Source organism: Haliotis rufescens, unplaced genomic scaffold (genome assembly GCF_023055435.1).
Source record: "Haliotis rufescens isolate VD_foot unplaced genomic scaffold, xgHalRufe1.0.p SCAF_1, whole genome shotgun sequence".
NCBI lineage: Eukaryota > Metazoa > Mollusca > Gastropoda > Lepetellida > Haliotidae > Haliotis > Haliotis rufescens.
The window spans coordinates 19,362,563-19,506,741 of NW_025963779.1; the positions used below are offsets into that span (position 1 = coordinate 19,362,563).

The 144,179-nt window shown below is 42.9% G+C and overlaps 4 protein-coding genes across 5 annotated transcripts; 1 reads left to right on the plus strand and 3 right to left on the minus strand.

Annotated features, from left to right (window-relative positions):
- Positions 1–9,688: 9,688 nt before the first annotated feature.
- On the minus strand, positions 9,689–71,068 carry LOC124113385 (5-hydroxytryptamine receptor 1B-like). 2 transcript variants are annotated; one of them, XM_048392587.1, is made up of 2 exons: positions 70,846–71,068; positions 9,689–13,245 (listed from the first exon to the last, which is right to left on the minus strand). In XM_048392587.1, exon 2 carries the CDS (start codon positions 13,243–13,245, stop codon positions 12,154–12,156), a length of 1,092 nt encoding a protein of 363 aa, XP_048248544.1. In that variant the 5' UTR covers positions 70,846–71,068; the 3' UTR covers positions 9,689–12,153. The 2 variants fall into 2 exon arrangements, with proteins under 2 accessions (XP_048248544.1, XP_046329645.2); XM_046473689.2 differs by lacking the exon at positions 70,846–71,068 and adding an exon at positions 43,523–44,098.
- Positions 13,271–13,714, minus strand: LOC125384465 (clumping factor A-like). The gene has a single exon (XM_048403822.1). The coding sequence runs from the start codon at positions 13,712–13,714 to the stop codon at positions 13,271–13,273; it is 444 nt and encodes a 147-aa protein (XP_048259779.1).
- Positions 24,169–25,671, plus strand: LOC125384467 (nipped-B-like protein B). Its single transcript, XM_048403829.1, has 3 exons — positions 24,169–24,199; positions 24,616–25,314; positions 25,403–25,671. The coding sequence occupies exons 1-3, from the start codon at positions 24,169–24,171 to the stop codon at positions 25,669–25,671; spliced, it is 999 nt and encodes a 332-aa protein (XP_048259786.1).
- A 26,468-nt stretch (positions 71,069–97,536) lies between the features above and the next one.
- On the minus strand, positions 97,537–133,217 carry LOC124113386 (RNA polymerase II elongation factor ELL-like). Its single transcript, XM_046473691.2, has 12 exons — positions 133,083–133,217; positions 119,407–119,454; positions 113,966–114,093; positions 112,434–112,559; positions 108,360–108,776; positions 106,637–106,707; positions 104,608–104,767; positions 104,041–104,137; positions 103,280–103,481; positions 102,115–102,166; positions 101,186–101,357; positions 97,537–100,259 (listed from the first exon to the last, which is right to left on the minus strand). The coding sequence occupies exons 1-12, from the start codon at positions 133,212–133,214 to the stop codon at positions 100,101–100,103; spliced, it is 1,764 nt and encodes a 587-aa protein (XP_046329647.1). The 5' UTR covers positions 133,215–133,217; the 3' UTR covers positions 97,537–100,100.
- Positions 133,218–144,179: the final 10,962 nt, after the last annotated feature.

Consider the following 144,179-nt stretch of genomic DNA (forward strand, 5'->3'; position numbering starts at 1 on the left):
ATCTCATCTCACGCTGGCTACTTTTCAGTTTAAATGGGTTTGTTTGTTTCTAACGAAATTACATATTTTCAGAGACTAAGCCTTAGCCTACATTACTTACTGCCTCTAGCGAAGCCATGCATTGCAGAGTCCCGAGTGGTTGTTGCGGAAACTGTCTGTAGAGGTGCCATGGGAACAGTTGAGTGAGTAAGCTGAGTTGAACACCTCTCAGAGATATATTTCAATTATATCACGGCCCGTCAAGCCATTGTTGAAGGAAAACCCCAAAGTCGCGAAAATAGTGTCAACCTGTCTACCTTGCTGAAATCTATGAACACAAGTATGTGTCGACATACTTAGGGCCAAATTCCGAGATTCGAACCTACGATTAGTGATTCTGACACGGTACAAATCTTCCGTACCACCTAAAGCTAAATATCCTACATTGAAGAACCTAGTACAATCCATTTCCTTAGATAACGTTCTGAAATCATGGGGGCGGTCGGGTAGCCTAGTGGTTAAAGCGTTCGCTCATCACGCCGAAGACCCGGGTTCGAAGCCTATTTCTGGTGTCCCCCGTCGTGATATTGCTGGAATATTGCTAAAAGCAGCATAAAACCATACTCACTCACTCACTCACTGAAATCATGAACTGCTCATTTAAATTGCGTAACTTATAAGGGTGGCAACGCTGACAGTAAGTGTTTATGTATATGTGTGTACCTCTATGTGCCTGTGTACATATATGAAAGGCCCCGTGAAGATCCGGGGTAGAAGAGGTCTTCAGCAACCCATGCTTGCCGTAAAAGTCGACTATGCTTGTCGAAAGAGGCGACTAACGGGATCGGATAGTCAGGCTCGCTGACTTGGTTGATGCATGTCATCGTATCCCAATTGCGTCGATCGATGTTCATGATTTCAATAATTGGATTGTCAGGTCCAGACTCGATTATTTTCAGACCGCCTTCATATAGCTGTCGGCTGAGTGCGGCTTTAACCAACCAACAAACAAACGAATATGAATGTGCATATGTTTATGTTCATATAACTTATGATATTAGGGGCACGGGTGGCCCAGTCGTCTAAGGCGCCGCGATTCGCTGTGCAGAGTTGCGTCCCTTGGGCATGCCAGAAACCTATGATTGTGGGTTCGAATCCCGGTTCGCCCCGATTATGTTTCTAGGTTTGTCAGCACCATACCCGTGCTCGTGGGTTTCACCAAAGCGGTAAACGTCTGAGACCTGCACCCCTTCGGGCTTTCCTCCCACATTAAGTTGCACGCCGTGATATAACTGGAATATTGTTAAAAGCCGTGTTAAACCCAACTCACTCACTCACTCACTTATGATACTGTTCTGGTACTGCTCATAATGATCTGATATCTGTTATTGTCTCTTATTATGTAATGTTTTGTACCACCGGAGGTGGTTGTCTGAGTTGAACTGAGCACTGTCGACAAGCTGTACCCGACAAGGGTTTATCGTCAATCTTTGACAGGCATATGTCACATGTGCTTCTAGTGACGATTCAACAGGTGTAGGTTGTGTTGTGCGGGGATCAGTGAGTGGACGGCAGGCAGTCTATTATTTCCCTTTGAACCTACCAGTCAAGTGCAGTCACACTTTCCTTCCAAGTGCAAGCAGACTTTTGCGATAAAGAAGGTCGGAAATGAGTTTGTCGAGCGCCATCTTGTCTACTTCAACAGCATCACGTCAATAGGAACATTAACAAGCTTGAACGTCATTCGCTTTGCATACGCCATGAACATTGGTAATATCAATGATCAGACTGTTCTCCTGTGATCTGCTTGTGTGGTAGTGCGTGTTTACAAGACGGACAGAGATGGTACGACACATGTGATTGACGGTAATGAGTGAGTGAGTTGGGTTTAACGCCTCTTTGAACACTTTTCCAGGTATATCACGGCGTGTCAGCTTAACGTGGGAGAAAAGCCCGAAGTGATGCAGGTCTCGCCTTGCACTTTCGTGAAACCGACGAGCACGGGTGCTGACAAACCTTGTATACTCCCCAGGAAGCTGAGAATGAAAATCGAGTGCTCACTGATCCATTGGCTGGGGTAATAATGTAAGCGCCATGAGCACATGAGCTGGTATGGAGTTTGGCGCCACACAAATGGACTCATTATTATTGATGCAACTTTGCGGCGCCTTTGACGACAGGGCCGCCCCAACAACAGAATCGAGAGCGACTACAACCCGATAGCATGGACGACCGCCACTTCACCCCAACGACAGGGACGACAGCGACTACCGCCAGACAACGACTACACCAAAACAGCAGAGATGACAGTGACTTCAATCTGACGGTAGCGGCGACAGCGACTACATCCAAACATTTACCACACCCCAACAACAGGGACGACGGTGACTACATTCCAACAGCGGGGTCGACAGCGACTACACCCCAACAACATGGACGTCAGCAACTTCACCACAACAGTAGGGGAGACAGATACAACACCCTACAGCATGGACATCAGTGACCATACCCTACAGCATGGATGGCAGTGACTACATCCTACAGCATGGATGACAGTGACAACACCCTACAGCATGGATGTCAGTGACAACACCCTACAGCATGGATGACAGTGAAAACACGCTACAGCATGGATGTCAGTGACAACACCCTACAGCATGGATGACAGTGACAACACCCTACAGCATGGATGACAGTGACAACACCCTACAGCATGGATGACAGTGACTACACTCCCTACAGCATTGATTACAGTGACAACACCCTACAGCATGGTCCTAAGTGACTACACCCTGATAGCATGGATGACAGTGACAACACCCTACAGCATGGACGTCAGTGACAACACCCTACAGCATGGACGTCAGTGACAACACGCTACAGCATGGATGACAGTGACAACACCCTACAGCATGGATGACAGTGACAACACCCTACAGCATGGATGACAGTGACAACACCCTACAGCATGGATGACAGTGAAAACACCCTACAGCATGGATGACAGTGACTACACCCTACAGCATGGATGACAGTGGCTACACCCTACAGCATGGACGTCAGTGACTACACCCTACAGCATGGACGTCAGTGACTACATCCTACAGCATGGATGACAGTGACAACATCCTACAGCATGGATGACAGTGACTACACCCTACAGCATGGATGACAGTGGCTACACCCTACAGCATGGACGTCAGTGACTACACCCTACAGCATGGATGACAGTGACAACACGCTACAGCATGGATGACAGTGGCTACATCCTACAGCATGGACGTCAGTGACTACACCTTACAGCATGGATGACAGTGGCTACACCCCGCAGCATGGACGTCAGTGACTACACCCTACAACATGGACGTCAGTGACTACACCCTACAACATGGACGTCAGTGACTACACCCTACAACATGGACGTCAGTGACTACACCCTACAGCATGGACGTCAGTGACTACATCCTACAGCATGGACGTCAGTGACTACACCCTACAGCATGGACGTCAGTGACTACACTCTACATCATGGATGACAGTGAAAACACGCTACAGCATGGATGACAGTGACTACACCCTACAGCATGGATGACAGTGAAAACACGCTACAGCATGGATGACAGTGACAACACCCTACAGCATGGATGACAGTGACAACACGCTACAGCATGGACGTCAGTGACTACACCCTACAGCATGGATGACAGTGACAACACCCTACAGCATGGACGTCAGTGACTACACCCTACAGCATGGACGTCAGTGACTACACTCTACAGCATGGATGACAGTGAAAACACGCTACAGCATGGATGTCAGTGACAACACCCTTCAGCATGGATGACAGTGAAAACACCCTACAGCATGGATGACAGTGACTACACTCTACAGCATGGATGACAGTGACAACACCCTACAGCATGGATGACAGTGAAAACACGCTACAGCATGGATGTCAGTGACAACACCCTACAGCATGGATGACAGTGACTACACTCTACAGCATGGATGTCAGTGACAACACCCTACAGCATGGATGTCAGTGACAACACCCTACAGCATGGATGACAGTGAAAACACGCTACAGCATGGATGACAGTGACTACATCCTACAGCATGGATGTCAGTGACAACACCCTACAGCATGGATGACAGTGAAAACACGCTACAGCATGGATGACAGTGACAACACCCTACAGCATGGATGACAGTGACTACACTCTACAGCATGGATGACAGTGACAACACCCTACAGCATGGATGACAGTGAAAACACGCTACAGCATGGATGTCAGTGACAACACCCTACAGCATGGATGACAGTGACTACACTCTACAGCATGGATGTCAGTGACAACACCCTACAGCATGGATGTCAGTGACAACACCCTACAGCATGGATGACAGTGAAAACACGCTACAGCATGGATGACAGTGACTACATCCTACAGCATGGATGTCAGTGACAACACCCTACAGCATGGATGACAGTGAAAACACGCTACAGCATGGATGACAGTGACAACACCCTACAGCATGGATGACAGTGACTACACTCTACAGCATGGATGACAGTGACAACACCCTACAGCATGGATGACAGTGACAACACCCTACAGCATGGATGTCAGTGACAACACCCTACAGCATGGATGACAGTGAAAACACGCTACAGCATGGATGTCAGTGACAACACCCTACAGCATGGATGACAGTGACTACACTCTACAGCATGGATGACAGTGACAACACCCTACAGCATGGATGACAGTGACAACACCCTACAGCATGGATGACAGTGACAACACCCCGCAGCATGGACGTCAGTGACAACACGCTACAGCATGGATGACAGTGGCTACATCCTACAGCATGGACGTCAGTGACTACACCCTACAGCATGGATGACAGTGGCTACACCCCGCAGCATGGACGTCAGTGACTACACCCTACAACATGGACGTCAGTGACTACACCCTACAACATGGACGTCAGTACTACACCCTACAGCATGGACGTCAGTGACTACACCCTACAGCATGGACGTCAGTGACTACATCCTACAGCATGGACGTCAGTGACTACACCCTACAGCATGGACGTCAGTGACTACACCCTACAGCATGGACGTCAGTGACTACACTCTACAGCATGGACGTCAGTGACTACACCCTACAGCATGGGACCCGTGAAGATTCCGGGGTAGAATAGGTCTTCAGCAACCCATGCTTGCCGAAAGAGGCGACTAACGGGATCGGGTGGTCAGGCTCGCTGACTTGGTTGATGCATGTCATCGATCCCAACTGCGTGGATCGATGCTCATGATATCAATCACTGGATTGTCTGGTCCAGACTCGATTATTTACGGACCGCCGTCATATACTACACCCCAACAGCAGGGATTCTAATTCCGAGTAAATATTTGCAACTTGCGTAATATTCCATATTCATCCAGCCAGCCATCATCTATTGGAGGTATGCATGTCAACTTGTTTATGAACGAACATTTTTAACTGACTTACAGAGCCGCTGTAACGTTACGTCCACGCGTGTGACCCACTTCAACTGACATTCTCGCAGTCGCCCATGTTGACTTATACAATTGTTAACTTCTCATTAGTTAAAGTTCATGAATTAATGCAAGAGAACGTGTTTTTTCGTTTTGCATGTTTTTGTTGAATAAATGTAAGTGATACTAATATACTGAACTTGAATGGTACCAGCGAGCTATTTTACACAATCCGATGTATCTTGAAAAGTAGTTTGTTTACTGTTGCGGAGGGATACAATTGTTCTGGGTACAGCCGCTAGAAGATTCAAAGGTGGTCAGTGATAGTGTTTATTAAGACTGAGTGTCAGCGAGCTCCAATGCTGTAGATTGGCCACCGATCTACTGCATTAGAGCTCGCTGACACTCTGACCACCGATCAACTGCATTAGAGCTCGCTGACGCTCAGTCTGGCCACCGATCTACCTATTAGAGCTCGCTGACGCTCTGGCCACCGATCAACTGCATTAGAGCCCGCTGACACTCAGTCTTGCCACCGATCTACTGCACAAGAGCTCGCTGACACTCAGTCTGGCCACCGATCTACTGCATTAGAGCTCGCTGACGCTCAGTCTGGCAACTGATCTGCTGCATAAGAGCTCGCTGACACTCAGTCTGGCCACCGTTCTACTGCATAAGAGCTCGCTGACACTCAGTCTGGCCACCGTTCTACCTATTAGAGCTCGCTGACGCTCAGTCTGGCCACCGATCTACTGCATTAGAGCCCGCTGACACTCAGTCTGGCAACCGATCTACTACATTAGAGCCCGCTGACGCTCAGTCTGGCCACCGTTCTACCTATTAGAGCTCGCTGACGCTCAGTTTTGCCACCGATCTACTGCATAAGAGCTCGCTGACACTCAGTCTGGCCACCGATCTACTGCATAAGAGCCCGCTGACACTCAGTCTGGCCACCGATCTACCTATTAGAGCTCGCTGACGCTCAGTCTGGCCACCGATCTACCTATTAGAGCCCGCTGACGCTCAGTCTGGCCACCGATCTACCTATTAGAGCTCGCTGACGCTCAGTCTGGCCACCGATCTACCTATAAGAGCCCGCTGACACCCAGTTTGGCCACCGATCTACCTATAAGAGCCCGCTGACACTCAGTCTGGCCACCGTTCTACCTATTAGAGCTCGCTGACACTCAGTCTGGCCACCGATCTACTGCATTAGAGCCCGCTGACACTCAGTCTGGCCACCGATCTACTACATTAGAGCCCGCTGACGCTCAGTCTGGCCACCGTTCTACCTATTAGAGCCCGCTGACGCTCAGTCTGGCCACCGATCTACCTATTAGAACTCGCTGACGCTCAGTCAGACTCGATTATTTACGGACCGCCGTCATATACTACACCCCAACAGCAGGGATTCTAATTCCGAGTAAATATTTGCAACTTGCGTAATATTCCATATTCATCCAGCCAGCCATCATCTATTGGAGGTATGCATGTCAACTTGTTTATGAACGAACATTTTTAACTGACTTACAGAGCCGCTGTAACGTTACGTCCACGCGTGTGACCCACTTCAACTGACATTCTCGCAGTCGCCCATGTTGACTTATACAATTGTTAACTTCTCATTAGTTAAAGTTCATGAATTAATGCAAGAGAACGTGTTTTTTCGTTTTGCATGTTTTTGTTGAATAAATGTAAGTGATACTAATATACTGAACTTGAATGGTACCAGCGAGCTATTTTACACAATCCGATGTATCTTGAAAAGTAGTTTGTTTACTGTTGCGGAGGGATACAATTGTTCTGGGTACAGCCGCTAGAAGATTCAAAGGTGGTCAGTGATAGTGTTTATTAAGACTGAGTGTCAGCGAGCTCCAATGCTGTAGATTGGCCACCGATCTACTGCATTAGAGCTCGCTGACACTCTGACCACCGATCAACTGCATTAGAGCTCGCTGACGCTCAGTCTGGCCACCGATCTACCTATTAGAGCTCGCTGACGCTCTGGCCACCGATCAACTGCATTAGAGCCCGCTGACACTCAGTCTTGCCACCGATCTACTGCACAAGAGCTCGCTGACACTCAGTCTGGCCACCGATCTACTGCATTAGAGCTCGCTGACGCTCAGTCTGGCAACTGATCTGCTGCATAAGAGCTCGCTGACACTCAGTCTGGCCACCGTTCTACTGCATAAGAGCTCGCTGACACTCAGTCTGGCCACCGTTCTACCTATTAGAGCTCGCTGACGCTCAGTCTGGCCACCGATCTACTGCATTAGAGCCCGCTGACACTCAGTCTGGCAACCGATCTACTACATTAGAGCCCGCTGACGCTCAGTCTGGCCACCGTTCTACCTATTAGAGCTCGCTGACGCTCAGTTTTGCCACCGATCTACTGCATAAGAGCTCGCTGACACTCAGTCTGGCCACCGATCTACTGCATAAGAGCCCGCTGACACTCAGTCTGGCCACCGATCTACCTATTAGAGCTCGCTGACGCTCAGTCTGGCCACCGATCTACCTATTAGAGCCCGCTGACGCTCAGTCTGGCCACCGATCTACCTATTAGAGCTCGCTGACGCTCAGTCTGGCCACCGATCTACCTATAAGAGCCCGCTGACACCCAGTTTGGCCACCGATCTACCTATAAGAGCCCGCTGACACTCAGTCTGGCCACCGTTCTACCTATTAGAGCTCGCTGACACTCAGTCTGGCCACCGATCTACTGCATTAGAGCCCGCTGACACTCAGTCTGGCCACCGATCTACTACATTAGAGCCCGCTGACGCTCAGTCTGGCCACCGTTCTACCTATTAGAGCTCGCTGACGCTCAGTCTGGCCACCGATCTACCTATTAGAGCCCGCTGACGCTCAGTCTGGCAACCGATCTACCTATTAGAACTCGCTGACGCTCAGTCTGGCCACCGATCTACCTATAAGAGCCCGCTGACACCCAGTTTGGCCACCGATCTACTGATTGGAGCCCGCTGACAATCAGTCTGGCCACCGATCTACTGCATTAGAGCTCGCTGACACTCAGTCTGGCCACCGATCTACTGCATTAGAGCCCGCTGACACTCAGTTTGGCCACCGATCTACCTCAATGGAGGTCGCTGGCAGTCAGTCTTGCCACCGATCTACCTCATTGGAGGTCGCTGACACTCAGTCTGGCCACCGATCTACTGCATTAGAGCTCGCTGACAGTCATTCTGGCTACCGATCTACCTCATTGGTGATCGCTGACACTCAGTCTGGCCACCGATCTACTGCATAAGAGCTCGCTGACGCTCAGACTGGCCACCGATCTACCGCAACCATCACAGTGGAACTGTCAGTATGATCACAGATTATTATCACCCGATCTTCACCCATGTGAGACTGTTTTACTACAGCATATGGGACTGGACACCTAACATAATCCGACATCAGCACTGGACAATGCGGGAAACATCATACGTTCCTGGTGCAATGCTGTGACGACATTCGACTAATAAAGTCCGGAAAGGGCATTTTATCATCGAATCGAGACATTTTATATGTATTTTTTCGGCGGAATGCTAATGGAGGAAGCCCCAATACGCCCCAACATTTTCTGTTTCTGTAAGCACGTTCTGTGGTACTAAAAAGGTTATTTTCGTTAACTGTTGAAGATAAGATGCCAGCAGTAGAAGTTTTAATTACAAAGAAAAATGGTTTGGCAGTTGTAATTGGCTTGTTTGATTCATCGTTAATCTTCACACCGTGTAGGGAATTAGCCTAATTTGCTAGTTTCCTTCACAGAGTAGAGGTAACAACACTGAGATTGTCAGACTCATAACATCGCCATGGAGTCACTCTGGGAATAGAACAAGCCCGTCAGGAATTGTGCGTGAAGAAATGAGGCAAGTGGACGATTTTGACAGCGGACTTTGCGCTTTCTTTTATTCATCACTGAATTCACAGACGTAACATCACCATTTCACAGATATGAAACATAATTAAACTCCTCCAAGTACGAACATTGAATTATAATACGACATCCCACCACGGTGTTGGGTTCTTCAGAAGCGGCAGCACCTGCCCAGGTCCTGTTTCACAAAGCGATCTTAGAAACCCCTCTGTCCTAAGTCTGTTGTTTGTTTGTTTGTTTGTTTGTTGTTTAATGCCGCAACACTCCACCAATATGACCGCGGTCTGTACTTAATGAAATCTGGACCAGACAATCCAGTGATTGACATCATGAGCCTCGATCCACGCAATTGGGATACGATGACATGCATCAACCAAGTCAGCGAGCCTGACCACCCAAACCCGTAAGTCGCCTCTTACGACAAGCTAGGCTAAAGTGTGGGTGTTACGACAGTGTCGTAGTGTTATGGTCGGTTTGTTAAGAGGGGTTTGTTTTCAGAATTGACATGGAAATCGGTTGTTAGTGCTTGTGACACAGTTACCATCACAAGAACTAAAGAGTGTTTACCTCAACAGTGGGAACATCGTATACTATGAATTCGACACCAATCAATTATATTTTCGAAATTAAATAATTACAGATTGTATCCTATTGTACGAATACCTAGGTTTACAGTACCACAATGAAAGCTGTAATGACTGCATCCTGCTAATCGCTTTGTTCGAAGTACTCCTTCAAGCACACAGTCCCCTAATCAGGATCTGGGAAGGACGTTACAGGGATGTGTAGGATGTTACCGACCACAGACACGCTCATATAATGGGGCTTAAGAAGTATGTCGGCAATAGGTTTGTTGATTGTACATTTTGTTGCCTAGGTGCTTTATCATCCTGAACTAGCTTCCACATGCGATGTGGCTTGGGTAAGATATCTCCTTAGCGATATCACTACAATGATGCTGCATCACAATGCTTTGTAGAACATTGTGACGTCATCGTTTACCATGACATCACCATCAAATTACATATTAATATCTGTCACTGAAACTGTACTCTTTCCACTCGAGACATTGGTTATTACTGTATTTAAATCGCAAAGAACAATGAAGAACAAAGCGTGGTTTATTTTACGATAAAACACTGTTGTATCACTACGTCATTTCTGGACATGCGAACATGCGCTCGCAACTTGATGACGTCGCAAATTAGACGACGCTATTTTTGAGAGTTAAGTGTCTCGTGTGTTGTTCCCCATAGATGTGGCTGGGCAGCGCAGTGGCCGAACGATCGCACCCAAAAGTGGGAAAGATATGACAATCGGTAGTGGGAGAAAGGGTACAGATACTCGACGTGACACTTGTGAGAATTTGCGGGAGAGACCAAATGTATCCCCCCTGTTCATAAATGGACTTGTCCGACGTTACCGCAGTCGGATTCTATTCAGGGAGTCATCATTTTTTAAATGCGGGTAAATAAGTTTAAAGCGTGTACTTTTTACAAACATCCTTAAGGAGGTGGTACGTAATGACAATCGCTCATATAAGAAATAAACGACCCGCGGTCGTTGTTTATCGTACAATAAAACCCTGCATTGAGAATAAACTCGGGGGGTTATCCCCCCTGCAGCGTTTTATAGTACAATAAACAACTGCACTCGTCGTTTGTTTCTTAATTACAAACAGAAACAAACTGAAAAATGATAAACAGAACCTCACTCTTGTGTCTTCGAATATCAAATGTACCAACACTCGCCAATAACAGATAAAAACAACACCTCAGCAAGCCTTTCATACATTTGATAACAAAAGACACTCGGGTGAGATTCTCCATTGGCCACTATACATTCCTTGGAGTATCAAATACTAGCGTGTGTGACTCGTTCACTAACTGACGACATGGGGAGATACGGACTGTTGTCCCTAAAGCGTACCAGGATCCGCTGATATATGGGTTCGAACCCAAGACCTGAATGTGGTCCATAACCTCCAAGAAGAGTCCTCTTATCTGTCACTAAGTAGTTTTTAATGGTAGCCGTGTTATATCAAGCAAACATCCATGTTAACGTACAAAGCACGGACGTGGTATGGAAACTTGACTTTGTTTTTTTTGCCAGGACGGAAAAGAGATAATCATATGGCCACGAGTGGGGCATGAGTCAACTTTCGGCTATTTCCGGAAGGACACGAGTGGCCACGAATGCACCATGCCCTTGCTCTTGGATTTCGACTTCCAGCGTCATCTTGGATTTTTTCACCCGAAGCTGACATGACTTGACAATCATAAAACTATCCACAGTGGCGTACCATCCAATCTCACTCATCCCCCAGTCGATGGTTAAGATGAAAGAAAACGTTGTTTTTTTATTTTCATGTGTTAGTCTTTTATTTGTTGTGACGTCTGATGCAGGTAGACCCCCACTCTCACTATTCAGGTCTTTCCTTGATGTTGGATACACTAGCTGTGTCAAGGTCTCTTTGTGGTCACTGCTGAAACATGAGTTCGTCTTGGTGATTGGATTAAGACGCCGTTTCTGCTGCAGATGTTTCGTGTTTCCCGTTATCTTTTCTTCGACTACACAGGTGTTTCGTCAAACACAGCACGAAGGAAAAACCTGCTCCACGGCTCCCGAGATCCTACACGCATCACTGAATAACATCCGTGTCTGATGTTGGTTTAGATTTCTGGGAGAATTCAGTTGTGTGACAACGGGGACTTCCGTCACAGAACACCGACCCTCACAGCGTCGCACCTTGAAGCTGAATCGCAACAAATCCTAGTCATCCCTTTTCATGGACGCCATTCTCATTCCTGCATTGGGAGCTATTAAGGAGCTGTTCTTGGCCAGTGTTCGCCGACGCCATTTCTATATGGTCAGTCTGCTCGGTCACAACGTCGAGGTCATCTTCACTGCGGTTGCAGCACCCACAGCAGGCCTGTCTGATCTCAGGAACAAGGATCCAGAATAGAGGTCGGATACCCGGGCATGCTGACCGAAGCCAACTAAGCGCCTGCATCATCTTGACCGTTGATTCACACGTCGCGTCCACGCAATTGGGCTGTAACATCGATATGGCGCCAAATGGGAGCTGCATTGCCAAGGTGCAGAAGTTGACCAGGCACAATGACGTCACAATAGATCTATGACCTCGTTTGATGGTCTTCTTGTCCAATCGCTGTCCGTTAAATATTACGCTGGTTAGCTCTCCGAGTTCGTCTGGAAACCCTCCAATGACTGTGACCAACACAAGGACTGTCAGCACCATGATGTTAATAGCTGGAATGTACAGAGATATCAATGATGACGCCAACATCGCCTCACCTGTTATACCATAGATGCAAAACTCGGGATGGGGCTCCTGAACAGACGACAGCAGCCACATGGGCGACAAGATGCCGCTGCTTACTACCCACGGCACCAAGATGACCAGACTTCGTGAGAGCCATTTACAGAATAGCTTGTAGTACAACGGTGGTCGGAGAGCAAATATAAGCCGGTCCAGGTTTAGTGTTATAATGATTATCAGGGACACAAAAGGTAAAATGGCATCCAGGATCATCCACGCTTTACACACGTGTTGACCAAGTTTCCACGGCTCCAGATCATAGTATACTGTCACTGTATCCACTAGCATGCTGTAGGCGAGGTCGGATGCCGCCAGGTTAATTACTTGGGCATAGATGTACCGGTTGTGGGCCTGACGTCGACAGATGAGCAGGATAATGAGAAAGGAGTTCACAAGAAAGTTCCACAAGCAGATGAAGATTCCGAAGCCTGCACTGTGAACAAAGCCGCGCTCGTACGAGCTGTTGTGATAGTCAGCCCACACATCGTCTGTGACGGCGAAGGGTGGCGTGCTGTTGGACGTCATCTGCAACAAACAAAGCAAGACACTGCTAGTATGGAGGCAGAGTGGTCATTTGACTACCACTGTCATATTCGCCAGTCTTGTTACTACCACTGTCATATACATCAGTCATGTCACTACCACTGTCATATTCGCCAGGCTTGTCACTACCACTGTCATATTCGCCAGGCTTGTCACTACCACTGTCATATACACCAGTCATGTCACTACCACTGTCATATTCGCCAGGCTTGTCACTACCACTGTCATATACACCAGTCATGTCACTACCACTGTCATATACACTAGTCATGTCACTACCACTGTCATATACACCAGTCTTGTTACTACCACTGTCATGCACACCAGTCTTGTCACTACCATCGTCATACACACCAGTCTTGTCACTACCACTGTCATATACACCAGTCTTGTCACTACCACTGTCATATACACCAGTCATGTCACTACCACTGTCATATACACCAGTCATGTCACTACCACTATCATATACACCAGTCTTGTTACTACCACTGTCATATACATAAGTCATGTCACTACCACTGTCATACACACCAGTCAGTCATGTCACTACCACTGTCATATACACCAGTCAGTCATGTCACTACCACTGTCATATACACCAGTCAGTCATGTCACTACCACTGTCATTTCAGTCACATGGCAACATACTATTTGCCTCTGTATTTGAACTGTATACGTTCTATATCGGCACATAATCAGATAGTTTTTTCACTCACTGGTACACAACACAAGCTTAGCAAACATGATGAAATCGGTTTCAGACACAGTACGGTTAAACGTACACCAACCACCGTGTCACAGCAGTTTCTCATGCCGTACAATGCCCACAATGCGGTATTCAGCCATGCTTGAGTCTGGTTCAGATGGCAATGAGGTGATACGTGCCAGCAGAATGACTACCTCACATTTCAAAACTTAGATTTATCAACTGGGGGCCGAACTTTTTTTGCCACAATATGACATTGCTGCAAGGTGATTTTCTTAAGAAACCTATTCAGGCTCAACAGTTTTAACTTTTTTTTAAATCTGGATTTGCAGCGCTGATCATATCTCCAGACAAACCTACCACATGAGGACCCAGGTTGTAATTGTTAGTCGTGAGAAGACCCCATGGGGACCCAGGGTGCAATATGTCACGGCACTCTTTTGTCTGCCGTGAGAAGACCCCGTGGGAACCCAGGTTGTAATAGGTCTCCAACGCTCTATTGTTTGTTGTGAGAAGACCCCGTGGGGACCCAGGTTGTAATAGGTCTCCAGCACTCTATTGTTTGTTGTGAGAAGACCCCTCGGGGACCCAGGTTGTAGTAGGTCTCCAGCACTCTATTGTTTGTTGTGAGAAGACCCCGTGGGGACCCAGATTGTAATTTGTCCCCGGCACTCTATTGTCTATCGTTAGAAGACCCCGTGGGGACCTAGGGTGCACTTTATTGTTAGTCGTGAGAAGACCCCGTGGGGACCAAGGGTGCAATATGTCCCCGGCACTCTATTGTTTGTCGTGAGAAGACCCCGTAGGGACCCAGGTTGCAATATGTCCCTGGCACTCTATTGTTTGTCGTGAGAAGACCCCGTGGGGACCAAAGTTGCAATATGTCCCTGGCACTCTATTGTCTGTCGTGAGAAGACCCCGTGGGGACCCAGGGTGCAATATGTCCCCGGCACTCTATTGTTTGTCGCGAGAAGACCCCATGGGGACCCAGAATGCAATATGTCCCCGGCACTCTATTGTTTGTCGTGAGAAGACCCCGTGGGAACCGAGGGTGCAATATGTCCCCGGCACTCTATTGTTTGTCGTGAGAAGACCCCGTAGGAACCCAGGGTGCAATATGTCCCTGGCACTCTATTGTCTGTCGTGAGAAGACCCCGTGGGGACCCAGGGTGCAATATGTCCCCGGCACTCTATTGTTTGTCGCGAGAAGACCCCATGGGGACCCAGAATGCAATATGTCCCCGGCACTCTATTGTTTGTCGTGAGAAGACCCCGTGGGAACCGAGGGTGCAATATGTCCCTGGCACTCCATTGTTTGTCGTGAGAAGACCCCGTGGGGACCCAGGATGCAATATGTCCCCGGCACTCTATTGTTTGTCGTGAGAAGACCCCGTGGGGACCAAGGGTGCAATATGTCCCCGGCACTCTATTGTTTGTCGTGAGAAGACCCCGTGGGGACCCAGTGTGCAATATGTCCCCGGCACTCTATTGTTTGTCGTGAGAAGACCCCGTGGGGACCCAGGGTGCAATATGTCCCCGACACTCTATTGTTTGTCGTGAGAAGACCCCGTGGGGACCAAGGGTGCAATATGTCCCCGGCACTCTATTGTTTGTCGTGAGAAGACCCCGTGGGGACCAAGGGTGCAATATGTCCGCGGCACCATATTGTCTGTCGTGAGAAGACCCCGTGGGAACCAAGGGTGCAATAGGACCACGCCCGGTTTGTCGTGAGAGGAGACTATACCGGATCCAATGATTAGACCTGACGTGCCACGACGGTGTTGATCGTTGTTCATGTTGTCAGTCACTGATATGCCTGGTCCAGTTTCTAGGCAACCGTGACGTAGCAAAATATTGCTGCCTGCGACGTTATACAACACTTACTCATGTAGTCGAACTCAATAGCAACTAGACCCGTGAAGATCCAGGGTAGAATAGGTCTTCAGCAACCCATGCTTGCCGTAAAGGAGACTATGCTTGTCGTGAGAGGCGACTAACGGAATCGGATGGTCAAGCTTGCTGACTTGATTGATGCATGTCATCGTATCCCAATAACGTGAAGCGATGCTCATGATGTAAATCACAGGATTGTCTGGTCCAGACTCGCATATTTACAGACCGTCGTCATATAGGTGGAATATTGCTGAGTCGGCGTTAAACACCAAACAAACAATAGCAACTAAGGCCGTGATCCTGCTTCCATAATCATCACCGTTGTTGTGATGGAAACATGAGGAAGATCGATCACCTACGGACATAAGTCCGAGCACATTTCCTGCATCTTCTGCATGATGCCATATCAGGATAGCGTTGACGTACTAACCTATCCGTGTACATCAACTCAAACACATTACCTGTGATTGAAACAGGCGTGATTGAGGCCATTAATGTGTGCCATGCGCGCAGTTGCTGATGGTGTACCTTGCCAGGCGAAGATAGAACTGATACAAGACTTGATTAGGAAGTGAAAAAGTTTCGTTACGGAAACACCTGCTCTTGACAAATATGTTCTGTACAGATAGTAACAGGTAAGATAGTTTCGTGTGAAATGGTATTTACATGAGACTATACAAAGAGTTCGGTGATCAATTATAACAGGTGTTTTCTTTGGTGATCAGTGCGATGGGAAGCAAATCTATTTTACCAACATTTGGAATACAGTTTTCACGGAAGCTGTATAAGATACGCAAATACGACCTATAAAGAGTTTGTTTGGTGAAAGACTAGAGGATTTAAGTAGAAAAACGCGAATGTGTCGATGCAAAAACAAGTTGGGCCTCGTGAAAAAAGCTCGTTCTGTTATTTATGAGTGTGCACGTGCAGTGTATAACGAACGTTACACGTGGAAATTACATGGTAGATAACATTATGAACTTTGCAGTTCTGCTTGTTTGAGCTTCTTGGAAAGATTTATGAAATTGATTTTTTCTATTTTGTTGTTTTTATTCATGTTTGTTTGGTTCGTTGTCTTTGTTCGGTTTTTAACGCCCTACTCAGCAATATCCCAGCTATATGACAGCGGTTTGAAAATAATCGAGTCTGGACCAGATAATCCAGTGATTGACATCATGTGCATCGATCTACGCAATTGTGATACGATGACATGCATCAACAAAGTCAGCGAGTCTGACCACCCGATCCAGTTAGTCGCATCTAACGACAAGCATGGGTTGCTGATGACCAATTCTAACCCGGAATCTTATCCGGACTGTTTGTTTGATGAGAGGGTTGATTTGTGTTGTTGTTATTTGATGTTGGCTTGTTATTGTTGTACTGTGAATGTGTTTTATATATTTATTTATTTGTTTGTGTGTTTGTTTTTGTCTCTCTTTTATTACTTTTTTCATCTTGCACCTTGCACCTGGCATATCAATTAACAAGGTATAGATGAAACAGTAAAGATTATGGTCAGGAGTTTTTAATGAATATAAGATAAAAAAAAATATGTTTGAACAAAGGATGAATATATCACAGTGAGTGAGTGAGGTTTTACGCCGCTTTTAGCTATATACCAGCAATATCACGGCGGGGGACACCAGAAATGGGCTTCACACATTGTAACCATGTCGGGAATCGAACCCGGGTCTTCGGCGTGACGAGCAAACGCTTTCACCACTAGGCTACCCGACCGCCCGAATATATAAGAGGTCATATTAAAGACAACTACGGAAACTATGACAATCTGGAATCATCAAACACCATACAAGCACAAGTCAAGTCGCCCTGCCAAATATAATCTATAAAGTCTCAGTATGAGGTGTGAGTGCGCGGGAGGTTGACGGCATAGTTCCGGCATCAGTAGGTGACTTTGTTGAAATGGAGGTCTTTCATGAGCCCGTATAGTCCGTTGCGATTTGTCCCAACAGTCAGTCAAGGAATGAATGGTGCCAATTAGGATCCAAGGATCAATGAACCCCTTCAACACGGTTGTTGGTTGTTGGCAGTGACCTATTTCATTCCAAAGTGTACGGTATTGGGTTCTTTTCGTGAACCCAATTACACACACGGGTTCTTTTTGCCAACTCTCGGGTGACATTACTGAGAAGCACAGGCAATATCTTTAGACACATTCGTTCACCAACGAACTCCAAGAGTCACGTTTTGTATGGCCGACGGGGGATATCTTAGATATTCATGATCGCGAAAGTAAAACAAGATTCACGCCACTATCAATAAAAGGCAATACAAAACAATAAAACGATTCGATTTACTGTAACATATCACAGCAGACGATTGAATGACTCTTGTTTTACCCCGCAGCCAGCGTTGTTACAACTGTTTATTATGTTGTTTAACGCTGCACTCACCAACACTGAGGCTGTTTTATGGAGGTCTGTAAATAATCGAGTTCTGGACCAGACAATCCAGCGATTGACATCATGAGCATCGATCCACGCAATTTGGATACGATGACGTGGATCAACCAAGTCAGCGAGCCTGACCACCCGATCCCGTTAGTCGCCTCTTACGACAAGTATTGGTTGTTGATGAGTAATTCTAACCCGGATCTTCACGGTTGTATTCGAACTGCCACCGGGTATATTCCAACTGTAACACGAGTGTTTGTAAAAACTCGTTGCACGACAAGCAACGAAACAAGCTACTGGGGCCTGATGACACCAACAGCCAGGTGACCCATTGTATCAACGTCATCCTCAGTCTGTTTGCGGATTACAGGGCGCTATAGTTCAGATCAAAATACGTCAATGTATTCCATTATAGATATTACATGTATTTTTAATGAGCTGTTTCACCAGCACGTGATCAAACTGAACATTGATGAATAGAAAAAGTGACAACATTCAACAGTATGTGAAGCATCTGATAATAAAGTCGTGTATCATACCAGTAAATAGTGAGTGAGTGAGAGAGTTGGGTTTAATGCCGCATTGAACAGTTTTCCAGTTATATTACGGCGTGTCAGCTTAATGAGGACGGAAAGCTCTAAGAGATGCAGGTCTCAGTCGTTTACAATTTTGGGTGAAACACACAAGCAGGGAATGGTGCTGACATACCTAATCGGGGCGATCCGGAATTTGAACCCACAACCATAGGTTTCTGGCGTGCCCAAGAGACGCAAATCTGCAGAGCGAATTGCGGCGCTTTAGACGACTGGGCCACCCGTTCCCCCAACAGTAAGTACAATACACCAATTCTCAACAATATCCACTGGAACGGAATATATTATTCAAAGCAAAATATTATTGTACTTCACTGGAATTTGTGATTGTCAATGAATGGTGTCCAGGTGTCTATATCTGAACCTTCAATTTTTTTCACTCCAATGGTGTCAAACTTATGTGTACTTAACCTTAACGTCAAATAACACCAGTACTCTACCTCACACACAACGTTAAGGTTATAGGGGGTATAGGGACACGTAAAGGGTAGAGGGACACGTTAAGGGTATAGGGACACGTTAAGGGTATAGGGACACGTAAAGGGTATAGGGACACGTTAAGGGTATAGGGACACGTTAAGGGTATAGGGACACGTTAAGGGTATAGGGACACGTTAAGGGTAAAGGGACACGTAAAGTGTATAGGGACACGTTAAGGGTATAGGGACACGTAAAGGGTATAGGGACACGTAAAGGGTATAGGGACACGTTGAGGGTATAGGGACACGAAAGGGTATAGGGACACGTAAAGAGTATAGCGACACGTTAAGGGTATAGGGACACCTTAAGGGTATAGGGACACGTAAAGGGTATAGGGACACGTAAAGGGTATAGGGACACGTTAAGGGTATAGGGACACGTTAAGAGTAAAGGGACACGTAAAGTGTATAGGGACACGTTAAGGGTATAGGGACACGTAAAGGGTATAGGGACACGTTAAGAGTATAGGGACACGTTAAGGGTATAGGGACACGTTAAGGGTATAGGGACACGTTAAGGGTACAGGAACACGTTAAGCGTATAGGGACACCTTAAGGGTATAGGGACACGTAAAGGGTATAGGGACACGTAAAGGGTATAGGGACACGTTAAGGGTATAGGGACACGTAAAGGGTATAGGGACACGTTAAGGGTTTAGGGACACGTTAAGGGTAAAGGGACACGTTAAGGGTATAGGGACACGTTAAGGGTATAGGGACACGTAAAGGGTATAGGGACACGTAAAGGGTTTAGGGACACGTTGAGGGCATAGGGACACGTTAAGGGCATAGGGACACATTAAGGGTATAGGAAGGGTATAGGGACACGTTAAGGGTATAGGGACACGTTAAGGGTATAGGGACACGTTAAGAGTATAGGGACACGTAAAGGGTATAGGGACACGTTAAGGGTATAGGGACACGTTAAGGGTATTTGGACACGTAAAGGGTATAGGGACACGTTAAGGGTATAGGGACACGTTAAGGGTATGGGGACACGTAAAGGGTATAGGGACACGTAAAGGGTATAGGGACACGTAAAGGGTATAGGGACACGTTAAGAGTATAGGGATACGTAAAGGGTATAGGGACACGTTAAGGGTATAGGGACACGTTAAGGGTATAGGAAGGGTATAGGGACACGTTAAGGGTATAGGGACACGTTAAGGGTATAGGGACACCTTAAGGGTATAGGGACATGTTGAGGGTATAGGGACACGTTAAGGGTATAGGGACACGTTAAGGGTATAGGGACACGTTAAGAGTATAGGGACACGTAAAGGGTATAGGGACACGTTAAGGGTATAGGGACACGTTAAGGGTATATGGACACGTAAAGGGTATAGGGACACGTTAAGGGTATAGGGACACGTTGAGGGTATAGGGACATGTTGAGGGTAAAGGGACACGTTAAGGGTATAGGGACACGTTGAGGGTATAGGGACACGTTAAGGGACACGTTAAGGGTATATGGACACGTTGAGGGTATAGGGACATGTTGAGGGTATAGGGGCACGTTAAGGGTATAGGGACACGTTAAGGATATTGGGACACGTTAAGGGTATAGGGACACGTTAAGGATATTGGGACACGTTAAGGGTATAGGGACACGTTAAGGGTATAGGGACACGTTAAGGGTATAGGGACACGTTAAGGGACACGTTAAGGGTATAGGGACACGTTAAGGGTATAGGGACACGTTAAGAGTATAGGGACACGTTAAGGGTATAGGGACACGTTAAGGGTATAGGGACACGTTAAGGGTATAGGGACACGTTAAGGGTATGGGGACACGTTCAGCAAGATGTAAACTTCCGAGGAAAAGAAACTATACACTTGAAAATTGGATTTGACTAAACAAATTACAAACGTTATCGTAACATTACTAGGTTACAAAACTTGTATACCTGTATCAAATACATCAGCATCGAATTACCATTTCTTGTCTGTTTTATTATTAGCCGTCATCAAACATGGGTGTACACTAGGGCTGAAACGAGTCCAAATTTAAAACCCGGGTATCCGACCCCTTATTACCCGACCCAACCCTAGTATCTGCTGTAGGTCTCAAGAGTTGGGTACAAAATGTCCGACTGAGAATAGTTTCACAGTAGCGCTGGCAAAAAGTATTTAGATTCACAATTTAAACGATCTGGTCATGCATACACGGAAGTTGACAGAAGTTTTATCTTTATTCAAACCTATAAAGGTCAGTAGGAATGGGTGCATAGTCAGAAAGAAATGTGAACGTTAGTGACTTGTACTGTAAGCATGTTTATTTATTTTATTTTTTATTTATTTTAGGGGCAGTCGGGTAGCCTAGTGGTTAAAGCGTTCGCTCGTCACGCCGAAGACCCGGGTTCGATTCCCAACATGGGTACAATGTGTGAAGCCCATTTCTGGTGTTCCCCGCCGTGTTATTGCTAGAATATTGCTAACGGCGGCGTAAAACCATACACACTCACCAGATATTTTTTGTCATTAAACAATATATAATGTGACTATCCACGGGTCCGGATAGTCCTGTGGGTACCCGAGTCCTACTCAGTACCCCCCGACCAAGGTACCCAAGTTACCCGTCCCAGCCCTGGTGTATACTTTCTTTTCTTTTTTTGAGGCAGTTTATAACACAAACTTACCACATGGCGTCACAAAGTTTCAGGTTCATTAAATACACCAGAAGTCCTTGGAACAACACTGCAAATCTTTCAAGAAAACGCGTTTTTCAGGTTGCCTGACGTTCTAATGTTTGTCGACACTCGCGTCTGTCTGTAACACAAGTAGTGACGAATGGCTCCATGCTAGTTATCCAGACAAGGCGTCTATGTTTAAGAACAGGCTCGCTAGACAGGTTGTGACTTCCCACGAAGGCGCAACCCCTAAGCTCTTTGTTATTCATGTTGTTGTCTATTTGTCTCAATTAAATGTTCCAGCAGCCTATTACAGTGCACTGCAAAGATATCTCCGTATCAACATGGGAAGAGGGATGGAGTGAGTGAGTTACAACTTAAAGTCACATCGGCAGTATTTCAGCCATATCGTGACTTTCAAAGGTCGTACATAATAAATACAGGTAAATTATAAAAGCCTGTCAACAACGGAGAGTAAAATGACTAGACTTATCACAGATTGATATTTATAACTGGCCGGGAAACTGAAGTTAGTGACCGCGGTAGTACCAAAAGCCTGGACTAAGTGTACGCGGTAGGACCCAAAGCCTGGACTAAGTGTACGTGGTAGTACCCAAAGCCTGGACTAAGTGAACGCGATAGGACCCAAAGCCTGGACTAAGTGAACGCGATAGGACCCAAAGCCTGGACTAAGTGAACGCGATAGGACCTAAAGCCTGGACTAAGTGTACGCGGTAGGACCCAAAGCCTGGACTAAGTGTACGCGGTAGTACCCAAAGCCTGGACTAAGTGAACGCGGTAGGACCCAAAGCCTGGACTAAGTGAACGCGGTAGGACCTAAAGCCTGGACTAAGTGTACGCGGTAGGACCCAAAGCCTGGACTAAGTGTACGCGGTAGTACCCAAAGCCTGGACTAAGTGAACGCGGTAGGACCCAAAGCCTGGACTAAGTGAACGCGGTAGGACCCAAAGCCTGGACTAAGTGTACGCGGTAGGACCCAAAGCCTGGACTAAGTGTACGCGGCAGGACCTAAAGCCTGGACTAAGTGTACGCGGTAGGACCCAAAGCCTGGACTAAGTGTACGCGGTAGGACCCAAAGCCTGGACTAAGTGTACGCGGTAGTACCAAAATCCTGGACTAAGTGTACGCGGTAGTACCAAAATCCAGGACTAAGTGTACGCGGTAGTACCAAAATCCAGGACTAAGTGTACGCGGTAGGACCTAAAGCCTAGATTAAGTGTACGCGGTAGGACCTAAGTTATGGACTAAGTGTACGCGATAGGACCTAAAGCCTGGACTAAGTGTACGCGGTAGGACCTAAAGCCTAGATTAAGTGTACGCGGTAGGACCTAAAGCCTGGACAAGTGTACGTGGTTGTACCCAAAGCCTGGACAAGTGTACGCGGTAGTACCCAAAGCCTGGACTCAGTGTACGTGATATACCCTACGCTTCGGCTAAATATACGTTGATTAAACTTGGCAAGTCTATAAAGATTGAACAGGATAAAGGTTATGCCTCCATTGCTAATATTCCAAGGAGTTGGAAAACATATGTCATAACTTTTGGAAACACTACACCCCTGAAGTAGATTGGCTAGATTGTTGCTACCAGAAATAATAACTTTCATACGTGCATACAGCACCTTGGGATCAATGGATACGGCGCTTCCTAGCGAGGATAGTCTTGAATTACGTGTATTACAGACCTCTGTCGCGGAATCCAACTCTTGCAGTTTACATAAGTTTCAATAAACCCGGGATTTGCGACAGCTGAAGACCCTCAGGTCGAGACGTTCATGAGGACCAAGATATCAGCGAGAGAGCTCCGTCCTTCACTAAATCTTCCAATGTCTTAACCACAGACACCATCAGAGGATATCCGAATACGCAGCATTATTAAGAAGCTGTTCGGGATGCTGTTTGTGGGGCTCGTGCACTGACAGATGTGTTACGTGGGCTTCAACAGACTGTTTGACTGAAGGCTTGGACAAGGATGGAAGTACTTAATGCAAGCCTCTATATAGTTGGAGCAGTAAAAGATCATTCTACGGACACAACTAATTCAGATATAACAATATTAATAAGTTTGTTCTTGTCTAAGTGCTATACGACACATATATTAGAAAGAATATGGGGTCTCAAAATCAGGAATATCTAGCATCAATCAGGACAAAGTTTGGGTTCGACCATGGAGCAAGACATCTCCAGGCGAAGACAAAGTTCGCAGAACATCTCCAGACAAAGACAAAGATCGCAAAACATATCTAGACAAAGACAAAAATCGCAAAACTTCTCCAGACAAAGGCAAAGTTCGCAAAACATCTCCAGACAAAGACAAAGTTCGCAACACATCTCCAGACAAAGGCAAAGTTCGCAAAACATCTCCAAACAAAGACAAAGTTCGCAAATCATATCTAGAGACAAAGACAAAAATCGCAAAACATCTCCAGACAAAGACAAAGTTCGCAAAACATATCTGGACAAAGACAAAGCTCGCAACACATATTTCAGACAAAGATAAAGTTCGCAACACATCTCCAGACAAAGGCAAAGTTCGCAAAACATCTCCAAACAAAGACAAAGTTCGCAAAACATATCTAGAGAAAAAAAGACAAAAATCGCAAAACGTCTCCAGACAAAGACAAAGCTCGCAACATATCTCCAGACGAAGACAAAGTTCGCAAAACATATCTAGACAAAGACAAAAATCGCAACACATCTCCAGACAAAGGCAAAGTTCGCAAAACATATCTAGACAAAGACAAAAATCGCAAAACATCTCCAGACAAAGACAAAGCTCGCAACACATCTCCAGACAAAGACAAAGCTCGCAACACATCTCCAGACAAAGGCAAAGTTCGCAAAACATCTCTAGACAAAGACAAAAATCGCAAAACATCTCCAGACAAAGACAACGCTCGCAACACATCTCCAGACAAAGACAAAGTTCGCAAAACATCTCTAGACAAAGACAAAAATCGCAAAACATCTCCAGACAAAGACAAAGCTCGCAACACATCTCCAGGCAAAGGCAAAGTTCGCAAAACATATCTAGACAAAGACAAAATTCGCAAAACATCTCCAGACAAAGACAATGTTCGCAACACATCTCTAGACAAAGACAAAGTTCGAAAAACATCTCCAGACAAAGGCAAAGTTCGCAAAACATCTCCAAACAAAGACAAAGTTCGCAAATCATATCTAGAGACAAAGACAAAAATCGCAAAACATCTCCAGACAAAGACAAAGTTCGCAAAACATATCTGGACAAAGACAAAGCTCGCAACACATATTTCAGACAAAGATAAAGTTCGCAACACATCTCCAGACAAAGGCAAAGTTCGCAAAACATCTCCAAACAAAGACAAAGTTCGCAAAACATATCTAGAGAAAAAAAGACAAAAATCGCAAAACGTCTCCAGACAAAGACAAAGCTCGCAACATATCTCCAGACGAAGACAAAGTTCGCAAAACATATCTAGACAAAGACAAAAATCGCAAAACATCTCCAGACAAAGACAAAGCTCGCAACACATCTCCAGACAAAGGCAAAGTTCGCAAAACATATCTAGACAAAGACAAAAATCGCAAAACATCTCCAGACAAAGACAAAAATCGCAAAACATCTACAGACAAAGACAAGCTCGCAACACATCTCCAGACAAAGGCAAAGTTCGCAAAACATCTCTAGACAAAGACAAAAATCGCAAAACATCTCCAGACAAAGACAACGCTCGCAACACATCTCCAGACTAAGGCAAAGTTCGCAAAACATATCTAGACAAAGACAAAAATCGCAAAACATCTCCAGACAAAGACAAAGCTCGCAACACATCTCCAGACAAAGACAAAGCTCGCAACACATCTCCAGACAAAGGCAAAGTTCGCAAAACATCTCTAGACAAAGACAAAAATCGCAAAACATATCCAGACAAAGACAAAGTTAGCAACACATCTCCACACAAAAACAAAGTTTGTAATAAATCTTATAAATAAGACAAAGAACTTAAGATGTCTGCTATACGCACGACCTTCGTAGGACACTTAATGTACCCCGAGATCACTCACCTTAGTTCGAGACTGTCATTATACCTACAGTAGATTGTATATGCTTCTAAATCGGAATATGTTAGGGACACTGAGCCTGCTAAACATTTACCAAAGGACTATAATGACGATATGCTACATAAGATATCCATCAAATACATCGAGGCTTTCAAACCAAACGTTCCTCGTCGACTTGAACATTCCAACAACACCTTGAAATAGCCTCACGTCCAAGGGTTCCTTATGAACTGGCCCCACAGCTGGAATGTTACGAAACTGTGCCTGAAAGTACCCGATACAGTTTCTTGGCGACATGTTCGATGATGATAAGCTTCCATAACAAGGAACTCCCATAGAGTTTATCCTCTTTCGAACTATTTTAATAAGATCCGTTATCAAAGTACACTTTATAAATGGCTGCAGACTTCGCGGGAGACGTTGGTGGGCGTGAATACAGAGATGGAAGAAATATCACAAGTAAAATGCAAGGTATAAGTAGAGCGACTTGGTCATACAGTGATAACAGGCTTCCCCCCCTACCCCCGCCACTGTCGCTATCTTCGTCCTATCATTCAGTTGCACGTTCGCTGGGAAAATTGAAGCATTTCTGTATGATTCCGTCTGAAAGAATCCCTACAAATCACAAAGTGTACGAGTTTATCCAGTCGGGTAAATACGAATCTATCATTTAGTAAATTAGGCGGTACGCATTGGTCCTTTGCCATTCCACTACGATTGAAGGCAATATTAATCATACACAATACCGCCGGAGTATGACGTCACACAATACGCCAGTCCGCACACTGCGACCAGCCTGTCCTTATTACTGTCACAGAGTGACTTAATAGAACTCTGGACAAACGTATTATCTTTTAAGAATGATAGCTTCTGAACTACTTCCCTTTAATTTCCCTTGTACATACGCGTTGACATTTTCATGCGGCTCTTCGGACTACTGAGACCTATTCTCACCGGAAATGTCCTTACGATTATTGGTGAATAAAGATCGTAATTTCTATCTTTTGCGCGTCATACGACGAGAATTCTGATTATTTTTTAAGATCTGATTGATAAGAACAAACAATCTATTTGTGTTAATCGTTCGTCTCCCGTCGGGGATCAGCATGTTAGTTAGTCGTGAAGATCCGGGGTAGAATAGGTCTTCAGCAACCCATGCTTGCCGTAAGAGGCGACTATGCTTGTCGTAAGAGGCGCTTATTTAATGGGATCGGGTGGTCAGGTTCGCTGGCTTCATTGATGCATGTCATCGTATCCTAATTGGACCCGTGAAGATCCGGGGTAGAATAGGTCTTCAGCAACCCATGCTTGCCCTAAAAGGCGACAATGCTTGTCGTAAGATGCGACTAACTGGATCGGGTGGTCAGGCTCGCTGACTTGGTTGATGCATGTCATCGTATCCCAATTGCGTGGATCGATGTTCATGATTTCGATCACTGGACTGTCTGGTCCAGACTCGATTATGAACAGACCGCCGCCATATAGCTGGAATATTGCCGAGTATGGCGTTAAACAAACACACAAACAAAACGATGTTGCTAGCGAAACATCGGCTTGAAAGAAGACATCACATATCCTGGAGTTCATCTGAGCAACGTATGAGAGCGTAAATCTCTAGCTATCTTAATAACTATTGATTTTACTCACACAAGAAGGACTTGAATATAATAAACACCGTCTCTAAAAATCAATATATGTCTTATGAAGGCTGATAAAGTATGTGTTCTCCCCACATAACTGACACCTAGTGGTTATAACATGAACCATACATTTGTTGAAATAAAAAACCCACAAACTTTCACATATGTTTTCCATCACATCACGTCTATTTCTGACACATGTTCTGTCATTTTCTGACATTTCCTTGAAAACTAACAAGTTTGCTTGCTAAGGACAAAATATAAAACAAATTAAGGAAGGGTGTGAACGACGTGAGTTACACGTACTAACGTTTCTGTGTCTAACCAACAGTAACGAGGCCATTAATAGTATCTGCCTCGCGTCACCCCTGGGAGGGTAACGGCTGCATCAAACCCCCTGCCAGTTGTGTCATGCTAACAAGCCGGAACTAGAACCACATAAATCCATTTTGTATTGATACGTTTTTTGACAAGACACACGGTGCGTGAATAATGAACTTCGGTTAAAATGTACACTTCCGGTCAGACAACGTGATATCTGGTTATATTTATACTGCAATTATTATCAATCAACTTACAAGGCGACGTCATGTAATTGCACACCCCACTGTTTACTCCTCGTAATGATGACGATTCATTAGCGGCTCACCGCTGAATATTCCATATAACGCAGTTTCTTGATTTGTGACTAAAATGTTTCATTGTGATAATTATGATTAATGGGGTCTCCTTTGGGAGGCCAGGGAGCATTGGGAATCACATATGGATGCTGCAAAACAATTACACTCTCCCTTGTGAACAATCCTGAGTCCATCGCAGCCTTCGTTTAGAACGTATGTAGTCAACATGCCTACCCAAACAGGCTAAAACAACGATCTATACTACTAAAAAAAGTCAAAGAACATCCGATTATTTTCATATGACTATAGCAAATCTGTCATGGCATGACAGATTATCTCTGGTCATTTGAAAAATCGTATGTTCTTTAAAATGATAGATTCATAAATCTCAAGAAGGACCACACAGGGATTTAAAACAATGTGCCATGAAGGACTATGATTACCCCCAATACGTGACAGATATCCTTCTTCTATACATCTTCTCATATCATATTTCGGATACGCACCGAGGTTTTCAGAATAAGAATACACCTCTCACCGGAAATACACCTCGGAGTTAATTATTTGGCAGCCATTTCGATCGTCAGATTTCCTTCCGCCAGATCGGAATTATTTTTCGACTTTAAGACTAGTCCATGTCTTGAGTGGCCTTACCGATATGAGATTAAAAAGAAATGTTTTAATCCACTTTCAAACAATAATGAGCTGTTAAAAAATGTCATACATTAGAGAACGGATGCTGAAATATTCTTGGTCGATCTCACAGAAGGAGTTCAAGAAGGCGTACACAGGAATCCTGACGCTAATGCACAGTTTGTGTTGTTCAATTATGCAGGATAGTTCACGAAACTGTCACCCTGGTACTTCTCGACCCATAAAGTTGTTAATTACCCCGACCGAGGAAATGAGGTGCTGAAAACGACGTAATACATCATGTTCAAGGTCAGTAATGGGCCGCCTTCGCTCTGAGAAAATGGTTTCAGAAATTTGAACTGATAACTGAAAACATTTAAGCTCATTTCCACTTATAGCCCCGTGATCGCTAATGTTTAGTCTGGAGTGGTCGGGTAGCCTAGCTGTTAAAGCGTTCAGTCATTACGCCGAAGACCCTACAATGTGTGAAGCCCATTTCTGGTGTCCCCCGCCGTGATATTGCAGGCATATTGCTAAAAGCAGCGTAAACCTATACTCACTCACTCACTGATGTTAAGTCTATTGAATAAAAGCGACAAAAACCTTTTTTAAATGTTTTTCTTTTTCAAGTACGCACACACATTAAAGAACAGCCACATCATATATAAACATTCAGATATGAAGAGATATAACGTATATTAATAACAACATTGTAACATAGTTAGACAACTGATGGTAATACAAAGGAATAAACATCCACTACATTCTATGTATATCAATATATACTTTATACATATACATAGTGTTACGCTAACTTATTGTAATAGCATTCATTATTAAGCTTTTGTCTGTACTGTGTATTCATAGCTTTCGGGCATGGGGGCCTCACTCTGGCAAGTGTGGGTTCGAATCCCGGACGGGACTCAACCCTCCAAAAGTACTTGAATCTGTACTTTACTAAGAAAGGGTTATCCCAAACATAACATTTGTTACTTTTGTCTGTACCATATATACTCTTTAAAAAAAGAAACTTGACACAGATGTAAAACCACTTTTTGCCAAATATCTAAAATAATTACATTAAATGAGAACCAAATAAGTCAAACCGAAAGATGATGTTTGTATAGTTCGCGAAAACATGCAAAGCACATAAACTTAGCGTTTGGGGATCAATTTTACAGCTTCATCCAAACGCAACCGCCTGTAAAAAACGTGCAGCACAGGATCCTGCATTTAGGCATGCAGGCCCCCTGCTGAATGGGTATAAAAATCCACATCAACGGCTGTTCATACAGTCCTTATCACTGCAGTAGAGGCGGTGACAGAATGCCAAGACTGAATGCAGCTCAACGGAACAACGCCATTGGGAGATTACAAGCTGGAGCAACTCAGCAAGAAGTGGCCAGGCACTTTGGCGTATCAAGACAGACAATCTCCGCACTGTGAACCCGATACAACAACACCAAAAGAGTTGACGACAGACCAAGGTCAGGAAGACCAAGGGTGACAACCCAAGCACAAGATCGATACATCCGGCTGCGACACCTCCGAGACCGCACTACCACAGCCACGTCTACAACCACACAGATCCCTGGGGTACGCAGAATATCAGATCAAACGGTACGCAACAGACTGGAGAGGCTGGACTTTTTGCACGGAGACCTGTTCGACGTCATGTATTGACCCCACGTCATCTGGCGGACCGTCTGCTTTGGTTCCAAAAGAGGTAAGATGGGCACGTGCAAGGTGGAGAAATGTACTGTTTACTGACGAGTCCCGTTTCCTACTCACACGTGCTGATAGGCGCGCACATGTCTACAGACGTCGGGGTGAACGTTACGCCCCAACTATGTGCAGCAGGTTGTCCCATTTGGCGGCGGGAGTGTCATGGTATGGGCCGGAATTCATCACGGTGGAAGGACGCCTCTCGTGCATGTGGCAGGTGCATTGACAGGTGTGCGTTACAGAGACTTGATCCTGCAGCCTTACGTTCTTCCTCACGTCAACGTTCATGGCGGAAAATTCCAGCAGGACAACGCTCGACCGCATATTGCACGTGTTTGTCAGGACTTCTTACAGCACAACAACATCCAGACATTACCTTGGCCAGCCCGGTCACCAGATTTGTCCCCGATTGAGCATCTGTGGGACGAGTTGGATCGACGCGTTCGCAGAAGGAATCCACCGCCCCAAACACTTCCGGCGCTTCTTGATGCACTTCAGCATGAATGGCAGCACATCCAACAGCGTGTTATTGACAACTTGATTGCATCTATGGGTCGTCGGTGTCAAGCGGTGATTGATGCACGTGGTGGGCACAACCGATACTGACATTTTCTGTACCCCTGTGACATTAACTGTATCGTGTACGTGTGTCTGTCTAGGTGACACGATTAATGTTTTGAACATTGTGTACATTGATCTTCAAACAGTGTTACAATTATGGTTTCTGTGTCCTATTTTGAAACAATCGCAATATATTACATTTTGAAAGTCAGTGTCAAGTTTCTTTTTTTGAAGAGTATAAAAACAATTATGTTTGTAGGAAATATTGCACCAATAGAAATACCTTTGTGTCTATATTCCCCCGAACTATAATCGCTAAGATTTCGGCACATATAATAAACAAATAGGCATGCTGGGAACCCTGCGTGGTGCACGTGTAATATGTTCCCTGTGCCTTTGGCACGTGCATCTCGCTTTTGGTGACTCGAATAATGGAATGCACGTCCCGGGGAAAATATAGAATTAATATTTGACCAACTTGAGCATTTCTATCATTCACATAAATATTTTTTTACTATGTTGATAGGCCTATTAAGAGCAAGCAGAATCCTGATCAAGAAAAAAGTAACATCTGAATATATCACACATATGCACTTTCACGGAAAAGAGTAACTGTTAGTTTTGACGTTAGATCCGGGTAAGAATAGGTCTTCAGCAAACCATGCTTGTCGAAAGAGGCGACAATGCTTGCCGTAAGAGGCGACGAACGGGATCGGGTGGTCAGACTTGCTAAATTGGTTGATGGTTGTCATCTTATCCCAATGCCGTGGATCGATGCTCATGATATCTGTTAACTTACCATGTTTATATCTAAAAATATGGCTCCTTTGTCTTTGATCGTGCATTAACTAACTAACCACTAGGCTACCCCTTACGACAAGCATGGGTTGGTGACGACCAGTTCTAACCAGAAAGCTTTTCAGATTCTTTGTCCCGAACTTCAAGATCCGTGGCAGAGTAGCCCCCAGTGTGCGGTTGTCGCACGATACAACTGCTTACGGTCGGTGGTCACAATGTGTCACTTGCTTCAGTTTCTGTCATTGATACCCGACGGTGTTTCTTATGCAAACAAACACTTGGTTGCCTGGCCCTAGAAACATAATTGAGGCCAACCGGGAGTCGAACCCTTGATCATAGGTTTGTGGCGTGACCAAGGGACGCAACTCTGCACAGCGAAATGCCGCGCGTTAGACGACTGAGCCCCCGAAATGACACAGACAGATGCCTTTCGATTCAAAGAGCATCTTACATTAATATATTCGTCCACTGTACGATATTATCTCTTTTCTAAAAAACCTGTATATAATATTTAATAGGCAGACAATGCATATGTCTTTTAACAGTTTTATTTGCCCAACTCCAAATACATTTCTGAAACCGTCCATTTATACGAATGTCATACCTGTGAATATCCCTTCTATTGTCTAGGACTACGAAGCTACGGGTTCTTTTAGATGCAGCAAACGAAATAGAGGTAGGCGGCTATATTCGTACAGCTTCCGATTACTTCCGAGCGAGCGCGACCGTTATCAGCCGAGAGTTATCCGTCTAATCACCGCTCGGCACCATGTTGATCCCGACACATCTGGACATGAGACGATCAGAGGACATTGACGTCCTAACAACCACATCGGCAGCGACCACTCAATCTTTGACTACTTCAACTGATTCATGTTTGTCGTATGAGCATTCCCTGGACACATCGGTTTTAACAAGTCTTTGGGATGCCGAGACAACCTGAAAACCAGCTATCAGTTGTCGCCTGGTTTAGTAAATTACCGGATTTCGACAGGACGGAGCCATATTTGCTTTCTCTGATCAAGGTGGGGCGCCGCTTTAAACTTTCTATCTCCGGTGTAACATCAACTACTAGTTGTTCTGAGTAAGATGGGTTTTGCCGCTTTGAACAGTGTTTCAGTTATATCAAGGCGTGTTAGCTTTACAGGGGACGGAATCCCGTATCGTCATGGCACGAGGATCAACAAACAGCGAGTAAATTTACATCTTACAACGCTATTATAGAATATTTTTATGTGTATTATTCTATTAGCGTTGTAAGATGTAAACTTACTCGCTACTTGTTGATCTTCGTGACATGACGGTGAACTTCCGGTCAACTTCCTTCTTCTTCTGCGCATGCTCAGTGTGAGAGGTTCCGGTCTGTTTCTACGTTTTCGGCAGCGTGCTCTCAGTTATTTGATGCTGTTTCTTAGTTTTTGGTTACATTCTCAGTGTTTTCTTTGGCCGATCCTTGTGTATTTTAAACACATGACAGTTTTCTGTTGCAGCCTGTCAAATGTCATCGATAGGCCTGTACTTTCTCAAACTCAATTTTCATCCCTTCTTTTTGACAATGACAAAGAATATTTTTTGGTCGAAAACGTTTGAAAATTATACCAGAATATTCCAGCGGCCTTTATAATCGAATCTGGGCCAGGCAATCCAGTGATTGATATTGTGAGCAACGGTTACGCCGTCTGGTTACGATAACACGCAATCAGCCATGTCAGCGAGTCTGACAACCCGATCCATGTGGCCTCCCCTTGCGACCAGCATAGGTTGCCTATAGGACCTATTCCTAACTCGGAATCCTAACGCTATATATTTTCTAATATGATACATGAAGTTACACCGTGTTGCGAACTAAGGGTTAATAATTCACATAAAAAACAACTACGAAGTAATTGGGTGTTTTTTCTGCTTTACAAATCCCCCGACCTAATATTTCACACATTTTGGCTGAAAAAATATTTGTAAAAAGTATATTTTGTCTTGTTGCCGGACGCGTTGCCAAATTTTAATCAAAAGATATCCCCGCTGTAGATCAAAACTTATTCTGACTTGACATTTCATTAACTCCAAGCACATTTATTTCAGCACAGCAGCGTGTCCTCTCCGACGTACGCGCCTCAACAACCAATCGACTCACTCTCTGAATTAAAAATAGTTCCGTTCCCATCCCTCTCATGTTCAGCTTTTGACCAGTGTAGGTCAATTATGGATGTTACTTTTCGAAAGTATTAACATCCATATAGGGTCGCTATTTAGTGCAATAATCTTGGACGCGACGTTAAACCCAATTTCACCTCACCATATAGGGTGTTTTACTGGCAAAAATACAAGAAATCTTCCCGAAAGTTTCTACACTGACAGCGAGGATTTTAGTTGTATAGCTGTATCTACAGATTGTTTTGTTACCGTATCATAGTGCCACCGGATCGTAGCCAGGGGACTATTGGCGTGAAAGGTTATTTGAGGAGCCTAGGAAAATAACACTTACCTTAATGTAGAATACCTGTTTCGGGGAGAAAGCACCGGAAACATAGCATCATGACTGTGTACATTAACAGTTCCCGAAACTTTTAGTGAGATGTGGGTCACCTAAGTGAACAGTCGTGATGTTAATGTGATAATAAAGTTCGGATAAATTTACAAACAGGATGGTGTTAGTCCTGCAGTCTCAACTATTGGCGCTAGTCCTGCAGTCACACCTATTGGCGCCAGTATGTTTCGGTATTGCGGTTCAACCCGATTATGTTTCTAGGTTTGTCAGAACCATACCCGTTCTCGTTGATTTCACCGAAGTTGTAAACGTCTGTGACCTGCATCGCTTCGGGCTTTCCTCCAACATTAAGCTGACACGCCGTGATATAACTGGAATACTGTTCAAAGCCGTGTTAAAACCAGTTCACTTACTCACTCCATGGACAATATGTTGTGGCGTTCTGGCAGTCATAGTGACCCCGCTTCATATTATAACAGACCATAGCCACAAATTTGTCATGTTGCCTCACGTTGACGTTTCCATGACATTCGTCAGGACGCCCCCAACACGTTCCTACCTGGGCAGAAAGTCCTGAGTGAATTTGGACACATCTGAAATCATCACACGAGCCAGCGGCGACTCCCCAAGTTTCTACCATCTAAATTCCATTGGCGTCTGGCCAGAATGTGTCGATTTCTTTACCGGTATATACATAACACTTATCTTCATGTAGAATTCTCATTTCGTGGAGAAAGCACCGGAATAATTGCATCATAACTGTGTACCATAACAGTTCCCGAAACGTTTATTGATAGCTTGATCATCATAACTCAACGGTTGTGATTTATGAGTGAGTGAGTTAATCTCTTGGTATTAACGCTGCTTTTGAATAGTATTCCAGTTATATCACTGCATGTCAATGTAATGTGAATCGGGATTCAAACCCACAACCATAGGCGTGCCAGGGGACGAACCTTTACACAGTGAAATGCGGCACCTTAGACGACAGGGTCTCCCGAATCCCCCTGATGTCCCTATGGGCATCTTAGAAACCTATGTTTGTTTGAGCCCAAATTATGTTTCTGGTGTTTTCAGCACCGTGCTCGTGGGTTTCACCGAAGTGGTAAAAGTCTGAGACCTGCATCACTTCGGACGTTCCTCCCACATTAAGCTGACACGCCGTGATATAACCGAAACAATGGGGCGTTAAACCTAACTCACTCACTCACTCAGAACTATCTGTTAGTTCTCTTTTAATGATCATTCTGTCTGACGGAGATGTATATTACCATATCCGAGAGATGGTGCCAATGGTTTTTGTTTTGCTCGGTAAGGTTCGGCCTCAAATGTGCACCCGGATTGAAGAAGACGGTGATGTAGACGGTGGTGTAGATGGGTCACTGTAGGATCAACTCATTCACAGAGACATCATGTCTGGGAGATAAGTTAGTGAGTGAGTGAGTTTGGTTTTACGCCGCTTTTAGCAATATTCCAGCAATATCACGGCGGGGGACACCAGAAATGGGCTTCACACATTGTACCCATGTCGGGATTCGAACCCGGGTCTTCGGCGTGACGAGCGAACCCTTTAACCACTAGGCTACCCGACCGCCCCCCTGGCAGATAAGCAGGAGTCCGGACTGAATGAGTGATTGGATATAATTCTAACTCTCCTTTAGTTCTCTAACACCAAGAATGTGTTCCACATATGTTGGCAATACTACACAGATATTCAGCGTGATGTGCGAACGCTTGACCAAATGGCTACCTCATCACTACGTTAACACTGAACTAATGAATCAGATACAGCAACAAAAAACACTCTCCACTAGACTGTATGACAAGAGGGATGACTTTATGTGGAGCAATATTCCAGCAGTTCTAGCCTTTTGTGTCTTCATTTCACAACTTTTGAGGTACACTCGAGCATGCTTTTACCACGACGATTTCAAAGAGCGTCATACAACTCTTGCTCAAAAGTTGTTTGATCAAGGTTACAACATCCACGGCCTCCGTAGAGCTTTCAAAAAGGTTTATGGTAGACATGTGGAGGACATTTCCATATTTGACGCATCAGTGGCCACAATGATGTCCGATACAATTCTCTATTATTTTGACTTGTGCCATATGCTCAGGTGAACAATTGACATGCGTTGTGTGTGTGTGACGGGTGCAACCGGTGGGGCAGGATACACTTACCTTTTTGCGATCATATGTTATCTTCACTATTTGCTTTTAGCAGAGATTTCTTGTGGCCATGGAAAGGGTTTTGTCGCTTTTATTTATGAATTATTCTTATATAGGAAATATAGATTTTGCCTTGTTAAGTAGAGTCATGATACAAACTGCTGGACAAGAAGAAATTATACACCCATGTCTGGTGGTGGCTGAAAATGGTACAAAAAAGAAATGCCTATTCGATGGTGATGTATTTCATGAAGGGTATATAACAGTTGTGTTTTTGACTTTTAAAGTGTTTTGGCAACTGGTTTCAGGCTAGTAACGTTCTTTGGTGAAATGGACTTTTAAAGTGTGTCGGCAACTGTTTTCAGGCTAGAAGCGTTCTCTGGTGAAATCCAAGTTTCAAGAGTGTACTATCTTTTGGAATTTATATATTTCTACACATCTTCAAAAACAATTTCAATAGTGGAAACTAACAATTTAGACCCTCCATTTCGAAAATTGCGTATTTACTAATAATGTACAAGCATAGCCTAGAATATACGTACATATTTCTTATGATCATGAACTGTGCTTCATGAGTAATGGAGCTTCCTTGCAAATGTATCGTCCTTATAACCCAGATTATTCAATAATGAACGGGCTTATTAAAGTCGCTCCAGACAGAACCAGCACCAGCACTGGGTGTGGTGTAGACGTTTTGTACATCGGAATGAGTCCAAATCAGATGTTCCGTTAACAGTAGTGCCATTACCTAATACACAGTTGCTATTTTGGTCAAGGTCACGTCTCTACTTTCAATACATGTTACAGGTGGTTTCCATAAATCTCCTAGCATTATTGATGCCCCCTTCTGATGCTTTTAATTTCAACTTCGCTGATATACTGAAACCCGAAAACATCGGAATTTAGCAAGTTTGCTTGTGATGTTCCGAAGGATTTGTATGATTCTGTTGAATGAAATCAAGTAAAATGTTTTTTCCTTAACCTTAGGCCACAATATACTCTGCTAAAACAGAAACGCAAAAATGTTTGTATATGTATATTTTATATATCATATAAATAATCAACATATGGCAATCGATTGTTCACAATTGGCATACATCATTGTCGTTGACCAAGGTTCCATATGGCACACGTCGAACAGTAGACTTTCAAGGTGAAGGTCATCTGTTCTCAATATCTTGAATGGCCACCATTTAATCCCAAAACTGACTGGCGTCGTCGTCCTATGGAAGCAATCAGATCCCGAATAGTGGCCTGGGGAATGTTCACCCACTCTGCCTGCAGTGCTTGTGCCAATTGTCGGAGGTTCTGTGGTTGCTGCTGACGTGGCCTAGGGAATGTTCACCCACTCTGCCTGCAGTGTTTGTGCCAACTGTCGGAGGTTCTGTGGTTGTTGCTGACGTGGCCTGGGGAATGTTCACCCACTCTGCCTGCAGTGCTTGAGCCAACTGTCGGAGGTTCTGTGGTTGTTGCTGACGTGGCCTGGGGAATGTTCACCCACTCTGCCTGCAGTGTTTGTGCCAACTGTCGGAGGTTCTGTGGTTGCTGCTGACGTGGCCTGTGGAATGTTCACCCACTCTGCCTGCAGTGTTTGTGCCAACTGTCGGAGGTTCTGTGGTTGTTGCTGACGTGGCCTGGGGAATGTTCACCCACTCTGCCTGCAGTGCTTGTGCCAACTATCGGAGGTTCTGTGGTTGCTGCTGACGTGGCCTGTGGAATGTTCACCCACTCTGCCTGCAGTGCTTGTGCCAACTGTCGGAGGTTCTGTGGTTGTTGCTGACGTGGCCTGGGGAATGTTCACCCACTCTGCCTGCAGTGCTTGTGCCAACTGTCGGAGGTTCTGTGGTTGTTGCTGAAGTGCTCGCAACACACACATAATTCAGTAAAACCTGCACACAACATTTTGTCAAGCCCACATGATCATCGGTCACAAAAATGAGCAGGCACCCAGATTATCTCGTTTCGTACAATGCCGACTCGTCTTCAGCTAAAAACGGCGGTATTCAGAAATACTCCAGGATGATTCCGTTGGCAATGAGGTTGTGCCAGCAGTCTCATTTCAAATAATACTTCATAACGTTTATGGTGCACTTATTTAGTGAAGAGGAACGGTTCGGGGTGGAGATATAGTCACACTGACTATGAATCACTGTTAATGAGATTCTGAGTTATTTCAAACCAACTGGGTTGAGTCCAGTGTTTTGAGTGGGTTGTCGATGTGAATTACGGATTCCCCGACAACAGTCTTTAAACAGTTTGGCAGTTTCTTTACTCAGTAACAGTCTACTCGAACATATGACAGGCATTTAAAGCATATAAGCACGGCATCTTGGAAAGCTAACATTAGGTCATCATCCCGAGGCAAGTGAGTTAACTGACTTTAAAAGTCCAATTTCCACCCTTGCCGAACTAGGCTGGAATTACTGAACTCGATCGTAGCGCCACCAGTGGCTATTACGAGTTATGTCCTTTCTATGCCTCTCCTATTGACCAATCAGATTCAACCTCTCGTATCACTTGCATTTGCTTCAAACAAAACGGTGGCGCCCAGTCAAGGCGGTCTGATCGATAATGAAGATCTATATTGTGATAAAACGAGTCTTACAGCGCGAAGTGCATCAAATCACGTGAGCACCTTGATTAAAAACATGAAAAGATTTAGAAAATATCTGTTGACAACGAGTTAGCGGTGCACATGCTTTGCAAATCCTGCAGTCGACCGAAATCTGCATGACACTTTACGAACCGGATTTCGATTTCGGTGCGCGATTTTGATTGGACTACGCATAGAGTCGTTAGTCCAGCCAATATGTAACTCCATAATACCAGCCAAGTTCGGCAAGGGTGGAAACTGGACTTTTATAGTCAGTTAACTCACTTGCCTCGGGAAGATGACATTAGGTGGGCACCCCTAAAGAAAACTAAGCAAGCTTTACAAAGCTTTCGTTCTACACCGAACGTCACCATTATGACATCATATCGCTCATTGTGACGCAAAAGATATGATGTCACAGTCGTATACAGAAAAGCGCCAAATTCCAAGCTCTCTGTTGTCCCCAAAACTTCAATTACACTCTCTTTGTTGATTTTATCATGTTTTCTGCATGAAATGTATTGCCACGCATCCTTTGAATTTTGAAGTGACCGTAACTTTGCATTTTGTAATCGATAATTGTTGGTATAATTGCTCAAATACGCCCACCGACAATGACTGAAAAAAAGTCCTATTCTATGAATATTAGCTTCCGCGGTGATGCGGTCGTAAAACCAGCTGTGATTATTGTTACCAATCAGAATCGAGTAATTTCCAAATTCATGGTAGAATGTCAGTTACCCATTTCCTGTCATGACAAAGTATGATTGATTAATTATTCGCCTCTGCTACTCTAAAAGTAAAATGGGGTAACAAGTATGCATACCTCCCATTCACGACTTATTAAGGAATTTTTAATTTGAGGTATCCTAAAATTTGCGCAGTTCAACCTAATTCTACGCCAAAGCCACTATTATCTTTTTTCCGTGTATAGTTTCTGCATCCTCCCGAGGATCCCCACCACCATCACAACTGGGATAAACCTAGATGCGTCCTGATCCAGCTTAAAACAGATTAAAACGCCTTAAAACCGTATCAGCCAGTTACATTGTTTTCAACAAGCAACGAAACTAACAAAAAAAATTAAATAACTTCCCGCTCAACGACAGTCCATCTCCACAACAACGAAATACGCCAACAAGGTTGTACATACTAATGTCAAACCCTTGCTACATACAACTGAAAGTCATTATTAAGTCTCCCTTTTGTGCCAGAGTTTGTAAGATTAGACAGTAAGTATACAGTGTATGGGATAGTGTCTGTGGGTGAGCGGTGCCTGTAGACAGCTGTACTGACGTCCTGACGGTGGTCTTCAGGAGCCCCATAGACGTCCGGAACCCGGAGCCCAGTGGCCCAGTTGCGTTTCTTAGCGGGTTCAAATCCAAGATTCCACCTGATTATGAAGCTTGATGTGACACACCATGCTGTCACACCATACTGTCACACCATACTGTCACATCATACTGACACGCCATACTGTCACACCATACTGTCACATCATACTGACACGCCATACTGACACGCCATACTGACACGCCATACTGTCACATTATACTGACACCCCATACTGTCACATCATACTGTCACATCATACTGTCACACCATACTGTCACATTATACTGACACGCCATACTGTCACACCATGCTGACACGCCATACTGTCACACCATACTGTCACACCATACTGTCACACCATACTGACACGCCATACTGACACGCCATACTGTCACACCACACTGACACACCATACTGTCACATTATACTGACACCCCATACTGTCACACCATACTGACACCCCATACTGTCACACCATACTGACACGCCATACTGTCACACCATACTGACACGCCATACTGTCACACCTCACTGTCACACCATACTGTCACACCATACTGTCACACCATACTGACACGCCATACTGTCACACAATACTGACACCCCATACTGTCACACAATACTGACACGCCATACTGTCACATCATACTGACACACCACACTGTCACAACATACTGTCACACCATGCTGTCACATTATACTGTCACACCATACTGTCACACCATGCTGACACGCCATACTGTCACACCATACTGACACGCCATACTGTCACACCACACTGACACACCACACTGTCACACCATACTGTCACACCATACTGACACGCCATACTGTCACATCATACTGACACACCAAACTGTCACAACATACTGTCACACCATGCTGTCACACCATACTGTCACACCATACTGTCACATTATACTGTCACACCATACTGTCACACCATACTGAGACGCCATACTGTCACACCATACTGTCACACCATATTGACACACCATACTGACACGCCATACTGTCACGCCACACTGACACACCATACTGTCACACCATACTGACACGGCATACTGTCACACCACACTGTCAGAACATACTGTCACATTATACTGACACCCCATACTGTCACACCATACTGACACCCCATACTGTCACACCATACTGACACGCCATACTGTCACACAATACTGACACCCCATACTGTCACACAATACTGACACGCCATACTGTCACATCATACTGACACACCACACTGTCACAACATACTGTCACACCATGCTGTCACATTATACTGTCACACCATACTGTCACACCATGCTGACACGCCATACTGTCACACCATACTGACACGCCATACTGTCACACCACACTGACACACCACACTGTCACACCATACTGTCACACCATACTGTCACACCATGCTGACACGCCATACTGTCACACCATACTGTCACACCATACTGTCACACCATACTGAGACGCCATACTGTCACACCATACTGTCACACCATATTGACACACCATACTGAAACGCCATACTGTCACACCACACTGACACACCATACTGTCACACCATACTGACACGGCATACTGTCACACCACACTGTCAGAACATACTGTCACACCATACTGACACGCCATACTGTCACACCACACTGACACACCATACTGTCACATTATACTGACACCCCATACTGTCACACCATACTGACACCCCATACTGTCACACCATACTGAGACGCCATACTGTCACACCATACTGACACGCCATACTGTCACACCTCACTGTCACACCATACTGACACACAATACTGACACCCCATACTGTTACACAATACTGACACGCCATACTGTCACATCATACTGACACACCACACTGTCACAACATACTGTCACACCATGCTGTCACACCATACTGTCACACCACACTGACACACCATGCTGTCACACCATACTCTCACACCATGCTGTCACACCATACTGACACGCCATACTGTCACACCATACTGACACGCCATACTGTCACACCATACTGACACGCCATACTGTCACACCATACTGACACGCCATACTGTCACACCACTGTCACACCATACTGTCACACCATGCTGTCACACCATACTGACACGCCATACTGTCACACCACACTGACACACCACACTGTCACATGAAAACCCATGCATTTTGGTTTCTCCGTGAGCCCTCTCCTGCCATTGACATGCCGAGGTATAATTAAAATACTGCTACTGTCATCAGACCCTCTCCCCAAATCAGGAACTAATGCGTGTATTATCGGTCACGCCCAGGTGACTTCACACAGAAGGCGTTCATGACCAAGAAGCCAATGAGCAACTACACTGAAACGAGCATGACATATCATAGCAGTCTTCACGGCCCACAATTAAATATGTGCAACAGCACCCAACCTCCACCCCACCCCACCCCACCCACAACGTATTCCATACCATCTAATATCCAGTCCTCTCACCTTTCCATATACAACCAACACGCTATAACGAACTACTGTTATAACGAACTAAAATTAGTGGTCCCTTTGAGTTTGTAATAACCGTAGTTTGATGAACATTCTATTATCATTCTGCTGCTGTCACATTCAAAGTCTTAACGCTGGTTTTCGAGAAGATCGACCAGACACTGTCAGAATATGGTATAAAAATGAACACGTAAAAGAAATACAAATATGTATACACACAGACAATGCATATTTGATTCCGTTCATTTTACAGTATATGTAATATACATTTTTACATATAAATGTATTTGTGCATATTTAAATAATAAGAGACACCACCCAAATGAATTTAGATACATTTAAATACCCAAACTTCAAAAAAGAATCCAACGTACCACCAGAGAACATATTATATGGTTTCTGCTACCCCCAACGCCCATTGGGAACTCACCTGTCCGTGTGCCACTCTCAAGCAGCTCCACCTCCGTTCTAATCAACGCGGTCTTTGAGCGGAAGTTTATGATGTTCGCCCCTACCCTGGGTCACGTGGGCCGCTCAGCCTGCGTCTGGTGCTGTATCGATTTGACTTTATGCAGTAATTACCTCCGCGCCAACCAGGCTGGAGTCCATGGTATACGCAGCCTGCTTAATTAACTGAATCTTCATTTTGCCGTAACGAGGGTCTTTGTTATTTAACAAATGTATATCACGATTTATTGACATATGTTGCGATAATTTGACACTGGACGGAAATGGAAATCCGTGTTAATAGACGTGGTATTGATTATTGATTTAATTATGTATTAATTAACACACAGTGGTACTCACCTGTAGCAAGCTATACATATTATTACGAAAGTAACAGTTTTGAGGAAATGAATGAAATATTGTTTGTATACTCAAAGTCAAAAGTTTCTGTGACGTTGGTGGTTTCCACTTACAAATCATTTTTTGACATTTGGATTTGAATCATGGAAACCTTTTATGAAAAAAGCTCTAAGAAACGCAACCAACCAAATTGCATGCGTGGTTTTGGTTTGGTTTGGTTTGTTGTTTAACGCCGCACTCAGCAATATTCCAGCTATACGGCGGCGGTCTGTAAATAATCGAGTCTGGACCAGACAATCCAGTGATTGATATCATGAGCATCGATCCGCGCAATTGGGATCGATGACATGCATCGACCGAGTCAGCGAGTCAGACCACCCGATCCCGTTAGTCGCCTTTTACGACAAGCATAGTCACCTTTTACGGCAAGCATGGGTTGCTGAAGACCTATTCTACCCCGGAATCTTCACGGGTCTTTTTTTAGGATAGAATCTGCCCAGAAAGCGGGAGGTCAGTGGTTCGATCCCCGGCGCGTCAAAGACGTTAAAGCTAGTTTACCAGCCTGGCGTTTGGCATAAAGGGGATGACATATGGGGAGTCATAGGAATGCTTGAATTCAACGTCCACAGGAACACCAGATAACGTCCCCGTAGCGGCCGCCAACACATGACAACCCCTCGTCATATGGTGGTAGATGGTGGATTCGAACCACGCATCCATGACACATGTTCCAGACAGCACTTCTCACAGCCAGTACCATCCCTGGCAACTGAGGCGTTTATGTGAGGAGAGTCCCCCAAGATCTCTTGATCTGCTACCAATCGAACATGACTTGATGAAATACAACAATGTGTGCGACGTCTTCCAAATCTCCCCGGGGCGGTCGGGTAGCCTAGTGGTTAAAGCGTTAGCTCGTCACGCCGAAGACCCGGGTTCGATTCCCGACATGGGTACAATGTGTGAAGCCCATTTCTGGTGTCCCCCGCCGTGATATTGCTGGAATATTGCTAAAAGCGGCGTAAAACCATACTCACTCACTCACTCACTCCAAATCTCCCAACAACGTTGCAGGAGCTCCGGCGTAGCCTTCCTCGGCTATAGAATGTCATCCCCCGGGCCTTTCTTCAACGTATAGTGGTCTCGATAGAGCGAGGGTGTCAGGCCAGCATCGATGTACAATGTGGACACACTCACTGACAGTGTATTTGCCTCTGAACCCTCTCCTGTGACAGGACTCATTTACATATGGGATGAACAGTTTTCAGTACGCGGGCATGGATGGCCCAGTCGTCAAAGGCGCCGCAATTGACTGTGCAGAGTTGCGTCCCTTGGGCACGCCAGAAACCTATCGTTGTGGGTTCGAATCCCAGTTCGTCCCAATTATGTTTCTAGGTTTGTCAGCACCATGCCCGTGCTCGGGTTAACATATTAGACCTGCATCACTTCGGGCTTTCCTCCTACATTAAGCTGACACGTCGTGATATGACTGGAATACTGTTAGAAGCGGCGTCAAACCTTACTCACTCACTCACTCTTTTCAATTCCTTCAGACATTGTTCTTTCCATGGGATAGAATTGGTTTTGACCGATTCTCTTTGCGTTTTTTGTACGTCACAATAACTTTTATCTTTGAGTATACTTTGGAAACCTTCGCACAATGCAAAATAGCAATGCCTTGTATTCAATGGAAGCAATTTTGGGAAAACATATAAAAAAATTGCAGCATAATTAATATTTAAAAACATTAGGGCTCTTTGTATATGAGGAATAAATTTAATGACTCTGCAAATCAGTGTTGTAGTCAGTCAAAACCTGCACAAGCACTCCTCGTCACAAGGCATCCAGATATACATAGCAGGGAACGTAACTGTTTCAACGAACAAGTTCAAACCATCAACGTCATATACATGTCCCAGATGACGTCGAAAGTTTGATATTAAATGAGAAAACACCCGATAACTTTCCAACAAAGAACAAAATACATTAGTAACACGTACACAGAGACCAGCTCAACTGTGTTTGGCGTGGCTATCGGGTTTCTATCGATCTCATACTGACTGTGCCGTTTCCATTGCGTCATTCTCCCCTCCACCTTTCTCGCATTGATCAACATAATGACTGCATGATCACAACTACCTCTCACTGGGCCTGGTGCAATCACCGCTACCTCTCATCCTTCCTGGGCGTGGTGCAATCAGCGCTACTTCTCATCCTCACTGGGCGTGGTGCAATCACAGCTACCTCTCATCCTTACTGGGCGTGGTGCAAATCAGCCCTACCTCTCATCCTTACTGGGCGTGGTGCAATCACAGCTACCTCTCATCCTTACTGGGCGTGGTGCAAATCAGCCCTACCTCTTATCCTTACTGAGCGTGGTGCAATCCCCGCTACCTCTCATCCTTACTGGGCATGGTGCAATCAGGACTACCTCTTATCCTCACTGGGCGTAGTGCCATCACAGCTACCTCTCATCCTTACTGGGCGTGGTGCAATCACAGCTACCTCTCATCCTCACTGGACCTGGTGCAATCACAGCTACATCTCATCCTTACTGGGCGTGGTGCAATCACTGCTACCTATCATCCTCACTGGGCGTGGTGCAATCACAGCTTCCTCTCATCCTCACTGGGCGTGGTGCAATCACAGCTTCCTCTCACCCTTACTGGGCGTGGTGCAAATCAGCCCTACCTCTCATCCTTACTGGGCGTGGTGCAATCACAGCTACCTCTCATCCTTACTGGGCGTGGTGCAAATCAGCCCTACCTCTCATCCTTACTGAGCGTGGTGCAATCCCCGCTACCTCTCATCCTTACTGGGCATGGTGCAATCAGGACTACCTCTTATCCTCACTCGGCGTAGTGCCATCACAGCTACCTCTCATCCTTACTGGGCGTGGTGCAATCACAGCTACCTCTCATCCTCACTGGACCTGGTGCAATCACAGCTACCTCTCATCCTTACTGGGCGTGGTGCAATCACTGCTACCTATCATCCTCCCTGGGCGTAGTGCAATCACAGCTACCTCTCATCCCTACTGAACGTGGTGCAATCACCGCTACCTCTCATCCCTACTGAACGTGGTGCAATCACCGCTACCTCTCATCCTTACTGGGCGTGGTGCATTCACAGCTACCTCTCATCCTTACTGGGCGTGGTGCAATCACCGCTACCTCTCATCCTTACTGGGCGTGGTGCAATCACAGCTACCTCTCATCCTTACTGGGCGTGGTGCAATCACAGCTTCCTCTCATCCTTAATGGGCGTGGTGCAATCACCGCTACCTCTCATCCTTACTGGGCGTGGTGCAAATCAGCCCTACCTCTCATCCTTACTGGGCGTGGTGCAAATTAGCCCTACCTCTCATCCTTACTGGGCGTAGTGCAATCAGCGCTACCTCTCATCCTTACTGTGCGTAGTGCAAATCAGCCCTACCTCTCATCCCTACTGGGCGAGGTGCAAATCAGCGCTACCTCTCATCCCAACTGAACGTGGTGCAATCAGCGCTACCTCTCTTCCTTACTCGGCGTGGTGCAATCATCGCTACCTCTCATCCTCACTGTGCGTAGTGCAATCACTGCTACCTCTCATCCTCACTGTGCGTAGTGCAAATCACCCCTACCTCTCATCCTTACTGGGCGAGGTGCAAATCAGCGCTGCCTCTCATCCCTACTGAACGTGGTGCAAATCAGCGCTACCTCTCATCCTTACTGGGCGTGGTGCAATCATCGCTACCTCACATCCTAACTGAGCGTGGTTCAATCACCGCTACCTCTCATCCCCACTGAACGTGGTGCAATCACCGCTACCTCTCATTCTTACTGGGCGTGGTGCAATCATCGCTACCTCTCATCCCTACTGAACGTGGTGCAATCATAGCTACCTCTCATCCCTACTGGGCGTGGTGCAATCATCACTACCTCACATCCTAACTGAGCGTGGTGCAATCACCGCAACCTCTCATCCCTACTGAGCGTGGTGCAATCAGCGCTACCTCTCATCCCTACTGAGCGTGGTGCAAATAGCGTTACGTCTCATCCTTACTAAGCGTGGTGCAATCATCGCTACCTCTCATCCCTACTGAACGTGGTGCAATCATAGGTACCTCTCATCCCTACTGAACGTGGTGCAATCATAGCTACCTCTCATCCTAACTGAGCGTGGTGCAATCATCGCTACCTCACATCCCTACTGAGCGTGGTGCAATCAGCGCTACCGCTCATCCCTACCGGGCGTTGTGCAATCAGCGTTACCTCTCATCCTTACTAAGCGTGGTGCAATCATCGCTACCTCTCATCCTTACCGGGCGTGGTGCAATCAGCGCTACCTCTCATCCCTACCGGGCCTGGTGCAATCAGCGCTACCTCTCATCCCTACCGGGCCTGGTGCAATCAGCCCCACCTCTCATCCTTACTGGGCGTGGTGCAAATCAGCGCTACCTCTCATCCTTACTGAACGTGGTGCAATCAGCGCTACCTCTCTTCCTTACTCGGCGTGGTGCAATCACAGCTACTTCTCATCCCTACTGGGCGTGGTGCAATCAGCGCTACCTCTCATCCCTACCGGGCGTGGTGCAATCAGCGCTACCTCTCATCCTTACTGGGCGTGGTGCAATCAACGCTACCTCTCATCCCTACCGGGCGTGGTGCAATCAGCGCTACCTCTCATCTTTACCGGGCGTGATGCAATCAGCGCTACCTTTCATCCTTACCGGCCGTGGTGCAATCAGCCCTACCTCTCATCCTTACTGGGCGTGGTGCAAATCAGCGCTACCTCTCATCCTTACTGAACGTGGTGCAATCAGCGCTACCTCTCTTCCTTACTCGGCGTGGTGCAATCATCGCTACCTCTCATCCTTACTGAACGTGGTGCAATCAGCGCTACCTCTCTTCCTTACTCGGCGTGGTGCAATCATCGCTACCTCTCATCCTCACTGTGCGTAGTGCAATCACTGCTACCTCTCATCCTTACTGTGCGTGGTGCAATCAGCGCTACCTCTCATCCTTACTGTGCGTAGTGCAAATCAGCCCTACCTCTCATCCCTACTGGGCGAGGTGCAATCAGCGCTACCTCTCATCCTTACCGGGCGTGGTGCAAGCACAGCTACTTCTCATCCCTACTGGGCGTGATGCAATCAGCGCTACCTCTCATCCTTACTGGGCGTGGTGCAATCAACGCTACCTCTCATCCCTACCGGGCGTGGTGCAATCAGCGCTACCTCTCATCTTTACCGGGCGTGATGCAATCAGCGCTACCTCTCATCCTTACCGGCCGTGGTGCAATCAGCACTACCTCTCATCCTTACCGGCCGTGGTGCAATCAGCGCTACCTCTCATCCTTACCGGCCGTGGTGCAATCAGCGCTACCTCTCATCCCTACCGGGCCTGGTGTAATCAGCGCTACCTCTCACCCTTACCGGCCGTGGTGCAATCAGCCCTACCTCTCATCCTTACTGGGCGTGGTGCAAATCAGCGCTACCTCTCATCCTTACTGAACGTGGTGCAATCACCGCCTCCTCTCATCCTTACTGGGCATGGTGCAAATCAGCCCTACCTCTTATCCTTACTGGGCGTGGTGCAATCACCGCTGCCTCTCATCCTTTCTGAGCGTGGTGCAAGCACAGCTACCTCTCATCCCTACTGAACGTGGTGCAAGCACAGCTACCTCTCATCCTTACTGAGCGTGGTGCAATCATCGCTGGCTCTCATCCTTTCTGAGCGTGGTGCAATCACCGCTGCCTCTCATCCTCACTAAGCGTGGTGCAATCAGGGCTACCTCTCATCCTTTCTGAGCGTGGTGCAATCACAGCTACCTCTCATCCTTTCTGAGCGTGGTGCAATCACAGCTACCTCTCAACCTTTCTGAGCGTGGTGCAATCACCGCTGCCTCTCATCCTCACTGACCCTGGTGCAATCAGGGCTACCTCTCATCCTTTCTGAGCGTGGTGCAATCACAGCTACCTCTCATCCTCACTGAGCGTGGTGCAATCACCGCCACCTCTCATGCTTACTGGGCGTGGTGCAATCAACGCTACCTCTCATCCCTACCGGGCGTGGTGCAATCAGCGCTACCTCTCATCTTTACCGGGCGTGATGAAATCAGCGCTACCTCTCATCCTTACCGGCCGTGGTGCAATCAGCGCTACCTCTCATCCTTACCGGCCGTGGTGCAATCAGCGCTACCTCTCATCCTTACCGGCCGTGGTGCAATCAGCGCTACCTCTCATCCCTACCGGGCCTGGTGTAATCAGCGCTACCTCTCACCCTTACCGGCCGTGGTGCAATCAGCCCTACCTCTCATCCTTACTGGGCGTGGTGCAAATCAGCGCTACCTCTCATCCTTACTGAACGTGGTGCAATCACCGCCTCCTCTCATCCTTACTGGGCATGGTGCAAATCAGCCCTACCTCTTATCCTTACTGGGCGTGGTGCAATCACCGCTGCCTCTCATCCTTTCTGAGCGTGGTGCAAGCACAGCTACCTCTCATCCCTACTGAACTTGGTGCAAGCACAGCTACCTCTCATCCTTACTGAGCGTGGTGCAATCATCGCTGGCTCTCATCCTTTCTGAGCGTGGTGCAATCACCGCTGCCTCTCATCCTCACTAAGCGTGGTGCAATCAGGGCTACCTCTCATCCTTTCTGAGCGTGGTGCAATCACAGCTACCTCTCATCCTTTCTGAGCGTGGTGCAATCACAGCTACCTCTCAACCTTTCTGAGCGTGGTGCAATCACCGCTGCCTCTCATCCTCACTGAGCGTGGTGCAATCAGGGCTACCTCTCATCCTTTCTGAGCGTGGTGCAATCACAGCTACCTCTCATCCTCACTGAGCGTGGTGCAATCAGCCCTACCTCTCATCCTCACTGAGCGTGGTGCAATCACAGCTACCTCTCATCCTCACTGAGCGTGGTGCAATCAGCCCTACCTCTCATCCTCACTGAGCGTGGTGCAATCACCGCCACCTCTCATCCTTACTGAGCGTGGTGCAATCAGGGCTACCTCTCATCCTCACTGGGCGTGGTGCAATCACCGCCACCTCTCATCCTTACTGAGCGTGGTGCAATCACCGCTGCCTCTCATCCTCACTGAGCGTGGTGAAATCACAGCTACCTCTCATCCCTACTGAGCGTGGTGCAATCAGGGCTACCTCTCATCCCTACTGGGCGAGGTGCAAATCAGCGCTACCTCTCATCCCTACTGAACGTGGTGCAATCAGCGCTACCTCTCATCCTCACTGAGCGTGGTGCAATCACCGCCACCTCTCATCCTTTCTGAGCGTGGTGCAATCAGGGCTACCTCTCATCCTCACTGAGCGTGGTGCAATCACAGCTACCTCTCATCCTCACTGAGCGTGGTGCAATCAGCGCTACCTCTCATCCTCACTGAGCGTGGTGCAATCACCGCCACCTCTCATCCTTACTGAGCGTGGTGCAATCAGGGCTACCTCTCATCCTCACTGAGCGTGGTGCAATCACAGCTACCTCTCATCCTCACTGGGCGTGGTGCAATCAGGGCTACCTCTCATCCTCACTGGGCGTGGTGCAATCACCGCCACCTCTCATCCTTACTGAGCGTGGTGCAATCACCGCTGCCTCTCATCCTCACTGAGCGTGGTGCAATCACAGCTACCTCTCATCCTCACTGAGCGTGGTGCAATCAGCGCTACCTCTCATCCTCACTGAGCGTGGTGCAATCACCGCCACCTCTCATCCTTACTGAGCGTGGTGCAATCAGGGCTACCTCTCATCCTCACTGAGCGTGGTGCAATCACAGCTACCTCTCATCCTCACTGGGCGTGGTGCAATCACCGCCACCTCTCATCCTTACTGAGCGTGGTGCAATCACCGCTGCCTCTCATCCTCACTGGGCGTGGTGCAATCACCGCCACCTCTCATCCTTACTGAGCGTGGTGCAATCACCGCTGCCTCTCATCCTCACTGAGCGTGGTGCAATCAGGGCTACCTCTCATCCCTACTGAGCATGGTGCAATCACAGCTACCTCTCATCCTTTCTGAGCGTGGTGCAATCACAGCTACCTCTCATCCTTTCTGAGCGTGGTGCAATCACAGCTACCTCTCAACCTTTCTGAGCGTGGTGCAATCACCGCTGCCTCTCATCCTCACTGAGCGTGGTGCAATCAGGGCTACCTCTCATCCTTTCTGAGCGTGGTGCAATCACAGCTACCTCTCATCCTCACTGAGCGTGGTGCAATCAGCCCTACCTCTCATCCTCACTGAGCGTGGTGCAATCACCGCCACCTCTCATCCTTACTGAGCGTGGTGCAATCAGGGCTACCTCTCATCCTCACTGGGCGTGGTGCAATCACCGCCACCTCTCATCCTTACTGAGCGTGGTGCAATCACCGCTGCCTCTCATCCTCAATGAGCGTGGTGAAATCACAGCTACCTCTCATCCCTACTGAGCGTGGTGCAATCAGGGCTACCTCTCATCCCTACTGGGCGAGGTGCAAATCAGCGCTACCTCTCATCCCTACTGAACGTGGTGCAATCAGCGCTACCTCTCATCCTCACTGAGCGTGGTGCAATCAGGGCTACCTCTCATCCCTACTGAGCATGGTGCAATCACAGCTACCTCTCATCCTTTCTGAGCGTGGTGCAATCAGCGCTACCTCTCATCCTTTCTGAGCGTGGTGCAATCACAGCTACCCCTCATCCTTTCTGAGCGTGGTGCAATCACAGCTACCTCTCATCCCCACTGAGCGTGGTTCAATCACAGCTACCTCTCATCCTCACTGAGCGTGGTGCAATCACAGCTACCTCTCATCCCCACTGAGCGTGGTGCAATCAGGGCTACCTCTCATCCTTTCTGAGCGTGGTGCAATCAGCGCTACCTCTCATCCTTTCTGAGCGTGGTGCAATCACAGCTACCCCTCATCCTTTCTGAGCGTGGTGCAATCACAGCTACCTCTCATCCCCACTGAGCGTGGTTCAATCACAGCTACCTCTCATCCTCACTGAGCGTGGTGCAATCACAGCTACCTCTCATCCCCACTGAGCGTGGTGCAATCAGGGCTACCTCTCATCCTCACAGCGTGGCTCTGTTCCCACTGTCTCTCATCCTAAAGGAATGTGGCTCGTCAAAGAATCCTCTAATCCTTACTGCATGTGGCTCGGTCAACGCTGCCTCTCATCTTTACTGAAGACGGCTTCATCTAAACTGGTCTGCCCAGCCAAAGACGACACATCGCCTTTTGACAACCTCTCAACGCTCCTGCTGTGACCATATCAGCACACTTTACAAATAACTGGTGAGTTGCAGCGATCTGGCCTCGTAAATCTTTATAGCCAACGAATCCAAACCGAATGTTGTGTCTGTATCGGGCACAGTGATAACGTCCGCGATGTCGTAACCTTCGAAACAACATGGCGTCGTCTTACACACAACACTAGTGCGTGCAGCGAGGAAAAGGACATTTGATCGGTACTTGGCGATCACAGGTCTCAACATAGGTTCGGATAAATCGTCAAACGAGGTGGCTCGGCTTTTCATTTACTCCGCTACAGGGGCGATCGGGTAGCCTAGTGGTTAAAGCATTCGCTCGTCACGCCGAAGACCCGGGCTCGATTCCCGACATGGGTACATTGTGTGAAGCCCATTTCTGGTGTCCCCCGCCGTGATATTGCTGGAATATTGCGTAAAACCATACTCACTCACTCACTCACTCACTCACTCACTACTCCGCTACAGTACTATTTCTATCTGTGACGTATAATTGCCGACTGCAACGTTATATTGTTGACTGTGACGTATTCTTTCCAATTGTGACGTATTATTGCCGACTGGCGAACTAATGCCGACGATAATGTGGTATAGCCGTTTGTGGCGTATCTTTGGAGTGCTATTTCCAACTGTGGGGTATCATTCTCTGCTGTGACGTAAACATCGCCGAAAGTGATGTTTTCGCCGAATAACATATTATTGTCGGCTGTGACGATGTTATTTTGCTGAATATGACCTAGTATGACAACTGTAACGTAGCGTTGCCGACTGTGACGAATATGACGTAGTATCAAAACTATGACGTAGCGTTGCCGACTGTGAAGAATATGACGTAGTATCAAAACTATGACGTAGCGTTGCCGACTGTGACGAATATGACGTAGTATCAAAACTATGACGTAGCGTTGCCGACTGTGAAGAATATGACGTAGTATCAAAACTATGACGTAGCGTTGCCGACTGTGACGAATATGACGTAGTATCAAAACTATGACGTAGCGTTGCCGACTGCGACGAATATGACGTAGTATCAAAACTATGACGTAGCGTTGCCGACTGTGACGAATATGACGTAGTATCACGACTAAGACGTAGCGTTGCCGACTGTGACGAATATGACATAGTATCAAAACTATGACGTAGCGTTGTCGACTGTTCCGAATATGACGTAGTATCAAAACTATGACGTAGCGTTGCCGACTGTGACGAATATGACGTAGTATCAAAACTATGACGTAGCGTTGCCGACTGTGACGAATATGACGTAGTATCAAAACTATGACGTAGCGTTGCCGACTGTGACGAATATGACGTAGTATCACGACTAAGACGTAGCGTTGCCAACTGTGACGAATATGACATAGTATCAAAACTATGACGTAGCGTTGTCGACTGTTCCGAATATGACGTAGTATCAAAACTATGACGTAGCGTTGCCGACTGTGACGAATATGACGTAGTATCAAAACTATGACGTAGCGTTGCCGACTGTGACGAATATGACGTAGTATCAAAACTATGACGTAGCGTTGCCGACTGTGACGAATATGACGTAGTATCAAAACTATGACGTAGCGTTGCCGACTGTGAGGAATATGACGTAGTATCAAAACTATGACGTAGCGTTGCCGACTGTGACGAATATGACGTAGTATCAAAACTATGACGTAGCGTTGCCGACTGTGACGAATATGACTTAGTATTACGACTGTGACGAATATGACGTAGCCTCACAACTGCGACGTTGCGTTGCCGACTGTTCCGAATATGACGTAGTATCAAAACTATGACGTTGCGTTGCCGACTGTGACGAATATGACGTAGTATCAAAACTATGACGTAGCGTTGCCGACTGTGACGAATATGACGTAGTATCAAAACTATGACGTAGCGTTGCCGACTGTGACGAATATGACGTAGTATCAAAACTATGACGTAGCGTTGCCGACTGTGACGAATATGACGTAGCCTCACAACTGTGATGTTGGTTTGCCAACCGGTTTTGGCTCCCTTCGCCAACTCAGAAAGACTTGGGTTTTTTTCAATACACTTCAATCATCCAGAATAAGGATACTTCAACATGTTCTATGGAATGAAGGGGCAACCGACACAAACCATCAGGTGTAATTACATAACATCTGAATATAACACAACGATAAACATATTAGTATCATAATTGCCGACTCAAAATAAAATGTGCCCAAGGCGATGTCAGGCGATAAAGGAACATAATCCTGATCTGTTTCTCTGTCGTATGAATAGAAACCCACAACGTCAATGACCTGAGGTAACCCGAGAAGTATATCTGTGTCTGGCTATCTGACTAAGCACGGGGCTTAGTTCACGTCAGGAATCAGAGATGCTATTGAAACCAGACTAAAGTTATCATATCAATAAATGCAATCCTTTGACGTGATCTGTGTTAAGAACGGCAACTGTTTCCCCGGGGGGGGGGGGGGGGGGGGGGGGGGTTGTTGTTCACTTTACAACGCACACTATCGCTTCAAATCACGACAGCCGAATTGGCTCATTTGCTGGTTGGTCCATATTCATTACTCGACAGTTCAAATGCAATTTATGTCAAACTGAAGGCTGAAGGTCTCATGGAGTATACAGTAAGAAGTGTAGGCGTGTTCTTCTCGTTTTTATATCAAGGTCATCCCTTTAATTGCGATGTCTTTTTGTGTGTATTTGATAAGGATATTTTCATATACAATACAAAAAGATAACTGTTGCTTGAATAGCATTGTTACACAAGTAAACTGTCTTTTTGGATAAAGAAACATACAGTTAGTGAATAGGGTTTTACGGCCATTTTAGCAAAGTTCCAGCCACGGTGTGGCTGTGCACACAGAATATGCTTCAGATATTGTGCCCACCCGGGCTATACCACCCGGCGTGACGATTGAACACTTGTTTTTCTTGGCTTCGCAAACACTCCCCATGCACGTGCGAATGAGAAATGCTCTCATACGAGAGAACACTGTCTAACAAATTCGTCTCCAACAGCTCTAATCAACATTTTTGATGTTGTATGTGGTATTACGGCCTCACAACACTCGTGGTAGTCTGCAGATGAGCGCTTAAGTCATGTCAATCTGGAAGGATACATGACTATATCATTTGTAATAACTCATGCGGAATAATACTGACTGGCATTCATTGGAACTAACAACGTTTTCGGGTGATAAACAGTACAGGTATTGAAATACCAGGACTAAGACAGCTGGTTACCTACTAATTACCACAGAATTACCTCACAGCGCATATCTTAAACTGAAATAAATTTCAGTCTATGTCTACATATCCTACTCGCACACAAAAACCCAATACTTTGAATACCGTTTGCAATTAAACACTTGATTGAGAATGTTTCTGAAGCGCACCAAGTCGACGAGACTTGTCTTTGAATATTCCCGTAAAACATAAACGAAAGCGGACGTGACTGTTTGCCATCAATTTAACTAACACAACAAATTATCATCATCGAGCAAAAAGGTTTCCCGAAAACATGAAAGGGTTTTCTTGTAGTGGGATGTTTATTTGCATCAGTGATTTGAACAGTGCTATCCACTGTGGGAGCTGGAATTGCCCACCCACCCCACCCCCCATTACACAGCACTAAAACACACCGTGTCATCAGGTCCAGCAGCTGGGGAGGGAGGATGAACTGTCATAAATCTGTCGTTAAACCTTACTCTAGCCTCAAGCCTATCAGCAAACTGGATTATTTGCACTGCCACGCTAATGACGACTCGATGAGTATTGCCGTCCGAATAACATCAGGCGTCAACTTTGACTGACTCCAAGTTTGGAATATGTATTCTCACTTGCGGATGAATGTATTTAGGATATTAATTATGTATATATGATGGAGTGATGACGAATAAGTGAAATATCACATCGACTGTCTACTCCCGTCGAAAGAAAAAGAATAAACCTACAAGAAATCCATTATTCCACGGACAGTAACAGGCGGTCTGTCTCTCTGTCCATTATTCCATTGACAGTTACAGTCGGTCTAGCTCTCTGTCCAATATTCCATGGATAGTAACAGTCGGCCTAGCTCTGTCCAATATTCCATGGACAGTAACACTCGGTCTAGCTTTCGGTCCAATATTCCATGAACAGTAACAGTTGGTCTAGCTCTCTGTCTATTATTCCATGGACAGCAACAGTCGGTCTAGCTCTCTCTGCAATATTCCATTGATAGAAACAGTCGGCCTAGCTCCCTGTCCATTATTCCATGGACAGTAACAGTCGGTCTAGCTTTCGGTCCAATATTCCATGAACAGTAACAGTTGGTCTAGCTCTCTGTCTATTATTCCATGGACAGCAACAGTCGGTCTAGCTCTCGGTCCATTATTCCACGGACAGTGACTGTCGGTCTAGCTCTGGGTCCATTATTCCACGGACAGTAACAGTCGATCTAGCTCTCTGTCCATTATTCCATGGATAGTAACAGTCGGTCGATTTCCCAAATGATGCAGTGTGTTAATCCATTCTTGGTCTGCGCCAAGCTGATATAGCTGGAACTCTGCTAAAAGCCGGTTAAATCCCGACTCATTCACTCACTCACTCACGAACCATTGAAGATCTACTGGTCTATTGTGACGTCACACATTAGATATTTTTCATACTCTAATATGAAGTTTAATTAACTCACTACCGTGTTTTCTGCTATCTTTAGTATCCCTGCTTTAAACTGACCTTTCTCGTATACCAATTTCCTTTTCAGAGCGACAGAAGAACTATAATTTTAGCTTTAAGGAAATGCATTTATTGTATTAATCTACAGATCCATTTCCATATTCCCTTCACATATCCACTCATTCACGTCTGCTTTTTACGATTACCCCCGGGGGTCCTTACAGAACTCGGCGCATTGATATCTCGACCTCAGCACTCAGTGTCCTTCTGTCTCAGTCCGCATGTCCGAGAATGAAACCGCCATTAACCCAACATCGTCGTGTAAGATATATGATAAACTAAGATTACATCGTACAATCCTATAATCATGGCGGTAATGCACGGGATAACCACAACATTTCCACGCGATGAGACACAGATTTCCACTGACACGTCGTTAATAAACTGCAGTTTGTCCCTCGTGATTCATGAACGGCTCTTGATGTAATAAGCGAGAAACAACATCGGGTTAAATGTAGGTTATTAAGTGATAACTTAAGACAATCAGGTTAAGTCAGTTAGGTACGATTATCAAAGTTACACTCAAAGTCTATATTAAATATGTTAAGAAGATGAAACATCTAAACTGGTATTGAAGCATTAAACTGCACTTTATTAAATCTGTGTTATACTTCCAGTGCGTGTTTTTTTCATATTGATGTTGATTGACAGAAATAATATATTTCAGAGATACATATCAACCGACCTGTGGTATCAACGCAATCGCAGAATTATGGAAAAGGCCCATTTAAACAGTACAATGTCACATGTACCCCATTAATAATAAGAGCGGAAAGAACTGATGCATATTTATTCTCATTTGTATTATATCAAAATGTTTGTTTAGATTTGTGTCGTCAGTTAATAGTCTCTAGGCGGACGTTTCCATGCATCACTGGTGTCGTTTTTAATCTATTGATACAAACTTGATTTTTGGTCATGAAACTTATTATTCTTTCATAAACTGTTTCGTGGTGTGTTGTTTTAAACTGATAACCTAGATATAATGAACCTGACGTAATAAGCCTTATTATCAAATGTTTTTAAAGTTGCATATGGACTTCAGGTTCTTACTCGGTACTATTGGAAATGAATCCTATTTGTAGCCTATGGCAACATTATAATGGCTCCTGTCGATAATTAGTATCGTGCACATTTCGTCTTCAAAGCCGCGCTAACGCCAAGGCCGATCTTAGTTTGGCTTGTTTTTTTCTGTTATATAAATAAACCTCTTTGTACTTTACAAAAAGCTCCTTGGACCGTTGTGTTTGCAAGAGAACATCCATATTTCGATTTTCTCAAATCAGAAATTGAACTTTCTCTACCAGACACCTCGTAATAAAAGTCGGAGATGAACCAGCATCAAAGGTCGCACATCACAAGTAATTTTCACAAAGACCACAGTTTTGACTGATGACAAAGCTAACCAGGATTTGCCAACGTTGTAGGAAGGAGACTCGGAGGTCGGAAGCAACCAAATGTGTCCCCGCCTCGTTGCCCTTGAAGACTCCGTCACGGAGATAAACTACTGCGGACAGGATTCAACGACAAGGTTTTTGTTGTGAGGTGATCTCAATACATAGACAGATAACGAATACGTACAGACCATGGCCAATTTGGTCTACTTTCAGACAGGTGATGAACACGTTCAGACCATGGCCAGATTGGTCTACTCTCAGACAGGTGATGAACACGTACAGGCCATGCCCAGGTGTGTCTACTCTCAGACAGGTGATGCACACGTTCAGGCCATGCCCAGGTGTGTCTACTTTCAGACAGGTCATGAACAGGTACAGACCATGGCAAGATGTGTCTACTCTCAGACAGGTGATGAACACGTTCAGACCATGCCAAGATGTGTCTACTCTCAGACAGGTGATAAACACGTTCAGGCCATGCCCAGGTGTGTCTACTTTCAGACATGTGATGAACACGTTCAGACCATGGCAAGATTGGTCTACTCTCAGACAGGTCATGAACAGGTACTGACCATGCCAAGGTGTGTCTACTCTCAGACATGTGATGCACACGTACAGACCATGGCCAGATGGGCCAACACTCAGACAGGTGATAAACACGTTCAGGCCATGCCCAGGTGTGTCTACTTTCAGACATGTGATGAACACGTTCAGACCATGGCAAGATTGGTCTACTCTCAGACAGGTCATGAACAGGTACAGACCATGCCAAGGTGAGTCTACTTTCAGACAGGTGATGAACACGTTCAGACCATGCCAAGATGTGCCAAGACTCAAACAGGTCATGAACACGTTCAGACCATGCCCAGGTGTGTCTACTTTCAGACAAGTGATGAACACGTATAGGCCATGCCCAGGTGTGTTAACTTTCAGACAGGTGATGAACACGTTCAGACCATGCCAAGATGTGCCAAGACTCAGACAGGTGATGGACACGTTCAGGCCATGCCCAGGTGTGTCTACTTTCAGACAGGTGATGAACACGTTCAGACCATGCCCAGGTGTGTCTACTTTCAGACAGGTGATGAACACGTACAGGCCATGCCCAGCTGGGTCTACTGTCAGACAGGTGATGAACACGTTCAGACCATGCCATGATGTGCCAAGACTCAGACAGGTGATGAACACGTTCAGACCATGCTATGATGTGCCAAGACTCAGACAGGTGATGAACACGTTCAGACCATGCCCAGGTGTGTCTACTCTCAGACAGGTGATGAACACGTACAGGCCATGCCCAGGTGTGTCTACTTTCAGACAGGTGATGAACACGTACAGGCCATGCCCAGGTGTGTCTACTTTCAGACAGGTGATGCACACATATGGTCCATGTTCATGTGTAAGCCTGTGCTCTTAGATACACGATTAGCTAACACAGTAATTGATTTGATGTAGACAGCGAGCCTGGGCCGATGACATGGAACATCCTTGTGTTACCTGCAACCTTCATCCATGTGATGACGTCACAGACACTAAAGACGAAGGCTGAACCGGCTAGTAAGAACTACAGACCGCCAGGCGAATAAACCAATACAACTATCGAGGTTCGAGTGATAGTGGATATAGTTAAGTGCTTCGCACTCCTTTGGGGAAACAGTCGCGCTTCATAACGCCGACCTCGTCTCATGATAAATGTCTTCCTTGATATAACAACCAGTCTGGTTTCCATAACAATTTTGATTCCTGACATTTACTGAGCTCGTAAAAGACAGACGGAGATACAAATCTCATTATGCTTGAATAATACATTCTGAATGAGTGATAAACATGTCCCGTCTATTGACATACGGACAATTTTCGTTTGGTTTGCATTAGGTATTACCTCCAATTATTGTTGCATTGATGTTTTATTTGAGAGAAGCGTTTACACACGTGATGGTTTTCTTCTTGTTAAGGTTTTAACTTTTTAATGTGCTTTTTGAATGAGGGCGAACGTTAGCTCACCTTACTCAGACTGTGGCTGTGTATTGAGAATGAATGGTGCATTTTGTGTAAACACTATATGTACATAGTAGTCTTGTTGCAATTCTAGCCACAGGCCATAATTAAGCAGAAAGTGCCATTTTGGATACCTAACATAATGCTCCCTGGCAGCGTTATCTTCTATGTTACAGAGGCATGTTACATCAGCGTCGTGAGCTCTACGACAACCGTAGACCTGTGTGTGTGAGCTACACTAGTCCTGTTAGTCCCAGCTCACAATTACGGTGAGTCATTGTACCAAATACACAATTACGGTGAGTCATTGTACCGAATACGAAATTACGGTGAGTCATTGTACCAAATACACAATTACGGTGAGTCATTGTACCAAATACACAATTACAGTGAGAGTCGTTAACGTCTATTTCAGCTGGGTGCCAACAAAACTGACCAACATGAGCTGAATGTCATGTTGTCACTTGACACAAGGTGGACCTGAATGCCATGTTGTCACTTGACGCAAAGTAGACCTGAATGCCATGTTGTCACTTGACGCAAGGTGGACCTGAATGTCATGTTGTCACTTGAAGAAAGGTGGACCTGAATGCCATGTTGTCACTTGACGCAAGGTGGACCTGAATGTCATGTTGCCACTTGAAGCAAGGTGGACCTGAATATCATGTTGTCACTTGACGCAAGGTGGACCTGAATGCCATGTTGTCACTTGACGCAAGGTGGACCTGAATATCATGTTGTCACTTGACGCAAGGTGGACCTGAATGTCATGTTGTCACTTGAAGCAAGGTGGACCTGAATGCCCTGTTGCCACTTGAAGCAAGGTGGACCTGAATGTCATGTTGTCACTTGAAGCAAGGTGGACCTGAATGCCATGTTGTCACTTGACGCAAGGTGGACCTGAATATCATGTTGTCACTTGACGCAAGGTGGACCTGAATGTCATGTTGCCACTTGAAGCAAGGTGGACCTGAATGCCCTGTTGCCACTTGAAGCAGGGTGGACCTGAATGCCATGTTGCCACTTGAAGCAAGGTGGACCTGAATGCCATGTTGCCACTTGAAGCAAGTTGGACCTGAATGCCATGTTGTCACTTGACGCAAGGTGGACCTGAACGTCATGTTGTCACTTGAAGCAAGGTAGACCTGAATGTCATGTTGTCACTTGAAGCAAGGTGGTCCTGAATGCCATGTTGCCACTTGACGCAAAGTAGACTTGAATGTCATGTTGTCACTTGACGCAAGTTGGACCTGAATATCATGTTGCCACTTGACGCAAGGTGGACCTGAATGCCATGTTGCCACTTGACTCAAGGTGGATCTGAATGCCCTGTTGCCACTTGAAGCAAGGTGGACCTGAATATCATGTTGCCACTCGAAGCAAGGTGGACCTGAATGCCATGTTGCCACTTGACTCAAGGTGGATCTGAATGCCATGTTGCCACTTGAAGCAAGGTGGACCTGAAAGCCCTGTTGCCACTTGAAGCAAGGTGGACCTGAATGTCATGTTGCCACTTGAAGCAAGGTGGACCTGAATATCATGTTGCCACTTGAAGCAAGGTGGACCTGAATGCCATGTTGCCACTTGACTCAAGGTGGATCTGAATGCCATGTTGCCACTTGAAGCAAGGTGGACCTGAATGCCCTGTTGCCACTTGAAGCAAGGTGGACCTAAATATCATGTTGCCACTTGAAGCAAGGTGGACCTGAATGCCCTGTTGCCACTTGAAGCAAGGTGGACCTGAATGCCCTGTTGCCACTTGAAGCAAGGTGGACCTGAATGCCATCTTGCCACTTGAAGCAAGGTGGACCTGAATATCATGTTGCCACTTGAAGCAAGGTGGACCTGAATGCCATGTTGCCACTTGAAGCAAGGTGGACCTGAATGCCATGTTGCCACTTGAAGCAAGGTGGACCTGAATGCCCTGTTGCCCCTCAAAGCAAGGTATAGGATGAGGACTGAGATGGGTGCATCACGCTGCTGGGCACTCTACAGAGAAAGTTCGCGTTCGTCTACGGCAGCTGTCATATTCCATTTGTAACGAAAGGTTTTTATTCTCCTATCTACCTGTTGTTCGTTTAGAGATGACACAAACACCTTTTTTGGCACTGATTAAATGGCCATGCCGCATGAAATCTTACTCCCATTACTGAAATTGTCCTGTCTTTCTTCCTTCAGAACACCGTCGAAGCAGGAAGTAGTTCTGAGGCCTCGGGAATTTCTTTTTGCCAATAAAAATATATATAGAATTCCAGCGTCAAAGGAAGCAGACTCTGCTATCTGTTGACGACGTACATGGCAACTGACGTTGTATTGAAGAGCCGAGTTATATATGTGCCCAGTTTTGTTTGTTGGTATTATTGGTAGGAAACAATTGTATTCCTCACTTTTATTTTCAACAATTAATTTATTAAAAAGTCAAACTTACCTGTAAGAGCAAATGTGCCCGAAAACGTTGTTTCGTAATGCAGCCTAAACAACTACTGAGCGGCATTACGCCCGGAACGAGACTGAACGACTGCAAGAAGTCATCAATTAGGCCTTTTATAGAGATATAGAAACAATAACCATTTCCAGTCCTCACAACACAAACACGGACGTTCTTCCCAAATTGGAATACCATTCAATACTGGTTGTGTAAACGTAGAGGTACACAGTGTGCATGACAGACAGACAGACAGTTTATTCAGTAATTTAGGCATCAAGGCCCATAGTACAATGCAGATTGATATTAACATTTGTCACGTGATGTACATGATTAGATTTTGAACGAAGTTACACATTCCTCATTATAAAGACATGTTTTAAGAATACAGAAAGAGCATGGATCATAATCAGGATTTTCAGAGTTTAGCAGATTTATGATTAACTGAGGGTCTTTAAAAATACCTTGCAACTTGGGTAGAAATTTATACCTTAGATGGGAATACGTTTCACATATAAGTAAGACATGGTAGTCATCCTCTACTTCTCCAGATGAACAGTTTGTACAAATGGAGTTCACAATATCACCGTCTTTGGACCTGCGACATACATTTTCATTAGAATTGTACAGTGAAATTCTAAGTTTACAATAAGCTCTGATTACACTTTTGTCATTTAAACACGTTAAATATCTTTCATTTTGTAACAATGATTTTACTTTGCTGTAATTGCTAAGATAAAGTGATTCAGAAATACTTTGGTGCTTCTGTTGACAAAATATATCCTTTAGTCTTTGCTTAAATGAACATAAAATTGACTGTGGATCTCCCACATCTTAGGAAATCCATACATATGAAAAGCCACTAACAAATAATAGATTTCTCATATCTGAAATCCAATTATTTTTACCATTATCATCAATTGCCTTTAACATTTAGAAAAACTGCAGGCATCATTCTAAGTAATGTAATCCAATACTTAATTACCCTTAATTGGCTGGCTACAAAAATGTTACCACGGTCTTTTCACCAAGGATTGCCTTGTTTGAAGAAGTCTTACCAACACCTAGAAAACATTTGAAATATGAAGTGTGAACTTTTTCAATTGCAGCGTAATACTTAGCACCCCATATTTCAGAACCATATAAAAGTATAGGCATAATTTTGCCTTCACAAATGGTACATGCTGTGAAAAACGACCCACAGCTATTTTTCCTGAATAAATTATGTAGATGCATAATGGCTTTCGGCGCCTGAATAGCTAATTGCTTACATGCCATAGACCATGACAATCTAGAGGTGAACATAAGACCTAAATATTTATAGTAAATGACTACACTCAAGGCAGGCGAACCAAGAAACCACTTTTCATGTTTTGCAACAATACCATCTTTTCTAAAAACTACAGCATTGGCTTTATTCAGATTTACTTCAAGCCTCCATTTTGAACAGTAGCTCTTTAACACATTTAACTGTTTTGGCAAGCCATTTACAGAATAGGAAAAAATGACAACATCATCAACAATGAGAAGGAGCATAATATCCGTTATTTCTTGTGTTACAAATATCCCTTGTTGGCAACAATTTTGCAGCTCTGTGGCGAGTTCATTTATGAAAAATATAAACAACAGTGTGTATGGCAAGCTAGGGTTGTGCTCACTTCCGATAGGGTTATACAGTAGAACGTCAACATCATAGCTTGTTACAGACAAATTGTCCCAAGGCTATCACCGGCGTTGATGTGGTTGTCAAATGACTTCAACTGTTCTGTAAATCAGTTCACCTGTCACTGCTGGACACAGATTAACGAAATCTCTGTGCAAATGTTGGAGTTGGTGTAAAGAAAATTTTTTTTTCATATTTCTTCCCATAATTAACAAAATAATGTTGATATTATTAAAAATGTCACAACATAATATTATTGAATGTAATTTGATTGGATGTTTTATTCACAGAAACTTTCATAGTGAGAAAGGGTAACGAATTTAAATGTTTTAAGAGGCTTAACAGTGCACAAAAGAGGTTAGAAAAGTCAAAACCAAAGTCTCTTCGTGCGATCTCAACAACATGTACCATCTTTTGGTAAGACGCGGCCGAGGAAGGATCCGGGAACTTCCGCTCTTCGGAAGGACGCTCTACCACTAGACCACGGAGGCGGTCTCCTACACCTAAGACGTTGGTGCTTATTATTTGTAACACTGGAACCACTTACATCAGCAAACTGACAACCGTGCACGCAGTAATTATTTTTTTAAGCATAGTCTAGTTTACTGTTATCAAAGTACCATGATGGCATCACTATCAAATTTCCTTGACTTAGCCGATCGTTGAGTGATTCTAAAAATTATTATTTTTTACAGAGCTTTCAACCACGCCGAGTGATATTTCCGACCTGGAGGTTTTATATTTTCAACCGAAACCGAGGAGGAGTGTTTGATCCGTCAAAATGCAAGAAATACCAGAAAGAATAAGAATCGGGTGAAACAATACAGTAGTCGCGGTATAAAACTAATTTAATGACAGTGGGCGAGAAAAAGACCACGTGCAGCATGAGACAACTGAAGTCATGACACGTAAGATTGAACACCCTCTCATCACCTGCCGTGGTTGCTCAGTGGGTTACAATACTACACATGGTATTTCAGGCTGCGGGTCGATTAACGTCGTGGAATGTTCAGGTGATGAAATGTGACTTTTAACCAGTGAATATAAGACGCATATTAAAACACTGTGTACACAATTCAAATGTAAAACCTCTGAGCAGGTCTCGTTTGAAAGTGGTACCTCTCACAAGTTACTATGATATAGCAAAATACCAACAGTACTTCAGGCTAACGTGGCAATACGTTTATAGTGAGTGAGTGAGATGTGTTTAACGCCGCTTTTAACATTATTCCAGTTATATCGCTGTGTGTCAGTTTAATGTGGGAGGAAAGCCCGAAGTGATACAGGTTTCAGACGTTTACCACTTCGGTGAAACCCACGAGCACGGGTATGGTGCTGACAAACCTAGAAACATAATCGGGGCGAACCGGGATTCAAACCCACAATCATTGGTTTCTTGCCTGCCCAAGAGGCGCAACTCTGCACAGCGAATCGCGGCGCCTTAAACGACTCGGCCAACCGTGCCCCCCAAAAAGTTTATAATGGCAGTTACGGCGAAATATGATAACCATTCGACACCATTCCGTACATGCAGTTCAGTAGTGTATCTTACTTGTGCATATCTTTATAGCAGAAGGTCCTGTGGAAAAGACGGTCTATCATGGAGGATAATCTTTACTGGCAAAACATCATTTGGAGATGCCAGAAATATAGTTATCACAAGACATTTGCAAGCAGATTAACCACCCTGGAGTGAAGACCAAATATGCAGATGATAGACGAATGTGGCAAGATAGGTTTTTACTGGTTGATATAAGTATATTGCTACCCTCGGCGTACAGATTCACCCATCCTCTCATATCGCCTGTTACAGAAGGACACAGAGCAACGCTTGCAGCCCCTTAACACACTATCAACATCATCTACATCACTTAATGACACCAATTTACCTTTGACGTCGGACTTACAACAAATAATGTATTCTTCGCACCCTCAGGCTGTTTGGCTTCGAGGAGTAGTGCTGAGATCATATCTGTTTGCCTACCTGCCTACTGAAGCGCGCTGACACAGAGTTCTGACGTAGGGATAATGACTTATATTTTAGGCCAGGTGACCCTGGGTCAATGGTAAAACAGACGTTCCGTGACAACTTGTGTAAGACAGGGAGGGAAATGTATGTAAAACAAGGTGTATATATATCTGCCCGTGTCTCCCTCCCGGATCTATACCATTGTGTTTTAAATGTACCCTGTCCTCGTAGCGTTGATTTATCGGCTACGTCTACACGGTATTGTACTGCACGTGGGCCTGGTCATACTGTCACGTGTTGTGTTATATTTGTAAATGAGGGTAATTACGTAATAGGTCCTCGTGCGTTGACTGTTACAGTGCGTGCCTCCATGGCAATCGCGCGATGTCGACCTCGTTCTACAACTGCAAAAACACGACCCCTGTATTGCTCCCTGTAAAACACTTCGATTATCCCCTGATGTCATACCTCGAGCATCCTCAATTATCATGTATTACATGACACACTCAACTCTAGTCTTAGTTTGATTCTGGCAAAATCATTATAGAAATTAAAACTAATTTAATTAATTATTTCTTTTGAATTTGAAACTGCTGTTGGTTTTATCATTCGGAATCATTCATCATATCGTTTAAAGCTTCATGGTACTGAATTAAGTTTTCAAATCTCATGTTATTTGACAATTGAGAATGAAAATCAAGAGAATATACTATTAGCCTGTTTTTAGACCATACACTGTGTTATCAAAAGTAATTATCACCTTGCACATGAAGATATTTATCTCACGTTTTCCCACGTGGATAAGCGAGAAGTGCACGTCAGAATCGGAGTGTCGTGCTGCAATTCTTTTATGGCAGACGTGTGTGATGCCACACAGCACGTGATTCATTACTGTGAGATGCGTTTAAACATCAGCTTCTTGTGGTGATAAATGGAGACAATTTTCACCTTCGTCCCCTCGATGACGTCGTGACCAGGTACAACAATCACAGCAGACGACACTCTCTGCCGAGAGACACTGTACGATCACGCTTGAAACATGCTAATGTCACAGTATTCCTGTGTTGTAATAATCATTTATTACTTCATTAGCATAATCGTGACAGCATATGTCGCGAGGCTGCGATGACATCAGGACAGAGGTCCCTTGTTCTCTTTACACTTAGATGCTGAGGGTAGCACAGTAGTTGGTGTGGTCGCATGGTTGCTATCTCACATAGCCATAACGTTACCAGACAGATCAGCTTCCCCAACCCGACCAGCGCTTATAACGACCGCAATGATATCATATTCTGATTCTGTGTGGACGTATAACACACGCGGAACCAGAGGAGACCCCCCCCCCCCCCCCCCCCCCACCACACTCACACACACACACACACACACACACACACACACATCGTTTGACGACCAAATGTAGTATGTTGTAGGCAGTAAAATTGACTGAGAGAGGATTTTGATATTTTGGACTCCTCCCTTTTACAAATGCTTGATCGGACCCCTTCATTTGAAAATGTTGGATCCGCCCTTGTTTAATGATCAAGAATGAAAAGAAAAAGGAAAAAAAAAAAGGGAAAATGTGGGTGTTCAATGATCAATACATCAAATACCAACTCTGAAATAAAGGGTAGGGTATGTTAACTCTAGTAATGTGATATATAGTTCCATGTTTCGATTCTCAAGTGTCAATGTTTTAGTTCGGTACGTGACTTGCACGAGGTGTAATTTATTCCACTTATCTAACCTGCCCTGGGGAGTGTTATCAGTGTTTAGCGTGTGTTAATGTTCGCTGAAGTTGTCTACCGAAGATCTCAATCTGGCCGAAGGATATATTACAACTGCGGTTTTGTGGTTTAGTTTATCAGTCATCTGTGCCACACTACGGGGAGTTCTATAAACACATTTTGTTTTATTTCTGAACTGGAATTATAGCAACGGAAACATTACTTTAGTTGCATCGTATGTTTCATTCATTCGCATGTCGACATGCTTTAAACCCAGTTGTCGCGTGTTAAATTTGTTTGTTTGTCTGTTTAACGCCGCACTAGTCCAGCTGTATGACGTCGGTCCGTAAATAATCGAGTCTGGACCAAATAATCCAGTGATTGACATTATGAGCACTGATCAACATAATTTGGATACGATAACATGCATCATCCAAGTCCGACCACCCGATCCCGTTAGTCGCCTCTTACGACAAGTATAGTCGCCTTTTACGGCAAACATGGGTAGCTGAAGACCTATTCTATCCCGGATCTTCACGGGTCAGTTGTCGCCGTGCAAGAAGCAGCTCTCTGTCAGCTCTGTGAGAAGCATCCCGAGCTCACCCTGGTGGTGACGGCCAGCTGAAATGACGATATGTCGTTCTAACTCTGAAACTAACGGTGTGTCATCATAACCCAATGGCGTGTGCATGCTTCAATCACTGGTTTTTCTGGTTCAGACTCAATTATTTACAGGCTTTCGCCGGAGTTAATGCTTGGATGAGATCAATCGAATAAGGACTCCTACACTGAAACTGCATCGCAATGTTTTGCAGATCATTGTGTGACGTCATCGGCTACAATCGAATGACATCCATAATCTCTATGCCTCTTAGCTGGATAGATTTGCTTTTTACATCGAGGACTCTGAGTATTACTGTTTACAAACTGAAACATTTGGAAGAATAATTTTGGATTACAAACAGAATCCCACGCACGTGCATTTTTATATCAAATATGTCAACTCTTGTCGGCAAGCATCGGAGTTTAAAACTTTCAGCGACTCGTGTTGATAAAGTTGATATCAACAGACTTGGGTGAGATTTTCTTTATCATTCAATACACCCTGTCAGAGAAGCACTGGGACTACTCAGGTAGTTAAATGTTCAACGGCCATTTTAGCCACCTGATCCACATCACACAGAGAGGACTTATTCAGCGCCATCTGATACACATTACATACACATTACATACCGAGGGACCCGTGAAGATTCGGGGTAGAATAGGTCTTCAGCAACCGATGCTTGCCGTATAAGGCGGCTATGCTTGTTGTAAAAGGCGACTAACGGGATCGGGTGGTCAGGCTCGCTGACTTTGTTGATACATGTCATCGATCCCAAATGCGTGGATCGATGCTCATGATACCAATCACTGGATTGGTCCAGACTCGATTATTTACAGACCGCCGTCATATAGCTGGAATATTGCTGAGTGCGGCGTTAAACAACAAACAAACCCACATATCGAGCACCCGGATCCCCTGAAAAACGTCGTGAACCTACAAAGCCTGTATGTAGACTATGTGATGGCTACTACCGGGGTACTATCCATCACACGACTACACATCCCCAACACGACTATCTCACATGATGAACACACATTCTTGATCATTCATGCTTCGTGATAGTATTTAGTGTCGGCTTCCCGGCAATCTGGGAGTCTTAAGTCTCTTGGTCTGACTATCTTATATAACTAAGGAAATCACACATTTCGTTTATGACATTTTACATATATCAATAAAGAAATTATCAAAAGTTGAGTCACGATAACTAGTGGCGTATTTACCTGTGATTCAGTCAGTGTGCACCTGGCGGGTCCAGCTAGAGCAGTCCTGTGACAGTTAATCCCGACTCGGATGATGGCAACAAACAGTCGTGACGGACACGATATGGAATGCAGGTGTTTTTCTGTAACAGAGGCCGAGTTGTGTTCAAGCTGGATCCGACGTTTATATGGAGTTTATACCACTGCTCATGGTCCACCGGTTCCCTATCAGCGTCAGGACGAACGTTCGTCCTGCCCGAAGCTCGCTCTTGTACTGCAGAATCAAGGTAACCTTAGACTGACGTTGTTTTTTTGCAGACACTGTTGTGACTGTCCTACCGTCAATCGAGGAAATTATTCAGAAACCCGATTTCAATTTACTCGATATATAACTTAAAATGATGTATGTTTCTGGTCCTGTAGAATCTATAGATGTTATTGTCTAATATCGACGGGGGCGTGTGGGTTCGGTCGTCTATCGACCCCTGTTTGTTTTTAACTATCAGTGGGGGATGGAATTTACGCCGCTTTTAGCAATATTCCAGCAATATCACCCCGGGGGACACCAGAAATTGGCTTCACGCATTGTACTTATGTGGGGAATCGAACCCGGGCCTTCAGCGTGACTAACTAACGCTTTAACCACTCGGCTAATCCACCGCCCCCGAACTATCTGAACTCTTTAACTGTTCAATAGTCTTCAAATTAAGGAGGTATTAAATGTTCTATTAAATTAATGAAAGCTGAAGGGATATATTTACCTCTAAACTAAGAGAAAGGTTTGTATTCCGTACACAATTTGAAGACTCTGTAATAAATATAGATAAAATGGCTCATCAATGTACGTTTTAAGTTTGACAGGGAAACATCGGGACGCCACCTCGGATGACACGGGAAGAACGATCATTATATTACAGCGCGGAAAGAGGTAAGCCAACCTTTTGACGATACGCCATGCGATACATGTCATACTTAACATTGTGCCAGTCCACGGTGTTGCATACCTACAACCCACGTTCACATCACCTTACACCCATGTATCACTTAAAATTACCTCCCTGGATCACTTCACCCTACACCCCTATACCACCCCACCCCACACCCCTGTATCACTTCACCCTACACCACTGTACCACCCCACCCCACATCCCTGTATCACTTCACCCTACACCCCTGTATCACTTCACCCTACACCCCTGTACCACCCCACCCCATCCCCCTGTATCACTTCACCCTACACCCCTGTACCAGCCCACCCCGCACCCCTGTATCACTTCACCATACAATACTGTATCACTTCACCATACACCCCTGTACCACCCCACCCCACACCCCTGTATCACTTCACCCTACACCCCTGTACCAACCCGCCCCACACCCCTGTATCACTTCACCCTACACCCTGTATCACTTCACCCTACACCCCTGTACCACCCCACCCCACACCCCTGTATCACTTCACCCTACACCCTGTATCACTTCACCCTACACCCCTGTATCAACCCACCCCACACCCCTGTATCACTTCACCCTACACCCCTGTACCACCCCACCCCACACCCCCGTATCACTTCACCCTACACCCTGTATCACTTCACCATACACCCTGTATCATTTCCCCCCACACCCTGTATCACTTCACCATACACCCTGTATCATTTCACCCTACACCCTGTATCATTTCACCCCACACCCTGTATCACTTCACCATACACCCTGTATCATTTCACCATACACCCTGTATCATTTCCCCCCACACCCTGTATCACTTCACCATACACCCTGTATCATTTCACCCTACACCCTGTATCATTTCACCCCACACCCTGTATCACTTCACCATACACCCTGTATCATTTCACCATACACCCTGTATCACTTCACCCTACACCCCTGTACCACCCCACCCCACACCCCTGTATCACTTCACCCTACACCCTGTATCACTTCACCCTACACCCCTGTATCAACCCACCCCACACCCCTGTATCACTTCACCCTACACCCCTGTACCACCCCACCCCACACCCCCGTATCACTTCACCCTACACCCTTTATCACTTCACCATACACCCTGTATCATTTCCCCCCACACCCTGTATCACTTCACCATACACCCTGTATCATTTCACCCTACACCCTGTATCATTTCACCCCACACCCTGTATCACTTCACCATACACCCTGTCTCATTTCACCATACACCCTGTATCACTTCACCATACACCCCTGTATCACTTCACCCCACACCCCTGTATCACTTCACCATACACCCCTCTACCACTTCCCCATACACCCTGTATCACTTCACCCCACACCCCTGTATCACTTCACCCTACACCCCCGTATCACTTCGAAATACACCCTGTATCACTTCACCATACACACTGTATCACTTCACCATACACCCTGTATCATTTCACCATACACCCTGTATCACTTCATCATACACCCCTGTATCACTTCACCCTACACCCCTGTACCACCCCACCCCACACCCCTGTATCACTTCACCCTACACCCCTGTACCACCCCACCCCACACCCCTGTATCACTTCACCCTACACCCCTGTATCACTTCGCCCTACACCCCTGTATCACTTCACCATACACCCTGTATCACTTCACCCTACACCCCTGTATCACTTCACCCTACACCCCTGTACAACCCCACCCCACACCCCTGTATCACTTCACCCTACACCCCTGTACCACCCCACCCCCCACCCCTATATCACTTCACCCTACACCCTTGTATCACTTCACCATACACTCTGTATCACTTCACCCAACACCCCTGTATCGCTTCACCATACACCCTGTATCACTTCACCCTACACCTCTGTATCACTTCACCATACACCCCTGTATCAATTCACCATACAATACTGTATCACTTCACCATACACCCCTGTATCACTTCACCCTACACCCCTGTATCACTTCACCATACACCCTGCATCACTTCACCATACACTCCTGTATCACTTCACCATAAATCCCTGTATCACTTCACCCTACACCCCTGTATCACTTCACCCTACACCCCTGTATCACTTCACCATACAATACTGTATCACTTCACCCGTGATACACCCTGTATCACTTCACCATACACCCTGTATCACTTCACCATACACCCCTGTATCACTTCACCATACACCCTGTATCACTTCACCATACACCCTCTATCACTTCACCCTACACCCCTGTACCACCCCACCCTACACCCCTGTATCACTTCACCCTACACCCCTGTATCACTTCACCATGTATCACTTCACCCTACACCCCTGTATACTTATTTAAATCTCTGATTTCAAGGAAGAGCTCCTGTGCACGAATTTAAGACACTCGACTTTCAAAGGTAGTTAATATTCACTGACATCGAAAGCGGGTACATTAATACCCCCTGTTCAAAAGAGAGCAGCAATTTCTCCCTTGCACAAACTTGAACGTTTACTCTGCGGAAGATGATCACCTCTCAGAAAGATGGATAGGTAAAACAGTTTTAAAAACCCTTTACAGTCCGTATGTAGACTTATATTTCACATACAGCCAGTCAACATAATTTGATCATTTGCGATGTTCAGAAGGAGGGTAATGTGTTTGTATTCTTGTCTGTATCAGCTCACCACGCAATAAACACACGATACCAATATAACTCTAATGAAGTAGCATCACGTTACAGCAGCTATACAAGATCATCGCATCTCAGAAGATCAAACAGTTCCGCTCTTGGCAAACATAGTTTTAGTTTGAAAAGACATTTCAATCTACTTGATACATGTGCGTTCGTTTTAATACAATACAAAAACTGCGGCGTTAAACATCACATAAACAAACAAAGAATAATCAGGAACTCGCACATCGTAATATATTCACCTGGGAAAATGTCATTTTGCGTGTAATATCCTGATTTGATATTGGGATCAGCGCAAAAAGATCAGTGGAATGCAAAATGGCAGGTTCTGTGATTGGGTCGGAAGGTTGGTCGGAAATCAATCTCAATAAAATCAGATCTTTGTTCTCGCTATCGCTAAACAAAGATCTGAGGACATCCCAATACGGGTCACGTCAGACCGACCTTTTGCGAACCCTGACCGACCAATGGAATGACTGACATGAAGTCGACATAAGCCAATCAGAAGGCAGCTTTCTCGTGCTTTACGGCACTAATTTCAAATTGGCGACAACGCTTCGAAACATATTTTGACAAGTTCTCGCTTAAAAATTTGAAACCTGAACAAAAGGCCATTCTGGAATGGCTAATATATGGTCTAGATTGTATGAATTCAGTCGTTAAGCCCGTATTTATCGTTCGGAATACCCCGTGTTAAAGTTTTCGAGGTTGCGTGATTAGAAATCACATTCCGACTGTCACTTTCATGATCTGGTAAGCGACGCTCTGATTGGTCGGATGAAAGGTCGTTCTTACGTGACCCCTAATGGGATGTCCTTAGATCTTTGTTTAGCGGTAGCGAGAACTAAGATCTGATTTTAATGAGATTGGTCGGAAATGAAACAAAAGTGGATGTTTCTTGATGCAATGATGTGTTTTGTCTACTTGGCACAGACGCACACTGCACGCGGGATCAGAAGTAATTATTGCAAAAAAGTGTTATTCTGCATTTTGGCTCACGTAAAAGCACTGTATGGGACGTCTTGTAGATTACGGAAAGGATAATTGTCGCGAATGAATCGGCAGTTTTTTCAAAGGTCTTGCAGGTTCGTGTTTGAATCAACGAATATCAGTTTTGTGTGAGTAGACATGCTAATGCAAGGTCGGACCATAAACAGCTCATACATAATACCAAACTACTCCTGAAGAGGCGCACTATTTGAAGTGAATCAGATGAACCGTTATGACGACTTGGTGCCTATAGGGTGAAGCACTCAGAAGCCAGAAACAGCTTCCAAACGAAGAAATTCCAGCCATTAGAAGAATTTCTATGACCAAATTAGATTGATGGATCATACCTCCCGTGTTTCTAGGGACATCATTAAGTAACAGAAACATGAAAGCTAGGTCCTTTGATTTACTCTTTTTTCCGAATCACTTCCTCTGCCATTTATCTTTAAATATATGAAACAGTTGGGAAATAATGACAAAAGTACCAGTAAGTATTTAAGCTTAGCGCAGGTTATTTAGGGCGCAGCTCAAGAGCCTTCAAGTGGATCGCCACATATACTACTTGACACTCTCCTTGCACTCCCTAGACTCAATTTAGACGTCAGGTGGCGCTGTTAATATTGATGTAAATTGGTCTTTTATCCTCTTGTTGAAAATTACACATTCACTATGCATTTCCGTTCTGTAGACGGGAACAAATACACAACTATTTAGTGTCTCTTTTTAGATGTTTATGCTGTCCTATCTTCCTTCGTGGCGCTGACCTCGCTCTGGAAGTGACAGACGCGAGACAGTGTATACCATTTGTGAGCACCAGTCATTGGGAACAACCCGAATGAACCTACACAAGCTTGGTTATCTTACGCTGTGGATCAGGATCGCTGTCTGATTAACGAGCATCCATGTCAGGATACAAAAAGGCTTCTCTTTTAGAGTCTTGTATCTGTCTTCTTCTGTAGAACTGAAGCTGGTCCTTTTGTACACTCAGATGTATAACCCTTACTTTAATATGGAGGACTTAACGTTGGTACGTCCTCATGAAACGTCAGACACACACGGCTAGACCAAAAAACTACGGTGTTGAAGCATCAAAGTTTTAGAATAAATAATTATCAACGCGTCAGAAGTTTCTGTGGAGCACACAACGCCCCCATTGTGACAAAGGATAGCAAGGTAACACACCTGAAGCTATCGTAGCTATCGAAATATCAGAAGTTGGCTTCAATTAGCGACGATGTATCGATTTTGTTTGTGTGTTTGTTTGCTTGTTGTTTAACGCCGCACTCAGAAATGACGCCGGTCTGTAAATAATCGAGTCTGGACCAGACAATCCAGTGATTGACATCATGAGCATCGATCCACACAATTGGGATACGATGACATGCATCAACCATGTCAGCGAGCCTGACCACCCGATCCCGTTAGTCGTCTATTACGACAAGCACAGTCACCTGTTAAAGCAAGCATGGGTTGCTGAAGACCCCGGATCTTCACGGGTCCGTTGCTTCGAGTGCGGGATGGGCCAGTGGTCTAAGGCGCGTATATTCGCTGTGCGGTGTTGCGTCCCTTCTACCGTTGCAGGATCCGCTGATCGTAGGTTAGAATCATATCCGTGGTCGAATGTTTAAAAACAATGGTACCCGTCTACGACATGATTCATTGTGAGTTATCAATCAATACACTTTATAGCCGTCTGTTTACACTAGCTCTCTCTATGGTACTTATATTAGCACGTACATCTAAATATTCAAATAGTCTTGGACGGCATACATAACAGTATGATACATTTATGATTATTGAAGTGATGAAATAGCCATAAGCCACGCGGTATTCAACATACAGTCATTATCGTCGCACACAGAAGACGCCAGTGTTCGCGACATGTGCACAAGGTAACGTGGTCCCAATATGCCGTCATTGTCGTCGCTCAAAGAAGACGCTAGTGTTCGCGACATGTGAACAAAGTAATGTGGTCCTCAATATGCAGTCATTGTCGTCGCGTAAGTGTTCCAGGCAACATAGCACTAGGGAGCGGTATATGCGTTATACATCAGCCACCAGCCTGACCACTGAGAGCTGTATGCAGCTCCCAGCTGTGAGAGATGTTTGAATATTGATCGACTCGTTTCTCACACCAACTACAAATGCGCATTAACTGTTTAAATAGTCGTAAGTCACTCCTAGATACGTATGTGTACGAGAACCCAGTGTGTTATACGGCATCTGCTGAGTATAATCGTGCCAGGGAGATTGCGAGATGTCTCCCTGTTTAACATCCGACCACATGTATTTCTGGGTGTTGGGGCTGGCCGTGGGGGCTTACTTCACTGAAGCACATGAACACTTACAACAGGAAGGAAGAGGGTGGCGGGTGTTATACGGTGTTCTGCTGAGTATAACCGTGCCAGGGAGATTGCGAGATGTCTCCCTGTTTAACATCCGACCACATGTATCTCTGGGTGTTGGGGCTGGCCGTGGGGGCTTACTTCACTAAAGCACATGAATACTTATAACAGGAAGGAAGGGTGTGGCGGGTGTTATACGGCGTTCTGCTGAGTAGAGTCGTGCCAGGGAGATTGCGAGATGTCTCTGTGTTCAACATCCGACCACATGTACCCCTGGGTGTTGGGGCTTGTCGTGGGGGCTTACTTCACTAAAGCACATGAACACTTACAACAGGAAGGAAGGGGGTGGCATCGAGTCTATCATCCCTGTAGCGTCCTCGCCCCTGCATCCTGTGGCTACTGAAGATTTGTTCCGAATCTTACATCATGGGTCTTACTAAGACAGGAAGAACAGGAAATTGCGAATCATTTTGTGATTATGTGTGTTCTTTGTGTGCCAACTATTCTTCAATTTTAACGGATGTAAATGTTAGACACAGATACACGTTGTCACGAAATCAATCAATATCTCAGACACACAAACTTCAAGCCTCAAAATACATCACGCACACTACCATATTGAAGCTGGCCTGTACCATACATATTTAAACAATGACTGTGGTGTATATTTTATAAACTGAAAAACTGAACAATAATTAAGATAGGAATTTCATGTTTTTATGTGAACACAGCGTTCACTACACACAGTTTTGAAATCTGCGGGAGTCTCTGTTTTCTAAAACCATCCGTTGTAACAACTTCTAAAAATTTGATTCATCACAAATATTTTGACCTTTTACTAAATCACGTTTCGATTTTTATGTACGTTAAATATCGGATGGTTACTCTGAGAATTCAACTACAAACGTATCACATTTTTTATCACGGGCATCGATGACTTATTAAATCATCAATTATCATTCCGAAACAACAGCACTTACCCTGGTCTAGTCTGGTAGATTTAAGTAAACAAGTAAAACCGAGAGGTAGTGAACTTACCGACATATTTTTAGTTTTCTCAAAATAGCCGTATAATACTGAGAAACATGAACAGAACCAACCACAGTCAAATGCAAGACAAACACGTCCGACAGCCACCTGTGTCATTTTATTATCTATATTCGAGACATTGCTAAGACAGTAATTGTATGCACGTCGTGTCGAAAAAGCTTTGATTTCTGTTTTACAACTCAAGTTTTTTTTAAACAAACTATGAACAAACATTAGGTGAAATAATATACTACTTAGAATAGTCGTGACATGGCAGGTTAACCATAGTAATATGCAAGAATCGGGTGTTCTTTAACTTCTTTTGAGTGGTATATAACAGTGTACTGAGTATGGAAATGATGTCTTTCTCTCACGTCAGACCGCCTCCGTGGTTGACGCATGTCATCGTATCCCAATTGCGTGGGGACCGCCTCCGTGATCTAGTGGTAGAGCGTCCGCCCGGAGAGCGGAAGGTCCGGGGTTCGATCCCCGGCCGCGTCATACCAAAAGACGTTAAAAGTTGGCACTTGTTGTTACCCTGTCTGGCGCTCGGCATTAAGGGGCTAAAGCAAGGACTGGTCGGCTCGGAGTCAGTATACTGTGTCTGAGGGGGGTATTCATGTTAAACTGCGGCATGGTCCGGACTAGTACAAGCAGCCATACACACGCACATGCATGCACGTCGCTATATAAGTGCAATAATCTTGGACGCGACGTTAAACCCAATTTCACCTCACCTCTCGCGTCAAAGACAAGATGTCCATGTCGTCACAAAAAAAGGTAAATTTGATGAAAAGGCAGTGTACAGTACTTGTACTACGCGGGCCAATCACATAATAATGTAAATAGGGTAATGTCAGCAATACCATACGTGGTTGACAGGGCCATCCATTTCGAGATTTCCATTCCATATTTGTGTTGGAATACTGGGAACAAAACAATACGAACATACATCATCATGACCAATACTGTCAAAATACCACCAGGAACGCCGAGAGACAGTGGCCTGGTTCTAAGAATATGGCGGACTCTTGGCTCGTGTGTAACCCCTCTGTCGTCTATTGACGTCATGGAGGGATATTGATTTTCGTTATTTACAGCACGTTATTTATCGGATCGAATGAGTAGCGTTATAAATAAGCACAGAAATAATTTTGCTTTATCATTATGTCATTCAGATATTTAGCAGTATTTTGCTCGCTAAGTTAACTACCCCACTGACAATATGTTATTCCTCTGTAGTTTTCATGCGGGATTCCTTAATTCTTATTAATACGTGTAATATAGTTGATATGTCACGGTTTTAAAAAATCAAGTAAAATGACATTACCACATGTAGTGTAAGTACTGTGCGTACACTATAAGGGGGCGGTAGGGTAGCCTAGTGGTTAAAGCGTTCGCTCGTCACGCTGAAGACCCGGGTTCGATTCCCGACTTGGGTACAATGTGTGAAGCCAATTGCTGGTGTCCCCCACCGTGATATTGCTGGAATATTGCTAAAGGCGGCGTAAAACCATACTCACTCAAGACCACAAGCCTTGTTATAACGTAGTGAATGCAGCTGCAGCAATTTCGTTTTTTTTAGATTGTCATGTAGCTCGTATACACAACTCGTAAATAAACAAGCCGATCAACAAGATATCTTCATCGGCATTGCAACCATTAAGATCCTTAAAATATACTTTCAGCTGTCCAATGTTAATCATATCACCATCACATGTCTTTCACTAAAAGATTTATATATTCCCTTAAACAACAAAAAATTGTATTTTTGTTTCATGCAGTTTTTCAGTGATTTCTTCTTACTGGTAAGTGTGGACGTTTGATAATTTTCCTATACTATTTACTGGCAAGTAGATACTCTTTGCGGTTTTCCTTACCTTCTACTTGTCAGTATGCCCGTTTTTGTTTGTGATATCTTTTAAGGGGCCGATTTATAGCCGGCATAAAACCATGGTTTGGATTTTTACAACCAAAAGTGATTTCACCTGCCGATACTTTTTTTTACAAAGTAAGCTATAGACTGTTTCTTCGCTTGGTAAGTATTTACAGACATCATCAACACATTTCTCATCAATATGCCGGCCTTTTCAGGAACCCATATACACCCTGTTAGCAGTGAGCAGTCTATGGTCGTTTCGCAATTCAGAAATCAGCTTATTGCGCTTAAATGAAAAACTTACAGCAGAGTGCACGCCTGAAAAAGTATCATAATCGAAAATATCTATAAACTAGCGGGGAAAAGTAACTGTGCTTTGTACAGAGTGGTGTAATACATTGAAAATACATTATAATGTTTAGTCATTCGTCTGATCAATATTTTATCATTACAAATTCATCGACAAAATCCATAACTGGTAACAGAAGACAGAGCGACACACCCCAAAAGAGGGGTGGTCTAACAACTCAATTAACAATGTCAATGTGACAAACATTTGCGCTGATACAGGAGATGCAACGTTGAAGACAGCCTACGGGGATGTTGTTCCAAATGTCAACAAACATTGGCCCAACTGTGCTAGCGTTACCGGCTAGTTCTGGTCCTATCGTAGGCGTCACTCCATCTCATCCCAGACATGTACTATAAGGGACAGCCGGCTATGGCAGTACAGCAGTGGCATGCTACCTCAAAAAGTCTGTTACAACACGTGCAACAATGTGGGCGGGCATTATCCTGCATTTGTACAAACTTAAGAAGATGATCTCGAACGATGTCCCGCCATTTAAATTGTCATATATAACAATGATGAGTTGCGTTCTCCCATGAGTTGTGATGCCTACCATTACACTTCCACCCCAAACTGACGACGTTGAGTAACGCAAGCATGACCATCAGAGCTGTCCAGATGAAACCTGGAGTCATCTGTGAACAGTATATTGTCCTAGTCTTGTCTTCTGAACCTCAGATGCTGTCTACACCAAGTGAGGCATGCCAGGCAGGACGTGGAACATACTTGCGGTTATCGCTTGACATGGGGACCGGATACTTTGCTTTCTCAACCGGTTGCGTGCGGTTCTGCCACTAATTGGTCTCAACCGAGGTATTGTCCGAGCTGTTAATGTGGCAGTTTGGTATCGATTCCGTAGATGCACCAACCGAATATGGTTGTCTCTTTGACGTGACGTCACATGTGTAGTCAAAAGTACAGGAAATAGGTTACGAGAACTGCCCTAGAACAATTATATCACACATGTTTACAGTCTTTGACAAACATGTTTGGCTCGTAAGCTGACATTGTGACAGTTTGTTTGTTTGTTTGTTGTTTAACGCAGCACGCAGCAATATTCCAGCTATATGACGGCGGTTGTAAATAATCGAATCTCGACCAGGCAATCCAGTGATGGACATAACGAGTATCGATCGATCTCCGCAATTGGGATACGATGACATGCATCAACCAAGTCAGCGAGCCAGACCGCCCGGTCCCGTTACAAGCATAGCCGCCTCTTACGACAAGCATGGGCTGCTGAAGACAGTTCTAACCCGGATCTTCACGGGTTAGACCCTAATGTATGAGGTTTGTGTGTGTAGGTGGGTGCACTTTAAATACAAGCAATTTGTATAAGATTGCAGATAATTCATCGGGGAAATAATTTACGATTGATAATTGTCACCAAATGAGTCGTGGAAACTCTCGCGCAAAAGGTATGTACCTTATTGAGTACACGGGTGCTCATAAGTACAGTAAACTACGTTTATAACGAACACGCTTATAACGAACTGACGGATATAACGAACTTACTTTTTGTCCCGACTATTTACTATAGTTATGCTGTATATATGCATATAACGAACTACGGCTACAACGAACTAAAATGAGCGGTCCCTTTGAGTTCGTTATAACCGTAGTTTACTGTATACGATCTCTACGGTATCAGTGAGTCAGTCAGTCGAGATTTACGTCACTTTTAGCAAGCATCATTCCAGCAACATCACGGCGGGGGACACCAGAAATGGGCTTCACACATTGTACCCATGTGGGAATCGAACCCGGGACTTCGGCGTGACGAGCGAACGCGTTAATCACTCCAGGTAGCCCCACCGCCCCCGCCTGTGTGGATCAGAAAGACGGTAACTGTGATGTAGCTAAATCGCTGTAAGACGACGCCTGCCTTGTGTGTCCAGTGGGTTAAACTTGAGGAAGTCTCATCCAAAACAGGAAATCGACCCCCTGTTTACGAACGTCTTGGTTCTCAAATAGCTAATTTACCTATACGACCAACTTGGCCTTGGAATTAGTCACCAAACGTCCACGGGAAACGGGGATCTTTTGAGGAACAGTTCAGCGGACTTAGTGTCGTGTAGCTGTTACTATCACGTCCACGCCCACATCGTGTAGGTTGGGCAATACACGTGGGGCGGGATGGATGGGTTGGCTGCAGGCGTAAGTGTGGGAGGAATGATATATCTGGACGAGTTAGAGAGCTAAGCGTACCGTTAACGATAGTTATTACTCCCGTGCGAGTGCCCTTTGCGGTTTAACGGCTGTATACTGTGGGTAAATTGGGGAAATTACGTCGCGTTCATGATTACTGCACTTCAACAGCGACGAGCGCACACACACCGCACACACATAGACACACACACACACACATCACACCCACCACAATTAGACACACCACACACAAAGACACACACACACCACTAACATACCACACACACATACATCGGAGATACCACGCCGCGTGTGTACAAGGGTATCCTACTTAGACAATGCATACTGACTCCGAGACGACCAGTCCTTGTTTTATCCCCTTTATTGAGCGCCAGTGTCATCAAGTACCACATTTTAAAGTCTTTTAGTATGATGCGGTCTGGAAGGTAGACGTGACTGAGTATAGTTTTACGCCGCATTTAGCAATATCACGGCGGGGGACTCCAGAAATGGGCTTCACACATTCTACCCATGTGGGGAATCGAACCCGGGTCTTCGGTAACCACTAGGCTACCTCCCCCTCCCCCTGGAAGGTAGGAAGGAAGCCAGACATGACCGTACGTTCCCCGTGAAGATCCGGGGTAGAATAGGTCTTCAGCAAACCATGCTTTTGGTAATAGGCCACTATGCTTGTCGAAAGAGGCGACTGACCGTATCGGGTGGTCAGGCTCGCTGACTTGCTTGATGCATGTCATCGTATCCCAATTGCGTGGATAGATGCTCTTGATGTCAATCACTTGACTGTCTGGTCCAGACTCGATTATTTACATATATATGCAATATTGCTGAGTGCGACGTTGAATAACAAACAAACAAAAAGCATCCCACATTAGTCCTGATCGGATCCTAAAATCGACGGTTCAAGACCAACTGATTCGCCCTGATCACGATTCTTGGTTTGTCACCAGACCCGCTCATGGATTTCACCAAAGTGGAAAACCTTTAAAACATGTACCACTAATATAAGGCCTCTTCACGACGGAGAGACCTGAAATACCACATATGCGTCTCAAAGCGGCACTCCGACCAGCTCATTCACTCATATGGTAATACTGTGTTAACGAAGAAGTCAAGCGGTTTGGGTTGTCCGTGTCCAGCTGTCACATTAGACTAAACAACATGGAAGCTATTACTGAAACGTGAACGACGACACTGGGTGTTCGTGAAACGGCCGAGCATGCTACCAAACCACAACAAAGGTACTGTAAAACACGAGGCTCCCCAACCGTCTGGAAATATTTTACAGCGCTTCCAGTAAATCGGAATGATGGAAAGTCAGAAACTGAGAAATGGTCTTGATTTGTAATATTCAAAATAACAGTTTCTATATAGGTTGGACTACACAGACACTTCCCTTCAGATCGCCCACCGTCATATTATCCTTGTCCATCCAACCCAGTTCTATGTGTCCTACACGTGTAGTAGGTCAACGGCCAATGGGACATTAAGTTTGTTCGTCCACAGCAGATATTATTGTCATATGTTTCCATTAAGGCTGACAGGACGATGGATAAATTCCAGTAAGAGTGCAGTCAGATCTTCTAGTGTTGACCTTCCCCGGTATGTGGCGCACTTTCAGTCTGCAGCTGATCGAGCCTGCAGAGACGAATACACGTGTAGTCCCCCTCAACAAATTCGTCGATCCCCATGACGCTGTTTATAGGCTACCCCCGTGCACGAGTGTTCCAACTGACGGGTCCTTACCGTGATTGCTGGTGCAGAGCGCTCATCTCCAGACAACTGATGTGCAGTTCCTACTCTCGGCCCGACCCTCCCCCTTGGACCGATACACTATCCATGTAAGCACCCCAACCTTCTGGGTGTCAGTGTACAGGTGATGTTTTGGTGAGGGGAACATGACCTGGTGTTGCGACGATTTAGCCATCCATAAATTCCAACAACCGAGTAGGTGGAGGTTGTGTCAATGTCTCCAGATTGAGGGGAACTTGTGGAGTGGAATACAAGATAGGAGAGGACGTAGCTGAATCCTCCCGATTTGGAGTATGTTGAACTCTATCCTTTTACGTTGACTGCGCAGGCACTGTCGAGTGACTGAGTGAGTTGGGTTTAACGCCGCTTTAAACAGTATTCCAGTTATATCGCGGCGTGTCAGCTTAATGTGGGAGGAAAGCCCGAAGTGATGCAGGTCTCAGACGTTTACCACTTCGGTGAAACCCATGAGCACGGGTATTGGGCTGACAAACCTAGAAACATAATCGGACGAACCGGGATTCAAACCCACAATCATAGGTTTCTGGTCTGCCCAAGGGACGCAACTCTGCACAGCGAATCGCGGCGCCTAAGCCGACTGGGCCACCCGTGCTCCCGCAGGCACTGTCGACAACTCGGATGAATGAATCTAGGCTGAATAACCCGTATGCCATCCTGGGTGGGCTTCTTAGTTTCTTGGCCGATTCCTTCTGGAACTTTGGAGGAAAAACAGCGTAGTCCTACGCGTGTCCGATTTAGTCTTCTTCAAGACTAGGAAGAAAAGCGAATAAAACCCCAGGGTTGTGTCTGGGTGTCCTAGTGAACGAACCGCTCCCTTGACCAGTAGAGTCCGTATGGCCAAGTTCGCAGCTGACACATTAGGTCCTTTCAGATGAAATCGACGGGATACAAGTGCTGGTCCGATTCTGGAGGAGTGAGTTGTTATCGGCATCGGCATTATTTCAGCCATATGGTGGCGGGCGCAGGAGAAGTGCAACTTGTACCAAGGACTCACAACTTCACAGGTCAGGGAGTTGGTGTTGAAGTCCGCCATGTTGAGTGGTTTCTCGGCAAACCTCGTCCAGAACTGTGTGAAGTTCTTCTGGAAGAATTCCGGCGACGTGACGGGTGGAGATAATAGGGACCTCTTCAATAGCTCAGGAATCCGAGTATGCACTTGAGTGAGGAAATGATGCCGTTGACGAAGTAGGAGTTTGGGAGACATCCACACATAGGCTGACAGATCTTCCTGTGAATGAACCCAAAGTCATCTCAAGTTGTCTACCTGCGGGCAAGTCTGCATAATCCTCGTGGTTGAGAGATGAGACGTGGCGTATTCCTGCCGCAATGTAATGTTAATATCCGAGCCAGTATTCACCATCTGCGTGTTGACAATATCCATCTGTGTATTCGTCATATTGACTGACGGTTGACAGTATTTATGTTCTTGAACTTGGCCATCGGTGTATTCACCATCTGCGTGTTGACAATATCCATGTTCTTTCAACTTGGCGATCTGTGTATTCACCATCTGCGTGTTGACAATATCCATGTTCTTGAACTTGGCGATCTGTGTATTCATCATATTGACGGTTGACAGTATCCATGTTCTTGAACTTGGCCATCGGTGTATTCATCATATTGACGGTTGACAGTATCCATGTTCTTGAACTTGGCCACCTGTGTATTCACCATCTGCGTGTTGACAATATCCATGTTCTTGAACTTGGCGATCTGTGTATTCATCATATTGACGGTTGACAGTATCCATGTTCTTGAACTTGGCCACCTGTGTATTCACCATCTGCGTGTTGACAATATCCATGTTCTTGAACTTGGCGATCTGTGTATTCATCATATTGACGGTTGACAGTATCCATGTTCTTGAACTTGGCCATCGGTGTATTCACCATCTGCGTGTTGACAATATCCATGTTCTTGAACTTGGCGATCTGTGTATTCATCATCTTGACGGTTGACAGTATCCATGTTCTTGAACTTGGCGATTTGTGTATTCATCATATTGACGGTTGACAGTATTTATGTTCTTGAACTTGGCCATCGGTGTATTCACCATCTGCGTGTTGACAATATCCATGTTCTTGAACTTGGCGATCTGTGTATTCATCCTATTGACGGTTGACAGTATCCATGTTCTTGAACTTGGCCACCTGTGTATTCACCATCTGCGTGTTGACAATATCCATGTTCTTGAACTTGGCGATCTGTGTATTCATCATATTGACGGTTGACAGTATCCATGTTCTTGAACTTGGCCATCGGTGTATTCACCATCTGCGTGTTGACAATATCCATGTTCTTGAACTTGGCGATCTGTGTATTCATCATCTTGACGGTTGACAGTATCCATGTTCTTGAACTTGGCGATCTGTGTATTCATCATATTGACGGTTGACAGTATTTATGTTCTTGAACTTGGCCATCGGTGTATTCACCATCTGCGTGTTGACAATATCCATGTTCTTGAACTTGGCGATCTGTGTATTCATCATATTGACGGTTGACAGTATCCATGTTCTTGAACTTGGCCATCGGTGTATTCACCATCTGCGTGTTGACAATATCCATGTTCTTGAACTTGGCGATCTGTGTATTCATCATATTGACGGTTGACAGTATCCATGTTCTTGAACTTGGCCATCGGTGTATTCATCATATTGACGGTTGACAATATCCATGTTCTTGAACTTGGCCACCTGTGTATTCACCATCTGCGTGTTGACAATTTCCATGTTCTTGAACTTGGCGATCTGTGTATTCATCATATTGACGGTTGACAGTATCCATGTTCTTGAACTTGGCGATCTGTGTATTCATCATATTGACGGTTGACAATATCCATGTTCTTGAACTTGGCCATCGGTGTATTCACCATCTGCTTGTTGACAATATCCATGTTCTTGAACTTGGCGATCTGTGTATTCATCATATTGACGGTTGACAGTATCCATGTTCTTGAACTTGGCGATCTGTGTATTCATCATATTGACGGTTGACAGTATCCATGTTCTTGAACTTGGCGATCTGTGTATTCGTCATATTGACGGTTGACAGTATCCATGTTCTTGAACTTGGCCATCGGTGTATTCATTCTAAGTGAAATTGACTTAAAGATTAGAGTAGCTGTCATTAATGAGAGACTGAGGGGAGGGCGAATAATGAGAATTGTAGAAAGATTTACTTTTGTGTTGGAATGGTAATCTGTCCTCCAACTTGGGTTTCATCAGGTCATCATAATCACGTTTGATAAAGTTGTGTATGTCTCAATTCATCAAGTCGACACGCCAGGGAAACGTGTTGATCTCTATTACGGTTACAATGTGACTCACAAGACCTGTCTCATCTTGCATGTTGAAAAGTGACCACCATGCCGCACTTCAACATGCATACTAGGGCTGGGACGAGTCCAAATTTACTACCTTGGTACCCGACCCGTCCCTACCTGGGTACCCACTGTAGATCTCAAGATGAGGAAACAAAAAGTCTGATTGGGAATTGTTTTACGACAGCCCTGGCAAAAAATGTATCAAACGATCAGATTATGCTACAATGAAGTTGACTGAAGCTTTATCTGTACTCAAACATATACAAGTCAAACGTAATGTGTGAATCGTCAGAAAGAAATGCGAACATTAGCGGCTTGTGAGCTACAGTGAGTTTTTGTCATTAAACAATATATCACGTGACTAACCACGAGTCCGAGTAGTCCTGTGGGTACACGGGTCCCACGCTGGACCCCCCTGACCCGAGTACCCGAGTTACCCGTCCCAGCCCTAGTGTATAACTCATTCCAAAACAGTAAACTGACTCCAAGCTGACCAGTCCTTGTTTTACCCCAAAAATGTTGAGTGAATGAATGATGTTTTATGCCGATTTTAGCAATATTCCAGCAATATCACGGTTGGGGACACCAGAAATGGGCTGCACACATTGTACCCATGTCGGGAATCGAACCCGGGGCTTTGGCGTGAAATGCGAACGCCTTAACCACTGGGCTACCTGAATGCTCCACCAGGCAGGGTAACAAGAAGTATATTTTTTTTTAATGTCTTTTGGTATGATGAGACTGAGCATCCAGCCCCTGACCTTCCACTCACCAGGCAGACCATGGAGGCGGTCTCCAGGCAAATGTTCTATCCACTAGACCACAGAAAACTCCTCTGCCACCAAACAAAACTAACATCAAGTCTTCATAAATCATTTATTGAGGAAATATTTGATATTCCAGCCTGGAAGAGGTTGCATAAAATTGCTTCAGAAAGTAGCTTCCTATAACTGAAGCCATCAAGGAACAATGCGTGTACAAGTCATATGCAATATAATAATAATACACAGTATCACGGCTAAATAATGGGAACAACAAAAGGCAGAGGTTTTGACAAGTTTTCCATAATAAATAACTGATGCCATACGAACAAGTGCCTTGCTCTTCATCAAAGCCAAGCACCCTCCGAACAATATATTATCAGTTTCAGCAAATGTACAATCAAGGTTAGTGACATTAAATTAAAATACACACAAATTAAAATAAGGCTTGAGAGGAGTAAGACATGCCTGTTATCCAACTGCCATAGCCACACACCAGCCAGACTGTGACGTTCAGATCTGCAGCAGTCCAAGCCATCAGTATAGGAAGTCGCGTCACAACACAGACATAGCCATGTCTCAAATGCCTACATCTCCAGTCTGGCTTCATATTACAAGGAACTATTGCAAGGCAAGACCTCAATGTGCGAACTCATGTGTGTGTGGATATGACAGTGTCCTGTACACAATTACTTATGGTCAAGGCATGATGCGACATTAAACAGAGCAACAAAGTAAAATGAATAAAATAGCAATAGTAGTGTCCAATACTATTCCTTTGCATAGGAAGAGCAATGCTTCAAGGGGCAATCAACAGCTAAGAATGCCCCTTACTTGCCAGTTACAATACAACAGTATTTCCTAGAAGATTAAGCACACAACTCCTTTGCTTGTGTTCTGCCAATCTTAATCTATCCCATCTTTACAAATACAATAATGCAGATGTAACCACCATAGTGTTACAAGACTGCAGTCATTTGCAATCAGGTAATAATTAAAGTTAATACTTCAAATCTCATGTCTTCCTCCTAGTACATAAGTCCATGAATTGCTTGTAACCATTTGTGCCATTCAAGCGATGGCATTGTTTCAGACAACTGTACAGTTTTTGTAAATAATACAAAATGTAGGCATGGACAATGATGAGCAGCAAATAGTTATCCCACAAGATAGAAGTGGTGAACTGAGATCAGCCTTTCATCATTAGTCTACAACTGATTGCAATGGCCATCACGCAGCATATAGCCATATGTCAGGCTGTGGGACTGAACAGTCAGCATTTTGCAAAACAGTCAAATAACTGACATGACTGCTAAACTAAGTTGACATTATGTAGTCACTCCCTCCCCCCCATCCCCAAACCCTCCCTCCCCATTCAAATAATACCAAAAGCACCCACCACCAGAACCACGCCCGATTTCCCCACCCCTTCGTAAGAATCTTTCAGACAATAATCAATAAATCAAAAGACTTCCATCCCCGCCTCACTTACAACAACCCAGGTCAGTTAACTATTACCCATGATCAAGATTGCCATTCTTATCCATTCACTCTTCATGTGAGTTTCCAGATGATTTGTAGTGGAATGAGACATCAATTTCAAGAAAAATATATTGGAAGCATAAAATGCTTCTCAACTGATTTCGAAATAAATTGGGATGAAAATCTCACTATTGACCAATTGTGGCCTACTGGCTGAATTTAGTCACCATGTTCCAGTTGAGCACAATTATAGCTATGCTCCCTTAAGTCATGAGAATACTATGTACACAACAATGGTCAACTGCTACAATGTACACAATAACCTTGCAGCCAGCCAATGGCAACTGGTTTCTCTTTTACATGCCATCCTACAAAACAATGAAGAATGTATAACGAGATGAGGGTCACTCTATCACAAGAGACAAACCCCTGACCGTGCTAACTCCCATCCAATTGTCCACTCCAGGGGTCTAGGCAAGTCCCCACCAACTCGGAGACACTTGTTGTTTGATACGATGTGACATCACAGCCGCCAGCTTCATAACATGCACAGTTCTGTAGATGCAGAGTGTAAACCTTAGCAACACAGACCTTCCAGTAGCATCATTCGTCCCATTTTCCTCATCACAAATGCAATGACCTGCTCTTCATATCCCATTGGGAACAAGATTCCCCAATGCACAAGCTGATCAGATAATCAGCTTTCCAGTTCTGCTTGCTTGATCAGCTTTTATCAGTGTATCAGCATGCTTATAGTATGATCTGATGTTGAAACAGTCATGAGCAGATTGAAAAATACTTCATGTTAATGAGTGAGTGAGTGAGTAAGGTTTTACGCCGCTTTTAGCAATATTCCAGCAATATCACAGCGGGGGACACCAGAAATGGGCTTCACACATTGTACCCATGTCGGGAATCGAACCCAGGTCTTCGGCGTGACAAGTGAACGCTTTAACCACTAGGCTACCCGACCGCCCCACTTCATGTTAATGAAACCAGACCTCTGACTCTGGCAAGACTCAAGGCAACATCTACAGCCCTATTAAATTCCTGTACACATGAACTCTTCACACAATACATGTAAAACAAGGACTGTGTTAACAATCTGTGTGTGATAACTAATACACACCCATCTGTGTGATAACAGGTATGCACTCATCTGTGTAATAACTCGGTTCACATTCTTCTGTGTGATTATAAGGTTTACACTCAGCATCTATCTCCTATCACCAGCTCTGTGATAGCTCTCTGTTAAAATGCTAATGAGATTGATGTTGAAAGTCATGTGATGATGTACAGTGACACATAATGGTTTTCCATCACTGCATATGTGACAACATGTTAATAATAAATCACAATAATCATAATAAATCATCCCTTCCATCAAATCCTCCTGCTGAATATACAGGTAACATGCCCATGGCACATGTTCAAAATACTTCTCATGTTGGCAAAGTCCATACATTATGGGAACCTGAAATTTGGGATTAGAAAGATCTAATATCAAAATGTGCATCCACATTCATAAAACTGTATCATCAACTAGGTAAAGTATAAGGCACACTACCTATCTGATACCAAGTCATGTCCTAGGAGCCAACACAACAGGATTATGGCAGCATTGACATGACTGTTCAGAAGACATCTTTACACGGATTTCATTTTCAAAAAGGGCAGTCTTTAATGTTTACTCATCAGCCTTAAAAACTCATTTTCTGAACCATACATGAAAGCTACAATGAATTTTGACAAAGCCTGAAACAAACGAAAATTTTAATCAACTGTCAAGATATTTTAGATATGAACAACAGTCACTGCCTGGCTGCAGTGTTTAATCATTTTGGAGTAGAAACCAAAAGCAGAATCAATATAAGCGACAGCAGTCTTTGAACGAGGTAATTGTGGTACTCTTGACAGTAACATGAGCCCAAAGAATCTTTGGACGGGTACAGCCTGTCCACGACAGTACCATACTGTCGCCTCATCATAGTGTCGACAATGTTTTGACAGTTTTACAATGTACAGTCTGAGGATAAATGGTTATTTCTAAGGCTGATGTACACAGATCCTGTATACTCATATCATTCTCAACACCAAAGAAGGATGGGTCAACTGGAGTCGGGGGAGTTGCCTCCCCTTGTGTAATCTTCTTTCTCCTTGCTGTCCACAAAATAACATCAGTCACATCCAACATCGTATCACAGTATTTGGAATTGCGTATCAAACCTCCCTCTCATCCTTAAAAATGTCTGTGTGCCTAATATGCAAACTTCAAATAAATCACAAATATTATGTACAATAGACATTGGAAACCTGGAAGTGTACATACATGTTTAATGATAACTTCATCATATTCTCATGGGTCAAGTTAGGGCGGTCCACAACTAACACCAGGTGTCGAGACACACAGATCTTGTCAGGAGTAGTTTTCTGTATCGACACAGAAGCAAGTAACATAGGACACGTCTTTAAAGAGAAGGGGTAACCTGCAAAAACAATCTTTCCAAAGTCTGGACAGAACAATCACCTGTGTGCATGAAATTTATTACAAAACATGTCTTTCGGACAGAAATATTCAAAAGTGTCCTGTTGTACTGCACCCTATGGTACGTACCCCTGACAAAGTGTATCACTACAACCACCGTCTGAGGACAACCTTCCATACAGGGTCGTCACCATGAGTTGAAGCCAACTAGACCACAGCCTGTACTTACGGTTCATGTCGTACCACAGTATGGGCTAAACTAGTCTTCAGCTTAGTGTCAGTGTCCAACCCTACCTACCACTGCAGTTACTGATGGCGTACATACACCACCAAGCCTTCAGTCGTGTCCAGATCAAGATGCCCTTCCACAAGTGATCCCAGCACCAGCCACTCCTTGTTTTGATGCAGACGTTTAGTAATCTGAGTAAGTATAACCCTGGTTAGCACTATCATAGGCCCTATCTTTAACATGGGCATACGATCAGCATGTCCGTGTATGCACTGTAGTGTTTACTACACACAAAATGCCCAAACGTATCTGCCTCACCAGTTGTGAAAAATCATTTCCGCTTGGAAAATGTCAGTATATTAGTTCCATTTAAACTTAACAAGAACGCTTGTTATCGGTTTTGTTTTATTTCTGTGTGTCATATGCAAAGAAATGATGAATTTGTCTAAATCCAAGTAGTCATAAGTCCTGACTGGACCCCCGAATATGCTGCAGTTATCTCCCCTAGATGGCAGTGGGCATGCTGATGATGATGTGAATGTGAGCACTATCACACGTCCTAGCTTTGATGAGGGGCTACAATAATCTTGGCACTGGGATCCTGGGTTTGTGAAAACACACATCTGATTCCAGCTCATCAGGTTCCCCAAACTGGAGACATTAAAGCTTCAAATGGATGCTGATTGATTTCATGACATTTCATAAAGCAGTCAAATCTGTACAATGTCAAATACAATGGTGATAGCCATGCCATCTTTATGTACACAAACTGTACAAATACACTTTGAGAGTTGAAACACTCCCAAGAACCTCTCATGTTTCTTACACAGGGCAGACTGTGGTGGGTGGTCACTCTAGAAACATGTCGCCAAACGGATTAAACACTCTCATTACAGAATATAACATACTTCAACACAGGCAGTCATTATTTTTGGCCATTCTGATTTCCTTAAAATGATGTGAATTTTGAAGACACTAGACACAAAGCACACAATATGTAAAGCAAGATGTATGGCACAAGGCTTGGAGATTCCTGCTCTGCGTTATCCCAGCAAGCAAACAGCTGACACTGCAACTTCGCTACAAAGGCAGTACATGGAATGTGAGGCATGGAAAGAAGCATACTGCTCTTTGGAATTGTCATTTCCTAATGTCTCTGTACCCAATCTCATTTAAATCAGACCTTAAGTTCTCGCTCCCGCTGAACAAAGATCTGAGGACATGCCATTACGGGTCACGTCAGAACGACCTTTCGCAAACTTTGACCGACCACTGAAACGACTAACAAGAAGTCGACATCAGCCAATTAGAAAGCCGCTTTCTCGAGCTTTACTGCACTCGTTTCAACCTGGCGACTTCCATTTCAGACTATGCTTGAAAAATATGTTGACACAGTTCTCGATTAAAATTTTGAAAACTGGACAAACGAACATTGCAGAATGTCTAATATATGGTTGCGATTGTTTGGCAGTGCTTCCCACGTACTGTGCAACGCCTCCTCTGTTCTATTGTTTATCCCACGGAAGCGAGAGATAGACGATAATTTTGACCGAATCAGTCGAACAGGCCGTAACTGTCGTTCGGAATACCCCCAGTTAACGTTTTCGAGATTGCATGACTTGAAAACACATTCCGACTGTCACTTGATCTAGTAAGCTACGCTTTGATTGGTCGGATGAAAGGTCGTTCCGACGTGACCCGTAATGGGATGTCCTCAGATCATTGTTAAGCGATAGCAAGAACTAAGATCTGATTTTAGTGAGATTGCTCTGTACCCAAAACAACATCTGCAGGGAAAATAAAGTAACAAATAGTTGCATCAATTATTTCAGTTCTCAATTTGGCTGATAATGAAATATTATCACCTATAGATACTGCAGGAAACAGAAACAACACCTGTCACTTAACAATTAATATTTTTTACGAACTAAGTTGTTGGATAAATCCTGCTAATTAAGTAAACAAGAAACTGACTTCTACTGTTTAAGTTTAAAGGCCTTTAAAGAATTAAGAGAGGATATAGTTCACTACAAAGGGAGACTACTCTAAAATTGAATAAATAAGAACATCACACTTGTCATACAGGAAGTGCTTACAAAATAAATCTGAACAGGAGAAACTATCACTTAGTTTTGTATTGCACATTGATTCCCCAAATGTCATTACTCTAGGAACATCTTTAACACTCATTTTGATTCTATTCAGGAGAGCACGGAAGCCCAAAAGTGCAGATTAATTTCAACTTATAAATGATTATACTTACACGTTACTTGAAGCAAACAAACGAGTAAGGGATACACACGGTTTCAGGAGACAAAATGAATAATACTTTAGGGAAAGTAGCGAGACAACAGCTTCCAGTTACCATGGTTACAAAGCTTCACACACAATATATATCAATGAAGACTTAGTAGACTGGGTATTTTTGTAAATATTTGCCAATCTCATACAATGAAACAGCAACAGGGTATTAATAAGATCGATTTATCAAGTAAAATTCAAAACTGTCATTGGAGATTATTATTGCCCAGCTTCCATTATGGAAACACTTTCAGCCATTACTGTTTGGTTGTGTAGTACCTATCAACTGTTAGTCGAGTCATACTAGCAAAGTCAATATGTAGGTACATGTCATATCTGCTCTTCACTTCCAGACTTTCAGCCAGCTATCTACAGGTCCAGTGATCTTCAGATGGCGGAGACATTAGGGACACTATCTGTTCTCCAGTGTCAGCTAGCTAGCATTATGCAACATAACTACATCACAAACATCACATCTCGGAATAATGCTACCCAGAAAATATGGACCATTTCAGGCTTCGCAAAAGTATTCTGCCACCTACTGAGAGTGCCATGTCCACCCTCCCGCCCGCTACACAACAGAGAGGGTCAGTGTAATATCTCTCACATTTATACAGAAACATCAGTGACCAGAGAGGACTAGAGTATGTGGGAGATTGTACACAACTGTTAGAGGTCTGCGAAAACCAGTCAACAGTTGTCTCCCTTAATACATGATAAATCTGTTAACACATGGTACCAGCAGCCATAGCATGCCACTGGATGCCACAATCTTCCATGCTGACTTCAAGTTTCAAAGTTCAAGAAGGACATCATACATAAGTCATTTGAAGTGTTCAATTTCTGCATTTCACTGAAAAGATACTTGAAAGAGATTGATACAAAATTTAACGCAATGAAATAAATAAGAAAAAGAGTTGAAAGGTCAAACTAAACTATGCTCCGACCAATATTTTAAATATTCTATAAGCCAAAGGTCAGCATTTAGTAACTTATTTACATCATTTGAGGCTGCCAAACATGCTAAGGCTAATTCAGATTGAGATGAGATTGTGTTTCTATATAGAAATCTTCCGATTTGAAAATACTTATATCTGATTTATCAAAACATGGTATAACATACAACTTGTCATCTTTTCTATGGTTTCTATCGATGAAATGACAATAAAACCATAGCTAATGAGCTCATCCTGCAGACATCATACATCATTACCAAAGTCACATGTCAGCTTCACAGAGAGATGCGTAGCTTACCGTGCTTACAAAACACTTTCATCAAATACAGTTGAACATCCACGACATAGCCAACAATCACTGCTCAGGACCAACAACACTCCATCAAAGACCACTCATACCCTATCTCGCAGATGATTCTAAACACACATATTGCTAAATTAAAAACACAAACTTGGTGTTACTTCATTCTTAAGGTTTGGCTCAAGCTTCTTATGTCCTAAGGGTTAAGGTACCATCAGCTCTTGCAGCAATAGTTCACAGAATCATAGTCCAAAGTTTGGCGCTATCCCTAATGTTTCTTATTTCATGAAAAGACTCATTCAGTGAAAACACAGCACGTGGCACTAAACAAGTCTTTGCCTTGATCACATCCCAGGATACTTTGGTCATAGCTCATGGATATTTTTTCCTAAGGCCAGTGGAAGATATAAACATTGTTAAAGGAAACCAGAGCCTAGTTGAAAACTGGTCCATAAAACATTCACAATCAGACATGGCGAATGATGACGTGTCATTGTCTACTAAACGCCAGACATCATGAACTAGCTCAGGCCTTTTTTCTCAGTTGGTTTACAGATTTAAAATAAATTGGGGCAAAGTCATCTTGCTTCTGTGTTGCAAGATTCTTGAAACACTATTATATTCTAGTAAAAGGTTTTTGTGGCTGTCAGAGATAAAAGTATTTTTTTAAATGATTTTTTTTATAAAATTATTTTCCATTTTATCAGTGATTTGGTGTTAGAAGATCCTTAAACCAACTAAAATAGAGGCCCCATCCATCAAGACTGGGGTATGCCTGAAGTACATCATGTATGTTCCGACATGCTGATGACTGAACACTGAGGCTACTGGTCCATGATACAAATACCGGTATAATAAACTGTCCCTTCAACAAGTTGAGCAGATAAGTGTTTATGTTTGAAATTTGTGCACATTCTTTGCAAATATGAAGTAAAAAAGCAAAATGCAGCAACTGGCTTCAAGCAGCAGCCCATTTAACCCTTCTGCTAGCCACGAGCCAAAGGGCCAGCAGTCATGTTGACCTAACAAAACAATGCTGAAAGAACAGCTGGTTATACTACTGGGAAGGTTTGAGCATATACTTTCTGAATAAAAGCAACACTAAAGAAACTTGACTTTCAAAATGAACAGATTCATTGCCTATATTGTCCCATAGCTTTCAAACGTTCAACGAACATACAACTCGACATGCCCAGAGCATCTCCTTGGAGGTGGCCCTGACAACACTACAGAGAGTAGCCAGGTCAAAGCTTCATGTCAGCACACAATTTTTCAAGCTCATGGTAACAACATGTTTATGTGATATCTCTTCATCAAAAATATTCTCATATGCATATATCATGTATCTTTGACATCTCAAATTAACATAGCACATAAAATAGTTTCCTTACATTCTGAAAACAAAACAGACACTACTGATATATTTGTTCAACAGTACCAACGACAGGAGAACAACCGTCATCCAGTTCGTCAAGGCGTCACCTCTTTCAGGATTCATACACTGGCTTCAACATGTTTTTTCATTACATAACTATCTGCACCAAGGTGCACCACTGCTCAAATTACCGTTTTCACATAAACAACCTAATGTACAAGGGTCTACAAGTGCTCATTTAAATAATGGTGTATAAATACCAATAAATACTTTGTCTGGGGCATGTCATGTACAAGTTCAAGACAAGAAGATCCATTTTTGTTCTTTAAAAGAATTCTCTGCTTTTGATCAGTCATATACAACTCAAAAGATGTTTAGCAGCACCTGATTTTTTCATATGACTAGAATTAATCTGCCATGACAGGCAAGTACATTCATATGAAAATAATCAGATGTTCTTAAACCTCTTTTGAGCAGTATATTTTAATATCAAGCCATTTGACATGTTGTGATAACATTTAAACATATATACTACTCAAAATAAGTTAAGGACCACCCGATTCTTTCATCTTACCATAGTAACATGACAGCCTCTGACTGACTATGGTTTTACGCCGCTTTTAGCAATATCACAGCAGGGGACACCAGAAATGGGCTTCACATTTTGTACCCATGACTGTAATCGAACCCGGGTCTTCGGCGTGACGAGCGAACGCTTTAACCACTAGGCTACCCGACCGCCCTATAACATGACGGATCAACTCCAGTAATATGAAAGAATCGCGTGGTCCTTAACATCCTTTGATTAGTACAGTTTGAGAACTGGGTTCTTTGGAGTTCTACATTAGCTGAAGCTTCCTGAAGGAAGAATCTACAAACACATGGCACTCCTTTGTGAACTACATTCCTTTGATTCAGCGGTTCCAAATAAACACTGTATGCGACATGCTATGTCCCCAAGCTAGTCAATTCAAAAGATAAATATGTAAGAGATGCATTTGCTTTCTCAAAATAAAAGATGAGAATGCCAAACTGATAATAACTTAACACATGGTCATAAATAAACTAGTAACTCTTTGAAATTAAATTAAATAATTATTAAACAAAAGAGAAAATTTCACCAATACTGTGATATGGCCAATTTGTGAAGCCAGCAGCCTCAAGCACTTATCAGCAAAAGTACACTATTATGGCAAAGTAGACCTGTGCCATTATTGGAGCGAGAGGCTTGGCTTGTGTGACATCACTCTTTCAGTGACCTTCAGCTGGCCATGCACACGCATCAGCTCGGTCTGCACCTGCATTACATGCATGCGCGGGAGCATTACAAGGCACTGGATGGACGTACGGACAGACAGACACAAGAACATTTATACAGGGGGTGCTGTGTAGATAGGGAAGATTCACGCTTCATTAACAGGAGCATGTTGAACTGGGTGTGTAGAACAAACTGGCCAACAAAAAACAGGCCATTTTTATCGAAACAAAAAAGGCAGCAGACAGTTCATCAGCCAGGTAGGTGCTTGTCTGACAAACCTGCAAACATCCAAATTCACATTCCTTCAGAAACATAACCATGTCCACATATCCACCAGTGACTAGCGGGAAGAGCCACACCAGGGACTCTTGTTACACTCTTGCAACATTCAGTAGATCCAGAAACATCCTTCAACTTGGGAACAAGTCGGTATACTGGCCAGACAACAGACCATGCGTCCACATCCATCCAGCAGTCGGCGAGACTCATTACCCCGTGGAATACATCCTATTTACCCATGGTAAGATCCAAGCAATCTGTGTAGAATCCACAGGTGAGGTTCACTCTGTAACTCCAGTAGATCTCACAACCACAGCTTGTAAGTCTGTTCCGGGCCAGCCAGCCTGCTGCTATGAGCAGAGGGACAGGGAACACTGATCAAAATGCATTATCAACTTTTTGATATGTGCCAGTTTCTTGTGTAGGTAGTCATAGCGCTTTTTTTGTTCAATGAACTTCGGATCACTTTTCTGGGTCTGGTATTCCTCTAGTATCCTGTTCTTCAAAGTCTGGAAAGGATGAAAATAACAGATCAGCATCACCAAGTGTTAGCAATCAGATGGGATTTCAACTACTGTTTCCTAATTGGCTGATAATAGAGTGGAGGGGTTTGAGTTACATTATTGCGCTGACTGCTGTCACTCATTTCGTATTGTTTACATGTTTTTTATATCAAAAATTAAATACCCAGTCAATGAAGATATTATTGTTGACATACTTATTTATACAATGTTATAAGCATTGACTTCAATATTATTTGTGCATTTATGGAGATATAAACATAAAGACACAAAAACGCAAAAAATATTGATGTCAATTCTTAAGATTGTCAGTCTAGAGTATGTGTTCATTTGCCAAAAAAATTCAAAATAAGAGAAAGAGTTAATTTACAATTAAACTTTTCATTATGATTTTGAAAAGAAAGAGTTAGATAAGAAAACATGTCCATTTGAGGGACAGCTGTGTTAGTGCTCTTATGTGACCCGTGATGGGGTAGAATAGTCTTCAGCAACTCATGCTTGTCGTAAAAGGCGACTAACAGGATCGGGTGGTCAGGCTCGCTGACTTGGCTGATGCATGTCATAGTATCCCAATTGCGAAGATCAATGCTCATGTTTTCAATCACTGGATTGTCTGGTGGAGACTCGATTATTTACAGACCGCCGTCATATAGCTGGAATATTGCTGAGTGCGGCATTAAACAAACAACAAACGACAAACATGTTATCATGTACAGTGATGCAAGGACTTCATGATAGCATGAGGAACAAAACAAACACTGCACTGCAGTGATGTCAAACAATATTTGCTGACAAGTTGAAATCAATCAGTCAGGAGCCACATGGTAAACAATCATCAATCACAACCAGTCATGGGAACATCACTGACTATAGTCATCCTTCTAAGTATTATCAAGATCTATGCTAGGCCCTACCTCAAAGGCCTCCGATCCTTCCTTCGTCTTGCGAATCTTTATCTCTAATTCCCCAAACTTCTTGGCAATGGTATCCAGATGACCGAACAGCTTCCGGTACTCGTCATACTCGGAGTTGAAATCACCCTTATACTTCTGTCTCTGTTCCTGGTTCTTGATCATTGTGTAAGTCCTGTAATGTCGACATTGTATGTGTGAACCATGAGGAGCAATGGCAGTCAACTAGCTGTCAGTCAATCAGCTCTTCAAGTCTGTAGCCAGCACAAAAATATTAACACACCTCAGTAATTAAAATGGACTTCATTAAATTGGCATTATAAAACTTTTCTCAATATCCCCTATTTTCACACTTACTATGGCTATTTCTGGGGTGGGCCATATATATCTCAAGATACATTTTCAGCGGTCCTTCGCGGTTACCTGACAGGACCTTTTACCCAGAAATCTCTCTTTTTTTCAAAAGAAAATAAATATGCAAGCCTGAAGGTTTTTTTAAAATTCTTTCATTACTAACTATCAGTAGGTCTATAATGTCTTGACAAAGGAGATTCCTTGCATGTTTCAAAATATTCCTTAACAGTTATTTCAAAGTTTTGGTGTAATAAAACATAAATTAATGATTTAATAACATTGCAATTAAACATCTTCATTAGAAACAAAAGAATTCTTCTTAAAGCTTAATACTAACCATATTATTAATTAAACCAGTAACAGTCAGAACATAATTTCAAAAGTTATTTTCTCAATAACAATGCATTATAGTTATCCAAATTTTAACATTTGTGAAAGAAAAATCTCATGGAAAACAATTTACACGTCTTCTGAAATGTCCACAAGCCTAAATGCCTGTATCATGACTCTCTCCCGTCATCCCTCCCCCTCCCCATGTCAGCCCACCCCTACAGAATGCAAGGCACCCCCTCACTTACTTTAAGTAATCAGCACAGTTGCTGGAATTGGAGGACACTGTGTTTCCGTTATCTGAAGACAAGACGAGACACCATGAGCAGGGCAATGACAATAATTACACAATGTATTTGTCTCCAGGTCCCATCCAAAGACTGTGTCAACACTGTCTGCTAAATGTGCGCAGCTTGGCAAACAACAGAGAATGACAAAATCAAAGTCAATGACAGGGAAACAGCGCTCATCTGCCCTATCTAGGCACATCCTCCGTGTCAGCTTGACTTGTACAATACATTCACAGGCGACCCTGTGCCAAGAATCAGCTCCAGAGAAGGCCAATCAATCCTGTAGCAGGTCTTTCATGTCTTGAGAAATGTTTTTACCTTCTTACTTTTGTAGTCTCTTTTATCTGTGTAATCCAGGGATAATTGTTTGGATGCTTAAGATCAATTACGTCTTAGAAAGAGATAAACAAAGCCACCAGTAGTACCTATTTGCATTATGAACATGCCATTTGCATTATTCTTCAATCAAAGCAAAATGTGGAATGCGATTTTTAGCCGTTCAACAATACCTGTCTGGACAAAAGAAACACTTTTGATTGTTTTTTACACAGTCCACTTCATGTACAGTGTCAGAGGAAAATAAACATAGTGTATACCAAACATAAGACAAAACATAGGGAGACAATGACACATTTGTCCTCAAGCTGTGCATATTCCGAATTCAACATGTCATACTGCTGCTACCACGACTACAATTACCATAGTTACAGAACATTCTTCACATTCCCCAGAAGCAGTACATCTTAAATACAAACACTTACCTAATTGTTAATGTAGCACTTTCAGTGTAGTTGCAAATTAAACAAATCAGTTAAGAAATATATAAACAATCTGCAGTTAGTATGTTCTCCAGTCCTTTACTACAAATGACCATCTTGAAGCCCCATCATCTATGTGCTACTTGTTCTACAGCCCCCTACAATAGTTCACCCTGCTGAAGCCCTACCATCTATGTGCTACTTGTTCTACAGCCCCCTACAATAGTTCACCCTGCTGAAGCCCTACCATCTATGTGCTACTTGTTCTACAGCCCCCTACAACAGTTCACCCTGCTGAAGCCCTACCATCTATGTGCTACTTGTTCTACAGCCCCCTACAACAGTTCACCCTGCTGAAGGCCTACCATCTATGTGCTGCGCCTTGTTCTCTCTGTTCGCATCAGGGGACAGTGAGGAGGACTTGCGTTTGTCATGCGGTGCATGATGGTGACTGTTGCTGGACTTGAGACCGTTGACGGGAGAGGGTTCTTTCCTCTTCTCATGGTGGGATATTCTCTGCTTCTTGTTTGGCTGGGGGGCTTCAATCACATCCTCACTTGCACGTTTCTGAAATAATATACAAAGACGTCATTCTGCTGTTATTGAAAACAACTACATGCAAATCCATATCAGAATCACTGTGTTGCTACAAGTCCATATCAGAATCACTGTGTCACTACAAGTCCATATTAGAATCACTGTGTCGCTACAAGTCCATATTAGAATCAGTGTTGCAACAAGTCCATATCAGAATCACTGTGTTGCAACAAGTCCATATTAGAATCACTGTGTTGCAACAAGTCCATATCAGAATCACTGTGTTGCAACAAGTCCATATTTTCACAATTGAGTTTGGTTTTTTTGCTTCAGCACAAAAGCAGTAAATAAGAATCAACATTCAAACAGAATGATTTCACCATGGCAAGAAACAATTGAACAAACCTCAAAACATGATTCTGATTTTTTTCATTGATCGATATATTAGGGGTGCTTCACTTAATTTTCAGCTGATTTCACAACTTTTAATCTGCAACCTTGCATAATGGTGTTTGTCATCTAATTTTGAAATTCTGAGCATCTATGAGTCCTCTGAAAATGTAAGCTTCTCATCATCAGCAGCACCGACCTGAGAGTTGCTGGGGCTTTCAGGAGCCTGGTTGCTGGGGGACACTGCAGGGGACGTGGATGCACTTCGAGACTCGGCTTGCAGGTTCTGGAGATTTCTGAGGGAGAAAACCTTTGGTTGTAGGAGAAATCAGTCGATCAATATGACAATCCAATCTACTTAGTTATAATTAGAAATTCTGGGGTCATTAAACTAAACACTTTCATTTGCCCAATGAAGAGGGTATCACTTTACAGACCCAGCAGCATCTTCCTGAGGCAAGGGCGTTAACTGACTATAAAAGTCTCCACCCTTGCCGAACTAGGAATTTCCAGGCTCGTTACTCCAGCCAAAATGTAACTCCATAATTGCAGCCTAGTTTGGGCAAGGGTGAAAACTGGACTTTTATAGTCAGTTAACGCCCTTGCCTCAGGAAGATGACCCAGCAGCTGAGACTGTAGTCAAACAAATACACCACCTATACTTGTACTTAGAATTACCTGTTGGTGTGTCCTGACCAACAGAACCCTCATTCCATGACCAATAATGTCATATTCCTGGTCCTTGTGCACCCAACCCATAGCCTACCTTTTCACAAGTTGGCGGTCTGCCTCTGCGTAGAATGGCCAGTCTGTGCGCACGTCAATCCAGGCGTGGTTTGCAAGGGTGTAGCTATTGCTCTTGTTAAGTACTGCCACCTGCTGCAGGATGCTGCCTAGAGAGTTCTTGTCCTTTTCCCGGATACCATCTGACCGACACAAAAACACACACATTAGTCACACACAACATACAGCTCCAGAGATGACAGATGGAATTGGGGGGAGTATGAACAATAGCTGGTCTGAAACAGCCACACAAATCTGGTCCATGGACTACAAATAGCAAGCAAGCTCCGACGTTCATATATTTTGGCCCTCCCTCAACGAAGGTTCATACTCCAATGAACTCACACAATGTGAAAGTCAATTCTTAAATACATTCTACAAATATCCATACTTTGTAACAGCACCATGTCGAAACTACCAATCCTCATTACAGTACTACCACAACTATCATGAGGGTGAATTCCTCAATTTCAAGATTCATGACAACAATGACGTTCTCCTTCACAATGTTGAATACACTGACATGCCTCGCAGATTTTATTACCATATGCATCTAATTCTAAAACCAGCAATCCTACGGAGATGACTTACTCACTCCACTGCTGTTACTAGCACCTCAAGGCTGAAACCCTTTCTTCAAGGTCGATGCCACGTGAATGGCAGACAAGTAATTCCATGTCGATTTTTCTTGAACAATGCCTGGTGTTCTTAATAGTATTTTGAACACAAATAATTTACACAATCACATCAAAGCATGGACAATAGCTGGGCTTCATCAGTATTCTTTTCAAACACAGTATACAGACACCAAATACTATGGTCAGAGCATAAATACTATGGCAACGGTATAACACTATGATCAGAGCAAAAATACTATGATCAGGGTATATATTCTATGGCTAGGGACTAACGAGGTGACACCTTGCCGACCAGGCAGGGTAACAACAAGTACCATCTTATAATGTCTTTGTATTGAGCCATCAAACTTCCTCCTTCCAGGCCAATCGAGTAGAGATGGTCTATTTCCATTGCACAGATGGGACAATTAATGTAAACTACAAGCAGTTGTCCTATGATGTCTGCAAGGTAGCTGCATCACTACAGTGCAACCTGTTTTTCCTCAGAGACTCTTTCTAGCACTACAACAATGAACCAATGCCAATGAAGTGCCATCGTTCATCTATTATCTCTTGGTTTTCTTTATTGACGCACATGAAACAATTAGCTTTTTGTAATCTCTGCCGAATCTAACACATTCTACATAGCAATGATCAATACAAACAGCAGTAACGCTCTAACACAAACTGGAAACTGATTTGTTCTCTGTCCAAACAGACCATGCCATCAGTCAGCCAACGTGAAACTCACACATCAGTCCTCAACACACCCAGGAGGAAGTCTGTCTCAGGGTCTGACACACAACATCAGAGACTTGGGGAACAGCATGGCCGACATGCTCTTCCATGTATCATGAATTAACTTGAGCAGGATGAATATGGTTATCTGAGCGCGACAACATAAAGTTGTCTCCAGCAAAATCTTATAAAGGATTAGAGGCCAGGTGAGATGAAATGGGGTTTAATGTCACATCCAAAACCATTGCACTTATGCAGCAATGTGCATGCATGTGTGTATGTGTGTGTAGCTGCTGATTTTATAGTCCTTGTCCACTGAGAATCCATGTCATAGTTTAACATGAATACCCCACTCAGACACAGTATATTGACTCTGAGCTGACCAGTCCTTGTTTAAGCCCCTTAATGCCGAGCGCCAGACAGGGTAACAACAAGTACCATCTTTTAACGACTTAAGGTATGACGCGGCCGGGGACCGAACCCCGGGCCTTCCGCTCTCCGGACGGATGCTCTACCTTTAGACCATTGAGGCAGGCTATAAAGGAGAAGAATGAAGAGGATTATCTTTACAGTGGAGAGAGGGTGTGAGTGATTGTGGTCGGGTGTCATTACAAAGGCTAGTAGAGATTCTTCCCCAGCAGGATATTCAATACACACCCTTCTTTAGTCTCAGTAACATCTCGGGCTTCTTGAAAGGCCGCACCGCTAACAAATGAATGATTCTTTCTCTGAAACACAACATGACAGAATATAAGGAGTCTATTAAACATGGATCAAAAATAACATGTAAAGTGGTAATTGTCCATAAACATTTTGTTCCATTAATCACATAAGCACACATTCACATTGTCCATAAACACAAACAGTTTTTGAATGGAAAAACTACTCCTTGTGCAATATATCATTCACCTGCTTAAAAGCTAGTGTTCTGCATTTGACATCATTTGTGTTTCCTGCACATTTTAAGAATTAATTATAGCCATTAACACAAACATCAACTGCATAGGTAGACACCATTAGTCACATCCATGTAGTCCACAGCTCACGTCAGACCATAGGTCATGCAAAATAACTAGATTTGGGGATAAAATAACTAGTCCTCCAGATTGTTACTGTGAACGGACGAGGGGTCATGTCTGTCCATGAACAGGGTCTCAGACAGTAACTGTTGTTGCAGGATTTTACAAATTCAGATCCGGTTGAGAAGAAAAGGTGCTTTCGTTAAGGATGTCTGCAATCATTGCCTTATGATCACTGCTCATATTGAACTGTTGAGTGCTGGGGTGGTTTAGCAACACATTTTCGGTCAATCTATCACCTCTATGAAGCTGTACAACTGAGAATCACAGACAAAGTCCATTCATCAAAGATGCAGTGTTACGTAGAAAACTAAAGTGAATTCATTCCTATTATATGACAGGTCGCACATTCAGAGAAAAACCTATAAGCTTCAAGAATTACGGATTAGCTGTCCCGAGTGAATTAAATGTGTAAGTCCTGGTCTTGGCTGAGAGTCAGCAGTCAATCTATTGTTGGAATGATCACATAAAACCAACTGTGATGTCATAAACAATGGAAGGGCTGCATCACAAACACAGGAAACAATAGCATGAAGTGGCCATCAGCATGAAGCAAAACTTTCAAAGCTCAGTGAGAATTACTGAAAACAACTGCACCAACATCCATGCCCTATGGGTAATATTATGCATTGCATATGGCCACAGTGAATGTGTGTTGCAATGTTCTTTTAACAATGACGTCAATGCACTGTAAAAATCCTGCACTATATGGAGTCAATGGAGTGTCGCTGAATGTCAAATATACTTAAATCTGCTCTTACATAACCACCAGAACACAGAAGTAATGATGATTTCTTCTATATGAACCTTTTATTTATGCCAAGTTGACATTTCAAAACAATAATTAAATATTGTACTTTAATGCAAAACTGTTGGTGTGTTATTTCCGAATATGCATCCATGGTATGGTGAGTGAGTGAGCATGGTTTTACGCCGCTTTTAGCAACATTCCAGCAATATCACGGTGGGGAACACCAGAAATGGGCTTCACACATTGTACCCATGTCGGGAATCGAACTCGGGTGTTCGGCGTGACGAGCGGAAGCTTTAACCACTAGGCTACCCGACCACCGGCCACCGGCCACCCATGCCCCCCTACAGTCCGATTAAGTCATTTGATTTATAAACACAATTTTCAGAAAAAATTACTCCCTTACTACAGATCAGCAGACATCCTTAAGTCTTATTTGAATTCACAAAACATTAGGAACCAATTTCCTGAAATAGAAATAAACAACGTAATCAAAGACATAAGTATACAAGAAGCATCCACTTTTGAGCTGTGCAGGGGGTGCACTGACCTATATGGCATGTTCATGATTGCAGAGTTAGGTTTGGATCCCCCTCCGCTAGACGGCGGCACATGAGATGATGGTTTGGTAGACATTGAAGACACTGTGGTCGTCCCACTACCCCTCACAGGAGAATGGTTGGACCCAGTACTTCTGTGAGGTGAATGCTGACTGGCTGTGACCCTGTTGGGGGAGTGGTTTGTTCCACCATTAGGGAGATGAGAAGTCCCCGAGAGTCTTGACTGACCAGGATTTGACACATTGGAGAAGTTGGTTGAGCTTTTGGGGATGTGAGGTGGGGGTTGGGGTTTGCTGATTGCAATATTGTTTTTATTGGTGGGCGGTAAGTGCTTGTTATGACCGTTCGTTATCACTTTCTTCACTTTCTTGCTGATGTATCGGCCGCTTGGTTTGATTTCTTTTGTACTGAAATAAAAACATACACATCAACACTTCACTCCCTCTTTCAGCACCAAAGCAAACATATTCTACACTGAAACAGAAACACATAAACATTTAAACTCTTGAATCAAAATAATTCAGAATGGCAAAATGTTATCCGTCTAGTGTGAAACTATATTACCTTACAATATCATTACTTCTCTTCTAAGGTCACTTAACGGACTATCTTTTGTACTTGTAACATGGTATATAACTAAGTCTCAGAAAATCTGTAGTTATGCTAGTTGTCATGACAATCCCCAGCGTTATGTTTCAAAAGCAATTGCAGTGATGATGCCCCGACTCCCAACAGCTGGTATCCTCCACAGTCGACAAAGCAATACATCTCCCGAAGATGACATTTTAATATGAAGCCAATCCAATCACAGGAATGCATTGATTTGTTTGAGGAATTAAACTTGCATGGTAACAGCAATCATCCACTGCATGATTCTCTGTTGATGACATAAGCAAGGGCAGATCTTGCTAATGCTAAGGATATGGAGGTTTCATGTTTTTTAAACAAAAAAACCTGTTCAATTTTGAAAAATCAATCAAGTAAGTTTACCTACGTTCCCTGAAGTAACTTGTTGCTACAAAGGCTACTACTATCAAAGAAAATATATATTTTGTCAGCCATGAAGGATATACCTTCAATACTACACAGCTCAAAAACAGCAAGCTGATAATATTTGTGACGACAGCAAAACTAAGTGTATCTCACTGACTACGTAATACATGTCCGCTGTCAGTGTAATGTATCCTTGCTACAGCCTAATTTCAATCAATGCCTTTTTCAGCTGACAGCGACCATTTCAGCAGCATATGACTAACATGAAGACACCACTCAAGACACGCCAGGAATAGAAGCCAGGATGGAGCGTTGTTTTAGTTCTTCAGCTCATTTTCAGCTCCTGATCAATCAAGCATCTAAATTTAGTGTTCCAGTGTTTGTAGGAAGGGTAGCTAAACCTGATCACTTTGTGTGTGAAACAATTACAATAATCACACAAGTATCATAAACCTCACTGAACCATAAACCAAAGGAGTGGTACATTCACATCAGTTCTGACTGTGATGTCAAAGGTGCTACGCTGCTTCGATGGATTTGTCAATTCACAAAAATGAATTCACCAAAAATAGCCTCGTAAGAAAAACAGTTCCAACTGAAAGGATTTCAAAATTAATGCTGCTCAAATGCCATTTATTTACATGTATTTACTTACATCATTTTAAAAAGAAAATCAGTTTCAAACCATGTCAACAATAAATAAAAAACATCCCCAAAATTAACACCCTGCAAGAATACTACTCAAGTAGCTATTAATGGTATCATTCATGATTTATCATTTTCAGATTTGAGATCCCTATGCAAGCGGCAAGCTGCAAGCTGCAGGCTGTGATAGTTGACACTTCCAACTGTGCACCAACTACCAACAAGACCACAAATCACAATTAATTACCAGTACTATGTCAGTCACCAAACTGTGACAACTAGCTTGTGACACCTGTTGAAAGTATCTAGAAACAGATCACCCATTCAAGATTCATACAACATATGCATTGTACAAATTTATTGATAAGGCACTGGACAACAAAAGCCCTAGGGGTCCAACCTTGTAGAAGTGTTTCACACAAAACACTTCCAGTCAGAAAATCAATAGCTATATTTAGCGCCCTCACAAGATTTCCACTTTTATTACATCAAGAGGAAGGCTTTTCTTGGCCACAAACAATGTGACTTGACTGTACAACAATGAAATGAGGGGGTGGGTAATCTGGAGTCTCAAAGACGGGGCTGTGACTTGGACCTCGTATCATTAGGGAGAGGTAGAAGCATGCAACGCAACCTGATATTGTTAAAGTATCTATGCATCAATACTTTGCCTTTCCTCATACTTGTGATTACTTTGAAGCTATTTTGCTTCATTTTTTCTTTTTATATCTAACATCCAATTATTGCTATTTTCATGCATCTGAGACAGTGGCCGCCAGCGAACAAGATACCAAAATAAACATGGAATATATAGATGTGTAAGTAAGGCAGCCAAGCTGGCTGTACCAGAGTTGACATTTGATTCATATATAGAAACTGTTAATGACCATCTCCTCAGAGCTTTTCTCTAAAGACAACATTTGTAAGTGATCTAACTGAAGTTTTCAAAGACAAATGTGCACGTTAAGTTGGAAGTATTACTTATAAACTGCCATATTTAAAAATCAAACAGATCTTTTAGATCTTTATTTCTCTACCAGCTTTTATCTCGACCTTAAGCCAAGTTAAAAAAAAGTGAAAACTGCACGCATCACCATTGCCTCAGATGAAACCAGTATTCAAACATTAACACGCATGTAGCATTGACACTGCTACGCTTTTATCTGAAACTGTTCTTAATGGATCATTTGCATGACGTTTAATTTGTTTCCTACTGTGGTAATGTTCTGGTTCAAAGTCATCTGTACAGTTACAAAATTATCGGAAGTAGAACAATCAGATTTGAAACCAGGTGACAATATAGCCTTGGGAACATAGCCACAAAAGCTGAATACAATGTCAAACTGTAAATATACGTCAACATCTGACACATACTTCCTCATTGTAACACCATCCACTAAGCATTACAAGCACCTCATGCAGAAATACCCCCAGTTACCTGATCAGAAGATAAATGCCATCATCACTCACTATTTTAACTGATTGTAACCTACACTATTCTTAAGTCTTAATCCTCATGAAACGTTTGAATTTACTATCATTACTTTATCAACTTGGTAGTTAAAATTAATAAATAATGTTCAAATAATGATTATTCTGAATAACAAATTACTTTTAGTATTAGATGCCAATAGCACAAAAACATCTATTTGTTAATTTATCACTTGTCCTTATGTGTCAAACACTTGATGTGCCAATCTCGGGCTACTTACTTGGAGATCGCAATACATATAACATGTACACTCCACCACTCGAAAAGATGATTTTATTGATATACTTCATTGATTTCACTTAGTACATATCAGTAAATCCTAAGATATTTTTTTCACATAACTTTTCATTCTGCATTAAGTTTTACACAATTTAACCAAAGCAACAAGATACTTGAAAACAATGCCTTTTCATTCAAGCTTGTGTTTTCATTTTACAAACATTTGCATCATATATATCATGTTATAGATTGATTTTTATTGCCCCAAGTCCACTTCCAATCATATAGTCTATATTTATTTTATTTGATCTACCTTTAAAACTGATAATGCAGTATTTCAATTTATGTAAAATATGTAAACAAAAGTCAGCAATCATTACAATGTAATCTTGATAACTTGTACATTTGTAATGATCCCTTCGTCATCATAATCATGATAATCCATATCTCCTGACTCTTTGTCACAGTAGTTTTCCATTATCCAATACTCACTCTTCAACAACCTGATTTACATAAATATCCTCCACCATAACATAACATATCCTACAGCTAGCCACCACGTGGTTGTCAACAAGGGATACATGCATACATAGCAGCGGTGTCCAAAACCCCTCTATTTTGAGAGTACTCCAGTGTTCCCACAGTCCGGGGGTTCACCCAGTAAACACAGCTACATATACCTGCTGGCTTGCACAAGTATTCAGGAGCTACATACCAGACTTTTTTGCTTTCTTCCTCAGCAAGTGTCATACGTTCTCGTGTGGACTTGTACACATCGTCAGTTGCGAGGACATTGATTTTCTGTTGCATGACGCCCAAACTTTCAAGTGTGTGACCATATCTACAAGGGAAATAATAAACCAAAATCTAGATAAAAATGTCACTAGCCAACAGTAAGACAAAGAAGATCTAATGCATGATGTATCTTATGATGCTAAAGAAGGCAGACTTCCCTTCTCCATCACTAGATAACAGTGATCTAGATAAAAATGACATATATTTCAAAACATACATTGAAAACAAGATATAAAATCAAAAAATGGTTGGCATATCTATGTCATATTGATCATGTTCATAAATTTATTACAATCAACGATGATTACTTTTAGAATCACAGAACTCCCATAATTTTCTTCTCAAAGAGTATGGGTGCTAAATTTGGTAAAAGATCCACCCTGCAGACTTTCTAACAATAAGGATTTTAAAAATCAAATTCGAAACAAACTTAACCATAATAAAATGGTCAAAATAAGTATTCAATTCAAATTCTGTCAAGCAATTCTTATGTTCTGTACACAAGCATGGTTGATTTCCTGCCACTCAAGAGATGTGCAGCAGTTTCTGTGTGAAGGGGAATTGAAATGTAACTTTCTTGTGGACCACACCTGGCCTGAAAGATACATCTAGCTACTGTCCTGTGCACAGAACATCTTTGATTGATCAATCTTTAAATAAAGTCACTTAGTCCACATCAACAACCCTTTCAACTTTCAGTTTATATATGATCACAGTGACTTAGCTATGAGTATATTACTGGGGACTGTTGGTTTTGATTCTATTACTAGTTAAGAGATAAGATACAACCTACTCCATACTTCCTGCCATCATGCACACTATTGCATGAGTAACTGTACATAACTGTGGTGCCATTAGTCACCAGTGCACCAAGGGTGTGTTGTGATCAGTCAGAGATCGAGATAAGCTGCATATTTGCATAAAATACGCATTAAATAAACTGACATAACCACATGAAATAAAAGTAATGCGTATATTACAACTATTAGATAAAACGATTGTGTATATGACAACTGTTAGATACAATGATTGTGTATCAGACACTCGCAAAATTCACTTAACGACAGTTACATTTGGAAAAGCTTCCGCGACATTCATATTGATAGATGCCAATTGAAAGTCAATGTACATGTTGTATCTTAAATAGTCGCAAATTGGTAATTAAAACAATAATGTCTTTCTTGCAATGCTAAGTTTTGTAAACAAATAATGGCTTTCCGGAAAGGGAGCTGCAATCAGCTGCACACAGATGGGTATACTGCTATTCACATAGTTTTGAATTATTTATAGGGATTGTTACGAAACAGGTTTTAAGTTAAATACCAAATGTACAAAACAAAACAGGAGGGTAAAAATATTTGAAAACCCTCAAAATGAAGCTCCTGGGTTAAATACCAAAAGCTTATCTATAGCTCTCTGATCAGTGATAGAAGAAGGCAACAGCCGCTGTACCTGGAGTCTGGCTGTTGGATGCACTCAAAGCTACCATTGGGGTCGCCTTGAAGTTGTGCCAGGTTAAATCGGAATGTGCGCGAGGCCCTAGGGTCATCACCTGAGCCTCGGAGTGGGACTTGGAAGTGCTGAAAACACCAACAAAATCTCATGAGAAACATACATTCTAAAACAGTCCTCTGTCAACTCAGGATGGAACTCTGCCATAAACATGTCTGAAATCCTAACCTGCAGCCTAATGTTTAACCTGTATATTCTCCAACTTCAGCATGATCAAATGATCACCATATCTGAACATTCAAGAAACACTATCTTAACATTATGTCAAGGTGAGCCTGGTCAGTTGGTGACCAAATTTCCAATTTCATTAAAATTAGATTTTAGTTCTCGCTACCACTTAACAAGATCTGAGGATACCCCATTACGGTTCACGTCAGACCGATCTAACGCTAACTTTGACCGACCAATGGAATGACTGACAAGGAGTCGACATAAGCCAATCAGAAGGCAGCTTTCTCGTGCTTTATGGAACTAAATTCAAATTGGCGACTACACTCCAAAACATATTTTGACAAATTCTCGATTAAAAAATTGAAACCTGAACAAAAGAACATTCTGGAATGGCTAAAAGGTGGTCTAGATAGTATGGATTCAGTTGTTAAGCCTGTGACTATCATTCGGAATACCCCACGTTAAAGTTTTCGAGGTTGCATGATTAGAAATCGCATTCCGAATGTCACTTTCATGATCTGGTAAGCGACGCTGTGATTGGTCGTTCTGATGTGACCCCTGATGGGATGTCCTCAGATCTTTGTTTGGCGGTATCGAAAACTAAGATCTGATTTTAATAATATTGCCAAATTTCTAACCAGAAAGGGTCAGTCACTTTTCAAACCAGCAAACAAAGAGGGTGCCTCACAAGCTCAACATTACACTACAAAAAGCAATATACTTCAATAATTTCTGTGTTGAATCTCAGTATCAAAAACAGCAATACAGCTTACACAACACAGAGAAAGAAACTACAGCTAACCAACACACTTCAACAGGAGTTTAGGACTTTCTAATATTTAGTTTTCTAATTTTTTAACATGTCAAAAACAAATCGAAGTTGTGAACAAACAAGGCCCAATAACAAAGCTGTTTATACACACCGAAAGTGTATTTTGTTCTTATTGTCTGGGAGTTTTCTCTACCTTATAAACAAATCAGGAGTGTTATGTGTTGTCCAAGGACATCCAGAGGCTAGCCATGGACTTGACCCCTCCCCTCTCCCTATGATTATTAAGTCGACTGTCAACATCCATCAAGCCTCACTCATAGCCTCCAGCAGAGACACATCACTATCACACACGTCAATATCAGTCATGCCTGTATGGCCAAATGACAGATGCCATGCCAATCAGGATTGTACATTCGTCACTCATAGTACACCGTGTAAGTCAAATTGATCTTACTAATCTTGGCATCAGGATTTTGTCAACCTATCTTGGCATAAGGATGCTGTTGACCAATGGCAAAGATTACAGCATGTACAGATTATGTTTGATCCACTACAGATAAGTACCCACTTGGTAATTAGTGAGAAACTAAAATGCCATGATTTCCACTTTCCCAACAGACAAGATGTATCTGGTGTCTATTTCTAACAATTTAACTAACTCACTTATTAACAATTTGACACAATATATCCCCTTACGAAATAAATATATCAAATGAGGCATACAATGTCAACATGCACACCCTAAGTTTAACTGTTTCATATTCCTTAAATTAGTGAACTGAATTTCGCCATGTTTAACACTGATCCAAAACAATGGCTTCATTCAGTATCAAGTGCATTCACAACTAGAATACATCGATAATTCCAAAACAGCTTATTTTCCTGTATGCTCTGCTTCCTGAGGAATCTTACCTGTGTACAAAATACATATCATATTCACAATAATAAGCACCTGAGGCATACAGAAAATTTACCAATAGATACGACATCAAAGATTGAGTGGGCAAGAAGAAACATAGATCAAATGTTGATGAAACAAACTTTTGCAATAATAGGTTACATGACAAGTAGATTGAAAATTGTAATACTATTTCCTGCTATGGTAAGAAAATGCTCTAATCAGAGAGCAATGTCCCACATTATTACTTCTGTGATTGTTTAAGTGTAGTATGTTTAATAACAGCAACTAAGCACCTTGCATGTAAGCAGTACATATTGCCCAAATACAAAAACATCCTGTCCAATGCATTTTTTCAACAATGACACTACACTGTGCAGAGTTGCTTCCCTTGGGGACGTCACAACCCTTTATTGTGGCTTGCCCCGATTATGTTTCTAGGTTTGTTAGCACCATACCCATGCTTGTGGGTTTCATCAAAGTGGTAAACTTCCGAAACCTGCATCACTTTGGGATAGCCTCACACATTAACCGACGAGCTATGATTTAACTGGAATACTGTTCAAAGCAGCGTTACACCCAGCTCGCTCACTCACTCTTTCAATAACATTGCAACACTTATCGGGGAACCATATTGATAAACTCTTAATAAGTTCTTCCCCTCTCATTTCTATTGTGAATAGCATGTAGACAAGGTTAGCAGTTGGTGGCATATGCACTGATAAACATCACACCGCTTTCAGGAGAGTCCCATGTAATGTCACATGGTCCTGATGGTTGGGACTACATGTCCCAAGTTTGGAAGTGACACATTGACAGTGAGACAAATCTGTTGATGCCATTTGCAATGAGTTCAATGTATTGATGTTCTAAGATGATCAACAGTCTCGCGGCTTGATTGTGCTAGCTGCACACCCCAGCTGTCAGCCCAGATATTGGTAATCAGAAAGGTCATGAACTATCAACTGTGAACATTAATGAACATTATTTCCTATTCACACTATCAAATAAACACTTGGATTCTATTTTAATTTTTCATACCACAATGCTGCTATCATTCTTTAAATAGTCAAACAATATTACTGAGAACATATTTAACTGGTTTCAAATTTAATATAGGATTACTGACAGTTTTCTGAATTTTGGCATACCAGTACTGGCAAGCGTCCGGTTATCGCCAACACCCTATTATAGCAAACATGTGATTGTGACTCTTTTTACTTTTGCTTGTTTTCATCAAAAGAAAGATATATTTACACAAAATGATGTGCAAATTGACACTTGTCATGAAATATTAAAAATACTCCACATAAGCACAGAAATCCAGCACCAAGATCAGCGTTAGAAACTAACAGTTTTAGACCACTAGTCCTTATAATGATAACATATAGCAAAACCCTTAAAAATGGCAAATGTCTACTAGTCCTTATGATACCTTAACTATTGGGCAATTTGGCAAGGACTACAGGACTAGTGCCAATTTCTAACGCTGAAGATGCACATTTAGTTTAATCTTTTCTAACAATATGTCGTTTATTCCCCAAAATACAAATTTACTACCAAATGCAGCACATGCATAATCTGTACGAATGCTGAAATGCAAAGTAAATAGAGTTACTTCATACATGTCATAAGCATGTGTAGTTCGTTTGGGGTAACATTGGTTTGCGATTACTTTTTACACAAATTATTTCTTAATATTTTCATTATAATGAATAAAGTATGTGAATGTGTATACCAGGGATACCAGAGATAATAAAAAATGTAAGTTGTACAAATGAAGAGGTGCACATAATCACTTGGCGGGAGGTTTAGACGGTGGCAATAGCTGGTACACTACGCTGACCAGAGGGTCCTTAAAGTCGGCTTATTTCAATTTGCTTCTCTTCGCTGTGTAACAGCAATCGACTCAAAATTTTCCACAAACAGAAAGAAGTGCATTTGCTCATAGTTTCACAAATATTCCAAACATTTCCAAAAAAACATTGGTGAGGCGGCGACAAATGGTCGGTGACCAGACTACAGATTTGACATACCAGTATGTCACACAGTCAACGTTGATTTAACTTTAACAACAGTATCAAATGAAACTGTCAACAATCGCCTGCAACACCAGCATTCTTCTTAAGTCATGATGACACTGACGCCGCAGCAAAAGCTGTTTACTTTTATTTTGCCTTCAGTAAACATTTCTTATTTGAAATCTTATTGTCATATTTCAACTGTTTGCAGTAAAGAGAAAGCAGACATGAATATTTCATTGGAGCTCAGACGATCTTGATCAAGTATTATCCAAAGTGAGCAGTTAATCTGACTTGTCTTTATAACCATGATAACAGGAAGGAGCAACACAGGCTATGTCACCAGAGGAAGGGAGAGGTTATCATGGCTCAAAGCTTTTATCATGTTATCAACCAAGTCTTCTAGTGTCCACACAAACACTTTTTATACACAACATACTTGAAGCAAGGCTATTACCTCTCAACAAATGTTGGATTCCCAACTTCCCAAGAGCTAATTATTTAGCAAAAAATAAAACCAACAGTCAGCAGTTTGATAGCTGCATCTCAAGTTCCATGTCAGTTATAAAGTCTGGCCCAGGTAATCCAAGGCCCAAGGCACTGTCTTGGAACAACGACATGCTGCCAAGTGACACAGTCATCCAATCCACAGTCAGCTGTCAGGACAAGTTCCTATGAATCACCAGAACGTCAGGCTTGTTGCAAGAGCCGAATAAATGTGTATCAAGTTGTGAGTGAGTGAGTGAGTGAGTGAGTGAGTGAGTGAGTGAGTGAGTGAGTGAGTGAGTGAGTGAGTGAGTGAGGTTTTACACCGCTTTTAGCAATATTCAAGCAATATAATGGTGGGGGACACCAGTAAATGGGCTTCATACGTTGTACCCATGTGTGGAATCGAACCCGGGCCTTGGACATGACACTTTAACGACTAGGCTTTCCCTATGCCCCCAGGATCTGTGACCATGTGGACTTTGTGTCACTGTATCCCTACGGCATGACCGTTATTCATCCTTGCCTGGTCCAGAATCAACCGTTTACACGCCGCTATGATATAGCTGGAATATTGTTTAATGTGGCAGTGTAAACAACATTCATTCTCTCACCTTATGACACGAAAAGGGCACCTGGGATCACTTGTCACTAGCATAGTCACACAGGGACAGTGATACTCAACAAGCAGTTGCTTACCCATCCAAGTTTTATCCACACCCAGCAGTCATTGTGTCACAACCGGTACTTTACGCATGATACGATGGGAAAATGAGTTTCAATATGGCTGCCACGTAAAAGTTACTGATGCACATACGATAGACAACCTGACGCATCAGTAGCTCACAAGAATTTCAGATAGACCTTACAAAATAAGTTTAAGACCACTTGCAATAACTACAAAGTTCATAATTTATTATTCCCACCAGCACGTAAACAGCACTACTCATGCATGGATGATGGAGGTGACCTTGACATAAGCAATAACACTGTTCCCTATAGAGTCCACACACGTCCAATGAAGATTACTTACCCCTTGGTTCCCATCAAGCTGTATTGTAGGCCTTCTGTTGGTGCCATGCTGAAAAAACACACACAAATTTTACTTAATGAAACAAGATCTTTACAATGAAAAGGAACAAAATGTAAATGAATTGTTCATAGTTATGAACTGACATTACATTTCACAAATACCTATCAAATCATTTTGAAATATTTCTTTCTTTCTACATCCCTTTGGTTACAAAGGAATTAGAAGATGACATATATTGAGCTCTACATGAAAAATGCAATTCTGAAAAAAAGATTATTTCCTGGAATGAGATGGCAACTGGTATGGGCTTCATTTATCAAAGTGACAATTGCTAAAGGTGAAAAAGGTCAAGGGCAAAAGGTCAGGATGCAATGACCCCCGAGATCAATTTATTATGACCATGTTCCATGACAATGTCCAAAACGTCAGAAATCGATAACAATGAGAACGTTTAGCCTGTCAGGTTGATCTGTCAAACTAACTGCAACATAACTCATTGACTCTTGCAAATCCCTTTTTCTATTAAAAGAACTGAACTTCAGTTTATCAAGTGATTTACTATGTCCACTGCTATGAAAGATTTATATATATCAGCCAAACTGGCTTCCACAAGAGATATGGCATGGGTGAGGTTAGATAAAGTGGTATCTCGTAGGAGATACTGGTACAGTGAAATTGCATCACAATGCTTTGCAGAACACTGTGGTGTGATCACTTACCATGACATAACAATCAAATGTCATCACTAGAGGCATACTCACTATACTGATACATGCTAGAATCCCATATACACAACCTATTCATGATGAAGGCCAAATTCATACACAACCATTTTCAGGATATTTCAAATCTGTTCATGTGGCATAATCATATTGTGAATATTAACTACCATTGTATACATGCATATTTTGTAATGTCATAACTTTTATGCTATGTCAGTATATTTTAGTTACAATTTGTGCACACAATCTCGAGCTAACAAGGTTAACATTTTATGCAAAATGTTGAGTGCTTTAGTGGTCATAACAACATGTTGCAGTACTATCACAATATATATCTAAGTATCACAACTTTTTGTAATACAAAATTCCAAGTAATACACAGCCCTATACATGAAGCTCTTACATCAAGAGAGTTATAAACCAGATAAGACCAGATTGAGGTCCTCTATAAGCCATCAAGAGAGTTATAAACCAGACAAGACCAGATTGAGGTCCTCTATAAGTAAACACTGACCATGACGTCGACAATACACAACATACATTCTTCCTACATACAGTATGATAGATAGATAGTTCTGTTATCAACTTGCTGTAAATCGGTTAACTAGGGGCAAATATGGACACCTACTTATCCTACTTACACCTACTGAAGGAGCACCTTTAAAGTAACTACATTTTCAAAAGACCTTAGTGTTACCGGTACTACTGTTAATGTATGGATTATTTCCTTCCTTAAAGATATGTAACTAGACTCTTAAATATGGCTCAAGCAAAAGACTGATACCAATAAACCACAGTAACACACACACACAACTTACAGTGTTTAACATTCTAAAAATAGATAGGCACAAGGCTATCAAACTAAAAATACTACTTTCACCATATCTTGTAAACAGACCTTGAAAATGTACAATACAGTGTTTTTTATTTCAATAATACACTCAACATATTAATGCATCTACCACAATGCATCCCATTCTGAATGTAAACACTCAGAAATATTAATACTGTTTATTAAGTTTATGACTGAACATCACAGAGTCGTCAGCATTATTTACAAAGTCAGCCACCACAGAGTATGTAAATTTATGCAGCCGTCTATCTGTACGGCCTGGGTATCACCAACAATCCACTATCTCGTTCATGTGAAGGGTTAACCGCCACTGTGTGACGTGACCTGGGTCAGGGCCTCACCGACCTGGCTCTCTCACCCATGCGACAGGTAATCTGGTGCAACAGAAAAGTTGCACAACACAGGCAGTCAGCTAAGCACTGTTTACAACAGCCCTATCTACTAAATGTGTTTACCACATAGGTACTGACATTTCTATTAAATCCTGCCTGGGGTCCACTTAAAATTGAACTCATACGCTTGGCTAAAGCTGCTAATGATAGATTCACATAGACCTTCAACATGTTCAAACACTTAAATAACAAACAAATAAAGTTGGCAAGCATGGCAAGTCAGAGGCAGCTTGCAAACAATATCACAATGTAGGAAACTATTATTTTCTTTAATGAATGGTTGACCTAATATATTCTCTCCACCAATAGTTCTGCTGTTCCACATTGCAAATAGCAGTAAAATTTGCAATAATTACTGATTCATGCTGAAAACAACCAACACTGAAAATAGAAAGAAATATCTGTCTAGTTCACTTGTCGTGAACAATATCTACAGATGTATACAGTTACTGGACACCGCCGGCTTCCTTCAGATCTGTACAGTAACTGAACAGTGGGAGCTTCCAAACGTGCAGTTAACACACACAAAAAACAGGAGCTGACAACAACAGCCATCCACTTTTCAACAGGTCATACATACACCTGGTTGACACAGTTAAATAACACACTGCTCACAGATAGGCACTGCAAGGAGCCACAATTGTTGACCAAATATGGATAAAACCGACAGCATGGACAACACATGACAGGCTAGGAGAGACAGGCCTGTGTGGGTAATGTAAGGAGAGAGACAGGCCTGTAGGGGTAATGTAAGGAGAGACAGGCCTGTGTGGGTAATGTAAGGAGAGACAGGCCTGTGTGGGTAATGTAAGGAGAGACAGGCCTGTGTGGGTAATGTAAGGAGAGACAGGCCTGTAGGGGTAATGTAAGGAGAGAGACAGGCCTGTAGGGGTAATGTAAGGAGAGAGACAGGCCTGTGTGGGTAATGTAAGGAGAGACAGGCCTGTAGGGGTAATGTAAGGAGAGACAGGCCTGTGTCGGTAATGTAAGGAGAGACAGGCCTGTGTGGGTAATGTAAGGAGAGACAGGCCTGTGTGGGTAATGTAAGGAGAGACAGGCCTGTGTGGGTAATGTAAGGAGAGACAGGCCTGTAGGGGTAATGTAAGGAGAGACAGGCCTGTGTGGGTAATGTAAGGAGAGACAGGCCTGTGTGGGTAATGTAAGGAGAGACAGGCCTGTAGGGGTAATGTAAGGAGAGACAGGCCTGTGTGGGTAATGTAAGGAGAGACAGGCCTGTAGGGGTAATGTAAGGAGAGACAGGCCTGTGTCGGTAATGTAAGGAGAGACAGGCCTGTGTGGGTAATGTAAGGAGAGACAGGCCTGTGTCGGTAATATAAGGAGAGAGACAGGCCTGTGTCGGTAATGTAAGGAGAGAGACAGGCCTGTGTGGGTAATGTAAGGAGAGACAGGCCTGTGTCGGTAATGTAAGGAGAGACAGGCCTGTGTGGGTAATATAAGGAGAGACAGGCCTGTGTGGGTAATGTAAGGAGAGACAGGCCTGTGTTGGTAATATAAGGAGAGACAGGCCTGAAGGGGTAATGTAAGGAGAGGCAGGCCTGTGTTGGTAATGTAAGGAGAGACAGGCCAGTGTCGATAATGTAAGAAGAGAGACAAGCCTGAGGTGAGGTGAGGTGAGGTGAGGTGAGGTTTAACATCGCACTAAAGATTTTTGCGATTTTTCGCGACGAGCATGCATGTGTGAGTGCTTGAACAAGTCCCAACTAATAACGATTTTATAGTGCTAGCTAACCGAGATACCATGCCGCAGTTTAACATGAATATCCCATCGCGACAGAGTATACTGATTCCAAGCCGACCAGTCCTTTGTTTCAGCCCCTAAATGCTGAATGGCAGGCAGGGTAAAAACAAGTACTATCTTTGAACGTCTTCTGGTATGACGAGGACGGGAATCCAACCCCCCAACCTTCCACTCTTCATGAAGATGCTCTACCACTGGACCACAGAGGTGGTCTTGTGTACAGGACGTTTAGCTAATTACATTAGAGCCTGGAATGAATCAATGATCATGTGGGCACTGGCCATGATTGATGGATGAAATAACGTCATAACTGCTCAAGTTGAACTGTAGGTACAATGAATATTTGTGCATCTGTATAGTCCATTCTCTACATTTGTGGATAGTGGGCGCACATTTGTGCGTCAGGTAAAGCCCTGTAAGGACAGAGAAAGGTTAGAGTGGGTAACGTAATGTAAGAAGAAAGAGGCCAGTGAGGTTGAGGGTCGGGTCAACAACCAGGGTCAGGAATGGAAGGGAAAAAATGGGGAAATAAGGGCCAAGGGGAAGAAGGTACATACACTTGCACCAGGTGGTATGTAGGGCATTTGAAGCAGGCTGCAGTTCTGTCGTGTGTTTATTCTGACAAGTAGCCAACTCTACCTCAGCCAGACACAATGTGTTGTAGACAAAGTTGCACAGAAGCCAAAGCTGGGCTTATTTAACCTTGCAGTCGAGTTGCACATAACCAATACAGATAATGCATTTATAACAAATCTACAGATTTATTCTAAACAAATGGAGCCAAATTTGACCTTGAAAGAGAAGGCTTTCTGCACATACTAGCTTGAATCAACACAACATGTTGATGGGCCACCTTATTCTCCATGTTTGTGCATGATAATTCACCTGGTAAAGCTCCCAAATCATTTAGAATACAAGTATGACAGAGAGAGATTTTTCAACTGGCTACCTGGTCACATTTTAAAGATAGCGGAGACAGATATAATCCCTGACCTGAGCTGTAGATCATGAAGTGAGTGACCACCACGGCCAAAGATGACGGGGCGACCTCAAGACTGTCATTCACAACACACACTCCCAACTTCCAAGTCAAACCACAACCTAACACTTTCATCATGACTGTCAGGAATATTTCAGGCACTCGAGTCGCATGAAATCTTTGATTCATATTCAACCAATGAAACAAATCATAACCACAACATAAAGGGGATTTTTTAAAAATACCTTTTCTAACTCTAACCATACAGTAAACAATGTTTATAACGAACACGCTTATAAAGAACTGGCGGATATAACGAACATATTTTTGGTGCCGTCCATTTGCTGTATATATGCTTATAACAAACTTCAGTTATATCAAACTAAAATCAGAGGTCCCTTTGAGTTCGTTATGACCGTAGTTTATGGTATCTATTCCATATTACACACCAAGGCCCTGAAGAAAAAAATGAAGTTGTATTGTTTGAGGGGGAACAGGTTATGTTTTTACTGCAGATTTTTAATAATTTTACTGCAGAGTTCTGTGAGTAACAATGCACAAAGTCTGGGCCATACCGGGTTAGACACCATTGGTCTAACTAGTTGACATTTCCTTTTTGACTAGTGGTGATATAAAATATTAGATATTGCGAGAAATAAAGTCAATCTACATTTTTACTAGTCTCGGACAAAGGGACTACTGACAGTGTTTATCCCTGCCCTATCTGTCAAAACCAATAGCAGAAACAAAATGGAGTAGCACTGCTTCTTTGCACGGCCTCTGTCTAGAATATCAACATGTGTGTATTGCCATTAGCCATTTTAAATTATTTTACTTTCAGCATGACTGACACCACAGGCCTATTTCTGAATGAAATATAACAGAATTATGAAATCTGTCTATTGATCTTCAAGTCATTGACTAGTGCTCACAGTGACAGCTGTTCATTGCTGTTTTGGGCAGCATTGAGCCTGCTGAGGATGTGAGCCCAAGTACTAAATGGTAAATGACTTTTGCTCTGTTTGTCATGTTGCACTGGCAAGTAAAGAGTTTTCAATTGCCTTTTTTCACCAACGGTAGCAAGCAAAAACTAACTACCAGCTGCAGCTGTGGTTGTTATTTCCATAAGAATGAGGGCAAATTCAAATTTTCAACAAGAAAGAAAGAAAGAATTTAGAGAAGAAATTTCCAAGTCTTCTCATCGGCAGAGAAATAAATACTTTCCTGTCACATTTACTATGAAAGGAGATAAATCAAACAGGAAAACAAATCACACCCTGCAATCACCACCAAGTATATTTACTATTCAGCTTACTTTGCCCAGGAGAACTCTCTTCCTGCACATATGCCCACAAGAGAGAATCACATTAATTACATTGCACAATCTACAACACACATATACCATGTACACCATTTAAAAACTCATTTTCAAACACATTAACTATGCACTTTGTATCCACATAAGTAAATAAACACTTTGTATCCACATTAGTAAATAAACACTTTGTATCCACATTAGTAAATAAACACATTAGTAAATAAACACTTTGTATCCACATTAGTAAATAAACACTTTGTATCCACATTTGTATCCACATTAGTAAATAAACACTTTGTATCCACATTAGTAAATAAACACTTTGTATCCACATTAGATAATAAACAAACTACATTCACATGTTTCTATATTGTTCAACATTGCTATTTTTAGCTCCCCCATGGTTCGATCCACAATGACCGTGAAAATTATGAACCAACATCTGGATCAGACAAGGAAGGTTGAAGTCATCTATTTCCTTGTATGATTGTTCAGAACTGAAATGTCTCCCATCTCCGTTTACATTTGGAACACTTAGAAGCCAATAATTGTCCTTATCCTGGCAACCCTAATTGTATTAACACAAACGAATGAGGCCAAATGAGAATGAGAAGAAGTGTGCTATAGATACCTTGCTAAACCTAATGTTTCAATGGCATGCAAAACCTCTTTTTGACAAATCATCCCTCTACACAGTGACACCCTATCAAGTAGCCATGCTCCGATGTCACATAACCAACTTGGGATGCAAAAAACACCTCATGATGACTTATGATTATGTTTATTCACAGTTATCTGTCTATGATTAACAAGTGATTTACACACACCTGCCATAAACAAATTAACCCAGACACTCCTATCCTTTAGGAACATTCTGCTACAAGTTGGACATGTACAGCACCATCTACAAGGTTGTAGGTAGTTTATGAGGCGATAATAGGTCATGGTTGGGTACTTGTTGGATATAACAAGATGTAACCTGCTTGTGTTACCCTTCCCTGTTACACAACGTTGCCTAACTTTACACAATACTAGCTTGATCTGTTGGGAGTCCTTGCCTTACTGCATGATAAACTGTCAGCTACAGTCAGTCTCCCTGTGTATGGCCAGGTCATTAAATGGATCCCATTTCTAGGGCCTAATCAACAGGGGAAGTTATACAGCATGGTCTACCCCACAAACCACCTGTACACCATCAGCTGTTGTACATCATCATATCAAACTACATTACTATCAGGAGCATAATACAAGGCCCTTTTGTCAATGACAATGCAAACAAATGGCACATATTTAATGGACACTAATTGTTTTCATTTCATTTCCACTTAGAGCATAGGCATTTTAGAATCAGATCAGCACATCCATACAACTTTTGACAAGGGATATTTAATATGGATAACAACATCTTTGGGTGTGCTGTGGGGTGGTGGTGGTGGTATTTAAGAGCTATCTGCAAGGCAAGCTTTCTGATGTCTCAGGAGCTGTACTCAATCCACAATATTCCTTATCACAATTACATCCATCTTGTAAATGTCATTATAGACTCTCACACCCATACATAGTATTCATATGTCTTGAAAATACTGAAAACACATGATAAACAACAACAACAGCATTTCATCAGGTGTGGCAATATGATAACAAAACTCAAACAATCTTACAAAGAGCCCACCGCACCGGCTGAACCAACACATGTGAAAACAATGGTGCAAATGAGTGGCACTGGCAAGGCCTGATAGAGACAACAGTTGGGTTAGAAAGGCCATGTGTACACCATGACATACACATCATCTTATTAACATGGCTGTCTAATTCTTATTACCACACTAAGTGACTCCTGGCCCCAGAAGCAATAGCGGTTAGGGTGTAATGACGCACACCTGTGGGGAAGAGCTTGCATGATATCTCCCATAGCAAACTCACCCTGGGGCTTCTGTCAAAACTTAAGTGAAATGGGTCCATCTGAGGCGTGTTGAACATCAACATTACAAATAAAACTATAACCAATCTGTCACAGGTTAATAAATACACTTTATCAAGGATGATGAAAAAATCTTCAATCAGAACATTTCCATCCTCTTTCTTTTTTCCAGAAATGTGACATGAACCATAATCATTTATCACTGAATGAAAGGGTGCAGTGTTAACTCTGCATTATCTAAACCCTTTAGATTGCTGGGAAGGATAAAGAGTGTTGCTAAAATACTGAGATTAACATGATAATGTATACACTGGCATGATATAAAAGAAATAAATGTGGTTTTAGAAAGATAACAAGATATGGACAGATTACCCACTTCCTTGTGAAGTTTAAGGCAAGTATTGAACGGTCTGTGTGGTAATGATCATTCCGTGATCAATTATTTATGTCAAATCTATGTTAAAAATTACACAAATACATTGATGTGGATGGAATACAAAAAAGAAAATCACATACAAGACTACAAAACATCCCTAGTATACATCAGAGGCTCCAGCATTTTTTAAAGTTTCAGGTCAATCTGTTCAATCAGGTATAATTACCTGAAAATGTTTATGATAAAACCTGCCAAAGACCATCTAAAAAGGGATCAAAATCATTATGCTGATTAGAATATGACTTAAATGTCTTTCACATGCATAACAACCCCTGTTGGTAAATATGAACGCAAATCAAAACATGACCTAGATATGGGTTCTATTTTTAGACACTACTGAAAACCAACACCCAACAGTGAACACTGGAGGTCTCAGCCACTCATGTCTTAATATGACTGTAGTGGTAAGGGCAGCAGTACCATCTGCAGCAATACAAAGGCACTGATTCTGTGGCCGGGTTTTCACAAGGTGAAAGGACGTATTTGTTCCGCATTTGATATGTGATTACCATAAAACATCATTTTTCCTTATCAACGTCTCGGGAGGGAAACTTTCACAAACATAACAAAAGCTCACACGCTTTAGTGTTAATAGGTGCTCAGCCCTTCAGAATTGAACAGAAATTATTTACTGCAAAACACCAAAGACGTATATTGAAAACACCTCATACTCTGACGTGTATGTCTAACCTGGACTTCCAAGTCAGCATGCTACTAGTGAATAAAACAATCCAATAGCAGCATAATAGAACTGGTCAACATACAATATTCAATAATATATACAACAGATGCTAGCATGGAACACTGAATAAAGTGCAGTAACAGAATAACGCAATAAATGTGCATATATGTGTACCGGCTGAGACAAAGCTGTCACACACTTGTAGCTTGTGTAATATACATCGTTTTTCACACAGGGATTTCTGACAAAGAGACAACTGTTTAGCTTCAGTAACACTAGAATAACAACTGATATAGCCGTCACTCAGTTCAAACAAACCTACATCATGCCAAATATGTCCTACCAGGAGGACATGGTAAATATGTATCCACACATCTAAGGTCACAATGATCATGCTTCATCCCAGGGACAATACTCTTCCCTCAGCTTACTCAAGTGTGTGGATGTTCCCAATATGTGTCATATTTACATTAACCTTCACTATCAAGGTATGATTCCCACTGTTACAAAGGAAGTTACAAGCACTGTACTTGTGAGACTTTGAAAATTCCCCTAGTCATACAACCTTGAACAAACATATATATATATAGATGTGTGGGTTTCCACAGCACTGTAGAAGATACCAGGCCTGAGCGTGTCAAGTGATACTTGATGCCAGAGCACAACAGTAGGAATAGAATTCCAGGTGAAAAAGCCAAAATGTGCACTATGTGCACTATGACATTGTGGACCTTTAAATGTACATATAAACAAATGTATTGATACAGAATTTGTTTAGTCTTATGTTATCATTCACATTGGGTATTTGATGGTTTTCTTTGGGTATGTAATATTTTTTTACTCCATTACACTTAGTTACAGTCGAGTCTATTGGGTATTTTTTAAACCAAAGATGAGACATTTTGAAAGAATTCTGCCAAAATGCTGTTTCAGGTAACTATTAATTATTTCTATTAATATGCTGCCCCAAATTTGTCACCTGTCATACATGTATGAGCAAACAACAGCGATACAGATCCAGGGTAGAATAGGTCTTCAACCCATGCTTGCCGTAAAAGGTGACTATGTTTGTCGTAAGAGGTGGCTAACGGGATCGGGTGGTCAGGTTTGCTGACTTGGTTGATGCATGTCACTGTATCCCAATTGCGTGGATCAATGCTCATGATGTCAGTCACTGGATTGTCTGGTCTAGAACATTGAGGCCTGAGCGACAACATATGCAGTTTTGGTATGATGACATTTTATCCACCAGGTCATACATTACCATTTGTGTCCTGCTATTTTAGTCAGTTCCTTTTACAACATGGGAACATATTGCTTGTTTGTGGCACAGAATTAAAAAAAAAAGTAAGAAGAAAATGGAGAACCAAATCAAGGTTTCTAGTAACATGAGCAGATTTTTGCGACCAACCGCTGTTTCCCATAAGGAAAACAATTTTGTGTGGGTCATTTAATTCAAGCCGCCCAGTAACTCAAATACATCCCATCCATCATTCGGATTTTCAAAGATCTCCACTACTCTTATGCTGTCGATGATAAACTTATTGCATTGATGGCGAATACAAGAAGAAAACTCTAAAACATAACTACCGGTACTGTGACATCAGTTACACAGGAGTACTGATGTGATTTCACTGACTCTGAACAAGATTTCCCAACATAAACCCTTCAAAACCAAATCATGATTAAATAAGGCAGTCCTAGGCATAGAATGTCAACATGGTTCATTTTGGGGTCCCATTCCAGATAGCGAAATCGGCACTATGACTGTCATGAGTTAATGCCAAATTACAGGAGTTATGATTGTCTTAGCACTAAGATAGCTTTGTGAAACAGGGCTGGCTATAAGTTATACTTTATAAGGGCATTTTTTACAATCTAGGAGAAAGTCAAGACTGAAATTGTTGTTCGGGACAGCCATTTTTATGTCAGAGATGCATGATACCAGGACACAGACGAGCAAAAAGTCCAATCAATGATCCATATTCGGCAAATAACTTGTGTACTTTCAGAAGAATATACTCAGTGAAACAAACTCCTAAAGTAAATAGCACTGAATACCTAGTAACACACGTCTATGAGCTTAAAATTGTTATCAAATATCAAGCATGTGTCGACACCACACATATGACAAACTACCTAATTGCAAAATCTGCCAAACAATAAAACTCAGAAATGAAATTTAAGAACTGACATTACACATGATTAATGAACCAATGCATTTGCACACTGCATGGCTGCACAAAGAGTGAACATAGTTTATGTCTGTTATTCTAACATTCAATTATACAATTTGGCTGTTATTCTGACAAGAAATTGTACAGATATCTATGGCTAAATCATATTACTAAGCCCAGCTGCTACAGGTCAATTTCAGCCAATGTTCAGCTTGATATCACTGCAGTGCCTACTCTGAAACATGTGGAATATTGCTAACTGCTCCTTCAATAACAAGCTCTTTGCAGACAGACACCGTTCACTACACACAGTTTCAGACAATATTAAATCTGGCCTCAATAAATCATGAAATACAAAATGTACTCCCTGATTTGTTTACATATCACACATGACAACATCTTTAGAAACTTGCACAAGTCTTATAGAAACTTCATCCCAATAACACACACAATTCTCAATGCTGAAAGAAATCAAATAATTAAGTTTTCCTATATATACTCACCACCAAAAGAAATGTGAAAACCTTACATGTTGGTTAATATATGAAGACTTACTCATATCCAAGAGATATTAGGTTGGTTTGATGCACAAACGAAGAGACTGGTGTGTTGTGTGAACTGATGCTCATGAACGCATCACATGTGATGTCATAGATCCATGACTCGAGATGCACCATTTGTCTTGTGCAGGATTAGAGTGTAAAGATTGGAAATCACGTGTAGCATATCGTGATAAAAATAAAGACACTCTGTGGACTGTTAGTTTGTCATACAAGTGGTACACATTAGAAACATCTCTTAACGTGCATACTTCTCTATGGTTCGTGTTTCTTTTGGCGGTGAGTATACATGTTCAATGAGGAAGTTTCTACAACTGTTTGAAAGTAATCTGAAACATTTCTTCTAAAACATTACAACTTGATATATAATAATAATTTAATAACCTGGCCCTTCTTAATTCCAAGCACAAGGTCAAGAAAAAAGCATAGACAGAACACATGGTTCACAAAGGCTATACAGTCAACAAGTTTTTCCTTACCTGAAAGTTTGAGGGTGACTAACTTAATCAAGTTAATGAATAACAAGTGAATAATCAAGTTAAGACTCAAACAGATACTTGGGGAGAAATCCAGGATATATTTCATACCTGAGTTGATGAATTTCTACTGAATATGTTCAAATATTAACCAGGCAATAGCATACAAAATGAGTATTCCTGAGCTAAATGCACTTGCATTAAATAAGAAGCAATCGAGTTGATTATGGGGGACTGTGGCGTGGCTGAGCATACATATTTCATTTGAGGTCACAAGTCCGAAGCCCCACAATACACATGATAAAGTTAAATTCCTCCTCATCTAGTAAGATCAGCTTAAACTGGCCCACATATAAGACTGAATTATACTGAAATTAATGCTAAAATACAAGCTCAGCCAGAAGATAAAATGTTTTAGGCACATAGAGTGTGAGCACACGAAAGTTTCCCCCTGTAAAATATACAAGATCTAACCACATGAAAAATGAAGATTATCCACTCTTATCAAACTTTCGGAATAAGCGACTAAAGATTTTACCAAGTCCAAATATAGCATTATATCCTAACATGGCCACTACCCTACCCTGTATGATTCTTATATTAATATTACTTAGACATTACAGCATGAGCTGAAACATACATTGACCATACTTCACATACAATTATGAAATTTACAATTATTTACTACTGATATTTAGATTGAATGACAGTCTGTAAAGAAAATAATCTATCCTGATTCATAATATATTCAAAATCAAATTTATCCAAAACTTTGGTCAAAACTAGTAAAACATCTTATAATATTCCCATGTTCAGAATCACGGGCCAGCTATTGAGATCAAGATTTTAAGTTACTATGGAGCATATTTTCTCAGGAAACTGACATTAGTGCGAACGTAAATGATAGAATGTCCTTCCATATGGAAGGGTTAGATCCAGTTCAGTTGTGATACATTCAAAAATACGCTACGCCTATCACTTTGTATCTATATATGACTGTACTAAACATGCGAATAATATCATAAAACAACAAATGAATTTTAAACAAACCACGACAGAGACCGAGGAAGACTGAAACGTCTCATGGCCCGATGTCATGAGTGAAATCATGGCTGCCAAACTGCAGTCGATCACGTTCGGCAGATGTGGCTGCGCATTTCTTTTCCGTGGCTCAAGAGCTCGCAAAATTCTATTTCAGGGACCCACTTGTATAGGTTGCATCATGTAGAAGACGTTTTGAAGGTTTTACATTCAATTTTCTTTCAATTTCCACAAAGAAATCAAAACCATCTGATGTCAATTTGATGACCCAAAATGACAGAAAATGCGAAGTCTGCAATTTAACTGAGATTATTAACGGAATTCTCGCTAAATATGATAATGTATTCAAATATAACTTACTTTGATTTTAGAAAATTCTTCTATCGCTCTAAGAGCTGAGTCTGTTAGCTTGACGTGAATTACAGTTTTGTTGCCGATGGAAGAATCGTTTGAGATGAGACCATACTCCTGTCCTTCCACCAGCGCAGCCATATTGGTCTGGCTAGCACCTCGATCTCGGTTGACCTATCAGACAACGCTTTATAAAAACGGACCAACCAAATCAGGCAATAGCGGTTTCGGCTGAACTCAACATCCGCCGTTATTTTTAGCTCTCCGACGTCACGAGGGAACCCGGACAAATTACCAGAGGGATTCTCCCTAGCAATACCGTTGATGACGTAACACCAGAAAACCACCACCCACCGTTTTCATAATGCTCCAACCGATATGTGAAACTTTTTCTGATAACGATAATATTATGAAAAAGTGAAAAACATCGCCTAAATTTTCAAAAAGAGTATTCTTTTTATCGATACAGTTTTACTTTTATTTTGATTGGGATAGATGTAGATCTTATGTTTTCCCTTGTTGCCTCCTTACACCAGGCAGAAAAGTGTACACGTTCTTCTTTTGATTTTCATAGATGGATCGTGATTAGTTATTGTGAGTTTATTTGGAGTGAACTGTAATAACATCTATACAAGAATAATATATGGACTCATGTAGGTTAGTTCAGAAAGATGAAGTGTAATTAAATTTATTTAAAACAATACTTTCTCTTTCTGAGCACGCACGTTAAGACACGCTAGCAGCGTCCATGATTATCCCAACGGGGCAAGTTTGGTATAACTGTAGGAGTGACCCGGTGGTCCATGTCAAAACAACTTGATTTATATGACTGCGAGTATTTAGCATGAAGTGATCGCCCATGCGGAAAACCTTCTTCATAAAGACACATACCATCCTACATTGAGCGTTGATGTGAAAATATTTAAAAACATTTTGTTCACGAAACGCGATGGTTGACACATACGCAATACACGGAGGGCATTGCCAATACAGCCTAGATATTAACCTTGTTGCATATTGCCAGGGGCAAGCACTCATCTTGTGAGGATATGTAGTTTTTTTCTCAGCGCTTTGTTAGTAGTTGAACGCCACAATAAGCAATAATCCAGCTGTATATCGGCGGGACAAGACAAACCAATGAGTGATATTATGAGTAACGCCCCACGCTGTCAAAATAGGATGACACGTGCGATCAAGTTCAAGTTATCGATCAATAACAATAATTAATCAGTAATCCCTGACACAGCAGCCATCATCTTCATAATAGAGATAAATAATAAAATAATAATGTGTGTGCTTATATTGCGCTAATGTACAATGTCTATGCTCGAACCACTCGAATATGTTATCCTCATCTCCCTGGGGAGTATACAACCCATGCTGCCTGTGAGGCACTAGAAGGTTCACAGCTATCTCCTACCGGGTACCCACTCACTGCTCGGTGAACAGAGGCACATTTCGAACAAAGTCACTTATCTAAGGAGACACGGCTTGTCCTACATGTGCCTCAGTGTGGGGCAGGACCGAAGCCCTAGAAACTCTCAGGAGTCAAGCTTCCGAAAGCCGGTCGCCCATCCAATCATTCTCCGCAACCAACGTTGCTTAACTTCACCTAATCGTTCACCCGATGAAGGCGTAAGTATAAACTTCAAAACGTTTTGTTCCTCATAACAAAGAAGTTGACATCCCTAAAGTATCTTTTTATCTGATTTGTGAAGTTTCGTAAAACTGGTATCTAACGAGAGTGTGTGTGATATTTTATTTATTACTCACGTTAACTATATCTGTGTAAGAAAAAAACATAAATCTTTCGTTCGTTAACAAACCAAACTGAAATCGGTTGCAAAGCTGGTGGCGCTTGAATATTGATATATGACCAAAGATGGGCATTGTTGACATTTCTGTGCATACGTATCAACAAAATGTTCCTGCTGTTGTGTGTGCAAACATGACATCAGCAACGCTCAAGATCTTTTATTTAGATTTTCTTCAACTTATGGTAATTCAAGCGTATAGTTTTTAGTACGCATGAAAACTTAAGAAAACTTAAAAAGTCAAACAGCGCCGCACTTTAAAACTCGGACAAACAGTCGGTCACTCGCAAACAAAACCTAAACTCGTTAATAGCTGCTACATGTGATGGCACACTGATGACAGGATAGACCGTGACGATATATCCTCGAAAGTCGACCTACATTGTTATTATAAAATTGACAAATGTTTCAGTAACGTCAATCAGTGCGATCCGCGACAACCCACAGTGCGGACCGTGCATGGCCACCGGAAATAGAAATCAGTAATTAATCTGAACAAAAGCAATCTGATCCAGTTTAGTATTACCTATCGCCCGTTTTAACCCTTCTCGTGTTTCACACGTCTTGTTTCCTCGCTAGAACAGTTATTTAGTTATTTAGATATTATATCACCTATTCTGATACTTTATCAGATCAGCTACACCACGCGGATGTTTATAGTGTGAACCAGTTCGCAAGTATACCGTAGGATACGATCCCTCGATGACGCATTATCACCAAAGAACCATATGTAATGATAAAACGAAGCTTTAACCCCTAGTTACTTGAAGAACCTCACCATATGATAGTTATTAACGATAACCCACTCTCTCTTTCGCCCCCGTAGGAAATGGTGAAATAGATTAGAATTGAAAGACTATCTGATTTTGATTTTTCTTCTGAAACGCAAACGGCGAACTAAGCTTGTAAAACGTATACGACCGTCTTGTGTATCCACATTGCATAACAAGAAAGCAAAGAAGAAAATGAAAATATTTACAAATACATATTTTTTTAAAGTATCAAGATTACAAGGAACTTAGAAGCCCAATTATAATTCCAACACAATTTATGTATGAGATATTTAACTTTAAAACCCTGTTATGCATAAATTCATTACGTCTGATGCCCGTGAAGATTCCGGGGTAGAATAGGTCTTCAGCAACCCATGCTTGCCATAAAAGGTGACTATGATTGTCGTAAGAGGCGACTAACGGGATCGGGTGGTCAGGCTCACTGTTGATGCATGTCATTGATCCCAATTGCTTGGATTGATGCTTATGATGTCAATCCCTGGATTGTCTGGTCGAGATTCGATTATTTACAACCGCCGTCATATAGTTGGAATATTGCTGAGTGCGGCGTTAAACAACAAACAAACAAACATTACATCTGAGTGTTATTTCCGAGTGATCTCCATTGATCCCAAGTGTTCCGAGGTGTTGCCGAATGCTCAGTTTAACTGATAGTCGAAAGTGTAGTTGAATCCACCATGTGTCATGCAATCTGTTATGGATCAGTGTGATACTGAACCCGCTGAAGCATCACCTGACACAGATACAGGAGCCTCCTGCTGTAGCATATTGTTTGAAGGATGGGACACCAACTGTTCTTAAAAAATATTCCCATCGACACATATAACACATATACAAACTATTTATATATATTAAACATCTTAAAGTTTAACACTGTTCCGAGATACTACTCAAATATTAATATTTGCATTTTCAGCATATTTTGAATGTTTGAATTGTGTGAATATGAGTACTTGCTAATTGCATTACGCTGGTGTTGCGTCCAGACAATCGATGGGGTTCTGTCCAGACAAGGGTGACCCATGTAGAATAAGAACTCGCGCTATATCGTTTCTGCCCCACAGAGGATGGTTTATAAAATGCTGAGTGTGTGGAGTTTTTAGATAAAACGTAACAGCTGTTATTGTTCAATACTACGGGCGCCTGTACCAGTCATGGATATGTTTCCTGTCACTACAGTACTGACAATTCCGAGTATTTCGGAAGTAACAGGTCCCGTACAGGTGCGTGCTGATTGTCGGAAGACGGTGATTGGATGGCCACACTGACTGTTGATTGCTCTGTAGTAAGACCAGCGCCCCCGTGACCTGCAGTGAGTGAGTGAGTATGGTTTTACGCCGCTTTTAGCAATATTCCAGCAATATCACGGCGGGGGACACCAGAAATGGGCTTCACACATTGTACCCATGTCGGGAATCGAACCCGGGTCTTCGGCGTGACGAGCGAACGCTTTAACCACTAGGCTACCCGACCGCCCCCGTGACCTGCAGGGACGAGTTGTGTGGCATGAAGCCCCGATGGCATGAATTGCACACAGCACCCATCACCGTCTTGATGTTGCCATATGTCTGCCAATTACTAAATATGTACTGAAACTGAGAAACCAGACGCACACTCGCATGCATGCACGCACGCATGCACGCACACAATCATATACACACATACACACGCGCAAGTATGTACACACACATACTCAGGCTCGTACACACATACACACACAAACGCACATACATACTCACGCGCACACTCACACTCGCATCATGCATCATCTTGTAATGTTGGCACGGCATTACGACTTGTGTTAGGCATGACTCAAGACAAAAGTGGTTTTAACCTGTTGACTTGGATGTCAGTTCCTCAAATGCAGGCACACATTCAGCCTGAATCATATATTTATTCACGAGTCATGGATAGTTCTCTCTGTTGATACGTACTTCATGTTACCCGTGAAGATCCGGGGTAAAAGAGGACTTCAGCAACCCATGCTTGCCGTAAAAGGCGACTAACGGGATCGGGTGGTCAAGCTCGCTGACTTGGTTGATGCATGTCATTGTGTCCCAATTATGTCGATCGATGCTCATGACGTCAATCACTGGATTGTCTGGTACAGACTCGGTTATTTACACAGACCGTCGTCATATAACTTGAATTTTGCTGAGTGCGGCGTTAAGCAACAAACAAATACTTATTATCATGGGTTTTAATTTGGCACCATATCGCTGACAAGTTGCGGGAATTATCTAATGCCCGTGCACGAAGGTGTGAATAAATGTGTGGGTTAGTTGCGCACACTTATGTACACAGCTCTAACTGCAAAGTTTTTCACTTCTTATCGCAGAGTTACGTCAGTACACAAACACAACCACATCGCGTAAATGTGATGTGCATGCATATATTTAGTAATCAGTGATAAGACAAGTCGTTTTCAAAGGACAGGATACCATAAGTCCCCTTATTGGCCAACTAGAACTGCGTGAATTAAGAAATGAGCAAACGATTGATAAATTATCGTGAAATCTGTCACATGTGTACATTGAGAATCCTGGTTTAGATTATAATGTATTGAGGTCAGGCTAAAATGTGTCACAAAAGCATTTTCGACGTTTCCGAATAGCGTTCTAATATTTGAACGTGAGTAAAACTGACCCCAGTTGTTTTTCTTAGATGTAGACAGCATCATCACCAATGTATCGTAAAATCAACATGGGTCATAAACTGAGGGGCAACGAAACTATACCCCTCGGTTGATTTTATCAAATCTTTGATAATTATACGTTGTTCTTGAAGTGGGTTTAGGTCAAAGCTTAATCCTCCCTAACTAGTCAGCTATACCACCTGCCAATAATCTCCTACCACTGATGTTTTATGAACGGAAAGTGAATGAACATGATGCCATTACTACCACGGATCTGAGACTCAACATACACAGGGTTTGTTTTAGAATTATGTTTGCAATTAAACCATCCCTGTGACTGTACATATCAGTTACTGTAGAAACTAATGCTTATTGTATCTCTTTGAAAATGGACTGGGACTTCTTTGAAGTATCGGGTTTTTTAAAGTACATTATAACATTCACGCACATACACATACACGCACACAAACATTCATGTGTATTTTGTTGATATAATGGATCCAAAACAACAAGAAAGTTCAAAATAACGTACAGATCATCAAACAGAGATTCTATACAGATCACCATCAAGTTACATTATTGATTCTATATTCATATCAACAACCAAAAGTTCAATTTCTCTCATATCAGAATATATTTATACTATCAGTTCCTAGTAATTTTTATTTTTTAAAATTATTTTTATTCATGATTGAATCAATAAATGAAACTAATTATATAGTTTTAACAATGATGTAACTTGGAGGCTGTTAACCAGAGTACCACCCCCAGGGATTCAGTAGGTATTGGCAACTCTGGTCAACTGAAGGATGCCGTCAATCAGTTAACATGTGCTAACATTAGTCATCCAAGGTTAACTTGGGTTATACCTTTGTCAAAACGAGTTCACTTGGATCGTCCTGGGTTTTGAAATTGAACGCAAGCCAGCGCACGCACGAACTTAATACATTAGGTCTACTAATATCAGTCACTGGAGTGACTATTAATTGTATTTGCCTCATAATTTACGCATTTGGCTTATTGTTATACTAGAATGACATGAATTGGACCATTTAAGAAACACATATCTCCCATTATATTATTGTGAATACCCAAATACTGAAAAAAGGCTTCACTTATGAGTTGTTCTAATAAACCTCTTCTCTTACGTGATCTACCTGAATACTCTTCAAAGCACCACTAAACCCAACACACTCACAAACTTTTTATCCTAGGCTTTAAACTGGCCGAAGATCGCGTACAGGTTGCGGCAACTGTCTGATGCACGTGCATGAAGATGTTTATAGGTGTATGTGGGGTTCAGTTGCGCGCACCTGTTACGCATACTCAGCTCTACAAAAAGCTTTCACCTCTTATCGCGGAGTTATGTCACAACACAAACACAATCACGTGATGTGCACGCACAGATTTTATGATCAATGATAAGAAACGTCTTATTCAAAGGGCAGGGTATTACAAGTACCCTTAATACTTGTATTGGCAAACTAGAAATAGGCAAACGATCAATAAATTCGCATGATAGTTGAAATCGTGAATCCCTGTTTTAGATTTAAATGTACGAGTAAGGCATAAATGTGTAAAACAAAGGCTGGCTTTAGACCTCCACCCACCAGTACACTATCAAGGGATTGGTATCAGAGCCCATCAAAGAATCAACAGACTTACACTTCGTCAAAGAAAACATGTCTTAAGATATTTTTTTTAAGAAAGGGCCTTTCCTCTTCTGCTGTTTTCATATGGAATAAAGCAAATTAGACTTGGTTAGTTTGATCTAGACTTGCCTAAGCTTTAAGTAAATAAATAACTAAAAAATATAAATTTCAGTCATGGCGCAGGACTACAGAATCAATTGTAAACACGTTTCCTTCCGCGTACATTAGTCATAGATTTAAATACCAAGGAGGTTGTAGTACTGAACATCAGTCTCCCCGATCTAATTTCAAATCGGATAAGATCGGTGGTCATAAAAATGGAATGATTTATGAGACACCGAGATACAAAGACGGATGGTGTTTTATTGCTGAAAAATCATCTGTGTACAAATTCTCAGCGAAATGTCAACAAGTTGTAGACACTGATAACGGATGTTTCTGAAATCTCCAGCCCAATCTTTCAGAGGACAAATATGTTAAAATACTGAAGGCGTGTGAAGTCAGCTAGTTTTCGATTTTGCTTTCCAGATGTGGCCTCAACTGAGTGTTAAACTTCAGTAACGGGAGAGCGGACTTGCCACACGGAAATACTTTCTCAAATGGGTTACCATGCGGTGACCTCGTGGCAGTGTTATATTTGTTTGTTTGTTTGTTTGTTTGCACTCAGCAATATGCCAGCTATATGACAGGTCTGTAAATAATCCAGTCTGGATCAGACGGTCCAGTGATTGACATCACGAGCATCGATCCACGCAACTGGGGTACGATGACATGTATCAACCAAGTCAGCAAGCCTGACCACCCGCTCCCGTTAGTCGTCCTGCACAAGCACAGTGACTGCTTATATACGGCAAGCATGGGTTGGTGAAGACCTATTCCTCCCCGGATCGTCGCGGGTCTCGCGTCAGTGTATTCACAACCTGATTTAATACAACATTTTGTCAAAGCATTGTATTGGTATTGGTATAAAGTATTGGTGCCATATTTGCCCTACCGCAAGTTTCCCTTTCAATGTTGGAGAGTACATTTAGAAAACGGCTTCCACTGGAGATGAGTGAGTGAGTATGATTTAAGAAATATTCCAGCAATATCAAGGCGGGGGACACCAGAAATGGACTTAGTTAGTTAGTTGGGTTTATCTCCGCTGAGAACCTCGCGTGAACCTGTTGGAAACCCGCAAGCACGAATCAGGAGTCGACCCCAGGACCAGTCTGCTAGAGGACGCAGCAAATTGTAAGAACACTCGTCATATTCGTGATCGGTGGGGTGGGCTAGTGGTTAAAGCGTTCTTTCGCCACACCTAAGGCCCAGGTTCTATTCTATTCACGTGTACAATATGACCAGCCAATTTGGTGTGCCCTACTCCGTGATATTGTTGGAATTTGCTTAAAACGGCGAAAAGCACAATTCTCTCACTTACGGAAATATACTCTTTTGTAATTCACACCATTGTGTAGCGTCCATTAGAGAATATTAATATTGTTTCAATAGTTGAATTGGACTGTCCCCTGTTTGACCCACGAGAGCTCTTCTGTATTGTGTTTTGTGTGTAACAGGTGCCTTATACCGTCGACATCGATCAGCGTTGGAATCAATATCCTAGAAATTATGTTGGACATGTCTATTGTAATGAGAGGTACCCATGTAGAGGTAAGTATATCACAGCAGGTATAGGAGTCACGTCCAACTTGTACATGTTCACATGATTGTACAGTCAAACCTTGTTAGTCCGGAAACCCCACATTCCGGACAATTACCGTTATGTACGTCTTAATATGAAGGGACGTCACTTCGTACTAATCGTCGTTAATCCGGACATATGTTAATCATGACGATTTCATCGGGAAGGGCACTGTTCGGATTAATGAGGTGTCCTCTGCATTGTTCAGAACGGTTGTTTATCAAATATGAAAGAGCTGAGAACGTGCTGTCTCACGGTAATTTTTGCGGAAATGATAAATGAGGATATCAGAGTTGCAAGCGTTCCAAGATTTAGTCAGACGCAGTGTCTTGTCAGTGAAACTGCACCTGCTTATATAGGGGAGGGACGCATATCAATCTCTGACTGATTGACTTTTGAAGACATTATATTTATTTATTGTCCCCCTTGCTGACTTTGTTAATTCCCGTTCTGTTCCTGGTTGATACAATATTCTCCCATTTACCTATGGTATTGCTACCTATAAGCCGGCATGTTAGGGATTTATCGTTGCTGGCCAGCGTGTCAATCAGGAGGTGACAGCAGCCGGGGGACTATGATGCACACAAGGAACTATTGTCTGGCATTATGCCTGGCGGTATGTTTTTACAACCTGAGTGAGTTACGCTCATTTATAGCAGGTATCCGGAGATTTGACTGCAGAGAAAACTATTCTATCATTCATAATTTATTTATTTTATTTTCATTTTTTGTCAATTATTTTTTATACATTTATTAATATATTTTATTTATTTTCCTTGTTCCTTCTCTTTGGTATATATTATATGCCTTATGTGTATGTAATTTTAATGTTTTTATCAAGAATTATAATTGATTTTACTGCTCTATTAAACCCGTTTGGGTGGCGTTTGTACATGTGTTTTAATGTGTCATGCTCCGCTGATGGTTATCTTCTTTGTGTACAAATGGTGAGACAAAATAAACCACCTTGAATTGAATTGAATTGAATTTATGGGCGATATTCGAAGATTTGACTCCATAGATACATATGTGAAATATTAAATGTTATATTTATATTTTGTTATGAATTATGAAGCAATGTTTGCACAGTGGCAGAGCTAACAATCTGCCACACGAGACAATGGCACCGTGTCTCCGTTTGGTATTCGTGTTTATTATCCAAATGAGGAATTGGTAGGGAACAGCCTTGACTGAAGGGGAGATCGATTAACATGAAGCCAGGCCGGATAGACAGTCCATGAATCTAGGATGAGTGAGTAGAGAGTAAGTGAGTATGGTTTTACGCCGCTTTTCGAAATATTCCAGCAATATCACAGCGTGGTATACCAGAAATGGCCTTTACACATTATACCCATGTGGAGAATCGAACCCTGGTCTTCGACGTGACGAGCGAACGCTTTAACCACTAGGCTACCCCGCCGCCCCTAGAGTGGGTGAGAAGGTGGCGGGTGGCTGGGTGGGTGTGACAGTCAGCCTGGACTGCTGGTTTTATTTAATCAAAATCGTCTCGAGTAACATGTGTCTGAATTAACCAATTAATTTTTAATTTGGTTGTTCGTACGATGGTAACGATAAATGTAAAGGTTGTGTTGATTCTGTTGTGTTGTTGTCCATATTTCACCAACTGTTTGATTGGCTTAACCATATCTCGTTAACTGTTTGATTGGCTTAACCATATATCACTAACTGTTTGCTTAGCCATATATATCACCAACTGTTTGATTGGCTTAACCATATATCACTAACTGTTTGATTGGCTTGACCATATATCACCAACTGTTTCATTGGCTTAACCATATATCACCAACTGTTTGATTGGTTTAACAATATATCACCAACTGTTTGATTGGCTTAACCATATACAACTAACTATTTGATTGGCTTAACCATTTATCGTCAACTGTTTGATTGTTTTAACCATATATTACTTACTGTTTGATTGGCATAACCATATATCGTCAACTACCTTGATATATAAATATATGAAAATATAATATACCTTTAAAATATTAATCTAGAACGAGTTTGTCTTAGGAAAATGGCATCTTGGTTGAAAGAGAATGTCAGGGGATAAAGGAAGGAAGCTAACTGATGATTTCGACAACTTTGGGAGCTCTTTGAAATGTTTAGATAACAACACTCCCACAAATCTATAGTCTTTGTAAATATACCTGACAGGGAAGTCGAAGTAAACAACACATTTATTCACGTAAATAAAATATATTTATACAGTGTTCTAAAATTCACGATTCACGCCATCTGAAAATATCCCAACTGATCAATTTGAGACGCAGTATTGTCAGTTTTAGGAAGGTTGTTGATACAGGGCCATGCTATATCAAGTGTTATATAAGGTAAATGTTTGAAAGCCACGAGGTCGTGTAAATATGCTGTCAGTTAGAATTGTGCTGATGTCAGCAGATCTGGCAGACCATCTGGCCCTTGTCGTCTCTCACGTTACATCGACCACACCATCTCCCTAGCATCTGGGGCAGTATATACGTACTCTGCTATAACAAACACCGCAGCA

Coding starts and splice junctions, on each gene's coding strand:
- LOC124113385 (XM_048392587.1), bottom strand. CDS start 13,245: ATGACGTCCAACAGCACGCCACCCTTCGCCGTCACAGACGATGTGTGG.
- LOC125384465 (XM_048403822.1), bottom strand. CDS start 13,714: ATGACTGGTGTATATGACAGTGGTAGTGACATGACTGGTGTATATGAC.
- LOC125384467 (XM_048403829.1), top strand. CDS start 24,169: ATGGAGCAAGACATCTCCAGGCGAAGACAAA. Junction 24,200..24,615: donor CATCTCCAGGCGAAGACAAA/GTTCGCAGAACA, acceptor AAACGTCTCCAG/ACAAAGACAAAGCTCGCAAC. Junction 25,315..25,402: donor CAACACATCTCCAGACAAAG/GCAAAGTTCGCA, acceptor AAACGTCTCCAG/ACAAAGACAAAGCTCGCAAC.
- LOC124113386 (XM_046473691.2), bottom strand. CDS start 133,214: ATGGCTGCGCTGGTGGAAGGACAGGAGTATGGTCTCATCTCAAACGAT. Junction 114,094..119,406: donor AGCTTGATGGGAACCAAGGG/GTAAGTAATCTT, acceptor TGGTGTTTTCAG/CACTTCCAAGTCCCACTCCG. Junction 102,167..103,279: donor CAAGGCGCAGCACATAGATG/GTAGGCCTTCAG, acceptor TCTTGTCTTCAG/ATAACGGAAACACAGTGTCC.